Below are 121,896 nucleotides of genomic sequence, written 5' to 3' on the forward strand. Positions count from 1 at the left end.
GATGAACACCGTTCAAAAAATAGGTAAAGATAAGCAATTCCATCAACGTTCGAGAATGCAAGCTCATGCTGAGCTTGAGGATCGACTAAGCGTTATGAGACTGCATTATCAGTGAGAGATAATTGGCAAAAAGAGTTGGATACTGCATTTCAAAGTGACGGCGATTAGTTTTGGGAATGATAATGTGTTTTCAATATCGTGAGTTGAAAAATATAAGCGGGAATGGAGTATACAATTAATTTGGTTTGGTATACACAGAACATTGCGAATGGCTGGGCAATGTTTTCCGCTGCAATATTTTTTCAATTCACATACTTATAATTGAAATGAAAACAATAATGAACTTTAATTACTTTATTCATAAAGTCACTATTAGATACATTTAAACCATATTTGATTTCATCATCAATCCAAGAATTTTGTTCGCTAGGAAGACCTAACCACTTTACATATACTTTATTTTTTCTTCTCTCAACACCTTCTCAATCAGATATACTTAGGATTCTCGGTTCGTAATAACTCTTCTTCGTAAAAACATCCTCTAATCGGCTGTTCATTCATATCTTTCAAGATTATAAGTCGTTGGGATTGTTTATTTAATTTTAACAATCTTGAATAGCTCCGTGGTAAAATTCGCAGTGTAAGACTTTTCAAAATATTTTTTGTATTTACTTATACGTACAATATCATTCAATTGGAATTTGGGTTTACTTTGTCTTCCTCCAATTCCATTGATACCCTTGAATTTCAATTTTGTTGTTGAATCAACATTGATGGGTGCCATACCTATTGTACGATGAACTTTATTATTATATCTACTATTTATAATTGGAAGAATATCAAGCCATTTGTGGTGACCTCTCATCGAAAATTCCTTGTAGAGCCATGCCTTTATTGTACGAATCACTCTTTCTGCTATAGCTGCCTTCTTTGTGCTGAATGTTGAATAATGATTGATATTATATTCTCGCATGAGAGATGAGAAGCTTCTATTAAAAATTCTTTCCCTTGATCGCTTTGTATATGTTTAGAGGGGAAATTTGCTTTCTTCAGTACATATTTCATTGCATTAGTTATTGTACTACCTGTTTTATCTTTAACTGCACAGTCCATAGATATTTTGAGTAACAATCAATACTATAAGTATATATCGGTATCCTTCATTACTTTTTGCATAAGGTTGTAGTTCAGCTAGATCTATTTGCCATAGATCTGCAAAACCTTTGATGGTAGTTATTCTTCTACGGAAAATTACGTCTTGCAGGTCTATGTAATTCATTAACAACTTGTCGTTTGATATCACTTACTTCATTAGTCATTCTATTTCAAATGATTAAAGAGAAAAAAAGTGATAATGTTACTGCATTGAATGATGATGTGACAGTGATCATTACTTGTGGATATATATTAATATATTATACCTTCTTCACGTAATTCTTCAATTATTGAAATTATTTTCATTATCATGTCCGGTATGTCCGCTGACTTTGATGCTACCATAGTCGTAGGCGAGCAACTAACTCTTTCGGTGAATTCCAGTACACATAATTCGCAGGTTTAGATTATATGTTTTCTCCATTTTCACTCGTTTGAGTGCTCCACCAATTTTACTTCTACTCCTAATTGGATATTGTCGTGAGTCTAATAGTGGTTTGATGACTTCACGAAATTTTTTAGAATTTGTATTTTTAAAACCATTCTTCAGATGATATTGTTTATATGGAGCATTCGTTATTTTCAATATTTTTGGAATATATACTTGACGAGTTTCTTCATTATCAACATCTTGTGGATTCTTCAAAAAGATCATATCATATAATTCTGGACTACCTGCGCATTCATATTTTTTCACTTTATTAGCATCCCAAAATGAAATGTTTCCATCTTTGAAATGTACCACTAGACTTCCATTTTCAGCTTTTGTGTAATTGGATCCATACGTACGCCAAATGTTCCATCATATGCTGGATTTCTAGATTTTACATTATTCAATGTTTCATCAAAACATCTTCACCACTTTCATTCATAACAGGTGAGATGTCAGGATCCGAGGAATCGATGTGGGGACGATGATGGTGTTTCGAATAGAGTTGTTCTCATATCGTCTTGAAGTGTGCTCGTGTCACTATTCACAGATGATACACCATCAAAAGATTGTTTTCTTCTTATTGGAGTACTCATGGGATAATTGAAGTAGATTGAACAGATCCACGATTTGGTGATAACACTGCTGATTTAGAAGTAGCGTTTGATGATAAACATTCAATGGTTTCATTATGGGCTCATACAATCTTTCAGTGTCGAACGATTTTCAATATTATCATTCTTGATAGAGTTGAATTTCTGTCTGACAGCTTCTGTTGTCTCTACTAGTTGACGTTTCAAATTCATTTCATTGTTTTTATGTTCAGAATCGTTTTTTATTCATAATGCCCTTTTTAAATTATAGCTCAATTCGTTGATGAAGTGACCTCTACAATATTTAGTGATCGAATAAGTTTCAAAACAAGATCATGGGTATATAAAACTATCGAATCCTTTGCGATATCTACCTTCATCTATTTTTCTATCCTTATCAATTACTAGAAATCCATATTGATCCTCCAGCATTTAACACACATCAATTGGAATTGTTTGAATGTTACATCGGGTGAAACATGATCTGAATAAATGTGATGTAAATTCGTCTCATCTTGTTTGAACATTATAATGAAATTGGTATTGTCACGCACTAACTGTTTGGGTACCCGTGAATATGTCTGTGCTAGATAAAAACAATCAACATCCTTATGACGTCCCATACAGAAATATGATCTAATAATATCTTGCTTTTCACATATCACATCATCGAAATGAAAACAGAATTAGGCTTAGCGTCGGAGGGTTCCACTATTTCTGCATTATTGCTGAATGTATAAAAACCTAATCCTTTTATAGGTTCCAAAACACTTCGCAAGTACTGATATTTAGGTTGATTGAGTGACTTCGAATAGAGATACACATTTCTAAATCTCAATCCTTGTGGATGTGTTAATTGATATCATTGCATTCGTCTTTCCACAATTTGAAGGTCTATAATGAGTCCTCGAACTGATGATGGAAGTAGTGGACCATGTCTGAATACTCTTTGTCCATTCAATCCACACCCAATTTCTCATCTAGATTATCTACAGCAAACTTTTCTTTCTGTTTTACAATGCGCATCGTGCCGTGGTTGGAGACTATATAAATGTTATTAGCTTATTCATTTCAATGTGTACCATCAAACGATACGGACGTATTGAAAGTGATCGTAAAATAAAAGAGGTTGTGGTTTTGTTAATGATTTAATAAACAAACTTCCTTTCGAATTACATCTACCTGGAGGATATCAATACTGTGGACCGGGTACAAAATTGAAACAACGTTTAGCTCGTAACGATCCTGGAATCAATAAATTAGATATTGAATGCAAAAAACACGATATTCAATATTTCTAAGCATCCATCTGATCTTGCAGCAAGACATTTAGCCGACAAAGAACTTGAATACAGCGCTTGGGATAGGGTTAAATCAAAGGACGCGAGTATTGGGGAAAGAGCAGCTGCATTACTTGTCACCAAACATTATGAAAGCGAAAAGACATATGGGCATGGGTTGTAGTACCAATAAGAAAAATGTAAGAGAAACAATCGAAGAAAAATAATATTAAAAAAGTGCATTTGGTGCTGGGATAGTCCATAAAGTGCGAAATGTATTGAAGAAAGCTGGTGGGAATCAATTTGTGACGAATAATAGCAAAAAAGCTATCACTGTGGCATTGCAGGCGGCACGTAAATACCTTAAAGCTGCCGGTGGAAAGAAGAAAATCCGCACACCACGCATAATTCCTGTTCCCAAGATCGGTGGACTTTTACCATTGATACCAATTTTTGCTGGACTATCCGCACTAGGAAGTTTGGCGGGAGCCGCTGCTGGTATTACCAAGGCCGTGAATTCGGCAAAAGCCAGCAGAGCGGCTTTAATGGAAGCCAATCGTCACAATAAAACCATGGAGGCTGTAGCATTAGGCAAACACGGAAGTGGAATATATCTCAAACCATACCGTAAAGGTTTAGGACTATATTTAAAACCATACAAAGCCACAAACAAAACAAAAAACTGATTGAACCCTACCTCAGAGGCCTCTTACTGATCTCGATCTCAGTTATTATGCACAAAAAATGAAAATTCCACATTTTCGTGGTGTTTTTATGCGTGATAGATTACCATCTTCAGGTCCAAAACAAAACGAGACAGCTATTGTTAATTTTAGATGGAATAAGTGGACCAGGAACACATTGGGTGGCATATAAAAAATGTGGGAAAGAAGTCACATATTTCGATAGTTTTGGAGATCTACCCCCCCATTGGAATTGACTCGATTCTTTCGAAAATGTTCGAATGTAAAAATCAAATATAACTATGATCGACAACAGAAATTTAATACAGTTCTCTGTGGTCACTTGTGCTTGCAGTTTCTCTCTAAATAATTTTCCAAATAAAATGGATTCAACACCAAAACTGGATCGGGAGGCTATCAAGGGAATGGGGTTTCACTTAGAATGTTTTCAAAATATGGTACCCTTGAAAAAAATGGATAAAGTGATGCTTGCAAATATGCCTAAGGAAGTGATACTTGCATGTGTTGCACATGAGATTGCATATGTTTGGGAAAAGTTGCCTAAGCATCTGCAAGATGACATCGATATAATGAAACATAGATATTGTTATGAGCACCACCACGATCAAAATTCAGATTCGGATGTTAATGATGGTCCTATACCTCGAAAATCAATGTGTTGTATTTGTAATATAGAGGATGTGAATATTGGTATCAATAAAAAATGATACTTATTACATACAACACCTTCCAAAAGTGTAAATTGTCTCAAATGTGCTGTTGCTGTGTACAATAATAAATTGAAATGTGTTTCAAAATATTCATCAGTCATGTCACGAAAGTTCGAGCTACAAGCTGTCGGGACAAGTGTCTTGAGTGCGGATTTTTTTCCACCAATTGAATTGGATAGGAACAGTCGTTATGGATTAGGACTTTTGGGATTCTATGGATGCAATACAATCAATAATATAACTGAAGCTAATAACTTAGTTAGTTTTAGAATCAGTAATGACAACTCATCGATATCCCAAAAGTTGACAATTGAAATTCCATGTGGTGCTTACGAAATAGAAGAGATCAATGCCGTCATACAGAAACATATCATGTTCAGATTGTTTCATGATAAAAAACCAAATGATGTCGTTGCAGATGATATTTTCTATCTACACGCCAATAATAATACATTCAAATGTGAAATGCGATCCAAATATGAAATTGATCTGACACATCCAAATTCTATAGCAGAAATGATGGGGTTCGCTCATGGAATATTTCCACCAAATCAGATACATGAATCATCATTACCAATAAACATTACAACTGTGAGACTTATCCGCTTAGATTGCATATAATATCTGGTTCATATATAAATGGTGAAGAATCTCACATTCTTTTCTCATTCGATATTGATGTTGAACTGGCTACAATCTTACTAAAGAACCACACAGTATTATTATATATGCCTGTCAGTCCAGAAGGTCGTCAATTGATTCACAACATTACAGTGCGTATTTTGGATGAAAAAATAACCTTATCGATTTTGGAAGTGAAGAAGAGATTTTCATTATTTTGGAATTGAAGAAAATCGAATAACTGTTGTTATGGGTTTCATTTCAATAGACAAAATCGCATTGAACAATCCCAAACGAGTTGTACTATTAAAAGAAAGGTGTGCATAAAAAGAAAAGTGTGCATAAAAAGAAGCTCATTCCACAAGTGTATGCTAAACAGTTAGCACATAACGCTCTGTCTGTGAGTGATCTTAAATTTTTGAAATCGATTGGATTGAAAGTGAGAAAATAACAATGGTGCTCGAAACAAACAGTGAAAAGTTGAATATATTCAATAACCAGTGCTCGATCATTCTCTCATAAGTTACATGACACACATATAAGCCCTATGGATCACCGCTATTCAGGAATTCGGATGAAATCAGAATTGCAATCAATAATCAAGATGTTATACTAGATATTGCCGACAGCTTCATTTACATAGAAGGTAAATTCACCCCCAAAGATGTAGCGAAAACATGCTATCTCTCGAATAATGCAATTGCATTTCTCTTTGACGAAATTCGTTATGAAATGGGTGGTGAACAAGTGGCTGTTGTTAGAAAACCTGGATAACATCTACAATGAAAACCATGATATCATTTGGACAATCTCATGCTAAAACATTATTGACATCTGGTTGGGGACTTTCACAAATTGAAGCAAGATATCTTGGATACAAGCAGTCATGTTTTTAGTGGAAAACTACCACTGAAATATTTGATGGTTTTGCTGAAGATTACAACAAAAGTATCTTGAATGCCAAACAGGAATTGATTTTGATTATCGCTCGATCATTCAAAAACTCGTATATAGGTGAGGTTGATGCTGATTTGGAATAAATAAAATCGAATGGAAAATAAGACATATTGTACCAGATGATAAACACAAGCTCAAACTTTTGAGTAGAATAAACAAAAGCGGTCTGAATGCCAAAATCAAATTGGCATATCGTTGTGGGACCTCTATGAACTACCATCATTACGTGGGACTTCTTCAGACATATGGGCCATCAAAACAACTAATGCATTGGAAACTCCTCGTTTTGTCATCATCGCATTCCAAAGTACTACCACATCTGAAGATAGAACACAGGATATTACAAAATCACAACTGCTGATATCAATAGTATTCGAGTATACTTGAATTCTGAAGTTTATCCATATGAGCGTTGGAATTTGAATTTCGATAAAAAACTTGATGCTCCTGCTTATTATGCTTTTGAGAGTTTCCAGCGAAGTTATTATGATAAAGATATGAGTGAACCTCTGATGGACATTGGGCAATTTAGAGAGAATCCACTATTCGTCATCGATTGTTCCCATCAACCGAATGCAACAAAATCATCAACTATTGATATAAAGATGAGTTTGAGACGAGGAAGACCAAGTTTCCAGACAACACTAAAGTATATGCATTAATTTTGCATGATACAGTTTTAACATACAATGCATTGGATGGTTCAGTTCATAGCAGATATTGACACTTTTTTTTCACTCTATCATATACTGTTTTATGATCTTTTTTTTATTTGTAACTGACTTATATCACGTATTGTATTTTATCATCATATTGTATTGTTTTGTAATCATTTTCTATTGTATTTCATGAGATTTAAATAAATAAAACATGAAAATAATACAAAGTTTTTTATTTGACATTATTTATGATTTACAGGAACATACAGACTATCTAAAATAACTTCTTCCTCATAATCATCATTTTCGCGACCATCTTCAATTTCCTCTCGATTTTCATCATTCAATTCAAAGTGATGAATAATCCATTCTGGCAAGTATGGTTGGAGGCTATACAGGAATCTTCTTAGGTTCAGTTCAATCATAACCTCACAAAGTTGCCACAATTCCAATTCATTATCCAAAAATTTGTTACAAACTTCTGCACCACTCCAATAGTTCTCAGCATCACGAAGGCATAATTCGATTTGTTTTTCATCATAGCATACACTCATATCATAATTGCTTGCATGTTCGGCTCCATCACCCAACACCTTCAATTTAGACGACAAATGTTGAACCGATGATTTGAGATCTACAACATCGACCCAATCTTGACTTGCGTACTGCATCCACATCTTTAAATGGTGGAACTGAAATCGAATAAAAAAAAACAATAAGCAACCTCCAATTTTTCAGTGATATAATACTCACATTCCATTTTACTTGTAGTTACAAAGTGGGTGTATTCAACTAAGTTAGTAATGTTTATATTTCCATATAATTATCATCTAATATATGAATATTAATGAAACAATAAGAAATTCATTATAATTACTATTATTATTCAATCATATTGAATTTGACTAGAGTTAGCGTTTTCACACCAAAAAACTTTGTAAGCTATGACCTAAAGAAATTCGCTATAAATTATTACAATTATTATTCAATCATATTGAATTTAACTAGAGATCGCGTTTTCATGCCAGCAAAACTTTGTTGGCTCTGTCCTAAATACACCATCGTATATTTACCACCTGATGAGTTGATACAAGATATATCGTCATCACTGAATTGCAACGAAATACGTTTTGGTAGCCATGTTTTAAATAATTTATCATTGCTCACATCTTGCAAAGTTAATAAAATTGATTTACCAAATCGTGTAGAATAAGTTGACATATTTTTATTATGTACACTTCATCAATTGGCAATGATGATAAGGCCTTTTGCTCTAGTATTTCAACCTCCTGTACAATCAAATTATTAATTTTATTCAAGTCTACTTTTGAAACGGACATGATGATAATATATATGAAAATATAAACAATTTCCAACAGACAAATACACTCACCGTCTTCCTTCTATTACGAACTGAATAACACTCTACAATTGCTAACTGCTGCAGATATATTCGTCTACTGATTTCATAGTGTGCCAAGCATTTCTTTATATTAAACAGTGCGAGTCACCCCCACCATGAAAACGTGAAAGGTTCACATTGCTAGTTGCTATCCACTAGAGATGCCTGACGTCACAGCCAAGCCCATCTCCCAATTTGATGCGATAACAGTTGCCGGCACGAGCAAGCAGTGATCGTTGCGCTCTCGGAGAGGGCAGACGTTTGCACAGTCCTCGCCCGCCTGCGTGTCACCATCAATAGCGAGGGTAGGGTGATGCGTTACGTCACATCATTCACTGCTTCGAGAGCGATAGCCGAACAAGCAATTGTCGTTGCGCTCTCGGAGAGGACAGACGTTAGCACAGTCCTCGCCCGCCTGCGTGTCACCATTGATGGCGAGTCTGGGGCGTTACGTCACATCCTTCACTACATCGAGGGAGGTGAGAGCAGACTGATGAATACGCATTACTCTGCCACACGTCGTGGAGTGAACATGTCGCTCTCTAGCCGTTGAACGGTTATTGCTGTGACGTCACTCCACTACTAACTTGGTGCCCTCACACCGATGGAGCATTCATTACTTGGAGGATCTTCGAAGTATGCAGACGTGTGTTTGTACATAGACAAACAAGCACATGATGAAACCCTGTACCGTGCATTCTCTAACACACACACACAAACACATACACACACAAAATCTCATATAAAAAAAATCTGAACGATCCATGCACCAGACACTTCAAGGTCACAACGCCTTGACTTCACTGCACAACAAAAAAAAGCAAATAACACGTCATATTGGTGGGGGGGAGTATTAGAACCGGGAAAAAATTTCTGAACGATCCATACACCACACCCTTCAAGGTCACATCACATTGACTTCACAAACAACAACCAATAAAAAGCAATTAATACGTCATAGTGGTGGGGGGAGGCTTAGAACCGGCTCAAATCTCCTACTAGTTTATTTGAAAACTGTCTTCCATCTTTCTTTTTTCGAAATTTTTCTACGGTTTTTTTTCGATTATAGAGAAATAGAAAGTCTAAAGTTTTTTATCCCAAAATCGAATTCTTTTATAAAATACTAGTTGTAGCACAAATTAGTACTATGTTGCTGTATCGCTGCTGTTCCAATATTTTGACAGAATCAGAATCAATGAACTTAGGCGTGCGCAGCGTTATAGAACAGTGCTTTCAAAAAATTGTTCTACAGCGCATCTAGTGGCGAGTTACAGAAAAATTGATAATCTAAAAACCTTCTTTAGAAAAATTACTTATATATGTCAAGTTTCAATCAAGATTGGTTGAGCAATGTAGAAGTTTATGACTTACCAACCACAAACATTCATTTTTATATATTAGATTTCCTGTTACATTCGAACGAAATTCATATGTTTCGGATTGAATGAAAAATCCGTATGATGTTTCAACTACTGTCATCGTGACATAAGCAGGTTGTCTCTTTTGGTGATTTTGTAATTTCGTGCGGGAGATGCGTGTGGTTTCGTCTTCAAAAAGTGATGAGTCGTTGAAGACAAGTGTTTTCGCCCATGTTGGTGAAATTTTATATCAATTCTCTTTCCTGTGAATGATATCCGTTTCAATTCCATACCGAATATTTTCAATACAACTGAATGAGATTGTAATTCATTGTTCATATGAAAGATTTTGTCGAACATCTGTCTCTTCCATTTGTATGTGAAAGAAACTCTATGCATGATATACACGTTTTTGTAAAGATTTCATTCTGAACATCTTTTCCGAAAGTTTCCCAAATTATTGTATGAAGATGAAGAAGTAAAAAGACTTTTGTAGTGATAACTTCTTATGGGAGAGTAAACACTTGGTAATGTAACGCATAACGGCGCCAGTTTGTCTGGCTTCCCTTTCTCCCCGCTCTAACACACAGCGCTAGCCGTATTTCGGACAACCGATTCTCTCGCCTCTCTTCGCATGACCCAGTGTTCAGTGTGCGATCGACATATACTGTTGAAGTTTGATCCTCGGAACATTACAGAATCTCTTAACGAAAGATAAGTTCAAAAATATAATATTCATCAATAACAAGCATTCAACAAGTCTACCGGTCCGGCGTCTATATTTTGAATTTCCAAGTGTCCATTTGAATAATATCAAGTGAATATATCCTTAGAGAAATTTTCAAAGCACCAGAGCCTTTTCACCAAGTATGGAAACTTCCTTCAAATAAATGTCTTTAGTAACTGTAAAGTTTGCATTATATGGTATATTTCCCATATAATTGCATAGTCAAGAAGAATACTATCAAGGAAAAGTTTCATACATAACATTTCTATGGAAAATATTTCGTTAACTCATCAACTTCAATAAAAACGCCATAACGGCAGTGAAAATACCTATAGTAGGTAGTTCCATTTCAACAATCAAAATACTCATTTTTCACAAGTTGACTCAAGCACTTCAAAAGATACGATACCATGCTGAATAGGACGATGATAATTCAAGTTTCGCAATGATGAATCAGTAGCAAAATTATTGAAACTCAAGGCACTCTTGATTATCACTCAAGTTAGTCACGTAGTACCACTGAACGTGTAATTCACAGAATATTTTTTTTTTTATACGTTTATTCATAAAATATATGTATATACAAAAAATATACCTACCATCTATCTTATAAACTATTCATATACATATGTATTTATAGTTCAGCCATTTATAATTCATAACTAAAAATAAAATATTTTATTTGAAAAATTATTTATTTTCTCTGATTTATTTTACGCCACCTATCCAATCTGAGCATATCAATAAAATCTCTTATGTGTTTATGAACATCCAAATTGTAATGAACAATTCCACATATTGCCCAAACCCCACTCTTCTATCCAACATGTTATCTATCTTGACATTAAATAAATCTTTGGGTTCGGTGTACATAGCTGTCATCCATATATCCTAAATAGTTTGTTTCTGCTCCACTCCCATATATCCCTTGCTGGACCACACGTTGTTAACCCTATGTGCAATATTATCAGTCACATTACATTTACTGCAATCCGCACTAATGCTCAATGCATGTGAATACAGTTTTTCTGCAACTGGAAATACTTCATTTATGGCTTTATAAGCACTGGAACGCCACCTTGTTGTGTATATGTGTTCATTAGGATATTTGACCAGATGCGACTCCAATCATATTGGGGATGTTTGAGTTGTATTGATGGGGTTTTATTTTCCTTTTCCATTATTTGTCTTATATAACCTTAGAAGTTGCCAACTCGTTCTTGGTGAACACAATCCCTAAATCGCTAATACTTTTACTAATATTTTTATGTAAGGGTGCATACTATCATGATTATTTTCGAATATTTTATTTATCACCGATTTGTAAAAAAATTTATTTTCAACAGTTGTCCATGACCTCGCTTGTATTTTAAGAAATAAAGCTAGTGCCTTCCTATCGACGTTGATCAAGTTCAATCCTCCTTTTTTACACGGCAGGTACAACTGATCTTCAGCCACCCTAAATAAACTCCCTTGCCATATGTAATTTCCCGTGAGAAGTGTTATTTTTTGGCTATATTTTTTCGGGAGAGGGATCACCTGTGCCAAATACCATAATTTAGACAAAACACATGTATTCACAAACCACACTTTCCTAATTAATCCAAATCTCTCAGATAGTTCAAGAGTAAACTCAACCTTATATTTTTAATGACCGTGTCCCAATTTTCATTCACCATATCTCGAAATCTGTTTGAAATAATTACTCCCAAGATTTTAATTTCTTTTTTCACAGGAATTCTTTATGGCAGTTTGTTGTAACTCCGTCATTCGCCCAAGAGGTAAAATTTCGAATTTATGGACATTTATTCTAGCATTTGCACCTTTTTCATATATCCTGATTATTCTGTTTATAGTATCTACATCTCTTTCGTCTTTGATATATACGGTGATATCATCCGCATACGCCGATATTTTCCTCAGACTATCCCCAATTTTGATACCCTGCAGACTGAAGTCAACTATTCTAATGAAAGATTCTATAGATAAACTAAACAATGTCATTGACATAGGACAACCTTGTCGGATCAAAGTTCGTATGTTGAAACCATCTGACAGATATCCATTCAGTAGTATTTTGAGCGAGCACCCTTATATATATTTTTGAACATCTCAATTATGTTTCCAATGAAGCCCATTACTTCCATTACAGCCCACAGGTATTTATGATTTGCCCTGTCAAAAGCTCTACTGAAATCCAGTGACAGTATCGCACCTGCTTGTTGTTTATCTTTTTCGAAAATAAAACTGTGTCCCGCACTAACAGCAAATTATTGAATATTGATTCATTGTTACCACCTACCTCTTCTAGTCCAATAATATTTTTTATATATTTTCATTCGATATGCAATTATTTTCATAAACAACTTGTAATCAGTGTTGAGCAGTGTGATTGGTCTAAAATCGGACAAATCGTTTGCGTTCTTTACTTTTGGGACAAGGGTAATGACTGCCTCTGAAAATTCTTTTGGTATTATTGTCTTACCGGAGAGTAGTAATATGAGTAGTAATATGAGCAAGTCGACACCTGGTGTTCCTGTCATTGACTTGTGGGTCCTGTTGATTATCATTGAACAATTTTGAGTAAAAGGTATTAGCATAGTTGATTTGTAAGTATTTGACCGTTTTCAGTTTTTACGGAAGAAATGATGGATATTTTGTTTTTCTTATGCTGCATGAGATCATACAGGCTGTATCTCTCGTTTATACCTTCCTTATCTTTATTTTTGAACCTAGTGTTTAGTTGTTGTTCTTTCAGCTGTAATATTGTATTTTTATTATCCCCCATATTCATTCAAAACCTTTCGCCTCTGTTCAACTTTTCATTTGTTTCAAAAAGTTCCTTTTGATAAAAATCCATCATCTGTCTATTCTCAATGGCCTGCTCTATTTGGATGGACTTAAAATAAGCTTTAGTTCTTTTTTTAAAACACCCAAACCACCACTCTATGAAATTTCTATTATTTGATTCCTCAGTCAGAGAAGATCGTTTCACTTTCCAATAACCCCACTCGTGACTTGTGACCCTAACTTTGTTGTTGGGATTCACCTGTATTTATACAATAACCGCCTTATGGTCTGAAAAGGCGATTGGCTTTATTTCACATCTATTGATTGAATCTTTAATTTCCTGCGATATGTATACTCTATCTATTCTAGATGCCGTATTTTCTCTAACAAAAGTATATTCTATTTTTTTTTTGAGTTAAATTCCAAGTATCTTTTAGATGCAGCCCTTGCACGAGATTCAATAAAGGTTAACAAATATTAGTTCGATTCAGTGCTTGGTTTTGTTGTACGATGGCATTAAAATCCCCTAGTAGAAAGATCGGCAGATTGCAGTTCAAATGCATTGTGATTTTGTTTTGAAAAAATCTATGTCTCTCATTATAATTTTTAAATCCAGATAGTGCATACACATTTACATATCTCATGTTATTGATTGTTGCTGAAATAATTCTTCCGTCTGTGGAACAGAGCACATCTTTAATATCAAACCCGTGTCTGCAGATGATTCCCGTTCGTCTCTGCATTTGCCCAACATTACTCAGAAAGAATACCCAAAAACGTTATCTAAATGCTCTGTATTCAGTTCTTGTACAAAAGTCAAGTCTATATCATTTTTCTTGATGAAATCATATAGAAGACTTTGTTTTGTCTTATTTTTCAAACCATTACAATTTATAGTAGCTATAGTTTGTATGTGCGTCATTTGGATCTCAAGAGAAAAAAAAAAAAATAGCTAGATATACCTAATATATTAATCAACATCTTGAGGATATCCACGATGGGACAAAACAAACAATATACTTGCTTTATTAATGGGTATATATCACAAAACTCACTCAGATTTTCACTTTTCTTCAGAAAAAGGATCTTCACTATCCTTAGCCTGTTCACCCTTTTCGTTCTTTCCAGATGTTACCATGTTCCGCTTGCCGCAGTCGGTCCCATTTGTTCCGGCTCTTGATGGAAGTTTGATAGTCAGCTTTGGCACTTTCCTCTCCTCTTCGGAGCTGGTATCTGTTTTTTGTCGCTTTTTTTTCCTTAAACCGGCCATTATCTTCGTAACGTCCTCCCAACTACCCGGTGTCGGTGAAATTATATCACTAGGTGATTCAATCTCCGATTTTTCTTCCGGAAAAATTTCATTGAGCTCCTTTTCCTCCTTCCGTTTATCATTTTGTCCTTCTATAGTTTGATTTACTGGTGTGGACTCATCCATCTGAGTTTCAGGAAATTCCAGCCGCATCTCTGTGTTTTCCGTCTGCCTTTCTTCATTATCAGTTACTACTGGATCGTTCGGTCTGCTTATGTGATTTACTCTATTCAGCTCCCTTTTTGGACAATCTTTTCTTTCATGTCCTGGTTCTTCACAAACCATACATGTGCGTACCTGATTGGAATACGTAACCAATGAGGTGCACCCTTCGATCGACACATAAGACGGTACTGGTTTTTTCATGGCTATCCACATTGCTCTTATTCCAGTTTCCACGTTGAAGAGCCCATCGTCAACATATTTCTCATTTCGAATGTTTTGATGTCCATAATTTGACATCTTCTCCTTGATTTTCTGGTTGTCCATTTCCAATGAGAAATCGTAAATCTTCACTAATACATCGTCAGTATCCTCTGTTATGAAGACATCAACCTCCTCGCCTTCATCTCCTACGTATTTGACTATTCCGTCACTGAACTCCTGCAGAATTGCCTGCATCGTCACGTTTGATACCAACTTGAGAAACACTTTATGCCTAACACCATCAAATTGTATTCCTACAATTTGATCCACAGTACACTTCAACACATTCTTTATCCACATATGAAGGTTTGTGTTCGACGGTTTTTTCCGAACGTTCTTAAAATTTAACGTTAGCCTATTCACTCTCTTAATCACCATACTGACTCACTGTTTTACTTACACTTATCAATCGTCGCACGTCTGTACCCTACGGTGTCTAATGCAAGACTGAATATTAATATAATTATGAATTATCATGATTTTTATAATTTGTACAGATTGAGCACAATAAACTGTCCATACTGGAGATCAATATTCTAGTATTGAGTGGATGGTCTGAAATCATTTTCAGACAGTCCACTTATGAAAGGTGTATATTCCCAATTTTTGTTTCTTATCAACCTATTTTCTAATGTTGCTCCGTACCTCAAGTTTGTATGTATGTGCCCTCTCATTTGATTCTTATATCAGCACTGATTAATTCTTCTGCATAGCCCAGTTTTTATATCTATCATGGCCCAAAAGACGCAGTACTCATTCAATATGAGATTTTGTGTAGGAAAGACCCAAGGACAAAAAAATAACTGATGGGTATGCTAGTATCATCATTTTCATTAATGGAGCCTCAAACAACCGTGAGGTCGTGAAAACTATTTCAAAAGAAGTGACTCAGGATGACTGCCATATTCACCAAATTTCAATTACCATTGTTTTAGTTTCTTCTCTATGATCCGAAGTCCTATCTTGACGTTCGCTCACTAATACATTCAAGTAGATGATAATTACTTGAATCTGCCGTTTCCTGATGAATCGGAATTTTGGGTTGAAAGAGTTCAGAGATGAGGACAATGGCAATAAGTTCGGTTGCTGCCCACCATGCTGGCAAACTACGAGACTTTATTTATGTTGATTTAATAAATACCTTTTTTACTGTAATTCCTCTTCATAAAGATAGAGATATTGGTATCTCTTCAACTTTCGACCTATATCCTTAATAACAAAACTTGCAAAAATTATAGGAAAACTAGTCAAAAGAAGACTAGTGGATTTTCTCGAAAAAAAAACAGATATTAAACAAATGTCAGTTTGGATTCCAGAGTAAAAAAACACACTTGATGCCATTTTTTCATTACTGTACAGTCTATATAACAAATTAAATGATGGAGAGTGCAGCTGCTGTGTTATATAACTTATCTAAGGTGATCAACTGTATTAGTCATGGTACACTGCTTCGGAAACTACAACAGTATGAAATAAGAGGTGTAAGTCTCAATTGTTTTAAATCCTATTCATATGAGCGTAGTTGAATTGTCAAAACGACTAGTTATTATGAGGAAGGAAAAACAAACTGGAAGTTCATCAAAGCTCAATTCCTTTTGTATATGTATAAATGATCTGACATCAAAGGTGTGATATTAAAGGTGAGTTCACACTATTCGCTGACGACACTACAATTTTATGGCATGATCAAAATTCCCCTGAACTTAAAACAATAATAAATTGTGATATTAGCAAAATAAAGAGATAGTGTGAAGCAAATCTTCCAGTTTAATATATCTAAAACGAACGTCATTTGCTTCCAATGTTCTATTAGCAATTTACAAGTTGTTGTGGATAAAGCATCAACTAAATTTCTGGGACTAAATTATCCACAGTGATTTGAAATTTGAAGACCATATCAGGTGTCTTAAATGAAAATTGTCCTCTGGGTCTTACGCTGTGAGGCTAACACCTTGTGAACATCCATTTTGTGCATTTAGAAACTTGAGTTTCTAATAACTTGACCACACAGTCCCCTACAGCTCTGAGGAATGATTGATTATCTACAGCCGCCTACGACTCTAAAGAATGATTCTCCACAGCCCCCTTGGACTGTGAGGAGTATATCTGATAGACCAGAGCTTCGGAAAGGATACACCGATATATCCCGTGGGTCCGTGGGGTCCAATAAAAACATTGGGCATCTTGTGACTCAGGATTTGCTGCTGCCAAAGTTACATATCACTCTCTCATAGAATCTCACCTAAGATGGAATCCCTTTCTGGGTGCATGTACTGTGACAATATTGCAATCAATTATAGTTATACAGAACAGAGATGTACGTTTTCTGTGTAAAAAAAGCCACGAGATTCTTGCAGACCACTATTTAAGGAAAAAATCCTCACTGTACTATCAATTTTTTTATTGAAACTATATGTCTCATAGTAAAACATAAAATCGGTTTTCAATTAACGCAAAACGCCATTCGCTGAAAAAACTTCAGTTTGCCCATTCCAAAATATTTCCTTATTAAAAACTCTTTCATTAAAAATGGGTTTGAAATATTCAATCGACTTCCATCTCATCTAAAAGGCGCATGTCATAATGGAACTTCAGGAAAGTTTTGAAGGATTTTTTCTATAATTCATCAGAATACTAACAAGATCAATATTGGAAATTTCCAACATACATTCTTATGGGCTATCTTCCAAAAGTGTCGTATTGTGCTATGTAAATACAAACTGTTTTTGTTATCTTTTTTGTCCTATTTTGTTAAATATACATATATTCAGTATCTACTTGAAAATGTTATTGAACATACTTGCAATGTATATTATTTTATAGTGTATATAGTTTTATATGACTAAGTAGCGACAGCTAATATGTGTAATTTTGTTTATTTGTTCGTTCGTTTGTTTTTTTTTAATATTTTGAACAATTTTTATCAATAAGATATAAATCTACAGACAATAAAGCATATTTTGACTTTGACTTTGACTTCCTTTCGATTGAAACTGTCTCTGTATCAAATCCGACCCTCTTGATCGACAAAGATTTCAGTGCACACAAAACTACTCAAGGCTAACAGAAAACTAAGTGATAAAGGCGCTGAAAAATCTGTATAATTAGTATTGCTTAGTGACGAATGAAACGCCACCTTCATGATGAACACCATGAAAGTTCTACAAAAGTCCGAGGTTTTTCTGCTACATCTAGATGTCCGGTGATAAGAAATTTTTATTATGTGGTATCTAAACGAGATTCTCTCATACCTGAAAACCTTCAACCAAAAAACCCCTTTTTTCGATGTACTGGTGAAAAAACATGAAAATTGCACATATAGTGTACATATAACTCATACAGATACATATCAAAATCAAAACTCTAAACACCAACTACAACAGAAGATAAGGGCGAATTAAACGTCAGAAGAGAGGGTGCAACGCATTTGTGAACTTGGGAGTATCAGCAAGAAAACTACCAAGGTCAGTAGAAGATCCCACGAAGTGGAAAGTGAGTGGGTCTATTCGACTCTCTACTATAAACCGCACGGGTTTATTGTGGCTCACGCCTATCCACACTCGACCAAATAAATCCAACTTCTTAACGAAGCCCAATAGTTTCTATGGTGAGTGGTCTCTCAGGTCAGATGGTAAGAGTACGGCTCTTTTTCATCAGTTCGGACTTCCATTGTCTAATATAAAATTTATATATAATAATAATAATAAAATTTATAGTAATATAAAAAATTGATTTGAAATTCCTGAAAAATATTAAAAAGATTAACCGAAAATAAGAATTTTATTTGAACAAAAAAACTGAAATTACAAAGAAATAACATAAAACCAAAACAACAACCAAAAAATAAAAGTTGAAATATTGATAAAAGCTGAAAATTAAAAATTATTATTAACAAAAATAGTAAAATGAAAATTAAAATTGAAAGATTTCAAACCAAGTTATGTCACGACGTTTCGATTGTTAGTATCCACAATCGTGTGGCTACTAACAATTTATATTATATTAGACAATGGAAGTCCAAACTGATGAAAAACACCACGAAACATTGTCAACCACCTTCAAACAGTACGGCTCTGTCGAACTCTAAAAACCTGATTCGGTCCCCAGCGGTGCAGGCACAAAGTATGTGCTCTACTATTTCATCATTTCCCAAACAGAGTCGACACACTGTTTTCCGACAGTCCGAGTCTCTGCATATGATGATTCAAATGACAGTGACCTGCAAGAATGACAGTGACCTGTAAGAAGGTCTGTTAGACATCGTTGTTCATCTCTACTGTAAGTAGTCCGACAACTGTTTGGTATCAAGCTTCGAAGGGTGAATAAACGCCTTGGAGTGAGCCAATCCTGAAAGATGATTCTGCCAGAAGTCCATAAATCTTTCTGCCATCCAGGTGTTCAATCTTTGTTTGGCAAATCCTAAAGCGATGCCAATGACAGGTTCTAATCCGATGAAGCTGCTTGCAGCACCCTCCTTTGCAAGGGAGTCAGCAGCCTCATTTCTTTTAGGTGGGGTCTAATCTACAAAATTCTCGACAGAATTCAGTATTATAGTTGAGGACTATATACAGAAGTGACAAAAATTCAGGAACACAGATTTACTTTGAATCAACTCAAACAATTAGGATGAAACGTCGCCCACCATCGATGAAATTAAAACGAAGATCCAAAACCAGGATGACTCTTACACTGCATTCGTTGCCGCATTGCCTTCGATATTGTCCGCAGATGTAGACAAAAATTCAGGCATTAAAACCTACTGAAACATGACTAAAATAATTAGAAAATTATTTTCAATCAGAATAAGATTATCGAAATGGATGTCGTGGAAAAATGGAGAAAAGGACACAGTAAGCCCGTGAGCAGTGTTTTCTGGGATCTTGGAAGTCAGAAGACTCCAAGCAACTGGTGGTTATTTGTTAGTTAGTTCCTTAAGCCGTTTGCTGTCTTTATTGGAATACTTTTTTTTCAATTCCAGTTATCTTATCAGTACCTATTTTTTTATGCGATATCATATAGGTGAAAACCAATCTCATGTAATACTTTTTTTAATGAAGCTCAAATACATTTCCTGATTTTTTCTGTAATATTTCCTTCAATAATCAGATAATTAGTCGTCACTGCTAACAAAATGCTCCAAAAATTACCAGGCGGTAAAATTCATTTTCACTTCGATGCAAATAGTATTTCGTCATTATTGATGAAGAGGCAGATACCTGAAAATATCGACACAGTTATCACTGATAACAGATAAATAAAATACTCTCAAGTGACTACCAATCCAACGAAAAACAATATAATAATTACTCGATTAGATATCGAAAAATTGTGCGGCGCACCAGTATTGCAGAGAACTCAGTACATTCTGCAGTCCCATGAGCTAAAAAAGCAGTTGTGATGTTGTTGCTAATATTATTGTTTCATTTTTTGCTCTTTGGATATTCATCGAGTGATGGTGAGTGTTGAATTATCAAAAATAAAATAATTATCGATATGTAGGTAACGATTCAACACCTGATAAAAATTTCACTAGTGAAATATGTACTTGCCACTATTCACAAGTTTCCTTAATGAAATTTCTTAAAAATTCCACGGAGGAAAGGATGATATTCCATCAATTTGGTTGAATTTAAGATATAAAAAATTACTTTTTTCTCAAATATGGCGAAAAATTGGAGCGAAAGTAGGTTGAAGGTCAAAATAGATAAAGGCTGAATAAAAGAAGATAACTTTTATCTGATGTTAGCCTTGAAAATCATTTTGTGTGATTTACTGCAAGCCTTTCTGAAACTTCCAGACCTCAGTTAATCAGAGATAGCAAGCAAGGGTCATCTCTCCCTCAGAATACTCTATTGTTCACTGAAACTAGTTATTCTCATAAGAAAAATCAGCAGCTATCTTGATTCACATAAAGACAACTTAAATTCATTAAAGATTCTTATTTAACATATTTCAAGATATAGCACAATTGATCTCAAAGCCTGCATGATATTTCTTCAGCCCACAAACTACTTGAAACTGAAAATTTATGATTTCAATCTCAAAAATGTGGGGGGAATCAATATTCTATTGCAAATTCGAGTGATAACGATAGTTGCCACTAGTAACAGAAACATAAAACTTAGATCTCTGATTCGACCCTGGACCTAGTTTTAGATTAGGTTGAGTTAGGTTAGGTCCAAAGTGAGTCCAAAGCCGATTAGTTTGTATGGTGTGGTCTTTCAGATCAGATGGTAAGACTACGGCTCTTCCAAACTCTAGCGGGGCAGGCGCAAAGTATATGCTCTGCTGTTTCATTGTTAATGAGGTAGTAGGGTAGTCAAAGTGCAAGATTCCCATTTTGATACCGCGACAACCTTTCCATACGAGGGTGAGGGTTTTTGCACATCAGCTACACCTGATGCCCGTGCAGGGCTTTTTCGCCTCTGCTCATGGGGGGTTTGTTCCTCCACCTGAGACAGATTCTGCGTACGCCGCTCAAGAATTTGGCGGTTTTATAAGGGAGACGACTCAGTCGTTTTCTGGCTGCACCACCAAACATTTTTTTTAGGTTCAGTTATTGGATCAGGAGTTGGGTAGTTAAGAAGCTCTCGCTCCTGAACTAAATTTACAGGGAGGCAGTTGGAGTCGTAAACTCGACATCCATCTCCTCTGTAGACTCGCTTCTGAACTAAATTCACAGGAAGGTCAGTTGGAGTCGTAAACTCGGCATTCATCACCTCTAAAGACTCGCTCCTGAACTAAATTTACAGGGAGGTCAGTTGGAGTCGTAAACTCGATATCCATCTCCTCTGTAGACTCGCTCCTGAACTAAATTCACAGGAAGGTCAGTTGAAGTCGTAAACTCGGCATCCATCACCTCTAAAGACTCGCTCCTGAACTAAATTTACAGGGAGGTCAGTTGGAGTCGTAAACTCGACATACATCTCCTCTGTTCACTTGGACCTCGTTTCACTAAACATATGAGTCATCTCAACTAAATTTCCTATAATGCCCACAGGTAGTTTTTTCGACCAGAGATTCACTCATTTTCAACCTGAATTTTAAATTGTGTGAGTCACTGATCATCTCTGAAATTTCTATTGTCATAGCGTGTACGGACCTGCTTTAAGACAATCAGATTATTTACGTCTCTAACTAGTCGTTAACATTTTTTTCAATGCGCGAGTTTGGCCATAATTCCTTTTAGACAACAGAATCAGGTTGGCTAAAACTATAAAAATTAAGGACTACTCACTTACTGAACCATGCCCAAAAAATATTGAATACCCGTTAGCCACAATATCTATTTATGAAATTACAAACATTTTATAAATATTTACAGGTTTGGCACAAGAAATAGATCAGTACTCGTCATCCCAGAGATCAATAGAAATCTAATGAGGCGGATCACCCAAATGGTGGACTAAATATTTTTTATCCATGATATGAGTAAAAAATGATAGGGATTGCTTAACAGAATTTCAAAAACAAATTACGTCATTCTGAATTGAATATGGCGGACACTGAGTTGACGGACTACTTTTTTATTTTTCTTCAAGCCTTTGATATAGGTATCAAAAAAGTATAAAAAATCAGGGATAGTTTGATGGAGTTCGAATACATGCATCAAATAGAATGAAAACGAAAAAATAATATCAAGTTTCAACAAAATACCTTGCCCCCGTTTTGAAGAAAGATTACAAAAAAAAACCAACATTCAATTACATGTTTCGAAAAGAACAAAATAATTTCTTGGGAAAGAAAGGTTTTGGCTTTCTACTTCTTCATCTTTATAAATGAATCTCTCTTGAAAATATACCCCTCTCAATTTAAATAAAATCAACATTAAATCAAATAAAAATAATCAATTCGTTACATAACACAATATACACGATATAAAAGCTTTACGTGTGCACCGGTGTTCCACAGGGTAGCGTCCTAGGACCCATTCTCTTTCTTTTATTCGTACATGACCTCAACAACAGTAATCGTCAACATTGTATAGTACAATTTGCCGACTATTCTTCGTTCACACTCTGAAGTCTTCAATTTATGAGAGATTGTCGAGTCAGGCCAATCAAACAATTGTTAGTATGCAAAAATATTGTTCTCAAAATGGTATCATTATGAACAGCTCAAAAACTAATACAATCGTCTTTTCAGTACATGAGAATTATCGCAGTGTTCTGGTCAAAATAAATGGCAAGTCAATACAACAAACCTCATCTGTAAAATTTTTAGGTTTGAACATTGATGCTCAACTCTCTTGGAACAAACAAACTGATTATATTTCGAGTAAAATGTCGAAACATTGTTTTGTAGTTCGTAATCTCCGTAATTTTGTTCCATCGAATATATTGCAAAGGTTTACTATGCTTATATTCAATATTCATTTAGTTATTGTCTGATCCACATTGGTAACTGTACAAGAATAAACAAATTACTAATAGCTCAAAAAAAGGTAGCGAGAAAAATGTGTTTCAAAAAATATGATTACTCATGTAGGGAGCTGTTTGGATATTCTAACTATCATTTCACTATATATATATATATATATATATATATATATATATATATTATATATATATATATTCAACTGTATTGTATATGTCAAAACTCATCCCGACAAATTTGAATCAAGAGATAATCTTCTCGCCACAGGATATACGTTAAGATCAAACTATAATTTTATTATACCCCACCATAAATTGACGAAAGCAGCAATTGGCCCTCTAATTATGCCCATCAACCTGCATTACTTAAAAAAAAATGTTAAAAAACTGTTACATGACAATACATTTTATTCCTTCAATGAATACTTCCAGGCTGATTTGGAAATATTGATAACTTGATTGCAACAGTTTAGACTGTACTATATTCAATTGTCACATTTCTAGTTTCATGTTTTTTCATACTTCTGTTTAATATTTCCATATCTTTACTCTTTTATGTATGTATATATATATATATATATATATATATATATATATATATATATATATATATATAATTATTTGTATTGTGAATTTCTATATTTTTGTTTAATCGACTTTTTCCATGCTGTAGAGTCTCTGGAAATAAACTGATTTGATTTGATTTGATTTGATTTGATTTGATTTGAACTTACTTTCGACATAAGTAATTTTGAGGAAAGTATATGGTTTTCGTGAAATAAGGAAATCTCGGGACAAGCGTTTATATCATGTGAACTATGTAATGTACTGAATTGATATTGATACGTTTCATGTCATCAGTAAACTAACTTTTTTATTGATTTTTGTAGATAAAGTATGTGGCATTAATAGCTTCATCGACTTGAGCTTGAACGATATCGACATAGAAGAAGTTCTATATGATAGAAAGTCTGAGGGAACGTTGGGTAAGTTTCATTTCTGAAATTTTGATTCATGTCATGAGCTCTTTCCTTGCAATCAAATAAATTGAAAAAAATAAATGATTTTCAGTTTGTTATTCATTTTGTTTTTTGTTGTAAATGAACTCAAGTCAGACACCATCGATATAACTCATACAATAAAGCTGTAAAACCGTTTACTATAATTTTCTATGCATTTTTCAAACCAAAAAATATAACGCATATGGAAATTTTAAATTTCCATAGAATTAGTTACGGGTAGGCAACAATTGAAAGCCGGCCTTTTCAAAGTTCAAACTGCAAAATTTTTCACTTGATTCATAGTTGAGTAAATAAAGCTGATTAACCAAAACAGATGATCTATAACACAGTCACAAGAATATCTCAAGGTGAATATGAAATTGAAACCAGCAAAGTCAAGCAACTATAATTATTAAACAAGCTCTTTGGTTCAATTTTATTCTAAATATGATTCATATCCGTGACAACAGCTTTCTCTCACACGTTACAAACTTTGCGTATAATAACTGTGATAACTAACTTTGGAGCTCTTTCAATCCTTTTTTGGTTGCAAAGTTACGAACTATAATTTTTCCTTGTCTCCAATAAGTACACCAATAAATCCGCAAACAGTAACACAAATTCAAAGCAGTAAATGTCGCTGTATTGAGAATTGAAATGCATTTCGACAAGGTTGAAAAGATCCCATTCTCCCATTGTCTGACTTTGATATCTTGCCTTCAAAAGTTAAAACACTTTTTGAGATTTCAGGAACTGTTATGTGAATATCAATAAAATATTCAATAGGTTCATCATGGATTTCCATCAACTATTAATCAAATCATCTAAAAAAACAATTCGTTCAGGTCAATCTCAACTTCCTACACTGTAGGGGTATGGACTGACACCTATGAGAAAACAACTACTCCCCCGGCTAATACCACGAAGGGCGTTGGATTATATCCATGTCAATGCAGAATTCTTCACTGAAGTTATTCCTGCATATGCTATTGGCGATACAACTGCCGCGATAGATTTTCAATTATTGAAATACACTTGCAGACCAGTATCGGGCTGTTTGGCCACTCGTCAGTGCAAGGAAGTGTATATCATCAACATCAAGTCGATGATTTCCGATAATTGAAAATCAAATTCCTTCAGAGTATCATTCCTCGAACTAAGCTGAAGCATTCAACAAACAACAGGTTTGTCGTCGCTCCATCTGCCTGTGAACGAGGTAACCAATTCCATATCCGAAATTTGCCCAATTCCTTGTACAAGGAAAGAAAACTGTTCACAAATAGTCAGTGGGCATACTTGAAGACTGGCTATAAATCAAATCATCTGAAAGAATAATTCGTTCAGGCCAGTCTCAACTCCCTACACCCTCCCTACACTGACTATATGTGGAAAGTTTTCTTTCCTTACACGAGGAATTGTGCAAATTTCGGATATGCAGTTGGTTACCTCGTTCACAGGCAGATGGAGCAACGACAACCTGTTGTTTGTTTTATGCTTCAGCTTAGTTCGAGGAATGATACTCTGAAGGAATTTGATTTTCAATTATCGGAAATCATCGACTTTATGTTGATGATATATACTACCTTGCACTGACCGAGTGACCAAACAGCCCGAAACCGATCTGCAATAATTGAAAATCTATTGCGGCAGTTTTATCGCCAACAACATATGCAGGAATAACTTCAGTGAAGAATCCTGCACTGACACCTGTCGGATATAATCCAACCCCTTCGTAGTATAAGCCAGGGGAGTAGTTGTTTTCTGATAGGTGTCAGTCCATTAACCTACAGTGTAGGGAGTTGAGACTGGCCTGAATGAATTGTTCAAAGATATTTTCATTAGGTCAAATTTGGTTATTCATTTTTTTTTCAAGACAAAACACAATCTCAACAGGAGAATTATTAAGGCGCTCTGAGAGCGGTGCCTGTGCGAAAGTAGCGATTTATATTGAATTTTATTTGCTGGAGATGAAATCCATTTGGAAAACCGTTCACAGGATTATCTTCCACAAAAACGCAGTTCTTCAAATGAAATTTCACTAATTTCCTTCTAGTCAAAGATTAATTTCGCAAATTGAATTACAGAATTCAAATGGATTGATATTTCAAAATTTATTTATTTCATGGCATATTTGAATTTCACGAGAACTGAAAGTCGCAGCAGACTTTTTCAACAATGGAATTCAAAAACTTGTATGAAACTGTTAAGGAAATATAAGTCATCGGATATTATACAGCGTGACTCACGGTCGATGGTAGGTTAGACGTTTCTGGAAAACGCAAAGCATGATTTTTCTGAAAATTTCACCTCTCACATTTCCTCACCTGTTCTATCGATCTAAAATATTTTCAGCATTGCGGCGTTGCCACTTCCATCAAAAAGTCCTAGCAACTTTATTTTTTAAATGAAATACCCCATGTTTTACATTTTTGGAATCGCTCTGGTATTTTAATACTTTTTTGTTAATAATGTCCTATACCTATCTCTATCTGTTTTCGAGATAAAAAATAAATTGTGCTATATATGGTCCAAAACATAGCCTTAATTGAAATAAAGTACATCAGTACTCTCAATTCATGAAAAGTTGATATTTGATGACAGTTTGGAAAAACTCGAAATATTCGAATAACACCAAGAAATCGACTCCGTATCATACAGGGCGTGCAAAAATTACTATTATTTCCATTGTGCATAAAAGTAGTCAAAAGTTCATTTTTTCAAATGAAACCCCCTGTATATGACTCGATAAATTGAAAGATGGTGAAAAATGCTTCAAGATGATATATCATTTCCTATACCTAAATCGTCAAGTTTTCCCAATAGAATTTGGATTTAGGTAGCAGTGGAATTATTAAGCAGTTCGGTTACTTTTATAAGTAATTTACAAAGAGTTATCGACGGTGTTTCGAATCATCTTCCAAAATGAATGCAAATATCGATTATTCAAACGAAGTTCTTATGAAATTATTTATTATACACATGGCGTGAGATCGGGTGACCTCGGTGGCCAATCCCACGGCCCTAAACGCCTAAACCAACGATAGTCGAAGAGATCGTCCAGTTTTCTGGAAACTTCCTGGGTGGAATGACCTGGCGCCTCCATCAGTTGAAACCACGAATTCCTATATTCCTCTAAAGGCGAATTTTCAAGAAAATCGATTATAGTCGTCCTTAATATTTGGAGATATCTCTCTGCATTCAGTGTGTCTTCATAAATAAAAAAGGTAATTTTATTGTTCTTCAGAATACAGAAAACATTCAGGTCAATTTTTTTTTGAAAACCCATTTCCTTTGTAACATGAGGATTATGATTGATTCGTCGCTCCAAATTATTTTTGACAAAAATTATCGATCTTCCTGTGTATGAATCAAAAGGGATTCACAAAATTGTATTCTACGTTCGAAGTCTCCTGCTTTTAGAGCTTGAACTATGGTAAATTTATACGGATGCATTCCGTGACTTTTCAAAATTCGTTATACTGAAGCATGTGATACACCTAAATCTTTTTCTGCACTGCGAATGGAAGCTTCTGAATATGCATAAAAATATGCCAAAACGTTAACAGTATTGTCCTCATTTGAAGTAACATGTTTTGGTAATGTTGAAGACGCTTTAACATGGAGCCATAGTTAAGGAAATTATTTTGTAATCTTACAAACTTCCTCTCGTTCATTGGTGTTAATCCAGGATACATTTGGTTGAATTTTTACACGTTCTGACAATGATTTGATCACTTTGTTCATGTGTATAATAGATAATTTGATAAGAACTTCGTTTGAATAATCAATATTTGCATTCATTTTTGGCGATTTTTTGAAACACCGTCAATAACCATTTATCAATTACCTACTTATAAAAGTCACTAAACTGTCATAAGCTTGATATTTCCACGGCTACCTAGAAATCAAATTCTTTAAAAATTATTTTATGTACAACTGTTATTGAAAATATCTTTGATAGAAACACTTCAATCAGAACACCTACCAAAAAATCATTTAGAAAAGTTCACACATGCAGTTCGTGCTATTGGTAATATTAAATCCCTGTGCAGTTATTGACGATGACGAAGTAGTATTCAGTCCAACTGTAGAAAGTCCTTCATGACTAACCAATAATCCTCCTTAAAATAAGGTGAGTTGGCGTATATAGTTGTAACATACGCCTTGTAATCCAAAGATCGTGTGTTCAAATCCCATGGACCCTATAATTTTTTTTATTATCAGCATTAACGTTATACAAAAAATTTTGTATGATACATTTGTTAAAAGTGATTTTATTATGCTCGTGAGTTTGCTCCACTTGTTGACGCTCGTTTTGCAATAATCCCCAGTCACAAAATAAAATTCCACTTTCAACACTTGTAGGTAAAACGTGAATAACTATTTTTCCACAAAAACGGCTTTATTAAGAAAACTTGACGATTTAGGTATAGGGACATGTATATCATCTTGGAGCATTTTTTACTATCTTTCAATTTATCTAGTCATATACAGGGGGTTTCATTTGAAAAAATGAACTTTGGACTACTTTTATGCACAATGGAAATAATAGTAATTTTAGCACGCCCTGTATGATACGGAGTCGATTTCTTGGTGTTATTCGAATATTTCGAGTTTGTCCAAACTATCATCAAATTATCAACTTTTCATGAATTGAGAGTACTGATGTACTTAATTTCAATTAAGGCTATGTTTTGGACCATATGGAGCACAATTTATTTTTAACTCGAAAACAGATAGAGATAGGAATAGGGCATTATCAACAAAAAAGTATTAAAATACTAAAGCAATTCCAAAAATGTAATAATACACGGGGTGTTCCATTTAAAAAAATATAATTGCTAGGACTTTTTGATAGAAGTGGCAACGGCGCAATGCTGAAAATATTTTAGATCGATAGAACAGGTAAGGAAATGTGAGAGGTGAAATTTTCAGAAAAATCATGCTTTGCGTTTTCCAGAAACGTCTAACCTACCATCGACCGTGAGTCACGCTGTATAGAAAAGTAGACAACTGGTAAGGAATAGACTTACTCTGCCTTTTCTGCAATTCAAAGAACATATCATAAACATAACCTGATGTCATAGAAGAGATAAATACATAATTCTAATATTTCTCAGTAACTGAAAATCTCGAAAATAGATACTTGATAATATAACTTTCTGATATTATTATTAGACCACGCATCTTATTTGCCTGGAGATTGATAGACGAATGTTTCAAACACCTTTCACCAAATTAATATTAATCAAATTTCTTTTTTTTTCAGCCAATTTGAAATGCGATGGAGATCCAAAAGTTTTAGAATATTTTAATGTTACCGCATATGACACAAACTTCCTCATCCAATCTACTGCCAAACTGGCCGATGTCGACATTAACACTAAGAAACAGAAAGAAAGTATGGTGTCGTTTACAGTTGATTGCAACATGACATGTAACGGTAATTCCATCAAAGTGGTGAGTAACGGTCAACAACAATTTTTGACGAGATCACAATTGAGATTACAATTTTCACCAGAAATTTTATTCGATAATGTTGTCTTGAGAGATAAACATTAAATTTCATAACAAAAAGCAACCAAATTTTTTTTCATTATTTTATTCAATTTCAAATAGTTTTGTATTGAATGGTTTGAAAATACTGAAGTAGTGACGAATTTTGAAAAAATATATAAATTTTTTGCCACATTACAAATTTCTAGTGGGGAATACTCGTTCTCACTTTCTCTATGTCTATGTTTCTATTCCTGGTTTTACTCAAAAACAGAAATGTCAGTTCAACGATTTAGTTTCATGATCGAGAACATATTTCAAAGTGTGAAACTCTTAAGGCTTACTTGCGATTGAAAATAATTGAAAGACACTGTGAAGTTATGAATTTGCTAATTTGTGATTGGCATCGAAGGTAGCGAGATATTGATATGGTAACCCGTGATTCATTCGAAAGTGTGAGTTCTGGATCATTGCCCAGTTACCCAACAAGCAACATAACTGACACTTTTTCTAATAGTACATTATTCGACAAGCGAGAAATGTGGCCATAACTAGTGAGAATGAATTTAGGCGAGCGTTTCATTTAAGTTCATTATGCTTAAGAATAAAGACATTTATTATTATCATTATTATCATTAAAATACTTGGGTTCGAGAAAACGAATAATCAACCAAAGAAAATTATCAACATTTTAGAGAATCTTTCGAGTCAGTCCTTTGATTATGAAGAACTCGATCTGCTATGGAGCTATTTTTCATCCATTGTTACATATCGACATATACATTCGGGTTTTTCATGGCACAACAGCTTCAAACACTACTCAGAATCATCAATTCTTTCTTGTTTTGGTCGATTATGAGCTCCCGTGGCACCCAATTTAAACAGAATTTACACATACCCAAATATTCATGTACGATATGTCCAACAATTTCCTTTGGTACCATTGGAGTCTCAGCCATCTCAATCAACTTCACTTTGTGGTCATTCCAAATTATTTTGTGGACTTTTTTTATGTTTTCGGCTTCATTGGTGTTCATTTCACCTCGTTTAAACTTAGCAAACCTCTTCTCAATGTTCATCAAGCCAAATCTGGTTCCAACTCTATTTTTTCATTAACACACGAGATTCCATTTTATCCATTTTCTTCAAACTAACAAGAGTTGCTTCAGTCAATATGTTTTAACCCACAAACTAATCGTCCGACGGTTATGAAATTTGTAGACATGTCTTTGAAGGTTGAGGTTAACTGAACATCATATGGAATTAATACTAATAGCGCCACCTGTGTGTTAACCTGAGGAACTTTCCAGCCCATCTAGTATCTTAGACACATTGTACATAATCAAAGAGTATTATTGACTGATAAAGATTTTATTTTACTCTTATTCCATTCTGATATTTTTCATCTATAAATAATTCTTAATCTTAATGATTTTCAGGGAATTCAGTTCATCGTATTCGATACCAACAATCATGCTCCTCAATTTTTGAAAAAAGAATACATCTACAGAGTTGCTTCTCCCATAATGCCGTTTGGTGATTTCACCGATTTCGGTGAGAAGTTAATAGCGGAAGATATTGATTTCTCCAATCAAGGGATGACGTTTACTGTAGATCCGGATGATTTCATCGTGACCACGGTAGTCGACGAAAAACAGTACACTGCAAGTTTTAGTGCGAAAAAAATTATTCAAATAACCAATCCCTTGACCTACAAAATCGTGGCAACAGTGAGTGTCATTGAATTATACGTAGTAATTAATTATTATTAGCAATACTATTTTTCAGGATAAAGGAAATGAAAAAACTCTGAGCACATCTACAGAAGTAACTGTTCAAGTAGATCCTTCAAAGAGTTTGGACACGCCATCATTTCAAAATCCTTCATATTCGTTCGACTATTCTGTGAAGAATAAAATAGTGACACTCACTCCCAGAAATGGACCTATAAAATTAACCACCAATAAGCCAAGCGAAGTTATTAACCTGAGTTTAACAGGAGGTGAGTTGACTTCAAAAACACTACCACCAATATCATCACTTATTTCCATATTGAAATGGTCTGCGAAAGTCTCTTAATTAGATCTTGAACTTCAAACTGTACAATAAATGACAATGAAATACTTACTCGTAAGAAAACACTAAAAATATTTACAAAATATATACAATATATCGATAACTTTGCTTGAGACAGTCATACCATACCATACCATAAAATGTTCTGTGTTCAGAAGAAAAAACCGTATATTCAGGATAATGAAAATTCACACCAAAAAACATTCATATTGCTTTCCAGAAGGATCGAATTTGAAATTTGAATCGACTATTTCATAGTAATTTTGTCAGTATCATTCATAACTTTTAGTACCTACTAGATATACTCTCAATATGTTTTTATCAAAAGAATCGTTTGATCTTGCTGATGATGATGAACTCCAGATTGTGACAGTCTCGATGTGGACATGATCAACTCAATTGAATAAATAATATGTTAAAATGTGGTTTTCCTCAAATAGCTGTCGTTTACATATGAACACCTTCGAAATTAGAAACCTGTGTGAAGTAAGGATTAACGAGGGTTTGCCTTTCAACGTGCGATTCTTGGCACGAGTCAGATGATACGCAGTGAATACACATCGTCCCAAAGTTGAAATCGAACCAACATTCAGAATAGTAGTAATTTCATGATTTAAATCGGAATGTGAAGGGTTTTTAATAGAAAACTGGAGAGAATTTTGAAATTTGTTTTGCCAATAAACTGATTTACCTCGAGTTTTGGATGATATTGATGTTTATCGCGCTAGATTTCTCATAAGAGTATTTGACATATATCTTCAATCACAATCAAACCACTTCTAACACACCCCATAAGAGAGCATAGCTATGATTAACTCTTCGAAGAGTTCAACTATACATCACTTAAAAGACGCCGCCAAATTGACGACTTAATTTTTATGTACAAAATCATTCATAATCAAATCGACTCTTCTACTTTACTTTCATCATTGAATTTCAACCTTCCTCATATAACTTCCAGGTCACATATAACTTTTTACATCGTCGTACCATACTCACAAACCCACTTTCACTGTCCTTTGACATCTATGTCTATGTCTATAAATAAAATAAATAAATAAACATTGACTGTCGCCTGATATTATGGCTACTGTCATTCCAAAACTTTATCTTTATCATAACAAAAAATTTCTTGTTGGCAGTTGTCGAAACAAGTGTCATAAGCAAAGCCATATATGAAGCTTGTTGACATACAATAAAAAATAATGAAGACACTATGGCTCCTTGGGTAACACGAGTAATAATGTAAGAGATTTCCGATAGAGTATCGCCAAGAAAAATTTTATGTAAGCTTCTAAAAATAGTGCCTGAAGTGCTTTCTTCTCCCAATTATAAATATTCCAGAAGTGAGATTCAAGTAATGAAATATTATATACATGATAATTAATGACAAAACAGTTCTTTTCTTTTTCAATTATTTACGTTTTTCAATGTTTTTTTCCTTTTGAAGACTAGTGTAGAAAAAAATATTTTTGTTATCTTGTCTTAATGTACACAGTCAAAATTAATAGCTTTATGCCAACGGCAATCAAGAAAGCGTTTCTTGCTCATTAATAACATCATCAGCAATTTCTTCAATGCAGTTCCACTATTAGTACCTAATAACAACGTTTACTTCAATTGTTGGTATATCTTCAACTAACTCACACTGAATTCACAATTTCAGCGTATCAAGAAAATTTTGCAGCAAAGTTTAATACAAAAAAAATACCGTGGAACTGACTGCTACACCAGTTTCATCAGATTCTTCCTTCACCATTCTCACCTTATCGGCGGAGACTGATGCCGTAGCTTCCACATCGATAGTTGTGTATCTCACTCCTGCGGAAGAATCAACGCCCAAATTCAGCAACCATTTTTACTCGGGGAGTTACACAACCAATAACACAATTGTGCTTGATCAAAAAATTGTTGCAACAGCCAAGAAGGGAACTCCTACTGTTACACTGACCGGAGGTAAGTATACATATACCAATTGCTTATCTGTCAGTTTCAAAAACTCTATTAGGCTTCGAATAACTAGCGAGACCTGTGTGATAATTTGAAATAAGGAATGATAACTTCATTTTTCCATATTACACTCGAAAACAGCGTAAGTGTGAAAAATGCTTTTCATACGAGTCATACAATTTACTGCAATATTTTAGTACTTCGGCGTACCATAAAAGTGGAGTTTATACTACGTTTAAACGAAATTAGATGTTATTCCTATATTCTTACATTTTTACCAGTGCTGACTAATTACAAAAATGAAACATCAACTGAATATACATTTTTAAATTAATAAATAATTGTTGACTTTTATTTAATCTCAATTGTTTTTATTTTTTAATAGAATTGCCTGTCTTATTCGTCCAAAGCCACTATTTAGAAACTTCAGAAATGAAAATTTTCCTCGGATAGATTTTTCAATTTCTTTGGCGTATAATTTTCTGATTTAGACCAATATTAATATTGTGTTTAATGTTTAGACAAAACTGTGACCAGAGTGGGATGTCTATTTTTCGGATAATTCCTCTTAGTGGGTATATCAACACAACGTTTTCAGAGAAAAGTACAATGCTACTGAATCTCACTACTGCCGAAACAAATTTGGTAGAAGATCAAGAGCCAAATTTTTGTTTCGTTTTTAATTTCTTGAAGAATACACCCAATCACTGCATTAGTTTCCATTTCCTATAGAATAATAATAACTTCCGACAATAAAATTTACTCAAAATTTTCTCGATAGACAGAAAATAAAAATGGAAAACGAATAAAGAATACCAAGGCTACAGAATAAAAAATTGCCTCCTCGATCCAGGTATACCGAACTTTTGTTGGCCTTCATTTACAGCGGATATATCGGTGTATGAATGAAATATCGATTAGGCCAATCATTCACAGATTTGGACTTGTGTGCGAAATTGGTCAATTTTAGTCCATCTTTCCCGTGCGTTCATTGGTGTTTCTGTAGCAATAGTAGAAAAAGTATTTTTGAACGGTTTCGATGATCTAGCATCTACAGTATACTCGTATTCGTTGAGGATATGTCTCTTAACGCCAAAACCTAGATATTAATTATACTTCTTTGTTCCATCGATGGAAAGTGTTGGACAAAGGACAAGACATTTGTTAGTAAGATCATTATATCTATCCCTTTTCGAACAGCAGAGTGGACCCCTCTTTGTTTCAATGAATATAACGGCGCCCATTTTTCGTATATAAGAGACATTATTATATACTTGTCATATACCCGATTTTTTGTGCTATTTTAGTATGCAAACCAAACATACTACTCTAATAGTCATTTTATTTCGATGAAGATAATCTTCAATGAACCTGAAGTACGAAAAATCCCTCACTAGCAGGGCTAGTAGTTCGGTAGGGACAAACACTGCCTAATCCTCATATAAACATATGGTAAAATACAATTAAAAAATAATGTTTTTACAGAAGAAAATGTTCCAGGAGCGAAACTAAAATTTGCAACTCTAAAGGATAACAATGTTGTAACATTGAAACGTTGATTTGCATGCCGTAATTTGAAAGTATCTGGAAAAAAAATAAATTAATAGACATGTTAGTATACAGACTCTACTAAAAGAGTAGCGGTAGATTCAAACTGTAATAAAAGAAATTTAAAATAATTATGAATTTCAGATTTATTTCCCAGTGGAATATGAATCATATATAGATGGTAATGAAATGAATTTAATCAAAAATAATAAACGATTGAGGTTATATCTCATTCTGATCAATGGTAATTAATTATGAAAAATTTACTATTGATTTCATGTTGAGAGCATACATATGAATATTTATTAATTTTTTGCACTGCTAAATCCACTCTCCTCGAAGCATGTATCCATTTCTTACATCTAACCTCATTAATATGTTTTATAAATGGTATAAAAAACCCGTTTTTTTCCAGATATCGATTATCCGACATACAATTCGCAAAACAGCAATGCTTTGTTGGCATTATACTAGCACAAAATAACTTTTTATATCAGATTTATATTTTTAAATAATAAATTAATATTACGTAAAAAACACAGTTTTACATGTGTTATATCAGAAAAACACATGTGAATAGTTTATGTTTCTCCCTATTACTAGTGCTGCCTCTCGTGGCACGTTCGCTATATTATTCTCAGGAAAAAGGCTCATTATAATGGTATCAGGTAAAACGGAAAATTCAGGAAGGTAAAATACCCAGTACATTTTTGATGGCACTAGAATATTATTTTACCCCAATTGAAAACAAGTGAGTTATGATCAGTAAAATTTATATTTTTTATATTCTTTGTGACATAATACAATCGGATTGTTGCTGCAGTTTCATCATTGACAATTTCTATATTTTGATATGTGGAATTTGGAACCTCTGGTGAGAAATGAATCTATTGAAAACACATTTACCTTCGTCAAAACGCTTCATGTGACAATCAACCCCTGGTGAGGGAAAAGTATTTTCAATAGACTCTATATTGAAATCCTCATTCAGCTCCATTCTATCGACATGACTTTCTTCGTTAAGTTCATTATACTCATGATGGAAATAATTTCATTCATTTGTTGTTGTTTATTCCAAAACTGACACGTTTCCTGAATAGATTTCACCATATCTCAGGCATTACTTTTTCTGAAGCTCCCTTGCACATCTCTCTGACAGTCGTCACAACTACCAACATCGTCCTGACAATCATGGAGTACTTCCAAGTATCCCAAATATGTTGAATGGGAGAAAGTTGATAATAATAAGGAGGATGAGCCTATGATCCAACACCAGGCAATGCTGTTTTGATCCACCAAGGTATCATCAGTGGTGTTAGGCCAAATCACTCACCTAGTTCTGTCTTTGATAGTGGAAGATTGAGTCTTCTGTCGATTCCATAGACTTCATTTCCACAGGGGACTAATATTATCGACTATGTAGCGTTTTCATGCTATCATCTCAATAGTTTTGATAGCAGAGCATTATTCGGAAAGGCACTCTTCTCTTTTTTATCAGTCAATCGCTCATTTCAACCAATAAGTGGGTGTTCTATTAATAAAAATAATTACCTATGGCTCCGTGAAACTTGTGTACTGGTAGAACCGGCCTTTCACTTTCGATGGCGTTGTCTCTATGCGCGCAGATCAATTTCATCTTATATCATTTTGACAAATTTGTTTAAGCTACCCTTCAAAAAGGAAGACTAAGGTAGATCATATTCATAAATAGAAAACCTTTCTGTTTGAATCGATGATCTTGTGATGCACTGTTTGGTATAGTAATGAATATTACTGGAGTTTTTTCCCAACACCAAACCGTTATTTTAACACATCGACACGTGTTTTCGATCACCCAGTGATCATGTTCAAGAGAAAGAACAAGCTGAGTTTGAGTTTGATCTTTTTCTTGAAGATGATCACGTGGTGATCGAAACACGTGTCGAGGTATTTAAATAACGGTTTGGTGTTGGAAAAAACTCTAGTAATATAAATTGATGATATTTCATTGAGCTATGTTCTCCTATGTACAATATCTTGTCTCAACAACGTCTGCTATTTTTAATCATTCCACTTCAGTAATGATGCTGTCCAAGACAACGAGTTATCAGATTTCATTAATTCATATATTGTATTCCCAATTTGATTGATTCTGCATGGGATTTGAATGAAGTCTATTTTGGTTCTTTCAACTCCGGCTCACCATTGTCGTGTTTACTGCCACTTTAATTTATTTACACTTGAACGAACATGAAATTCGTACAGGGCGAGAATCAATGTGAAACGAACTGTATTGAAGTTGATTTCCATGTCCTGCTAACATGCAACTTGGAAGGCTGTCTTTTTCACAGGAACTCACCAATCTGGTCAATAACAGTATCCGGACACACAATTAATAGTAGCACAGATAACTATGGAACATATTGATAAGCAATTAATAATAATAGAGCATATGTCTCGCAATGATAGATAAATGCCGGTTATTGTCACACTGCTATCCACTTCTCGTGAAGAATGCGAAATAGTATTTGTTAAAACTCAATAATACAGTTTATTGTATGATTTTCAATATAAAAGGTTTTACAAAAACCGCGACACGTGTTTCGCTATACAGCTTTCACAAGCGTAAAATGATAAGTTACTTCTAAATTACAACTATTTCATAATCTAACATATCACCTACATGCATACCTACTTTCTAATGAATAAATCTACCTGAACAGGTCAGGTATGAATTCATTAACTATATAAATAAATTAAATTTCCGAAAGTACCATAATTATACTTAACTTTTCTTACATAAGATATTGAGAGTTTCTAAATTGGTTCATTTCCACACTTTCCAACAGGTTAAGTTTTAAACCTTTCTTCTGGAAATGGAGGGACATGATTGAACTCATGTCCTTCTGTGAGTTAATGATTGGCATATGTGGAATTAATTTTTTCATTCCATGAAAACTATTTCTGTGTTCCTTTATGCGGGCTTTTCATTTTTCCAGTTTGACCTATATAAACATCGGACATGGCCCACATGGTATCTATTTTATACACTCCCGATATTTCTGAAACTGAACTTTTATCTTTGTTATTCTCACTGTGCATACCTGATTTTTTTGTTGGTTTTGAAAGCAATATTTACACTTGTGCGGAATATTTGAAATATTCGTAGTGGGTTGGCCTAAGTAGTTAACTTAACTTTCATCCTCATCTCTTCAAAATGGGTAAACTTCCTTCAAAACTTGGCTGTGTAACTTTTTTGATAATAGAGAATGTATTAGATTGCTATCGTAATCATTGTTGATAGCTATATGTTTTATTATATTCAGCCGTATCAGAGACGTATCCTCGGCAATAGTACCGAAATATCATTGGTAATAGGTAGAAGTAAGTACAATTAGCAAATATCAAATTTTTATGTATTATATGGTCATTCAATAAAGTCAGTTGCCAATGATTATTCTTATTATTTCCAGCAAAGTTATCTTTCTCCTAATGCAATAATACAATGATTTCAATTATACAAGCTAACTTAGGCTCAGTGATAGAGATCAATACAGTCAAAGTTGAAGTAGTAATTCAATGTTTATATGGAAGTAGTCGTTTCGAGAGAGCTTCATCTTCCAGTTTTGTCTGAAAGCTATTTCTATACATGATCTACAATTATTTTTTTTAATTCATTTCATTTAATTGTTTTCTTCCTTCCCTTGGAAGTTTCCCACATTTTTTGTATGAATGTCAAGCATTTCTTTCCCAAAAATCATTCTTTCTAAAAATATAGGCACCTTTTTCAATTTAAACGACATTCCTGTGGCTGGGATTGAATCAAATAAGTCAATGAATGTCATATATTATATTGTACAGCAATCCTATGAATGACATCAGGTTCAATTCTATAGCGAATGTTTTCAGTAAAACTGAATAGAAAAAAGTTTTTATTTTTATATAATTCAATGTTCATATAAAAGTAGTTGTTTCGGAAGTAATCTTTCTTTGATGTAATTCAATATTTATTATGAAAGTAGTCACTTCGAGAGAGATCTTTCTTCCAGTTTGTGTCTGAAAATAACTTCTAGGCATGATCTACACATCTTTGTAAAAGTTCATTATTAGTTTTCGTCCTTTTTTGTGATTTTTGTATAAAGATAGAGAACTAGAAAGCCAACACCTTTGTTTCCCAAAAATTATTCTCTCGTACAAACACACCCTTTCAATATAGAATAAGAAGTTTGAATTCTTGAAACTTACTTTCTGAAGTCTATTTTCTATATCTTGTATCATTATTACGATAATGAATTGGGTACACAAAAACGCATTTTCAGTATAACGTAAGGATGAAATTTTGCAAAAATTGCCATTTTCGAACTGGTCTTCAATCAAACAGACATTTATTATCTTCTTGGTAACTAGTTTCATCGAATATAAAACGCACTCTGATATTCACCATGTCTCAAACTTTCTGCACACAACAAGTTATTATTAAAACTGAAAACAGTATATACTGCATTTCTTCAATGTCCCCCCTTTTTATTTTTGAACGGGTCAACTCAAAAATTGAAATTTGGGATAATTGAATTAATGTATGAATACTTTCAAGATGGCGACTGGGTGCCATCTAGAAAAAAAAATAAACGAAGTCTTGTGACACATCTTTTTGAAGCTCCTGACAAATGCTTCATAACCCTAGAATATAATGTCAACACCTTCAACTACTACAAAATGGCGGAACTTTTAATAATTTCCTGAATACATTGAGATTTAACTACATAATATGAGGTAATAAGCTTGAGGTCAGTTCAAAAGATGCTCGAAATGGTTGCCTTGAACTTCTTGACATATGAACAGCCTATTTGATATTTCACGCTAAACATTTTCGAACACAGTAACGTCAATATCTCTACAAATATGTATTCTCTGCCGTGTTACTTGTCTGGAGTAATGTGGTGGGGCTCCATCTTGTTAGAATACAATATCCATATCGAATTCATTAGTATACGCTTCGACGATTTCACTGATGAGATGGTCAACAGTAGTTTCCAACATATTCAAATACAGTTAAATTTCTGATCAATAAATATGGTTTCCCAATATTCTGCCCAAACGTTAATTTTTCTGGATATTGAGTATGTGTTTCCCGGAAAACGTGAGGGTTGGTGTCACTCAATAATAACGACAATTCTGTCTGTGAACATTGCCGTTTGAAAAAAATGTACATTTGTCACTAAAACAAATATAGTGGAGATAGGTAGGATGCCTTGCAATGGTTTCCGTCATGTTTCTCAGAATTCTGTTCTTCGATCAGGGTCATCTTCAATTAATTGGTGTACCATTTTAATTTTGTATAGATGATACCTATTCCTCTTGAAAAATCTCCACACAGTAGAAGGAGACACCTCACAAACATTCGCGATGGAATAAGTAGACTGTTTAGGATTTACTACCATCCCACCAGTTATTTGCACTTGCTGTTCTTCTGGAATGGACGGATGACCTGGTGGCTTTTTGTTGTTTACACTAACGGTAGTTGTGAATTTGGATACAAGTTCCCTCAAATATTTCTACAGATAGGACGATTCGCAAACGTTCCTTGAAAATCCTTTCGTTCTCGTGAAAGTTACGCGTCACACCGTAAATAAAAAACGCTTCAATTTTTTTTCAATAGACGAGAATTGACCATTTTAGGGATTGTTAACGTGGTATCTTTCTACTAGTAAAACCGAAAACTAAATGAGAATATTCTAACTGAACAATGATGTTCACTGACATTTTTTGTCGTTTTTATAAACAAAAAGCCATACCGGGTTGTTGAATTGCCAAATGGTAGATAAAAAGGAATATTTCCAGAAATATCGATATTAATGTGTTTCTCTTCAGGATACTATTAAATGTTCCGCCATTGTGTAGTAGGTGAAGATATTGACTTCACATTCCAGGGATGAAAAGTATTCGTCAGGATCTTCAAAATTATGTATCACAAGACCCCTTCCCATTTATTTTTTTCCCAGATGGCGCCCAGTCGCCATCTTAAAAGTTTCATCTGTCAATTTCACTTCATAATAAAGTATTCATGCATTAATTTCATTATCCCAATTTAAATTTTTTTGTTGACCCGTTCAAAAAATAAAAGAGGGACATTAAAGAAATGCACTCTATACTCGTGCGTTCAGTAAATTCTCTTCACACATGCAGATTTTCATAATCATAGGCTCATTTGAATATATACTTTGGAATTTTTTAAATAGCATTAGTAATATCAAGAGTAAAAGACTAACCGATTACTATTTGAAAGTAAAAGGTGAACTAGTCTTTTTACATATGTAACTCAAACAATCCAACCGATGTATCAACATTTTTCTTGAATCTACTTCTGCTATTTACAATTCCTACGCTTCCAGATCTCAGCGATCACTTCAAAATAGACCTCACTAATGGAAGTTACACGATCACGGTTTCCAAGAAGTTAACAGGATCCGACGTGAAATCTTTAACGCACTTAACATTCACCTTGACAGCAACTTTGGCTGAAATAACGACGAGGCAGCTCTGATAATAAAACTTCCGGAACACCAACTTCTCTTCACGAACAACCTTTATGATGCAACTTACGATGCGATACCAACACTCTTTCACTTGACGATAAGAATCCTATCGCCTTCACTACTGCGGTGAAACTTACCTCGATAAAGATCGATGGATGTAAGTGTAGTTTTCGGAAATGATCCGTGGTTTTCTTGATTGGAACAGGAATAATCTAATTTGACTTGTATGGTAGTTTGTTTCTTTTCTAGAGAAATACTGTCAACAAATAGTGGCTGTCATTGTTATTGATATTGTATTCCATTATTAATAAATCCATTTTGGACTTCTTTTGTCTGAAATTGGTATTTAGTAATTGGTATTCAATTATAAAATGAGTGAATTCAAATAATAATTTATAAGTTATATAATATTGTAATAAACAAATGAGAAGAAAAAAATCGTCCTCGAGGCATGACTGGGTCATTTCTGATTGTTGAAGATCATTCAGAAGTTTATATTTCTCGTCCTTGTTGAGTTATGCTCCTTGTCAAAATTTCTATTTTCTATTGCAAAAAACTCATCTTCCATAAAAGATCCAAGGCACTCTTTCTGAAGTAAATCGAAGGACTGAACTGAAAGTTTTGATAATACTAGTTCACTCATCAGTTTTTATGTAGAAAGCGATTGATAAAGCAATTCGATTTTTCAAGAGAAATCTATTCAAAAACGACGACCAGGAAGACAAACAACTGTCCATAATTACTATTTCCACCGAGAGACAAATTCTTTCCGAAGACGAAGAACTGTCGATGGGTTTGCTATTTTCATCGATTTCAGCCAATATATAAATAGGGTGGTTTGAAAAAGTGGCTACTCAAAAAGCCCCAAACCTGGTTGAAACAAAACCACCTGAACACCTGAACAGCGTGAGACTTTCAACAATACTCACAATCGTTGCGGAAGCTCACAACGAATTACTGTTTCTAGACGTGATAGTGAGAAAGCCAACAAGAAAAGGAAAACATGTATATACACAAAAATCTCGGCTTCGGAACAGTATCTGAGTATGTATCCAAATACCACCAATATACTAAGAGAGGAATTCAAATTGATGAAGCATGCAGACAAATCTCGACAAGGAACTTGGCCATATCAAATGAGATGTCACAAAAATGGTTTACTGCAAGGAGCTGGTAAAAGAGATCTTAGCCAGAAAGAAGCCGTTACAAACAGTGACGTCAAAAGACTATCGAAAAAGATAATGGATTGGATCTACTACTTATGTGGACTTTTTTTCAAATCAGTCAAATATACCCATTAGTAACCTCAAAAAACTGTGCCACCAAATCAGGATAAAGTGTTTACTGGATAGCGTGTATGTTGCATCAGTCCGTTGAAACTACGTATTGGTTAGTATATGAAAAACACCCAACGAGAAAAGACTATTATCGGAGAAAGCTGAACATGTTTGGATCTACAAACAAAACATGATGTGGTCCAAAGAAGGAGCAGAAGGAAATTCAAAGTAACTGCTAACATTTCGACAACAGAGCATTTCACTAGGCTAGTGTAGAAATCCGCTACCTTGGGAAATATTCAATCAACAGGGGCTTTGTATCGGAAAACGACGTGATCCGAAAAAAAAAAACGAGAAAAGCGCACCCAAACGACTCAAATAAGCACACAAACACCTCAACTCTATGCATCATCAGGTATCGACTATAAGGGATCTCAAAGCATCAGGAATGAACCAGTCATTACTCGAAAATAGTGAACTTTGGAAATCGAGTGGTCATGAAACAGCTCAATTTGAAATCTCTATAATATTTTGTTTCCTTTAATTTTTTGTATACTAATATTTTTTTTTAGGCTACAATCATTCATTTCCATTTCAGGTCGGAAAATTTGTTTCCTTTTCATTTCATTCTCATTGTATATTATTATCTTTATTTTAACTCATCTGATTATTTCTTGATAGTATTTCTAATACCTCAACATTAAAATCGGTATTTGATCTACAAAGTATTTCCATTTTCATAACTCACCAACTATATATGAACATATGAACAACATTTTGTAAAAAAAATATTTTGTCAGGATCCCTGTCAAACATGACCAGTTTTCACGTGCATACGTATTTTGACTTTTGAATAATGTTATATTTGTCAGATATGCAATAGACGTTAAACCCAGAATTTGAACATAAAAAACTCCGAAATATTTTCAAAATGTCAAAATATATTGATAAAATAACTCTGTGAAGAAGAATCTACACAAGTGTTGAGTACTTTTTCCATATTATTTTTTCGATAACAACCACCTCACAAAATAACTGACGCCGGACACCTTGGGGATATTGAAATTTGATTTGGTTGGAAATCAGTCATAATGAAGAAATAACTTGAATACTAACGCAGGGCATTAACACTCTTTTTTGGATAATTTCATTTTGAATTCCATTGAAAAGAATCTGGTTGTGACCATTGAAAAACGTTCCTATACAGTATATTGCAATTTTTGCAAAGTAATATTTCAATACTCTAGAGATGATTAAACTGAAGTTCGTCGAATATGAATACTTCAACGACATTGTATGATAATAATAGACATAAATCTGAGCTTAGCTTGACTATTCACAATGTTTCTATATTTCTCTGTACAAAAATCAGTTCAAACCTGAAATCATTTCTGTTCCAATTTCGAAAACTTCGAAGCAGTTTTCCAAACGAGACTTTCGGGAAATCATGAACTTCAAATTTTCAGCGTACAGTAAAAACTTTAATGTTACCTACAATGAAACAAGCAAGACCTGTGAAGTGTCCATTGTAACTCCGTTACCGGAAAGTACAGCATCTCAAAATGTAATAACTCTAACTATAATCGCTAGGGATTCTTACGAATTCGAAGCCTGGACCATCTTGAAGATAACAAAAATTGTCAAGGAACCTCCACAATTTTCCAGATCAGTCTATAAAGCTGAGTATCCAAAGTTGGGGAGCGGATATTTCGATTTTGATACTTCAATAGAATTCGTGAATGTTGTAGATATTGAAAAAGTTACAATCGTTGTGGCTGGTGAGTAGAAAAAAATCAAAAAACAGGGTATCTCGTCATGGTCCAAACTGATCATGGAGTCCGAATCATCACTGTTTTCGAGTAATTTCAATATTTGTGATTTTAACATAAAAAATCGTTTGTTTTAGATATAAATTGAAATTGTTGAATTCCATGGATATTTCAAATGATTTAGAAGAATGTAATAGGATTGTAAGACTTTCATTTGCAGTTGTTGTCAAATTTCCACTATCTAAGACTTTCATTCCTTTAATCAAAAACGAAACAAAAATATCAAATAACATGATTTTTAACACAATATATCATATTTATAATGATTCTACGAGACAGGGTATATTATTATATATGAAAATCTAATTTTTGAAAAAAGTTAATTCATCACGACAAAATTGCCATCTACAAGTATATTCCCCTAGAAATAAAATAAGGAAATTGATATTGAAATTCCGGAATATGTTGAAAAACAATGTTGTCAATTAAGAATCTGAGAAGGATATATTTTTTGACTGTTTTTTCAGTTTCAATTTTTAACCTGATTTTGAAAAGTAACTGAGCTATCAGATTTTCAGGAAACTGCTATTTTCACAAACATATCGTTAATGATCAACATACTTGTAGAGAAAAATCAATAAAATGCCTTTGAACTGCATTTACAAAATTTTCTGTAAGAAAATCACAAAAATATAAATAACCGAAAGCGTTGAGAAATCGGTACCCATGCTAAATGAAATTTTTCTCATCGGAAATGATTTCCAGTATTATCTCCTTCATTTTGAACCATGAATTATGATACACCTTGTATACATATGAAAGAAAATAACACAAACACGTACACACACACACACGAATAAGCAACACATAGTACACTTCACAAAATTCATGTTTCTTCTTAATTTCATAGGCTACCAAGATAACTTCAAAGTAGCACGAGTGTCGAATAAATGGCAATTGAACATCAAGAAACCCTTGGATGATTCTATTCTAGAAAAAGAGCTACCAATTGTTACAACTCTGAATGCAACGGAGGAGGGAAACGATTTGATAGGATCCTCTGTTTTGGTGGTGGAATTACCGAAAATCCCTCGAGAGGGACCCGAATTTTCAGAATCGTTTTATACAGCAGTTTATCCAAAAAACGGAACAGGAGTAATAGAATTGCCACTAAGCTTTAAGAATGTTGACGAAAAAGTTCATATTGAAATCACCCTGAACAGTAAGTAGACAGTACATGAAGATTTTGTTCAAGTTATGTTTCTTTCTAACATAGTTGCAGCAAGTTTCGTTGATCGAGAGACGTTTTTATCATTTCCTACCATCAATGTGATAAAACTATATTGTGTGGGGAGAAAGTCGAATGAACAGTTACTTAAAAAGATGAATCTCAACAGTGAATCGATTGAGTCACTTTCATGGGTATCCAATAATATCAACATATATGTATATTATTCGTTCAGCAAATTTCTCTTCAATTACGTTTCCATTTGGAAGAATCTGATGAACCCTATCAGCTCTTTCAAGTCTTTCCTTTCATCAGATCGATTTTTTAAACTAACATTGAATGCTCCATATCCTTGTCGGTGTTAGCTTACCACTTTGGTAACAAAAAGTTTATATTTCGTTTTTACCGTATGTATTTATAAAAGTTATATGTACATTTCTCAAGTAAATTCAAAATGATTTCACGAAAAAATATTAACAGGAATTGAATAAACGATATTCATCGAGCTCGATGTTTAAAAGTTCCAACAATAAAATGATTGACAAACTCAACTGCACATCTTATACATATTCTGTACCATTTTCACTTTGAGGAATTTATTGATTGATCTCTATCAGTTTATTAAAATACGTCATTTTCACCAATTTACTTTCCTGAAGTTGCATCAAAAAATTGTTTGAAACCACGATTTCATCAACTGACGAAAAAATATTCTAATTGGTGTCTCAACTGCCACGATATACCGCTTCTTCCTGAACGGTCCAAAGAAAGAAAACCCCTTTTTTTTAGATTTCCAGCCAAATTTTGTTATTAAGAAGTCCTCTAAAAATGGATAATTCAAATACAAAAATCACTGGACGAATACACGCTGAAAAACAACACAGCACTCTTGATCACTATGGAGGCATCTGGAAAAAGCTTCAAGAAAACAGGATCTTCGGTCTTAGTATTGCAATTACCAGAAGAAGAAGCACCAATATTCTCAGACAAATAATATACAGCGGTTTATTCTGAAAGCGATTTCATCGACTTCAAAAATTACATTACTTTCACTAATGTTGAAAATATCAGTGAAAATATTAGTATCAGACAGAATTACATAATCACAAAATATATTCCCACATTAATGAGTGAAAATACTCTGAGCATTTTCCAATATTTGCGCACAACTAGAAGATACAAGTTTTTACACACTGTTACAAAAGACGATACACATTCCATTAATAAAGTGAGAAGGAGCACTATCTGGATCAATCCACACTTGAACGAACAAAACTCTCATTCAGAAATTCACCAACACGAAACAAATGCTCTACCACAATATATTGACATTATTTCTATAGATTACTACGACAACTTTGATGTGTTTCATCAATCAAGTAAATGGCAATTGAAAATCAAAAAACCTTTGGATGTTTCCATCTTACGAAACTACTCAAGGATTGTTACAAATTTGGAAGCTACAGTAACTGAAACTGATTTGAAAGGATAGTATTGGAATTACCGGAGACTGAAGAAACCCCTGAGTTTTCGGAAACGTTTTATGAAGTGGTCTATCCAAAAAACGGAACAGGTGTGATAAATTTACCACTGAGCTTCAAGAACGTGGGAGACAATGATAAAATATTAATTAATTTGAGTGGTGAGCAGATAATAAACTGAAGATCAAAGGGAGCACTGCTCCCAAGCACCAGAGCAAGAACACACCATCGAATTCGACGACTTCAATAGATGAAATAGAATGATTGCTAGCTCTAAATCTGGCCTATGTATAGAGTACACTTTCACTTTTGGACACAAATCAATGATTTCTTGGACACAATATGGCTGTAAATTGTCCATGAAAGTTCCCCTTATCTTTTATCAGTGACTCATGAACTGTTTTAGAATGTGACCTTCGTCATTATTTCTAGGTCCTAAATTTCACATTATATAAAAGTAAACAATGCTCTGTTTGGGGTAGGATCTTTGTCACTGTTCGAAGGTCCTATTCCAAACAGCCTATTGTTAACTTTATATTGGTTTATCTATCAGAAAATAGTACGAACTTTTCTTGCCCTGTTAGATATAGGTTAACAGGTGAGATTTAGAGTTATGAATCTATATGTTCCATCTTGATATGTGAAATTGCAATAGCTTGTAAGAATTCATCGAGAAAATCAGTAAGATGGTGATATTTCAATATCTTTTGAAGTAAATTCATGATTTTCAAGTATCCTCATATCAAAAACAATCGATTACCTAAGGATTTATCGGATATAATTGAACTATGTGGTGAAGTAGTGGAGAATACATCCGCTCACACAAATTTGTATGGTAGAGAATAAGCCAGTGGGACTTTTTTTATTGTCGAAAAATAACCCCTTATAATAGATTATTGCGTAAAAGAAACATTTTTTGAATTCAACAATTTTGAAAAATGATAAAAACGACAGACAGATGAAAACGATAGACAGACAAAAACGCGTCAATTAACTTTTGTTATTTTGTAAAGTAAGCCCCATGGCGTGAACATTTTTGTGGGTTGTTTTCCATATCAGCTAGGCATCAATGGTAAACAGTTTAAATTCTATCATTACATTTCAGTTTTCATTCATAAGATATTGGTAAACAGTTCAAATTCTGTCATTACATATCAGTTTTCATTCATTAGATATTGAATGAATCTAAAGTTATGTATTTTACTGTTTCTGTGGGATACTATACAGAAATAATGGTTTTTAAAAAATTGTATTACAAGAGCACCACCATGTCTACCATGAAAAAGGCTTTTATAAAAGTGCCACATGAAAAAGATTAAGTTCAAAGCAACATGACATGATTACAACGAGTTTATAAATAGAGACCGTTATTTTCATTTACCGAGACAATTTTATTGTAAAGCTTATCGCCCACTAGCCCGGCACAGCACAGCCAAGACCGCCCGCCGCCGGGAAAGGATTCCAGCTCTCCGATCGAAATACTGGAAAAATTTCTCCCCGTCTTCTTTCAGATCGTTGAAAAGATGATGAAACTCTCCCAGCTTTACCCTCTTTTGATAAATGGAATGGACCGACAACATTCCTTTTTGTGACTATTTCCTTTGAAATCGAACAAACAGCACCTTCAGTATGCTAGTTGTTGCTGGACAAGTTGTTGCTGGACTAGCGATGCTACTACCCGTCGCCATCAGACGACGGGCAGCGCCGTGCTGTGCTGTGCCGGAGAAGTGAGCGATAAGCTTAAATGAAATTCGTGATAATTTGGTAACAAAAACGGGGTACTATTTATATTTCGGAAATAGCAGATAATAACAAACATTTTTAATGAAAATGGCTTTATTGTTTTTCGAAATATTCCCCTTGATGAAAGCACTTTTTTCCATCCATTCCCCTTGAGACACCTCCAAAACATAGTTTTTGAACGTTTCAACTACTTCTTCGGCGCTCGTAAATCGTTGACCACGCAGTTCACCTTTGATATTCGGGAACAAAAAGAAGTCATTGGGTGTCAAATCAGTACTGTACGGAGGATGAGTCATCAATTCGATGTTTTGACTGCTCAAAAATTCACCTCTTTGACAAGATGATCAAGAGCTCGCATTATCATGATGGAGAATGACTCGTCTTCGGCGGTCAGTTTTTTACGAATTTCTCCAAAGACTTCCGGCAAACAAATAGTCGTGTACCAGTGTCCACAGGATCCAGTCGGCCGAAGAAACAGGCGACCAGTTGCTTCGCTGTGCTTCTTTCACGAACAACTTTCTTGAATTTAACTCGTCTTGGAATAGCTACACGCTCGATTGCTGTTTTGTTTCCGGCTCATACGAATATATCCATGATTCGTCATCTGTCACGATTTTTTACATGTCTTTTGAAGGACCACGGTCGAACTTTTCAATCATTTTTTTACACCATTTGACGCGAGCCTTTTTTGAGCGATTGGTAAATTATTTGTCAACTGATTTATTCCGATGAATGGTAACACGATCAAATTCGAAGAACGGAAATTGAATTCTCGAAGTTATAAGTTGAGTGTTCGTTGTGTTTCAGATTATGCTGAAAATTTTCTCGTTCAAAAGTCTGATGGAAAATGGCAAATAAAAATTCTGAAGGTTCTCGACGAAATTACCCTGAAACAAAAAGAACTCGTCATTACCATGACAGCAACTGCAGCAGGCTTCAAAAACACCGAATTTCCATTTTGGTTTTACAATTACCTGAACAGGATAAAGAAGAAGGACCAATATTTTCAGAGGACTACTACGTGGCGAATTACTTAGAGAGCAAAACTGGTTTAATTGACTTCAGTAGTGAAATTACTTTCATTAATATAAAAGATGTTGGAAAAGTTACAATACAAGTAAAGGGTGAGTAAAAAATACGATCAATCATTCACTCACAAGAACACTACCAGCTACATACAGAAGAACGAGAGTTTCACACTTATACACAGTATAAGCATACAATTCTCACGAATTACCTAACATGAATTGAAATTACATAAATTTCCAAAGACCATTCAGCAAACCTCAAGCCATCCACAAACAAGCGAATAAAAAACACACATGCTACATTGAACACATAAAACTTTCAACAAAACAAGAGCCTCTACCATTATATATGACTTATTCCATAGGATACGAAAAAAACTTTGATGTAGTGCATCAATCAAATAAATGGCAACTCAAAATCAAGAACCCCTTGAACGAATCCACCCTAGAAGAAAAGTCTCCTATTGTTACGAATTTGGAAGCTACTGAGGAAGGAAATAACCTGACAGGATCATCAGTGTTCCTGCTAGAATTGCCGAAAGAGAAAACCGAAGACAAACCGGAGTTTTCAGAGCCATTTTATATCGTCGAGTATCCGAAAACGGAAAGTGGAATAATTGAATTCGAGAAACCACTGATTTTCAGAAACGTTGACGACAAAGTTGATGTGAAAATTGAACTCAACAGTAAGTAAACAACAATCTCAAAATTGATACTAAATTATCAACAGAGTTTCAATAATAACATGCAGCCATTGAACTGCACCCATACGTTGTGGAATATCGAAAATCTCACCGTGTCAGGTTCGTCATTGAGAGGCATACATAACAAATTACGAGCTTTTCCTAGGTATTTTATTGAAGAAGATATGCCAGGAAATTGTAAATGTCTTAGGATTTTTATACTTTTTTCCGTTCTTTCCGTACAGTTTCTCGACTTCTCTCTCATTTTATCTTGTTCATCTAGTTTTTTTCCTTTTCATTTCTCACTCCAATTATTTTCTTTTCGTGAATATCTGTGTTATCTTTCATACGTTGCACAATTTCATGCAATTAGGTACCTAAAAATTAATACTCATGATTCAATATCACTCTTTCATTATCTCAGCTATCTCACTGATTCACTTTCATTCCTATTTTTATTTTTCATCCTTCACTAGTTTCACGTTGATTCACCCGTATTCCGTTAAACATCTTCATTAAAATTCATGAATGATTGCTGGGAAAGGCGATAAGCGTTCAGAAATGGTTTTGTGATTTTGCCCCCTCCACAAGTTACTTTGTCTTTGGGTCACTTGAAGATATTCCTCTTTTGCTTAATTGTACCGTAACTAATTGGAGAATATCATTATCATTATAAGAAGTCAAGTTTTTCTACGAGAACGACTGAAGATCTGTCACTTGGAATTGGCTGGATTTGATAGAACAATCGTTTCCATCTTCTTCCGGAGTTGGTACGACAATGTCCTGCTATTTTTCGATTCAATAATATCTTTCAAAATCATTTTCTCGCATACTGGGTGATTCAGCCGAGCGTGGTCAACCAAAGTTATATTTTTTTTAAATAAAACACCCAGTTTACGAAAACATCATTCAATTCCATATTGTTTTAGCTCTCCAAGGAATTTTTGTTTTAACATTTCCATTGCGGCATTGCCAAGTTATTCCAGAAAAACCTATTTTGCAGACAATAATTTTTTAAATTCATCACCCGCATGTCTACAGCGATTAGGTATTTTTTTTAGGAATAGTTAGTCAACATCACTATGATGTTTCCGGAATTTTCAACTTTTGGAAACAATGTATAGGGTGCTCGGTAAAACCGGTCAAGTTTCTTTCATTTTCAAACAGACATAATTCAACTTTTTCAAAGGGACACCCTGTATTTTTTCATTTGTATGAAACGTTTCAACATTTCCTACATTTTTCATCACAGGTATACGATACGCGAAACTGAAATTTTAGAAATTATACCAAGTTTTAGTAATTGTTGTAACCACAAAAAATATTTTTCATACCATCTAGTGATAGTTATCAGCGGTTTCAACGGTAAGAAATGCGTAAAAAACCTAAAGAATATTTATACTGTTTTTTTTTCTTTGAAAACCCAGTTATCCATGACTGACATCGAAAAATGAATCTCTGAATTTGTCAATAACGCCATGTGTTTTCTTTCGCGAATTATGTATTGGAAATCGAAAACTTAGTTGAAAAAAAATCGATTTCACATAAAGAGTCGAGAAAGCGTTTATTCTCTTCGAGAGCAGTACAAATATATAATTCGAAGATTTGAAATATAATAAGTTCGGAAAGTCTCGGGCTCCTGTAGATACGTTTTTTGATATCTGGTACCACGTAACTCGCGTGTAGATTGAATAATTTCCATTATGTATTGGAAGATATGGTGCAAATGGTCTATGCTTGGGGGAAAGTGACGGAAACTAACTCCTTGCATCTAAAATGTACAAAGAGAAGTTCCCCGAAAGAAGACAACCAGATGGAAGGGCATTTCAGGCTCTATAAACAAGATTTGATAAAACTGATAATATCAGTCACGAGAACTTCGAACGCGTCTGCCCTGTAATAAATGAAGACAATACATTCCAAATTGCTCTTCACCTTGTTGAAAATCACCATGTGATAACCCCAGATCTGAGTAGGGAATTACTATTTTCTCAAACCAGCGTGTCTCGAATGATACGAGCAAGCAAATTTCATCCTTACCACAGGAAGAGATTTCGAAAAATGTGTTCAGTTTTGCCGATGGGGCTTAGAAAATATCAATCAGAATTATTTTTTTTTCGATTTCGTGTTATTTTCTGATGAAGCGACTTTTCATAAAAATGGAACCATGAATCGGCATATCATGCATTATTATTCAACGGAAAACCCCTATTTTGTTCGTTGCCCGAACCATCAACAACGTTGGTCATTGAATGTTTGAGGTGGAATCTCGGAAAGAAAGTTATCGGTCCGTATTTTTTGGATGGGCATCTCACTGGAAGATATTATGTAAAATTTCTTCTGCATGAGTTTTCGAATGTATTGGGCGGGGTTCCATATGGAACAAGACTTAGAATGTGGCTACAACAAGACGGTGCACCACCACATTTCAAAACTGAGATACGGGAATACCTCAACGATCATTTCAACCAAAAGGGGTGGGCCTGTGGCATGGCCACCAAATCACCTGACCTGACCGAAATGGATTTTTTTATGGAGGTATATCAAATGTCTACCAAACTCCTCCAACATCTAGAGAAGACATGAAATGAAGAATCACTGGAGTTTTCAGGGAAATGCCAGAGGATATGCTGGAACGTGTAGATAATTCGTTTAAAAAATGACTGACATTATATGTTGCAGAAAATGGTCGCCATTTTGAATATCTTCTGGACTCCTCTATTCAATAAAAAATTTAGGCGTTATTGTTCACATTGAAAAAATTTTGAGAAAGTGAACGTAAATAAATGAATTTTTTGTGGTTACAACAATCAATAAAACTGGATATAATTTGTAAAATATATGTATTTCGTATAATATACCTCCGATAAAGAATGTAGCGAAAAGTTGAAACATTTCATACAAATAAAAATATACAAGATGTTCCTTTGAAAAAGTTGAATTATATCCGTTTAAAACTGAATGAAACTTGACCGTTTTACCAAGCACCTTATATATTGTTTCCAAAAGTTGAGATTCCCGAAACTACCATAGTGATATTGACTAACTATTTCTAAAATAAATCCACCTAATTGCTGTAGACATGCGGGTGGTTAATTAAAAGAGTATTGTCTGCAAAATAGTTTTTTCTGGAATAACTTGGCAATGCCGCAATAGAAATTCGAAAACAAAAATTCCTTAGAGAGCTAAAAAAATACGGAATCGAATGACGTATTGATACACTGGGTGTTTCATTAAAAAAAATATAACTTTGGTTGGGCACGCTGAATCACCCAGTTTGCAGAAAATAATTTTGAAATATAGTGTTTAACGACTCGACTGCGAAAAAAAATTGAGCAAATCGAAATATTGTTTTTCCTGACAGCAGTGGACCGAGGGAGTCTTGTTGACTCGCCCTGTGATTACCTGGTGTTTTTCCAAATCGCAAAATCTCCTGCTGACTCGTGACAGGACCATTCTAGTATTGAAATGGCATCCTGCTGAACTACAGCAGAATGCCAATCCACGTGTTTCGTTCCATCACAGTACTTGAAAATATTAATTTATTCAATCGTTAGTTTTTGCCTCTTTCCCTGGTTGAATCGTCGGATTCAATAAAATGTTATGGTTTCTTTTGGAAAATTGGAATCTTCAAAAGCATTATCTTCTTCGAATCTAGTATTCTATAGTATCTCTATTCTCTATCCGCCAGTTCAGTTATTAGCAAATTGTTTCATGGTAATATTACTTTTCCTTCAAATCATCTGAAAGTAAATAGTTCAACAAAAACCCTTTTGACTTAAAAAAAACTATTTTCAGCACAGGAGTAATGAAGAGAAAGTATTTTATATGTTTGGCATTGAAATTATAGTATCTATAATCAGTACACGAAGGTTTTCAGCGGATATCATGAAAATCAAATAATTTTTGTATGAGAAGAAAATCGAAAACTAAGAAATCTATTCTTACTATTTCTCTCGAATAATTTCAGATCACATAATACAAAAGTTGTGAATCCTTATACCTACTTTCACACTGTTTTCAATAAGAATCTCATGTCAGAGAAAATCGGGAAAAACAATTTGTGTATCCTTAAAAGTCACCCTTTTTCATCAACTATACTTTGCATCCACTTGAAGTTTTTTTATTTCTGAGCAAAATATTCACTACTCTTTCTCGCAATTTCCATGTCGTCATCAATTTTTCTTCATTCTTGCCTTACACAAATTCTTTCAAACCATGGTACTGTAAGCCTTCCGATTGAACAAATGCATCAAATATAATTTTTCAAATTTCAACCAATCATAGAATCCACCGAAACAAAACACTTATATTTCAGAATACACTGATAATTTCATCGTTGAAAAGGTTAATGAAAAATGGCAAGTTAAAATTAAAAAATCTCTCGACGAAACCACTCTAAAGGAAAAGGAACTCGTTATTACCATGACAGCATCAGCGGTAGGATTTAAAAATACCGGAGTTTCGGTTTTGGTTATGAAACTGCCAGAAGATGACACGAAAAAGGAAGGACCAGCATTTTCAGAAAATTACTACACGGCGGATTACCCAAAGAATGGAACGGTTTGATCGAATTCAAACCTAACATAAATTTTACTAATGTTAAAGATTTTACAAAAGTTACTATAGTAGTAAGTGGTGAGTATGGAAAAATTCTATAATACTTTCATTACCACACGTCAAAAACCAATCAACACACACATACCTACCTTCATACAAAAACCAGGAGAGGATGTTCTAAAATATTATATCGATTAAAGAATATTATAAAATTATATTGTTATCACGCAGAATGGAATACTCTCCACTTATTTTGATTTAACATACATCTTTTTCTAATACGAAACTCATATGCCACACTATCGCCCAACTGGTTTCTCGTTTTAAACTTTCTATTTATAAAATCCCAACAGTATGTTATCCCCCTAACAGAAAAAATTATAGAAATGTATTACATGGCAGTAAATTCATCTGTATCTATAGAGTAGGGAGGGTGAATGTAGGCCCACAGCACTCAGGCCACATGTGACCCATTGTACATCCTTCTGAAGAGTTGTCCTCTTAGGTCATCGTCCATTCTGTACTTTCCAGGAAGGTGGATCGACAGGTGCAGGCCAAGACTTACCGAACACACACTCTCTTATTGATGATAACTCCGGACACTCGCGTAGGACATGCCTGAGAGTTTCATCTTCCTGTTCACACTTCTTGCATAGAGGTGTGTCCACTAGCCCCATGTTATGTAGGTGTTTCCTCAGTTGACAGTGGCCAGTCACAAATCCTACTGTTAAGCGTAGATTTTTCCTGGTCATCGCCAGATATTTCTTAGGCTTCAGCTTCCCAGGTCGCCCAGGGTTATCCTGGCTAGATTGCATCATTTGATTTCATCCCATCTCTTTAGGGATTGAGCATGGGTGTAACCTTTGGCGAGTTCCGCAATGGTCGAAGTCATTAGGCCGTAGGTGTCACTGGGTTCTAAAATTCTCAGTCCAGCCGCTTCCTTGGCTAAAAAGTCGGCAATGCGATTACCTTCACTCCTGCCCTGCCCTTCAATCACCTTAGGATAATGATATCATCTACCGAGGCTTTGGCTAAATCGTGGTGGCACTTAGTACTAGCCCTGAGGTAACACGTTTTCTGTTCAAGTCTAATACAGCATGTCTTTCTGGGCTTCCTGGTTATTTTTTTTGTGGCGATTGAGATACCAGCCAGTTATGTTTGAACCACGCTGGTATTTTTTACATTCCCCACTTGATCCTTAGGCTTAGTGATTTGGAGTACACTCCACATCCTGAGCCTTATTTGGTTTTTGAGCCGTCTGCATATATGCGTATTGCATTTGTAGAATCTGACTCTGTGTTCTGTTTTATTTGTATTTTGTAGGGTTTATTGAACACAAACGTGGGTTCAATTGCATCACTGGTTGCCTGCAGCAGAGGTTGCGCAGTGAGCGCTTCTCTCCATAGGCTCAGCCTCAATTGATCCATTCCTACTTCGAAGTTTACACCAGCCGTGCGCAATCGTACCATGGCCATTAACGCAACCTCCTTAACGTATATGTCCAGAGGGGTCAGAGCAGTAATTAATTACATTGCCGCAGTTGGTGTTGTTCTCATGGCTCCTGTGATGTTTAAACAAGCCAATCGCTGTATTTGATATACTTTTTGGATGGCCGTTGCTTGTAGAACTTTCGGTCCCTTGAAAACTAATTACAAATTACAAATTGAAGAATTACTGTACTAACTACCAGAATACTTGCTTTTTCAACATATGCATGAAGAAAGGAATATATAATTAACGTATTCCAAAAACACTTTATTGTGAGATTTTCACTAAATTGTTTTACAAAAACGCAACACGTGTTTCGCCATACAATGGCTTCATCTGGCGTGTCTTTCAACTGTTGAAAGAAAGAGTTGAAAGACACGCCAGATGAAGCCATTGTATGGCGAAACACGTGTTGCGTTTTTGGAATACGTTAGTTATGGATTTTCATCAAGTATCGGCCGATTCCATCATATATATATATATATATAATATATATATATATATATATATATATATATATATATATATATATATATATATAATTAAGTCGAAATAATTAAGTCGAAGGATTATTAGACATATGTATAAATGTGTAGAAAAAAGAAAGTAGCCATATCAATTTCGAAATAACCCATACTAGGTCACAAAAAAATTTGTAAATGTCCTTTGTAAAAAGTTCTTTTACTTCTGAAAATCGGCCTTGAGTAATACCAGAATAGTGAAAAAAACTGATTCTCAAACATTACACTTCTCCTAGTCAATAAAAAAAAAACCTTTACCTGAACTTGAAACAAAAATCAGTAAAGTTAAACATTTAGTCAAAAACATCCATTTCCCTAGGAAATTCTTGCCTTCTTCACCTGGTTACTCCTGCCGCATGAAAAAATGCCGCAAGCAAATTTCTTGATCTCAATATGGATGAGGAGTCAGGACCTGAATTTATTTCACCTAAACGTTCTTGAAATTCGTCTCCCGGACGTGACAACGGTCTCTCCCAAATTATTCAAATTTTAATAAACGCTATGTATACATCTTACCAACTAGAAAATAGTTAGAATCTAAACAGTTCGGCATTTCTCACCTCCAAAATGATGGAGAATACTATGACTATTACCCAAAAATCAACTTCATCTCTTCTAGATTATATCGCAGAAGTGTGACTTAACTCTTTCTGGAAACATGAATCTAAATCAAAACACACTCAACCAAGCATTTTTCTATCCACTCTTATAGTCTATCTTGTATAGGTACATCAAAACACAAAAACTGTAACACACAAGTATCCGTATTTAAAAGAGACTCATACTGTAATATCCCAAATTGAATTCCATAGATTACACAGAAAATTTCGATGTTATTCCTGATTCGGGTAAGTGGCATCTCAAAATCAAAAAACCCTTGGATGATTCAATTCTCAAAGACAAATTGCCGCTTATCGCATCATTGGTTGCCACGGAGCAAGGAAACGACGTGAAAGGATCGACGGTGTTAGTGTTGGAATTACCGAAGTCAGATGGTGATGAGGATGCTCCTGAATTTACGGAAAATTTCTATATTGTTACTTATCCCAAAAATGGAAAAGGAGTGATCGAATTCGGAAATCCTTTGAAGTTCAATAACCTGGATGAAAAATATGATATAAAAATCGAATTGAGCGGTAAGTAAAAAAATGACACAAAATGATCTACCAAACTTTTCCAAATTATTGAAGCAAGAAACATTTCCTGACGAATTTTCGAACATTTCCAGCTTACTCGGAAAACTTCCGCTTCGAAAAGTCTTCCGGTAATTGGCAGATTCAAATCCAAAAACCTCTCAACGAATCCGTACTCAAAGCCAACAATGAACTTGTGCTGACTATGATAGCATCTGGAGCTAACTTCACTAAAACTGGAATTTCGATTCTGGTTCTGGAACTGCCAAAGGATGAGGTTGATTCGAAAGCTCCCGAATTTTCAGACGTCACCTATACAGCTGACTATCCAATCACAGGAACTGGGATAATAGATTTCAACCAGGATGTTAAATTCAATAAGATCTCGGACGTCTCAGATATATCTATTGAAATCAGCGGTACGTTAAAATCGAACACTAAATCACTAATTGAGGTCAAATGACTGTAACTTCTTTTTTTACAGACTACAATGGTATTACAAACTTCGGCATTGAATATAATGTTTCCCTTAAGAAATGGCAAATTCAGATCTTGATTCCTCTGAGTAAAACTGTCCTTGATGCTATGTCGTTCATTGATCTTACACTAGCGGCGAAAAAGAAGGATATCGATGGCTCAGGAAAAGCAACGCTAATTATCAATCTACCACCCAGAACGCCTACAGAGGAACCTAAATTTTCAAAAGGTGTATATAGCGCCACCTATCAATATATCTCAGGAATACCCAGTGTAACTCTCATCGACGAAATATCGATAACTAACAAACTTGATCTCAATCAGATATCTATTGTCGCAGATGGTAAGATGTCAAAGTTCGTTATAGTAGATGTTGCAGTTTTGGAATTATACTTCTTCCCTTATAAGTAAAAGCACATCAGCGAGTATTATAATAAATTTTCTTTTAAAGTGAATAGAATTGCTTTCTTGGCTTGAATTTTTCTTTTTTTTTGCTTTTGAATAAGGCCGATTTCTATTTAACCCACATTTTTTAAAAATATTAAAGATAATCTTGAATTTCATGTTGATCAAGTTGCTGCGGAACGAACTTTTGTTATTCAACGGTCAGGATGGTTTCAAAAAATTTGGAGCATAGAACTGCTAGCCACTGTTATACCAGTGCATCAAATGTAATGAGTCATAAAAATTGTTCTTAAGAAATTATTTAACTTTGATATCAAAGAAAAAGTTTTGGTGAGTTTTCAAAATCATCCAGGCAACAATTTGTGAAAATTCTAAGGTGATAACATCTCTACATATAGCTGCCAAACTGAGTCATAGCCGGTGAGAAGTCCCTCCTTCAAGATGTGCAGTAGATGTGTAGAAATCTGTTATCAGTCTGTTATATTATTAGAGCCGTAAACATCAAAATTCATCAGTATTCAGTTAGTGATGGAGTTTAAAAGTAAATTTTACTTCAGTAAAAACGTTCATGTCATTCATAATGTCAATGTGGATTTAGTCTAAATTACATTACCTAACAAATGCTTTGTTTTAATATAAAACTCATCCAGCAGCAACCAAAAACTAAATCTGTAGAGTAATTCTAAAACTCATTGAAAAAAAACATTATTTGGAGAAATGAACACTTACTATCAAGGACTAATCATTTCAGACTATATCACTGTTGTAGTTGCTGTATTTTGAGTTTCACTATGTTTTTTATTTCTTTAAACCCTAAATATATGTAGACATGAATAATTTTATTTTTTTTAAACTATCCGTGGGAACGTACCTGAGAACAATGTCATGTCAGATCTACTGGCCACTATTAAGAACATTTCGAATGATTTTAAAAAACAATTTTTTTCTGCTTCATATTGATATCCAAAATTGAGTCACACTGAAGTTACCAAAACTGACACATCGTACATCATCTTAAAAAAACTAATTACCATATAAATCAATTCCAATATAATAAACATCATGTATTTTCAGAATATTCCTCCAATTTTGATTTGATAAGTAGATATAACACATGGTTTGTGAACGTAAAATCCCCTCTTGACGAAGCAATTTTGAAAACAAGAACCAATCTTGCGGTCTCCATCAAAGCTACTGACCAATCAAACGGTTTAAGTGACTTTTCCGTAATAGAAATGAAACTACCCCCTGTGAACTCTGAAGATGCTCCGAAATTTTCTAAAACGTTCTACACGGCCGAATACACTCTCCCAGATGGAAAAGGACTTGTGACTTTGGATGAACCATTGGAGATAATAAATAGAGAAACTGCCGACAATATAAAATTGTAACTGACAGTGACAGTAAGTTTAAAATGCATCATTATTTTCTCCATTTCCAATTGGAAGACGATTTCTGGGAATCTATTCATTTTTAAAACTCTCACAAGGAAACTCAAGTTGCGAGTCTTTCAAAATTATATATTTTTCGTCGATAGCATGTATGAAGATAAAAGTTGGCTTTCTTCAGGTTCGTTCATTTTCATTAAGGTACCCTTTTTAACCTAAATACTCGTATATAACCCTAAGCAACAAAACTTAAACGTCAAACTGCATGAGAAGATCGAATGGAAATTGATTTACAGCCTCATATAAAAAATGTTTCTATAAGAATTTTCAATGTAGGCTAGTTGGGTTTTGCACTTTATTGCTCGGTGTAATATTATGCTTATGAGGTTTCTGAGTTTTCTGGATACGAAGAAATGTGGTTTGAAGGCTTTTACGTGTGGTGCTGAACAGATTATTTGCCGATTTCAGGTTTATTAACGGAGTTCTGCAGAATTTCAGGACTGACGTTTCCTCAGCAACTGCGGTTCACATTATCAAATACGATGCGACAATGTACGAAGTGATGTTTGATGCCGATATTATTTGCGAGCGATAAATTTACTTTCACACAGATGTAATCAGTAATGTAATGTTTCGCTGTACTGGAGGGTGCCAGACTATTGGACGTATCGGTCTATTGAAGTGCCGTATTAGTGAGATCTACTGTATATACACACATACATAAATACAGAAGTTAATTATTAGACATAGCACTCGAAAAAGGGACGAACCATTGGCACGTATTTCGGGCTTCTGGCCTATCATCAGTAATAGTGCAACCAAGTGCAAGGTCCGATAATTAACTCCTGTATTTACATCAAGACACTCAATAACCTTCATAGTTCTATAACTTCCTGTCATGCAGGTATCTATAGCTGCATCCGTGGTAATTTTCTTGTATACGCAAGCTCTATTAACTGAAACCACCAATGTGCGGCTTACGTCTGCTGATGGGTCCGTGTATTTGTATTTCTTTCGGTAATCAAGTGTTGCCCATACTTGCACTTGGCTGTAATATACTGATAATAATGGGCCAAAGGCCCGTAACACGTGTCTATGGTTTGCCACTTCCTTGAGTTGACGTTTCAGTTGAAGCCATTATCAAGAAGCCATCACTACACTGAGGTCTCAAGCTGCTCACTATTCAGGTAGTGACACGCTGCAAGGATTTTCTGACTTAACCGATGGACCGACAGTTGGCCCTTGGGATTAGGCAGATTGAGACCCTTGCGGAGACCAACGTCGAGACCTGCGGAGTAGGCAGATTTAGACCTCAGTGTAGTGATAACTTCTCGAACCGAAACGTCGAACTGCTAAAAACACAACACGCGGTTCAACCGGACTTTAAATTATTACTTCGATAAGTTTATGGTTCCCGAAATAGCAGCTTCATTTCAGAACTGTCAAGATAATCGAACTCGTCCTAAAGAGTATCGATATCTTTTTCTCATGCACCCTCATCAATAGTTTGAATTCATTATTATGACTGATAATAGTAAGAAGGGTAAAGTATGAAGTTAAATTGTTTCACGCGTTGCAAGTTAAGTTGAAATAAGCTGGCGGTTTCTCAATACTCGTGGCTTAATTGTATCCCTTCATTCGATTATGTTTCTGATCAGGTAATCGATACTTCTAGGCTTGAAATTTAGAGAACATCGTCCGACTTCTCATGGAAGCATGTAACAAAAGCCGCACTAAAACTGGAAGTTTAAAATGGTGGAACAGTGTTAAATCCTTCCCGCTGCATATTGTTCAAAAAAATTTTATGCTCAATCTTACTCCCTCAAAGATTTCAAAAGAAAAGAAATGAGTTAAAGTTTTCTTTCAAATCGTGAGGTGTAGTTTTTGAAATTACTATGGATCTTCATCAAGTAACGGCCGAATCAATCAGAAAATTAAAGTTTTCGCCCAAGACCACTTTTATTATGTAGAATAATCCCTCACTGAGTTACCATTTCAAATTGAAAACGGTAAGAACTGAAATCGTCTTCCAGATAGACAAACAACTTCAAGACAATAATCATCTACTCAGTTATAGATTATAACAACTATTTCAACGTATTATACGACAACGCTACCAAAAAATGGAACATTAACGTCATTAAAAACCTGGACGGCTCAATGTTGAAATCGAACGTAGTAATTGATATGGACCTCACGGCGGCAGACATTTCGTCAAATAGTAGTAGTATAGGTAGAGCAGGCTTGGTGCTGAAGTTGCCTCCTGTGAACAGCAAAGAAGCTCCAAATTTTTCTAAACTGGTTTATCAAGCCGAGTACAATTCGAAAACTACAGTGCTCAACACCGATATAAAAATAACCAATAAAAAAGATAGTGATAATGTCATCGTAACTATTGACCAAGGTAAGTAGTTGTTCATGTAGGTAAACTAACAGAAACTTGTTTCTGAACAGACATTATTCATCATTAATCAGTTGAAGAGCAGAAAACGGTTATTTATTTTGAATTGTCGCTTGTTCAACTAGATATTATAAAAGAGCTTGTTTAGTATATCCCAGTGAGCTCATCCAAGTATCCATTTGTTCGCCTATTTGCATTGAAAGTGTTAGAGATGCAGAAAGCAATTTTTAGTGGTAGTCGTTATGCTTACTTATTTGAAAAAATATAAAATGTGTCTCTTTTCCTCCTTCACAGCTTATCTTGCTTATTCATATGCATTTCATAATGTAATTAAACCTCTTGGACAAACGCGTCAAATTTTACTATTATAAAATTTAGTATATGAAAATTCATCCAAGAGTTTGCAGAAAAGTCAAGAAAAAAGTCGAAAACAGCTGAACTAGGTTTTTATATTCCTAGAACTCACAACTTTTTCAGGAAAAGTTGATAAAATTAAATTCAATAGAAATCAGCGGATATCATTTGGTTTAGGTTACTCTCAAATTATTCCAATATCAAATTATACATTTTATAGGTCTCTCAAATCAGGATTTTTCACTGAAGGTGGCAAAATTTCTCCATTCCCAGGTAATAAGAAATGTTTCCACAAAATTTCAACAAATGTATGTTCTTGCATTTCATCAAGATATTTAAAGAACACATATTTCTCACGGAACTATTCAATAGTATATTGTTTTAATTCAGAGGAAGATTAATCTTCCTCTCGAAGATGATCACTTGGTGATCGAAACACGTGTCGAGGTGTTAAAAATAACAATTTAGTGTTGGAAAAAACTCCAGTAATATTCATTACTACACCAAAGGTTCCAAACAATGCATCATAATCGGTGTTATTATCGAAAATATTCGAAAATATTCAATACACAATGTATTTAAGATACTTAATTGGATAAGGATTATTGCTGTATTGCTTCAAATTGTTTCGAAAAAAAGTAAAGATGAAAACTGGTTATTGTGGTTGATCTCTAAGAGATAGACCTTTTTGTAGACCTGTTTAGGGTGTACAATACTGTAGTGTAGTACATTATTTAATATCTATCTTGGGTTCAGTTTGCGTTTGCAATGTAAGCGCAAAAAAAAATGTGTTTATTTACATCATATCAGAAACCTCCGAAATTATCAGTGTTTTTCTACTATATTATGCATGTTATATATACAATAACCTTCCTCTTGAATCACTCTATCTATTAAAATAACCTGAATCAAAGATGTAGGCATACATAGGGATAGACAGTGGGAAGTCTAATATGAAATTTATTACAAAGAAAACATACATCATTACAGAACTAGACGTTTTCTTTCACATTCGAATATTGAAAAAAATCACGTTATTTTCAATTTATTTCTTCGAATATCGCATATTTCTTGGAAAATGAATAATTACTACCACTATTTTTATGTTTGCATGAAAAATCCTTTTTTGCCCTCGATTTCTTCATACTGTATCAAGTATTAATATTTTTGAATATATATTTTCGAGAATGAATCCTACTGGATATTATATAAATTCTTGTTCTTCTAGTAACCTGGTGCAAAATAAATAACTGTTCTTTCTGTTTTTTACAACCTCTGATCTCAACAGCCATCACTAGTCAAAACCGTATTTTTTTTAGATTTCCAGAGATATTTCTCAATTTCATTAAACAAGAAAACCTCAATGTGGGAAGTAACAGTCATAGCTTTACCAGACTCAGTGACAAGAGACAAGCAGAATCTAGTAATTACGCTTACTGCGACACAAACTGGCAACACTGCTGTAGGAAAATCGACACTGTTGGTAACGTTACCCGAAAAGAATCCTCCACAGTTTTCTCAAGCCTTTTACGAAGGAAGTTATAAGATTGATGATGGCACTGCAAAGCTAACCATGGAAGATTTTGTAATTACCAACAGAGAACATTCTGAAAATTTGCTGCTAGGGATAGGAGGTGAGTAAAAACCAAAACAGGCAGGTGTAATGAACAGTTGCATTTTCGAAAATCTGAAAACTAGGGAAAAAAATTTCACCAGTTCTAAGATGCAGGATAACCTTTAGTGCAATGTATATAATACATATTTCTAGGGAGTTCTGTAGAAGAAATCAAGCATCATATTAATAAGTTTTTTTCGTTAGTTCTTGAATAACTGACCTAGTATCACAAAAACAAAAAACAACTTTTTCACTAATCACAAAACTTTCAACTACACCAAAATGCACTAGACTTTGACCACTCGCCCATTTTGTATTTCGCGATCTGACAACTTCAAATTCTTTTTTCAAAAGGACGAGAAGAATGTTTCGAATAACTGTGGATCCATATTGTCTCCAACCATATTTCAATTATACATCAACGAATCACTGGACAAGATCAGAAATCTAAATTTGCTGTTACTTAACTTGTTTCTTCTTTCCATTTGCATGACAGAACATTAACTGCTGATGCGCATTTTCAGTGGAAAGAGATTGTATATCTTGAGTGACAGTCACCAAGTGAAATTGACACAGAAAACAATGTCAAGGGACGCAATTCTGTATCAAAATTATAACGATAATTATAACAATAGTAGTAATAATGATAAAAATGAGTTTACAGTGTCTACATCACAGAATGATACTGGGTGGAGCCTGTTAAGTCATCAGGAGTTCGGATCGTCTTCTTTGCATGGTTCGCAACACTGAACGAAATGATCCCAACTTTGTCAGCAAAACGCACTCAGAAAAGTCGCAGAGATCACTTCACTCATGCGATAACAAAAGCATAGGCTTGAGGTCTTTTTCAAAAGCATTGAAGACCCCGGCTTATCAGAGCATCTGACGTGTTTCTTTCTTCAGATCATGTTGCTTGAAGTCGGTCTACCGGGATGGCATCTTCAACACCTTGATTTACCGTAGTACGTTAACGATATAGAGGTTTCTGACACTAGGTGCAGGGCCCACTGCGAGGTGCCTAAGACCCCAATGCACTTGCTGCTAGCATATCCAGCATGTGCTATCTCGGCCTATATCCATCGACATAACTGTCAATAGTCTATCGAAAACTATTTTCTTTGACTGGGGGGTGACACAATCTCGCTGAACGTGAATTCAACACATTTTTACCTATAGTTGTGACAGTTGTGATAGAAATTTCAAAATACACTCAGACGCAGACAGATATACAAATGGAGACACAAATACATAAAAAAACATAGACCCATATCGACAGATAGATATAGATATAGACAAAGATATGAACATAAACAAAAACATAGACATAGAATTCAGACATAGAAATGGTCATTGTTCGGATAAGTTATACCATACCGAAATTCCTTCGACCTTCATATTCATATCAGATGTAAATTTCAAGTTGAAGTACCCCAATACCATGAACCAAATTCAATGCGTCCAGCAGATTTTTTGTACACCTATGTCTATAAGCGGAAATATAGAAAAGACTATTTCCATTAGAAATGTTGCTTGAGAAGATCGTTGTGTTGTGATTTAAAAATCATTTTCATATTCTTCTGTTGACTGACAACGTACAATTTCAATTTGCTGTATTACATTTTTTCTAGAATAATCTCAATTGGGGTGCCGTCATTTTTCTTTTATTTCTAAAATATCTTCAATTTAAAAGCTGATCGAAAGTATGAATGAAATATTTGAAATGAAACAGAAACTGCAAAATATTTGTTATGTACATCAAACAAAAGGTCATCCTCTATGTAATATTGCTTTCATAGTTTCTTTTTTTGTGGGTAAAGAATTTACAACTGTTTTTGTTAAGACTTTGCAGAATAAAACACGCAATTATATCTAAACCACAAAAAAATCGTTTTTTTATCTTTTTTAGTGTTTGAGAAGAACTTGGATTATCATTATGATCATAACAAAAATGTTTGGAGTCTCAATTTACTAGCTCCATTCTCAGAAGAACAACTTGACAATAAGACAGAATTCATCCTCACTTTGACAGCAGAAGATACTGAAGAGAGAAGCTTTGGAAGAGCGACGGTTATCATATATTTACCAGCTAAAAACAATCCTAAGCCGGTACTTGAATTCTCACAGTTCTCTTACGAAGGCACTTATAATGAAACTGAAGGAAAACCAATAGTAAATTTGGAAAAAACTATCGAAATTACTTCAAAGGCAGACTTAAAAAATGTTCAAGTGACGTTACAAAGTAAGTTGCAGAAACACAAAAACAAACAGTGATATTACATTACATACAGGGGTGACGAAAACGTACTCCAAGGATGTACGTTTCACAAAAATTGAGAGAGACAATTTTTTACCCGAAAGCTATTGCAAAACCCTCAATCCTTCAAGTGAAGGTATTAGTCCATATGTTCATTAATGAAAATGGTTTCAAGTAGGTACTTTTGAAAATCATTCTATCCGTGATGAGGAGGTATGAAGCTTTAAAACATCAATAAATTCATATCACCTTCTTATTTGATTAACATGTCGAATTTGAACGGACACTATAAAAGCGTGTATCCATTCATAAGAACCCACCCGTAATGTACCTCACAATATGTTACATCACGGCTAGTAGAGACGAGGTACTGTTGCATTTTATCCGTACCACTTTGACACGCCTATCTAGGAGGCGCGTATCCATTTGCAATGAATGGCCCGTAACATAAATACGCAGACGTTACGGTACGGTTAGTGGAGACGAAGTTCTGTTGCATCTCAACCGTACCCCTTTGACATGTGTATCCATGATTTGCAATGAAAGGTCCGTAACGTAAATGCTGAAACGTTACGTTACGTCACGGCTAGTGAAGACAGAGTATTGTTGCATTTTATCTGTATCCCTTTGACACGTGTATCCATGAGGTGCGTGTCCATTTGCAATAATTGGCTCATAATTTGAACGCGAAAAATTTACGTTACGGCTAGTGAAAAAGGAGTACTGTTGCATTTTATCCATACCACTCTGACACGCGTACCTGTAAGGGGCGTATTCATGTGTAACACATGGTCCGTAACTTAATCTCGAACACGTTATGTTACGGATAATAAAGTACTGTTGCACTTCAGCTGTATCACCTCGACACGCATACTCTTAAGGAACGTAATCATCTACGAGAAAGTTACGTTACTGCTAGTGAAGAAGTACTGTTGCATTTTATCCGTACCTCTTCGACACGTGGTTCCATTATGCGCGTCTCCATTTGCAATGAATGTTCCGTAACGTAAACGCGAAAACTCTGCGTTACGGCTAGTAGAGACGAAGTACTCTTGCTTTTTTTCAACCGTACCAATTTGGCACACGTAACGGCACCGATTCGAACCATCATCTGCTGGATTTTTGCCGTATTGGATATATGTTTCAATTGTTTGTATTTCAGTAATAGCTCTTGACTGCATAGTAAGAAATAACAGTTCTGAGTGAAATGTAAAGGAAATGACACAAGTATTGCCTCTAATGAAGATATCAAACTTTCATCAAATCATTTTTATGTTATTAAAACATATTTGAAATGAACTCAAATGTATTCACTCAGGTCCGCTAGGAATTATCCACAAACTAATAAATACTATTGTAGACTTGATACCTTTTTCAGGCCCAGACAGTTTCGACAAGTATTTCACCTTGAAAGAAGAATCTATCGGACATTATCAAATTCACGTTACAACTCCTTTGCCACAATCAGTCCTAGAGGACCGAACAAGCTTGATTCTGACTTTGGAAGCTGACTTGGATGGTTACAAAACTCACGCTACTCTCGTTATTAATCTACCAGCCATTGTGATAAATCGTGATATACATTTCTCAAAGATTGTTTATAATGGGACATACAAAGTCGCTGATGGAAATACAACATTCACTGTTGAACCCATCCAAGTCACCACCTCTGCTCCTGTTGAGGAAGTTTTTGTCATGATATCATCAGGTAGGCATAGGCATATTATAAGATGATTCAACCAAAAGTACTTGTTCCACGCAAATTATAAAACATTTCTATTTACAATACGAACTTAAACAGTCCCCCTCTCTCTTAACTTTCGAACTGGACAAGATATTGAAGTCGGGTAAAATTTGTACAGAAAAGAATCATTTTCAATACTTTTTAATAAAGAATTCAATGATGTGACACCACCCGTCGCAGAGAAGGCGCTATAATCTTTTCTTTTTCAATTCAAAATGGGATTTTGTGACCTTTCGCTGCAAAGGTATTTCAATTCCCTATAGAACCACCTCACCTGTTTTGAATTTGGATTAACGGTTGCGAAGTTATTTGTGTATGAATTGAAGATAAGCAAAAATGATAATTCGTAACTTTGCAACCAAAAAAGGATTGAAACAACTCCAAAGTTAGTTATCACAGGTTACGCAAAGTTTGTAATGTGAGAGAAAGAAATTATTCACGGAATTGAAACGTATATGTGATAAAAGAAGAAATACATTTCTGTTTTCAATCCGATTCAGGATTTTTTGTGATCGACTATGTAGATAAGAATTCAGAGAGTAATGTTCATCCATTTCTCCCAAATTTATAAAAATGGTTCGCCTCAGATCTTGAAAGGAAACAAGAGAATCAATCTTCATTAACGCCAGTCCACTACAACAGCCAAGAACCAACCATCAAAAATACCTACAAAGACATAACTTTTACTCCTATAAAGATATTACATGAATTAAATGAAGACGATCCTTGCAGAAGAATACATAAAAAGTATTTGTATTTATTTTATTGAGGAATGCACTTTTTTCTCAATCGAAAATGTCAACCGCCAAAATAGGCGATATTGGTCAGACATAAACCCACATATTTTTTCAGAGGATAACACTCAGACTTCTGAACAAACAAATGTCTGAGCAGTCGTTTTCCAACAGGATAGTAGGCCTGTGAGGAATTGGTTGGATCAGACATACCCAGACATGTGGATTGGCCTGCTCGTTCACCGGATTTGACTCTTCTCTTGTTTTTGTAGCTATTTGGCAAATCGAAAGTTCATGTATCACAACCTGGACAATACGGGAACTAAGAGAAAGAATTACCGAAACTTGTACTAGCATTACTCTAGATATTCAAAGAGAACATTTTGAACATCTGCCCAAATAATTTTCTATATATTTGATATATAACAACTAAAATAAAATTAAATGCTGACGCTTCATGCCTTTGAAACATTCATCTATTGTAAAAATTGTTACTGATTATTTATCTTTCCATTGAACATTCATTTCAAAAAATCGGACAAAGGATAGCAAAGTTACGAAATTCCTATTCCAGAATTCAAACATTTACTCCGCAACCCGTTATCAAAATTCGGAAAAGTGAAGGTCATCAAATAGAGAATTGGAATACTTTTCATACGAATTTTCACAAGATTCCTCGTTCCATTTCAAAAACAAGTTGATAGTGACATGTAATAATGTCACACAATTGTCTTTTTCATCAAAAAGTAATAAAAATGAATCAATTTCCCAAAAAATTTGATCCGATACCTTCCACCGTTCGAGGGTTAGGAGGAAGGGGACTATTTACGTCCGCACTGTTTACTACATTGAACTATATTGAAATTGTTTGGAAGTTATTCGAGCCGTCGTTTCAACAGATCGAAATGAATTGTATTCTTTTCATATTCTACAAAATGAAATGAAAGTTTATAACGCATCACGTATTCTAAGTAGTCGTTTGATAAATGTAAGCATTAATGATAAAATAATTTAAGTTTTGTCTGAAATTAAATACCTTGGTTTATATTGAAAAGAGAATATCTTTTACGAGAAAGTAGTTTTTGGAAAAAATCTTTTCGACTTTCTACTTCTTCATTGTCATACAAAAAAACTTGAAAAACGAAAAAATTTCCTGAAAAAAAAGTTCAGTAAATATACTGATTACATCATTGAGGAAATCTATGATTTTTTTCCGTTCCCAATTATTACTCAACCACATATTGAATACATCGCTTCTATGATACTCAAAAAAGATGTCTCTATGAAAATTTATGGTGAATCATATTCCATCAAGCTGAAAAGATTTTTTTATCAAATAAGCTTATTTGAAAACTTCAATTGATATAATCTGAATGGATTTGCATCTTTTGGCTATTTGGTTCATATGATATCATCATTATCGAGGATATTATTTTTTTATGTTTTTTTTTGTTATAGTTAAGTCATAGGTATGAAAACCTCTAGATATGTATATGTTTGTATTGTTGCAGACGGCATGTTAAGGAAATAAATGTGAACCGATTATGTCAACTTTTGATAACAACATCCTTTTCGAACGAGTTTTATTCAAAATTCCATCAAAACATATTTGATTTCTCCCTCTTCGATAAAAAATAGTATTTTTCATCATAGGTTCAATTTCATGTGAATATATTGCCAACAAAAATTTACATCAGGAAAATATTTGTTTTATATTTGTGGTTAACAATAATATTGTTTTTTAATGTAAGCAAGGTTTTTTTAAAAAAAATTGAATTGTTATGCATTATGTGTATCCATTATTATAATTGACATAATATGTACATACTCTCTTCCATAGGTTCAATGCTGTCAAATATGCGATCTCATCAACTCTTTGAAACATGATTTGATTTTCAAAAATGTAACATTCACCTTGCAGAATTCTGGATCAAACTAGTCATTCATTATTATTTTTTAATTTCCTAATTGATCATTTCAATTCACAGATCCAGCCTACAAAGAATACTTCGTCGCACAGTACATCAATAAACAGGTTGTTATAAAATCCAAAACTGAGCTGCCCGAAAAAATATTGAAGACGGTGTCTCTCATACCTTTAACTTTGGAGATCGCCATCATAGGAAAACCTGATAGAGCGAATGCTGTAGTCAATATAGAAATTTCTTGTGAGTTTTTCAATAACCAGTATCTCGAACATAAGTTGAAATAACATGTTTCAATCACCTGTATTTTTTTCTGTATGATTTGAAACATGATATGAATGTGTGATATCCTTTCCTGAATTATTTCGAGAAATACAAGTTCTTATGAGATCTTATGAGCTTGTATTTCTTGATTATGAACAATGTAGAGTAGTTTCCAAAAGTAACGGATAATTCATTGAAAATCTTATTGAAAATAATTCCTAAAAATTCACTAGCAGGTCGATTTTTAATTGGAAATTTTCAATTTTATCATTCCCTTCATATTCAACGAGGTGGCAACCTAATTTTGAAAATTGCTACTGAATGCAACATAAATAAGTTTATCAAAATCATGAATAAATGACAGAGATTTCCATCAAAATATATTCAAATAAATTGAAAAAATGATTGAATATAGGTATAACACACTGAAAAATCATCAAATCATATTGAATGTTCAAATTGCAGTCCAATAAGAGCAGACAATTAATTCCCTTATGTATGAAAAAGGCTTGTTAAAAATTTTTTATTATTTATGAAGTAACTGAGCGGATTTCTTTACGAATAATTTTTTTAAACGCTCTCCATATGTATCAGAATGAGGAACTCAAGAAGAAAAAATTTGACGATGTTTAACCTGGTGATTTTACTGGCCATTCAACAGGCATCAGCCAATGCACCGATTGGAAAATATTTCATCAAAATATCCCCGATGTAGACGTGAATAATATGGAGACATATAACCAAATTTTATTGTCGGGGGTACTCGGAAACAATATCAATTCAATACAATAGCGTTTTCATTTTGTTCTGTCGAAAATGTGTGAAACAATAATTCGAGAAGTCATAATAGCAACCTCATTAGTCTTTGGGGGATGTTGCGTATGCACTTCCATCATCTAAAATTCATTTCAAACTGCTCAGTTGCCACCAAAGTAATAAGAATAGGCGATATTTTCAATCGAGCAAGGATTTATGTTTCATTAGTGCCTCGCAAAATTCTATTGTCAAAATGTCATCTGAATATTTTGTACCAATTGTAATTATTGACGTACAAATATGTAAAGCGACCTCCAGAAGGGTTGATTGTGGATTTTTCTACATCATTAAAATGACATATAATTGTTTGTTTTTATATAAGCTGTGATTTGTCGTTCCGCAAAACTAGTTTGAGATAAATTAATAGATAGAAGACAAGAAGGAATCGATATTTGTTTTTATGTAACCCCTCTGCCAGATAGCAAAAGTTTCATCGAAAGTTGATTGTCCTTTACATGTACATATTCCTTTTCAGTGTGTGCAAGATTTTCAAGTTCATTGAGTATATATTATATAATATGTATTATTATATGCAGCATTGATCATGGATATTTCACTTTCAAATCTGTATGATTCAATTCATTATTTTAATGCATTTCATGAAAATGTTTCTTGAAAGCCATACATAGTTCAAACTATGACCCGAAATCGTTTTTACGAGTTGATAATATAATATCTTGAAGACGGCATGAATAAAAAAATAGACAATTCTAATGCTTCTTCGTTGATTCAAAATATCAAGATGAAGGCCAATGGAAAGATAATAAAAAGAAACTGGCTTATCTGGAATTCAAAATTGCCGCACATTATTTGAAAGAAGTTTCTATGTTTAGAGAAATGACAGTTCGCTACAAGAGATATTTGTCATACCACAAATAATGAAGATCTAAATAGACTGTCTGATACATCAAAAGAGCATTGAGTACAGCTATGCCGCCTGGTGGTGGATCATTAATACGTATCTGGGCTCATCCATTTTTATTTATCATCTGATTTTGAGAAACATAATTTAAATTATTACATAAAAAAATTGAGTATATTCACATTCAAACATCTAAAGTTGAGATTGCCACCCCTCGAGAAGGAATAGTTGAAGAGTTGAAAGTTACATGCCCAAATGACAATTTGAAAATAAAAATCAACCTGTCTGAGCATTTTTGGAATACTTTCGTCAATAAATGTTCAGAATTTATCTGTCATTTTGGGAATATCTGTGTGTCGCCTTATTCATTGATATACATTTTTTTTCTTGAATTGGCTTAGGTGAATTCAACATAAATTTTTCACAATAATTGTGATTAGGTGATAAGATCCAAAGCGAACCGTGTCATTCAAGCCACGAAAGTCTTCACCCCTTGCTGAAATCTAAGAATTTTTTTGTGACATATTCGAAGAATATATGAATGCTTTGTAATGGGCGAAACTTGGTAGATTTAGCTAAAAGTCTGAATATCATCTTGCACACCTGCTATTTAATTTTTACTCAACAAAGTCTGAAGCGATGGCAATGACAGATTCTGATTCAATGAAATCGCTGCAGTGCCCTCCATTGCAAAGTAATTAGCAGCTTCATTACATTCCAGGCTGGTTTGGCCAGAATCCTATTGAGGAATACCTTTCTTGGCAGTTCACTAGCAACTTCTACGATTTAGGTGTGAGTTGGTTTCGTCGAATCTGTCCACACCTAAATCAATGGCAGAGATTACCGCCTGAAACACGGTCGCACAGGTGCCTAGGCAAATTTATATATCTACCCTGAATCTTCCAGTGTATACACCTGCACGGAAAGCTCGAGGTGTTTTTGATCCACTTGTGAACCAACAGTTTTTCTGTTCATAGTATTTTCTTCTGCCAAAAGATCCAGTCTTCTCTATTCAACTTTGAGACTGTACTATATAAGGTAGTTGACTGTTGAAGGCATTAAGTAAGAGGTCATTCCCAGAGTGCTTTTACTTTGGTGTCAGCTACGCATGAGTCTGTTTTATGAAATTGGCAAGATGCACAACTCTGTAAGTTGTCCATCCATCCTTTTCAGACACGAATACACTCACCCAATATTGTTGCATTCGTCCAAATTTTGTATGGTTAGATAGAAGAACTATTCTTCTACGAATTTCATTTTCTAAGCGACTTTCTTATAATGATATTTCTTTTCTATTCTAACAGATAATAACCCTGACGATAAGAGCACTATATCAATTCAGTAAGAACTATTACAAAGGAAGATATAACAGAGGACAAAGTATAATATCCACTTATGACATTTTCATTGCCACCAATCAGATCGATGGTAACATTGAAGTATCCATTAAAAATGGTAAGACATGAGCTCTCCAAATTTTTTCACGTAATGTTCTATCCGAGCAGTTATTGACAATTCATTCTATTTCAGAATACAGTGACTACTTCACTCTATCATACTCCAATAAATATATAACCATAAAAGAAGGACCAGATGTATTGAAACCTGATATAATTTTGACCAACATACCTCTTGTGTTAGAAGCAAGAATAAAAAATACCGTACATACAGCAAATGCGTTTTTGAATTTAATAGTGGAAGGTAAGTAAAGTAAAATATGAATACACTGACCCGTTACTTGATGGAAATCAAAAACATTATCCATAATAATAAGTTAACAGATCGAATTAATTACTTCGAATGAATGAGATCGTACTTTCAAATTTACGCGAATAATTCATGAATTAATAACGTTATGAGTGTTCAATTCAACAAAGCTCACCATACTACTGCAAAACTGATGTAAAAAATCTCAATAATCTGGACTTTTCGATTGATCAGCAAATTACTCATTCTGAATTCTGTCTGTGTCTTTATTCCTGAAGAAGCTATTGTATGGCGAAACACGTGTTCCGTTTTTTGTAAAACTGTTAGTGAAAATCTCACAATGAAATTAACAGCACAAGTTTATTTTGAATCATTTCCGGAAAGACAACAGCCGGCTAGAACATTATTCGGTATATTGGACAAACACTGGGCTAGTACGGTGTGTTTCAAAAAACAAGAATTAAATCACGAGCTCGTATTGCAAAAAGTATTACACGTGTTCGAAATGATGGCCTTCTTTTTGAATACATAAGCGGGCTCGTCGTCTCAAATTAAGAACAGCCCTATTAGATTAGATTAGATTAGATTAGATTAATATGGGGCTTTTGTGCTGAACAGCCACTACACTGCGACCTTTGCAGATCTATTGTGTGTGTGCCCTCATGTATTCTAGAGTTCCTTGTCTAGGCCCGTCCTTGTAACTAGACTCCGTAGGCCAGACCTCAAGTTCCCCATATATTGAGAGGGTTGTGAACAGCCCTAACAATAGCTCTTCTTCTGATAAACCTGAATTGCTTGATGATAGTTTCTCTAAGTTCACCCACTGTATCATATTCTTGATCTCCATAGATTCTGTTCTTTAAAGTGCCCCACAAGAAAGTATCCCAAACTGTGAGGTCAGATGACCTTGACGGTCACTTCACTGGTCCAGAATTTCCAAACCACCTATTAGGAAATATTTGATGTAAATATTCGCTGCTCTTTTATTGTAGAGGAGCCCCGTCATGCTAAAACCAGCAGCTGTTATAATTAACAAGGGGAAACGTATTCTTCAAATTCGTTTCTAAAGAACCGAAGTTAGGTTTCCCCGTTCAAAGAATTAGAGAAGAAATAGTATCTCCTGTAGTTTAAGATACAGCCCCTTAAAGAGGGCTATCGGAAATGAATTTTTAAATGGCAAATGGTAAAAACAGACAAAAAGTTACATTGAAAATAAATTTTAGGAGTTGCGTTTTCCACCCCTTACCACCATGGGGTAAACCAAATAAATGACTGGCTAACTGTCTTTTTGGTAGTACAAAACGTCAGATTGATTTCAATATTGTAACTTTTCAGTGCTTGTGAAAAAAATTGTTATACAAATTTTATGTACCCCCTTCAAGGGGCTTAACAAGGGAGCTCCAATGAAGTTTCTTTATATGAAAGATCCTATTCAATCATTTATATCTTCTATTAATTATCTGCGAGCGCTTTCGACAGTTGGTAGTACTGTCATCATCTGGCACTCCTCAAACTGCAGTTTGAGGAGTGCCAAATCCTTTTTGTAGAATTTGGTATATATATATATATATATATATATATATATAATATATATATATATATATATAAATATATATAATATATATATATATATAAATATATATATATAATATATATATATATATATATATTATATATCGTTAATATCAATATTACTTTTTCAGATGTTTATGACGATACAACTAAGTTGACCTTCCAGGATGTGCTTTATACTGGTTTCTACTCTATCGAAAACGGAAAAATAAATTTCAAAGTCAAGGAAAAGATTCAGGTGATCACCGATATACTTGACGAAAACATCGAATCCCCTCTGACGATTGGTAACGCTTCAAATTTTTGAAATAATATCTGCAGTAATTGTGTCATTTTTCTGTTTTAGAATCCGAATACGCAAAATATTTCGAAGCCACATACGCTAGTAAAACCGTAACAGTTACACCGTTGCACCAAATTCCTGATGATATTTTGAAAGGTGTCTCTACTATCGCTCTCAAACTGGTGATCACAACGAAAGATTCTAAAAAGAGTTCGTCTGCTGTTCTGAATATCGCTGTCAATGGTGTGTATATAATGATTATATCGAAACGAAGCAAGTTTTGAATATGTCAGTCAATTTCAACTTAAATTTGAATTCGGGTCGAAAATAGTTTTTATGTATTCTAGGCTTAGATTCTCATCTCGTGCTAGGCACAGCACTTCAGGGTAGGGTCTCGTTAATCTTCAGCTCACACAAGTTTCGCTTCAGAGTTTGTAGTTCGATAGGGGTCGACAGCTGTTTGTCGAATAAAACTCATTCGACTACTCGTCGATATGTTTTCGATAGTAGTTTCTCAATTATTGTGAGTATCTTTTCATTTCGTGTTAGGGATCACACGTCAAAAGTTAAGACTTTCCAAATAAAACACATCAAACTTTTTAAAATCCACTCGCAGTAAGGTTGGTTGGCTTCAACAGCACTAGGTTTTGAATTCATTCTTCCATATATCTGAAATATTTGTCTATACAAAAACAACTCCACCTCAAACTTCAATTAGTTCCAAAACAGATTTGAATAAGGTTAGATTTGAACATATTGAAAAATTGCTCTCTCTCAAATTCATTTGCAAAAACATTTGTGAAGATATTGGAATCTCAATTGAATAATTTTATAAATATTGATATTGGTTTCAATAAATCACAACATACGTTTCAATCAAATTCAAACACCATTCTGATGAATAATGTATACAGTGCGAGTCTCTAACATGGAACAAATTTACTAAATCAAAGTGTTGTTTCTTTCGAAATATGCTCGACACTTCGATTAGATTTCAAAGTGCCCTTATTTTCATGCAAAAACAATATACAGTGTGTCTCAAATATGAGATAATACTTCATCGATATTTTTTTTTTAATGACAACTCTGTTTTTAATGACTTTTATAAAGGGTTCAACAAGTTTGCACATGCCTGCCAAATTTCAATTTTTTACTTCTTGTCCTTTAAAAGATATTTAACAAACATTATCCAATTCAAAAAATGAATTCAATTCAATAGTCTTTCTTCAATAAATGCTTAGAACGTCAGGGATACCTGCAGTGACATTGTCATAAAAAAGTTATCAAAAAAAGCAAGGAGAGTAGTATCGCATTCCAATCATATTTGTGCACAAAAACTGTTAGTCGTTTCACAGTTTGTTGTTCGCCATTAGTAAAATGCCGTACTCAACTGAAACACATTAGATTGAAATTCTAATGATGATTGGCTACGGAGATAGGACAAGAAAACACAAATGAAGTTACCCATTTATTCCGAGAGAAGTATCCTGATTTACCACCCATATCGCGAAGTACCGTTAGCAAAATCGAAAAACAGTTCCGGGAAAATGGGCATTTAAGAAAAACAAATAATCATCGTAGGAATTCGCTCAGTGAAGAGGTCAAAATAAATGTTCTTCTCTCTGTCGAAGAAAATCCCCATGCCCCCACTAGACAGATAGCTAGGGAACTCGAAATTAGCCAGTCTTCAATGGCAAGAGTTCTTAAAGCTGAAAAATTTCATTCATATAAAATAACAATCCTCCAGGAACTCACCGAAGATGATCCAGATAGACGACTCCAGTTTTGCGAACAAATGATGGATCTTCTAGACAGGAATGTTGTACAAAAAGAAAACGTTCTATTTTTTACAAATCAAGGTTTATGTTGAATGGTGTGATAAATCGTCAAAATTGTCGTTATTGGGCAGACAGAAACCAACACTGGATGAGCGAAGGCCACACTCAACATCCAGAAAAAGTCAATGTTTGGGCAGGGATTGTTGGTGATCGAGTTATAGGACCGATTTTCTTCCAAGAAAATCTTACTGGAGCAAGATATTTAGAATTCTTGTAGGAGGACCTAGTTCCGAATTTTGCTATTTTGTTCCTTTGTCCTATAGAAGCTGACGTCCCGAATAGAAACATCTGGTTTCAACAGGACGGCGCGCCTCGTCATTTTGCAAGACCTGTCCGTGAGTACCTGAATGATGTATTTCCAGGCAGATGGATTGGCAGAATAGGACCCTATGAATGGCCACCTAGGTCTACGGATTTAACACCTTTGGACTTTTTCATGGGTTACTTGAAGAGCAAAGTTTTTAAGACCAAACCGGCAAATACTGAGGATTTGAAAGAACGAATAAGACAGGAGTGTAGGCTAATTTCTCACGAAGTAATCAGAAATGTTCAAAACGAGTTTCGGTTACGTTTAGGGTATTGTCAGTTAGTAAATGGACAACATTCTGAACACTTGTTAAAGAAAGACCATTGCATTGAATTCATTTTTGAATTAGATTATGTTTCTTAAATATCTTTTAAGGACAAGGAGTAAAAAATTGAAACTTGGCAGACATGTGCAACTTGTTGAACCCTTTAATAAAAGTCATTAAAAACAGGGTTGTCATTTAAAAAAATTATCGATGACGTCATATCTCATATTTAAGACATACTGTATAATTTTTTTTGCATTAAAATACAAGCAATTTAAAATACTAATCGACGTGTCCGAGCATATTTCCGAAAGAAACAATACCTTTGATTTAGTGAATTTGTTCTATGTTAGAAACTCGCACTGTATATGAATGATTACTCAAAGATATAGGTGATTATGGTGTTGTTATATTTTCAGATATAAAAAAACCTTCGATTTACTGAACCATACAATTTCACTAATATTATCCAATTCACTAGTGAGAGATCGTTCTTACGAATGATTTTTGAAACTAAAATCAGTGTATAGTAATCAATAATTGTGAAAGTACTGAAGTAGTTTCAACTTGTGGTGTTACACAATGTTCAGTTTTTTTCTGATTTTCTATCTACTATACATTAATGATATTGAAATAGAAGGTTTGATGAGTGATCACCTCTCAGTTGCAGTATATCTTTCACTATTTCATTGCGAAAAAACTGAAAACTATTCAGAAAGAAACATAAACGGTAACATAGAAAAGATCAAGAAATAAAGTTACAGGAAACAGTTCACAATAGAAATATGAACAATAATGTACTTAATATTGAAAATCAAGTACAAAATATCAACCAAGGCCTAATAATTGGCGAAGATTTTGATTTCGAAAGTCACTTATTCAAAACTGAAGATTCAATTATATCATCAGAAGGAGCAACCAGAAAAAATTTCCAAATACTCATATAAAAATTATAATTCATAATGATGAGTATTATGAATCATCTCTCGAATTAGATATTTTATCACAATTTCGCCATTCTGCTCCAAAAGACAAAAAAATATAATTTATTATTCGATGAACAAAGCTATGAAAGTATTATCAAAAAAATGGGCGTTTTCATTGAATATTCTTTGAAAAAGCACGTTCATATATGAAATGACGAAAAACCTTCCTAAAGAGAAATATTCAATTCTTTAAATACTTGACAGTGCTTAATCATAAAACAAAAAGTTTCAATAATTTCCATTCCAATGTAATACATACTGACAAGAATAATCCAATTTCAAATTGTTTGGAAATTTATATGAATCAACTATAAAAAATAAAACTGTTAGTGAACTTTAAAAACATCAAAGGAAGGTTCATTACTTCAATGAAGGCCATCAAATAAAAATTCAAAATGTCTTGAACACCACTGTTTGATATTTGAATGAAACCGGATGTCTAATACCTAATTTCATGAAAGCCTAAAGGGTGGTAAAAATAATGAAGGAAATCATATTTTACCCACCTTGTGTGAGAAGGTTTCTTGTCAATTTCTGAAGTTCTGTGATTATTCCATGAAAATTTGCAAATACAGTCATATATATAAGTCTATTCACATACCTGAGGATTAGATAATGAACAATTTCCATTTAAAAATCACATAATTGGCATTATCGATAATTAATCGATATACCTCATAACAACCTTATTATCCTAGGTGCAAATCAGAAGAGGGGGTGATTCTCCGTCCTTTAAATAGAAGTTATTTTTTTGGGCATGTAAAATCGATGAAAGAAATATTGGTTCAATGGGAGGTTAATGTAACACAACTCCAAAATAAGACATAACCTTGGTCTCTCATTTATGCATGTGGTAGCTATATTGACCTATTTATTGATTCAAAATATTCATTAAATCATTTACTGATAATAATGAGTTACCGTTAATAAACAAGTTAACATGCATAATGTTCAGTTCCAAATTAGAACCTTGCGGAGAACCTCTAACAAGTTTCACTCATTCAGTTCTAATATGGTAATTTGTTGGTCAAGCTTCATTGTTTGTCTTACCTTCAGATTAAAATGTCTACATAAAAAGAAATATTGACATGAATTTTGAATCATTTGAAACTACCGGATTCACTTTCTTGAAGGACTGACGAAATACTATGGAGAATTCCAACAATGTTTTTTTCTTTTTAGGTGAACCTGATGTTGATACCGGATCCATTGAATTCTCAGATTTACTTTACTATGGAACATACGACATAAATGGATCATCTCCGGTCATACAAACACGATAAAATATCACTTTTTACAGATCAAGAAGACAAAAATATTCTGGTTGAGATAACGAATGGTAAAAACCTAATATTTATGTCTGAAAAACCTATTTCCATTCCAATGAGTCAAATGAAATCAGTATACAATAAACAATGTCACACAATTTGATTAATCAACTATCATCTACTTCACCTACGTTTTCAACTTTCACCTACTTGCATGAAAGATACAATTTTGTTTGACTTTCGGAAAATTCTATTCGAAAAAAATAATCATAATATATTTCCCAGGCTTCAAGGAATATTTCTCTGCAAACTATTCGAAGGAGTATGTATCAATATCTGTAACAAAACCAATACCGGCCAACATTTCGAATACTTATACGTCATACCCATAACTCTAGAAGCCAGCATAGTGAATTCTAGCAAATCTTCTTCTGCCGTTCTGAACTTAAAAATAATAGGTAAGAATTATTTATTTAGTGAAGCTGCAACGCTGTCAAAATTTTGTTGTATATGTATATAACTTAATGTGCTATCATTCGTGTTAGGAATCACACGTTGAAAGGTAAGGTAAGACTTTGTTAGTCCTCAGTTCACACAAGTTTCAAGTTTTGAGAGTTGTCGTTTGTAGGTGTGGGACAGCTGCTCAACGGAAAAATGTATTTTTAAACAAATCTGACAAATTACTTCTCTGCTATGTTTCTTTACATGTTTCAACAATAATATCATTTGTTTGGGCAAAGTATATATATTAATATTTTTCAGATGATTCTCACGACACAACTACCTTGTCTTTCGCGGAGGTGCTCTACACTGGTAACTACTCTAACGAAAACGGAAAAATAAACTTCAATGTGAAAAAAAAAATTCAGGTGATCACCGATATACTCGACAAAAACATTGAATCCCCTCTGACGATTGGTAACGCTTTTAAATTTTTGAAATGATATCTGCAGTAATTGTTTCATTTTTCTGTTGTAGATTCCGAATACGCAAAATATTTCGAAGCCACGTACGCTAGTAAAACCGTAACAGTTACACCGTTGCACCAAATTCCTGATGATATTTTGAAAGGTGTCTCTACTATCACTCTTAAACTGGTGATCACAACGAAAGATTCTAAAATGAGTTCGTCTGCTGTTTTGAATATCGCCGTCAATGGTAACTATACAAGTATTATAACGTTTCGAATGAAGTATTCAATATGTCAGGACACTGTTATTTGATTGAAGGTGATTGACAATGTTTCATGATGAATTTCACTAGTTCGATCTTCCATTCATTGTCTAATATATAAAATGATTTGAAATCCCTGAAACAACTAAAAAAGAAAAAAATAAATAGCTGTAAATAACAATTATATTAAGCAAAAACACCTGATGACATTACCCGAAGACGATTGTGGATGCTAACAATCTTTATCTTTATAGTCATATATAGCTTTATAGTTAGTTGTCGAATGAAACTCATCTGACTACTGGTCGATATGTTATGTGGTTATACCTCATTTCAAACCTGATATGAAAAACACATTAGTAGTATATCTGCAAAGTACTCAAAAATATCGGGGTATATATTGTCAAGCCTTTCCAAACATGAAGGTATGTTTTCGGAATTTCATGTAAGCGAAATTGTTCCCTTTAGAAAACATCTTACCCTATCATTGGGAAATATTTGATATTACAAAATGAGAGTTTCGTCACTAGTAAACGACTTAATCGATAAATGTGTCTAATGTGAGTTTTTTTTCCTCAAATTCATCAACATACATTTTTGCAAGGAAAATAAAGAATGTCTTTTTATCAGTCCACCAGAATATGGAAAACGTGTGTATTGGGTCACTACATTGTGATCTTACAAAAACGTTCGATATCATCAGTATCGACACATCCAACAAAAATCACATCACAATGGAGTCAGAGGAACTATATGGAAATGGTTTCTTTAAATCTCCAGCCCAATATAGTTTATTTTTTATGATAAGTACAAATCTTCACAATATAGACTTTATTTCCAATACGCGTTTCGCTACACCGTGAGTTCCTCAGTTGGATTGGTACTCTATACTTCAAATTAAAGTTTATACACAAGTTCAAATAGATTTGATGCAAACTCTAATGGAGGTATCAAACTAGTGCAGCTCCACCAGATTCGCTGACTACTAAAAAAGTAGACTACCTACAAACTTTGTTCTACCCGACACAACTTGTATCAGTAATTTAAGAGGATAAAGTTTGTTACTAGATTTCATCTCTTGGAGATGCCACCTTGGTTGGTGAAACGCGCGTCGAAAAAAGAATGATTCAGTTTTGATGGGGAAAAGCGCTCATTTTGGATTTGTCATTGGGATTACCTATTGTGAAAGGTATATATATTCACGTCTCTCCAGCGTCCAAATGTTGTAGGATATACTTTCTTCGACAAGCTTCACATCCTCTCAGTAATCTCAACATGTTCTTCTGAAAATCTTGCAAATTTATCTGTCTGCTATGTATTAGTCTTAACGACTGTCTTTTCTGCAGAGGCGTAAATTTTAAGGTGATTCACATAAAACAAGTGTATGCCGGTCTCCCGAGGTAACACAGTTACAACTTCTGATTATCCTGGCTGCTACGAATATTGGCAATGATGATATGCAGAAATATGTGGGCTAAGCATGTCGCAAAAATTTTATCCAAACTGTCGGGGAAACATTTGAAATTATTTGTAATCGTTACGCCTGCTTAAGCATAATCATCGTCATGTGGTGACTTGTGGTGCAAGAGTGCGACTTCTTTATTTCTGCTTGCTTATCATTATTAACAATCGAGCATCCGATTATAATAATAAGATGAAACAGGGACCCAAAAACGGGGCATGCGAGATCCAATACCAAACAGCGATTGTATTGGTTATGATACAAGGCTCGCAGACGTACAAAATTGTCACGTTACAAATTAACGACGATATAATAGCCACTTTCATTTCCAAAAATCCAAAAAATTCACATGTATTTCAAACACTCCGATAATTTATTGTCAACTATGATCAAAATAAGTCTTGCAATCTGAAACAATCATTCCTTTTTATAGACATTCAAAAATAACAGTACATAACAAAATTCCCCAATAAATTTGGACAAAATTATCTGGATGCCAAAGATATTTCCAATTACTGTGATTATTCCATAAAAATCAGCAAATATAATCAAATATGAAAGTCTATTCACATACCTGAAATTCAAATAATGAACCTCTTTATAAAATAATTTTAATTCTAGAAATACAAATTTGGTGTTATCGATAATTGATCGATTGACCTCATGACAACCTAATTGTCCCAGATGCAAATCAGAAGAAAGGGCGATTTTTTGCCCTTGTTCAGTTCTAATATGGTAATTTGTTTTTTCGAGTTAATTTCAGATTGTCTCATCTTCAGATGAAAATATCTAAATGTAAAACAAATATTTTTCATGAATTTTGAACCATCTGAATCTACCGGCGTCGCATTTTCGAAGGACTGATGAAATACTATATAGAATTCCAACAATATACTTCCTTTTTAGGTGAACCTGATATTGAAACCGGATACGTTGAATTCTCAAATGTATTTTACACTGGAACATACGACATGAAAGGATCTTCTCCGGTCATAAAATATGATAATATATCACTTACTACAGACCAAGAGAATGAAAATATTCTGGTTGAAATAACGAATGGTAAAAACCTAATATTTATGTTTAAAAAACCTATTTTTTTGTTCCAATGGGTCAAATGAAGTTAGTATAATGAAAAGGGAAATGAAAATTTCTATGTTTTTTACCACTTTCATTTGTAACTAACGTTACTGCATATAATATTGTATACAATAAAATTGTGTAAGTTTGAGAATGTCCATATAGGACGAAACTGCAGTAACGTCAGTTACAAATAAAACTGGTAAAAAACATAGAAATTTTCATTTCTCTTTTCATTATGATCTCCTACCACGTAGTAACGGCTACATCCATCAATTTATTGAAATAAGTATACAATGAATAGCTATTGAATTAATCAATTCTTATAATTTTGTTACTTTTTCAACTTTCATCTACTTGAATGAAAGATATAATTTTGTTTGACTTTCGGAAAAATATATTCGAAAGAAATAAGCGTTTTCATCATCATAATATATTTCGCAGGCTTCAAGGAATATTTTGCTGCAAACTGTTCGAAGAAGTCTGTATCAATATCTGTAACAAAACCAATACCGGCCGACATTCAAAATACATTGAATGTCATACCCATAATTCTAAAAGCCAACATTGTCGATTCTAACAAATCTTCCTCTGCCGTTCTGAACTTAAAAATAATAGGTAAGAATTAGTTATTTATTTAGTGAAGATGCAACGCTGTCAAATTATTTGGTTGTGTGCTGTTTCGTTACATGTTTCAACAATTAGATTATTTCTTTGGACAAAGTATATTTATTATCAATATCACTATTACCTTTCAGATGATTCTCACGAAACAACTACCTTGACCTTCGCGAACGTGCTCTACACTGGAAACTACTCTATCGAGAACGGAAAAATAAACTTCATTGTGAAAGAAGAAATCAAGGTGATCACCGATATACTCGAAGAAAACATTAAATCCCCTCTGACGATCGGTAACGCTTTTAAATTTTTGAAATAATATCTGCAGTAATTGTTTCATTTTTCTGTTCTAGATTCCGAATACGCAAAATATTTCGAAGCCACTTACGCTAGTAAAACCGTAACAGTTACACTATTGAACCAAATTCCTGATGATATTTTGAAGAGTGTCTCTACTATCACTCTCAAACTGGTGATCACAACAAAAGATTCTAAAACAAGTTCGTCTGCTGTTTTGAATATCGCCGTCAATGGTGTGTATACAAGTATTATAACGTTTCGAATGAAGTATTCAATATGTCAGGACACTGTAATTTGAATTTGACATTCGGGTGAAAATAGTTGTATCTGTACCTGAGTCATAATGAAAATCCTTATTCCGTGCTAACGATCGCACTTCAGGTGCAAAGCCTCGTTAGTATTTAGCTCATCGACACCAGAGGTTTGTAGTTGAGGTTTATAGTTCGTGAGGGGTTAATATCTAGTTGTCGAATGAAACTCATTTGACTACCGGTCGATATGTTATGTGGTTATAGCTCATTTCAAATCTGATCTGAAAAACACAATTCTTGTATATCTACAAAATAGTCAAAAATATCGGGGTATATATTGTCAAGCCTTTCTAAACATGAAGGTATGCTTTCGGAATTTCATATAGGCGAAATTGTTCTCTTTAGAAAACATCTTACCCTATCATTGGAAAATATTTGATATTACAAAATAAGAGTTTCGTCACTAGTAAACAACTTGATCGAGAAATGTGCCTAATGTTGAGTTTTTTCTCAGATTCATCAACATACATTTTTGCAAGAAAGATAGAAATGCCCTTTTTTAATCAGTCCGTCACAATCTGGAAAATGTGTGTATTGGGTCACTACATTGTGATCTTACAAAAACATTCCATATCATCAGTATCGACATATCCAACAAAAATCACATCACAATGGAGTCAGAGGAACTATATGGAAATGGTATCTTTTAATCTCCAGCCCAATATAGTTTATTTTTGATGATAAGTAAAAATCTTCACAATATAGACTTTGTTTCCAATACGCGTTTCGCTACACCGTGAGTTCCTTAGTTGGATTGGTACTCTATACTCCAAATTAAAGTTTATACACAAGTTCAAATAGATTTGATGCAAACTCTTATGGAGGTATCAAACTAGTGCAGCTCCACCAGATTCCGCTTGACTACTAAAAAGTAGACTAACATCGAAGCATTAACAGTCTTGTTTCTACCTACAAACTTTGTTCTACCCGACACAGCTTGTATCAGTAATTTAAGAGGATAAAGTTTGTTACTAGATTTCATCTCTTAGAGATGCCACCTTGGTTGGTGAAACGCGCGTCGAAAAAAAGTGATTCAGTTTTGATGGGGAAAAGCGCTCATTTTGGATTTGTCATTGGGATTACCTATTGTGAAAGGTATATTCACGTCTTTCCAGCGTCCAAATGTTATAGGATATACTTTCTTCGACAAGCTTCACATCCTCTCAGTAATCTCAACATGTTCTTCTGAAAATCTTGCAAATTTATCTATCTGCTATGTATTAGTCTCAACGACTGTCTTTTCTGCAGAGGCGTAAATTTTAAGGTGATTCACATAAAACAAGTGTATGCCGGTCTCCCGAGGTAACACAGTTACAACTTCTGATTATCCTGGCTGCTACGAATATTGGCAATGATGATATGCAGAAATATGTGGGCTAAACATGTCGCAAAAATTTTATCCAAACTGTCGGTGAAACATTTGAAATTTTTTGTAATCGTTACGCCTGCTTAAGCATAATCATCGTCATGTGGTGACTTGTGGTGCAAGAGTGCGACTTCTTTATTTCTGCTTGCTTATCATTATTAAGAATCGAGCATCCGATTATAATAATAAGATGAAACAAGGACCCAAAAACGGGGCATGCGAGATCCAATACCAAACAGCGATTGTATTGGTTATGATACAAGGCTCGCAGACGTACAAAATTATCATGTTACAAATTAACGACGATATAATAGCCACTTTTATTTCCAAAAATACAAAAAATTCACAAGTATTTCAAAACACTCCGATAATTTATTGTCAACTATGATCAAAATAAGTCTTGCATGTATTCTGAAACAATCATTCCCCTTTATAGACATTCAAAAATATCAGTACACGTCTTAAAATTCAGATTTACTTTTTTTAAACTGCTGTAACAGGCGTATAAAAGGTTTTTTGACTATTTTGATAACCACGAATATTGTTTCTTCATAGTCTTCATCAGGGTTATTCTGATGAAGACTATAACAAAATTCCCCAATAAATTTGGACAAAATTATCTGGATGCCAAAGATAGTTCCAATTACTGAAATTAAAATAATGAACCTCTTATAAAATAATTTTAATTCTAGAAATACAAATTTGGTGTTATCGATAATTGATCGATTGACCTCATGACAACCTAATTGTCCCAGATGCAAATCAGAAGAAAGGGCGATTTTTCGCCCGTGTTCAGTTCTAATATGGTAATTTGTTTTTCGAGTTAATTTCAGATTCTAACACACCTGTTTCTATCGTTTGTCTCATCTTCAGATGAAAATATCTAAATGTAAAGAAAATATTTTTCATGAATTTTGAACCATTTGAATCTACCGGCGTCGCATTTTCGAAGGACTGATGAAATACTATATAGAATTCCAACAATATACTTCCTTTTTAGGTGAACCTGATATTGAAACCGGATACGTTGAATTCTCAAATGTATTATACTCTGGAACATACGACATGAAAGGATCTTCTCCGGTCATAAAATATGATAATATATCACTTACTACAGACCAAGAGGATGAAAATATTCTGGTTGAAATAACGAATGGTAAAAACCTAATATTAATGTTTGAAAAACCTATTTTTTTGTTCCAATGGGTCAAATGAAATTAGTATAATGAAAAGGGAAATGAAAATTTCTATGTTTTTTACCACTTTTATTTGTAACTAACGTTACTGCATATAATATTGTATACAATAAAATTGTGTAAGTTTGAGAATGTCCATATAGGACGAAACTGCAGTAACGTCAGTTACAAATAAAAAACTGGTAAAAAACATAGAAATTTTCATTTCTCTTTTCATTATGATCTCCTACCACGTAGTAACGGCTACATCCATCAATTTATTGAAATAAGTATACAATGAACGGCTATTGAATTAATCAATTCTTATAATTTTGTTACTTTTCAACTTTCATCTACTTGAATGAAAGATATAATTTTGTTTGACTTTCGGAAAAATATATTCGAAAGAAATAAGCGTTTTCATCATCATAATATATTTCGCAGGCTTCAAGGAATATTTTGCTGCAAACTGTTCGAAGAAGTCTGTATCAATATCTGTAACAAAACCAATACGGCCGACATTCAAAATACATTGAATGTCATACCCATAATTCTAAAAGCCAACATTGTCGATTCTAGCAAATCTTCCTCTGCCGTTCTGAACTTAAAAATAATAGGTAAGAATTAGTTATTTATTTAGTGAAGATGCAACGCTGTCAAATTATTTGGTTGTGTGCTGTTTCGTTACTTGTTTCAACAATTAGATTATTTCTTTGGACAAAGTATATTTATTATCAATATCACTATTACCTTTCAGATGATTCTCACGAAACAACTACCTTGACCTTCGCGAACGTGCTCTACACTGGAAACTACTCTATCGAGAACGGAAAAATAAACTTCATTGTGAAAGAAGAAATCAAGGTGATCACCGATATACTCGAAGAAAACATTAAATCCCCTCTGACGATCGGTAACGCTTTTAAATTTTTGAAATAATATCTGCAGTAATTGTTTCATTTTTCTGTTCTAGATTCCGAATACGCAAAATATTTCGAAGCCACTTACGCTAGTAACACCGTAACAGTTATACCGTTGAACCAAATTCCTGATGATATTTTGAAGAGTGTCTCTACTATCACTCTCAAACTGGTGATCACAACAAAAGATTCTAAAACAAGTTCGTCTGCTGTTTTGAATATCGCCGTCAATGGTGTGTATACAAGTATTATAACGTTTCGAATGAAGTATTCAATATGTCAGGACACTGTAATTTGAATTTGACATTCGGGTGAAAATAGTTGTATCTGTACCTGAGTCATAATGAAAATCCTTATTCCGTGCTAACGATCGCACTTCAGGTGCAAAGCCTCGTTAGTATTTAGCTCATCGACACCAGAGGTTTGTAGTTGAGGTTTATAATTCGTGAGGGTTAATATCTAGTTGTCGAATGAAACTCATTTGACTACCGGTCGATATGTTATGTGGTTATAGCTCATTTCAAATCTGATCTGAAAAACACAATGCTTGTATATCTACAAAATAGTCAAAAATATCGGGGTATATATTGTCAAGCCTTTCTAAACATGAAGGTATGCTTTCGGAATTTCATATAGGCGAAATTGTTCTCTTTAGAAAACATCTTACCCTATCATTGGAAAATATTTGATTTTACAAAATAAGAGTTTCGTCACTAGTAAACAACTTGATCGAAAAATGTGCCTAATGTTGAGTTTTTCCTCAGATTCATCAACATACATTTTTGCAAGAAAGATAGAAATGCCCTTTTTTAATCAGTCCGTCACAATCTGGAAAATGTGTGTATTGGGTCACTACATTGTGATCTTACAAAAACATTCCATATCATCAGTATCGACATATCCAACAAAAATCACATCACAATGGAGTCAGAGGAACTATATGGAAATGGTATCTTTTAATCTCCAGCCCAATATAGTTTATTTTTGATAATAAGTACAAATCTTCACAATATAGACTTCATTTCCAAACCCGATTCGCTACACCGTGAGTTCCTCAGTTGGATTGGTACTACTCTATACTCCAAATTAAAGTTTATACACAAGTTCAAAAGATCTCGTGAATAAAACAGATTCCAGGTGTTTTAGTACTTAAAACAATCATAATAGATTTGATACAAACTCTATAGAGGTATCAAGCTAGTGCAGCTCCACCAGATTCCGCTTGACTACTAAAAAAGTAGACTAACATTGAAGCATTAACAATCTTGTTTCTACCTACAAACTTTGTTCTACCCGACACAACTTGTATCAGTAATTTAAGAGAATAAAGTTTGTTACTAGATTTCATCTCTTGGAGATGCCACCTTGGTTGGTGAAACGCGCGTCGAAAAAAGAGTGATTCAGTTTTGATGGGGAAAAGCGCTCATTTTGGATTTGTCATTGGGATAACCTATTGTGAAAGGTATATTCACGTCTTTCCAGCGTCCAAATGTTATAGGATATACTTTCTTCGACAAGCTTCACATCCTCTCAGTAATCTCAACATGTTCTTCTGAAAATCTTGCAATTTATCTATCTGCTATGTATTAGTCTTAACGACTGTCTTTTCTGAAGAGGCGTAAATTTTAAGGTGATTCACATAAAACAAGTGTATGCCGGTCTCCCGAGGTAACACAGTTACAATTTCTGATTATCCTGGCTGCTACGAATATTGGCAATGATGATATGCAGAAATATGTGGGCTAAGCATGTCGCAAAAATTTTATCCAAACTGTCGGTGAAACATTTGAAATATTTTGTAATCGTTACGCCTGCTTAAGCATAATCATCGTCATGTGGTGACTTGTGGTGCAAGAGTGCGACTTCTTTATTTCTGCTTGCTTATCATTATTAAGAATCGAGCATCCGATTATAATAATAAGATGAAACAAGGACCCAAAAACGGGGCATGCGAGATCCAATACCAAACAGCGATTGTATTGGTTATGATACAAGGCTTGCAGACGTACAAAATTGTCACGTTACAAATTAACGACGATATAATAGCCACTTTTATTTCCAAAAATTCAAAAAATTCACATGCATTTCAAACACTCGATAATTTATTGTCAACTATGATCAAAATAAGTCTTGCAATCTGAAACAATCATTCCCCTTAATAGACTTTCAAAAATATCAGTACACGTCTTAAAATTCAGATTTACTTTTTTAAACTGCTGTAACAGGCGTATAAAAGGTTTTTTGACTATTTTGATAACCACGAATATTGTTTCTTCATAGTATTCATCAGAGTTATTCTGATGAAGACTATAACAAAATTCCCCAATAAATTTGGACAAAATTATCTGGATGCCAAAGATAGTTCCAATTACTGAAATTAAAATAATGAACCTCTTTATAAAATAATTTTAATTCTAGAAATACAAATTTGGTGTTATCGATATAATTGATCGATTGACCTCATGACAACCTAATTGTCCCAGATGCAAATCAGAAGAAAGGGCGATTATTCGCCCGTGTTCAGTTCTAATATGGTAATTTGTTTTTCGAGTTAATTTCAGATTCTAACACACCTTTTTCTATCGTTTGTCTCATCTTCAGATGAAAAATCTAAATGTAGAAAAAATATTTTTTCATGAATTTTGAACCATTTGAATCTACCGGCGTCGCATTTTCGAAGGACTGATGAAATACTATATAGAATTCCAACAATATACTTCCTTTTTAGGTGAACCTGCTATTGAAACCGGATACGTTGAATTCTCAAATATATTTTACTCTGGAACATACGACATGAAAGGATCTTCTCCGGTCATAAAATATGATAATATATCACTTACTACAGACCAAGAGGATGAAAATATTCTGGTTGAAATAACGAATGGTAAAAACCTAATATTTATGTTTGAAAAACCTATTTTTTTGTTCCAATGGGTCAAATGAAATTAGTATAATGAAAAGGGAAATGAAAATTTGTATGTTTTTTACCACTTTTATTTGTAACTAACGTTACTGCATATAATATTGTATACAATAAAATTGTGTAAGTTTGAGAATGTCCATATAGGACGAAACTGCAGTAACGTCAGTTACAAATAAAACTGGTAAAAAATATAGAAATTTTCATTTCTCTTTTCATTATGATCTCATACCACGTAGTAATGGCTACATCCATCAATTTATTGAAATAAGTATACAATGAACGGCTATTGAATTAATCAATTCTTATAATTTTGTTACTTTTTCAACTTTCATCTACTTGAATGAAAGATATAATTTTGTTTGACTTTCGGAAAAATATATTCGAAAGAAATAAGCGTTTTCATCATCATAATATATTTCGCAGGCTTCAAGGAATATTTTGCTGCAAACTGTTCGAAGAAGTCTGTATCAATATCTGTAACAAAACCAATACCGGCCGACATTCAAAATACATTGAATGTCATACCCATAATTCTAAAAGCCAACATTGTCGATTCTAACAAATCTTCCTCTGCCGTTCTGAACTTAAAAATAATAGGTAAGAATTAGTTATTTATTTAGTGAAGATGCAACGCTGTCAAATTATTTGGTTGTGTGCTGTTTCGTTACATGTTTCAACAATTAGATTATTTCTTTGGACAAAGTATATTTATTATCAATATCACTATTACCTTTCAGATGATTCTCACGAAACAACTACCTTGACCTTCGCGAACGTGCTCTACACTGGAAACTACTCTATCGAGAACGGAAAAATAAACTTCATTGTGAAAGAAGAAATCAAGGTGATCACCGATATACTCGAAGAAAACATTAAATCCCCTCTGACGATCGGTAACGCTTTTAAATTTTTGAAATAATATCTGCAGTAATTGTTTCATTTTTCTGTTCTAGATTCCGAATACGCAAAATATTTCGAAGCCACTTACGCTAGTAACACCGTAACAGTTACACTGTTGAACCAAATTCCTGATGATATTTTGAAGAGTGTCTCTACTATCACTCTCAAACTGGTGATCACAACAAAAGATTCTAAAACAAGTTCGTCTGCTGTTTTGAATATCGCCGTCAATGGTGTGTATACAAGTATTATAACGTTTCGAATGTAGTATTCAATATGTCAGGACACTGTAATTTGAATTTGACATTCGGGTGAAAATAGTTGTATCTGTACCTGACTCATAATGAAAATCCTTATTCCGTGCTAACGATCGCACTTCAGGTGCAAAGCCTCGTTAGTATTTAGCTCAAACATGTTTCGACACCTGAGGTTTATAGTTCGTGAGGGGTTAATATCTAGTTGTCGAATGAAACTCATTTGACTACCGGTCGATATGTTATGTGGTTATAGCTCATTTCAAATCTGATCTGAAAAACACAATTCTTGTATATCTACAAAATAGTCAAAAATATCGGGGTATATATTGTCAAGCCTTTCTAAACATGAAGGTATGCTTTCGGAATTTCATATAGGCGTATAAGAGTTTCGTCACTAGTAAACAATTTGATCGAGAAATGTGCCTGATGTTGAGTTTTTCCTCAGATTCATCAACATACATTTTTGCAAGAAAGATAGAAATGCCCTTTTTTAATCAGTCCACCACAATCTGGAAAATTTGTGTATTGGGTCACTACATTGTGATCTTACAAAAACATTCCATATCATCAGTATCGACATATCCAACAAAAATCACATCACAATGGAGTCAGAGGAACTATATGGAAATGGTATCTTTTAATCTCCAGCCCAATATAGTTTATTTTTGATGATAAGTACAAATCTTCACAATATAGACTTTATTTCCAATACCCGATTCGCTACACCGTTAGTTCCTCAGTTGGATTGGTACTACTCTATACTCCAAATTGAAGTTTATACACAAGTTCAAAAGATCTCGTGAGTAAAACAGATTCCAGGTGTTCAAGTACTCAAAACAATCATAAATAGATTTGATACAAACTCTATTTGAGGTATCAAGCTAGTGCAGACTAACATCGAAGCATTAACAATCTTGTTTCTACCTACAAACTTTGTTCTACCCGACACAACTTGTATCAGTAATTTAAGAGAATAAAGTTTGTTACTAGATTTCATCTCTTGGAGATGCCACCTTGGTTGGTGAAACGCGCGTCGAAAAAAGAGTGATTCAGTTTTGATGGGGAAAAGCGCTCATTTTGGATTTGTCATTGGGATTACCTCTTGTGAAAGGTATGTTCACGGCTCTGCAGCATCCAAATGTCGTAAGATACTTCTGGATACTGGATAGGATACTGATTCCAGGCTTTTTTAACCTTTGAACAATAAGCCTTTATAAACACGAACGTATGTTTCCAAATTTCATGAACGAAGAATTGTTTCTTTTTATAAAAATTCTAATCCTATATATCACGGATGAATATCTGATATCACAAAATAAGAGTTTCGTCACTTGTAAACAACTTGATCGAGAAATGTTTCCATTGTTGCGTTTTTCCTCTAATTCAATATCGTTTTCCAACATCAACATACATGTTTGCAAGGAAAATCCTGTTTTTCAAATTAGTCTACTACAATCTGAAAAACTATTGGGTATGTTGAGTCACCCAATTTTTATCTTACAAAAAAGATTCATAGCATCAGTATCGACATATCCAACAAAAATCACATCACAATGGAGTATGAAACTATATTATGGAAATGTTATCTTTCATCTTCAACCCAACAGAGTTAATTGTTGATGATAATTACAAATTTTCACAATAAAGACTTCATTTCCAATAAGCTACACCAAGTTTCCTCAGTTGGACTGGTACTCAATACTGAGTTGCAATGCAATTTCTACAAATTATCGACCTAAATCAATAGAAATTGCTGATTCGTAAACAGGAAGTTTAAAGAACAGGTATGCAGCAGGTACAGAGCAAGAAAAATTATTGTCACTACTGATTCGACTAAATCTAGATTTTTCATGATGTTTCTCTCCTCACAGTAGTGAGTTATCAATTTGTTGGTAGTTCAATAAGAAATTCGATTGTTAACTTCTGTTAATTTCAGCAGGATTCATTTTTGTTCTTCATTTTCGTAGTTTATGTCGAAGTTGTGGTCGTTTCAACACATAGCATGCGTGGATTGAATTGGTTCTCTTTAATTATAAACTCATTTCGTGTTCGGAGATTCTGGTTTTGAAATTTTTATATGTTCTTTCAAAATAATGTTTATGCACAAATCCAAAAGGTGTGGTGAATATGAAACTGATTTCAGGTTTTTCTAACCTTTGAACAATCATAAGTACATCTGATGCAAACTTCTATGGAGATATCAAGTTTTACCAGAGTCCGCTTGAATACTAAAAAAAATTAGACTGAAATCGAAGCGATAACAAGCTTGTTTCTACCGATGAACTTTGTTCTACCGGACAAAACGTTTCAGGAATTTGTGCGGATAGAATTGTTACTGGGTTTCGTCTCTTGAAGACGCCAACTTGGTTGGAGAAACGCGTCTCGAAAATAATGATTCAGTTCTGGTAGAAAAATGTGATTTTTGGATTTGTTACGTCTCTCCAGCATCCAAAAGTTGTACGATACTTCCTTCAACGAACTGCACATCGTATCCGTAATCCCCACGTACTCTTCTCAATAGCTTGCAAATTTATCTGCCCCCGCTATAAGACTATATAAGGCTTAAGGACTGAAGGAAATTATTTCCTGCAGAGGCATTAAGTTTAAAAGGTCATCCACATAAAACAAGTGTATGTCCGGTCTCTCAAAAAAATATGTGGGCTAAGGGGATTGCAAAAATATTATCCAAACTGTCGGTGAGACATTTGCATTTTTTTGTAATAATTACGCTCGCTTGAGGATAATCGTCGTTATGTGGTGTTTTGTTGTACTAGAGCGCGGCTTCTTTGTCGATGCTTAGGAATCTCGCATCCGATTATAAAAATTAGATGAAACCAGGACCCAAAAACAAAGCATTCAAGATCTCACACCAAAGAGCGATTGTATTGGTTATGACACAAGTCTCGCAGAAGTACTTTTCTGGAATTCCAATTGATACTTTCAAATGGAAATTTACAAAAATTTATTAAACTTCCCAAGTCTTTCAAGAACTTTGAAAACTAACTGTCAAATATGATTATAATAAGTCTTGCATGCATTCTGGGACAATCATTCCACTTTATAGAAGTTAAATAATGTCAGTACACTTCTTTAAATTCAAATGTACGTCTTAGGACTCCTGTGTCAGGAATATACAAAATTATGTGTATTAATTCATTGGTTTCGCAAACAAGAAATTTGATAGGCACAAAAACTGTACCTTTGAAATACTCGTAACCCTGATAAAGACTAAAACAAAATTCTCCAATAAATTTGGCAAAATTATCAGGATGCCTAAGATAGTTCGAAATACTAATATTTGATCAAAAATCAATTCAAAGATGAAAAATATCAATGAATTCAAAATATCTTTTACACGTCTGTTTCATATTAGAATGAAATAAGAAGTCTAATTCTTAATTTCATGACAGCCGAAAGGATGATAAAGATGATGCAAGAAATCTAATATTTTTACCCACCTTGTGTGAGATAGCTTCTCGTTAGTTTCTGAAATTTTGCGATTATTCCATAGACTATTTATCGAATTTATATTGAAAATAGTGTAAGGATGATTTTACCGTTACGGTGTCAAAGTTAATGTTCATATTTTCAGAGTTACCGTTAACATACATAATGTTTAGTTCCAATTTACGACCTTGATCTAATTTTACTTGTTCAGTAGTAATATGGTAGTTTGTTGCTGAAGTCCATTTTCAACCATTTAAAACTACCGGATTCACATTCTTGAAAGACTGATGTATTACTGTATAGAATTCCAACAATATTTTTCTCTTTTTAGGTGAGCCTGATGTTGATACCGGATCCGTTGAATTCTCATCTTTACTTTACTCTGGAACATATGACATGAAAGGATCTTCTCCTGTCATAAAACATGATGAAATATCACTTATTACAGACCAAGAGGACGAAAATATTTCGGTTGAAATAACGAATGGTAAAAACCTAAAATTTATGTCTGAAAAACCTATTTTTATTTCAATAAGTTAAATAAAATTAATATATAATAAACAAAGTCACACAATCAAATTGCACATTTTCTATGAATTTGTTACTTTTTCAACTTTCATTTACTTGAATGGAAGATATTATTTTGTTTGACTTTGGGAGCATTAAATTTGGAAAAAGTAGGCATTTTCATTATCACAATATATTTTATAGGATTCAAGGAATATTTTGCTGTATCGTATTCGATGAAATCTGTAGTAATATCTATAACAAAACAAATACCGGCCGACATTCAAAACGCTTCAAACGTCTTAACCATAACTCTGGAAGCCAGCGTCGTTGGTTCTAGCAAATCTTCCTCTGCTGTGTTGAACTTAAGGATAATAGGTAAGGGTTAGTTATTTGTTTAATGAAGCTGCAAAGCTGTATCAACTCAAACATGTAACATAGTAACATGTAACATCACGGTACACTGTATGGACTCAAGTTATCTTTGTCCATTTTTTGACTTGTTGTTCTTTATACAGTGTGTCAATTTCAAAACTTACAATGGGCTATATCTCACGAACGAAAGCTGTTATCGAAAAATGCTTGAAACCATTTCTAGGATAGTAAGGGGGAACTAGAGTGACATAAAAGAGAACTCACCCCCATCAACCCCCTAGGCTCCACCCACCAAAATACAAAAAATTTAAATTGCAAACCCCTACTTGTGACACATCATTGAACACATCATTGTCATTGTGAAACATCAACAAAAACCTCATTAAATATTCCATTCAAGCCAAAGTTTCACAATTATTGCTTCACCCTGTACAATTATTATTTATACCATTAGATAGCATTTTTATAGTCTTTCCAATAATGTATCACAAGTAGGAGTTTGCAATTTAAACTATAATTCAGTATCTAGCGTGGTATTAGCCGGGAAAGTAGTTGTTTTCCGATAGACATTTACCAGAACCTAAGGTGTAGGTAGTTGGGAGAAACGAATATTCCGAGATTTTATTTCTAGATATGTATGTTCTTATATTATGTGTCTCACCTCGATACAGTCCTCAGACACGTAAATAATGGTAAACATTTAACTTATCTCTTAGTTAATCATACTCATTAGTACTGAAAATAAATATATCATGTAACGTAAGATTCGCTCTCCGAGTTGATTAATTTTCCTTTAAACTATGTACAATATCACAAATTCATTTACTAATGTAAGTTTCTCTTCAGATAATGATGATGACAATACTGGTTTCGTATTATTCGACAAAATACTACACACAGGGGAGTATTCAGTAATTAATGGTTTCGGCAAACTAACGGTAGATGGCAATATTCAAGTGATGACGGACAGGGCTGACAACGAAATAGAAATCAACATTTCAAACGGCAAGTCAATACAATTCATGGTTTCAATGATATTAACGATTTTTCTTTCTTTTTCAGAATACAGTTTATACTTTGTTCCAAAATATTCCAGCAAAGAAGTTTCGATGGAACTTAAGAGTAATTTACCTGACGAAATATTTAATAACAACTTCTACATTCCTCTGACGTTAATAGCTAGTATCAAAAGTACTAATAAAAGTTCTTCCACCGTTCTGAACATTAAACTGAACAGTAAGTACCTACTCATTCTATTGATCTCAAAATAGAAGATGGTCATTTTATATGATCTTTTTGAATACAGTAATTGGAATTTTTCTTTCTTTATTTAGTATCAAGAACGCTTTGATATTTTAAATCAGTTTATATTGTTTTTTGGGAAAGAAAGTTTTTGCCTTTTTACTACTCCATCTACTACTCCATCTACAAAAAATGTGGGAATATTTCAAAGACAGGAAGGAAATAATCAATTTTAAAATAAGTATTTCTATACATGGATATGTAGGTCATGCAAAGAAGTAACTTTCAGACACAAACTAAAAGAAAAAGCCCTCCTGAAACAGCTACTTTCATATAAACATTGAATTACACGAAAGAAAAATTATTTCGAAACAAATACTTTTATATGAACACTGAATTATACAGAAGACACTAACTATCCTCTACTCAGTTTGTATTCCAAACATTCGTTATGGAATAAAATCAGGTAACATTCATAGGAATTCTACATTAAATGAATGGTAAAAAATGGCACTTACATGGAACACTGTCATCCTCACTGGTAGACATCGATGTTTCGCCGTAAGACACTTGCCTAAGGGCTCTTCAGTACCAATCTGGATATAATTATACGAAAAAGCACACAATTCATTCATGAATTGCGATTTTTATGTCACGGAATAAGTTTGATCTACTTATGTCATCGATGACATCGTAATGTCATTCATTCACCTATTTGATTAAATCCCAGCCAACAGGAATATTCTTTAAATAGAGAGGGTAATATTTCTAGGAGGACTAATTGTTATAATTTAACAATCCGTTTGCTAAGTTTTGCTTCCAGACAAGGTACCGTTTTATTTGAACATGCATGTTAACCTGTTAACCGGAAATACATGTCTTTGGTGTGATGAAAATTCGCACTGGAATCTAGAATTCCATTCACAATATGAGACATTATAATAATAATAATAATAAACACCGCCGTGTATAACGTCGTCCAATCGCTTTCCGAATCGGAAGGACGAAACCCTGGCCTTGCGGTTCGGAAGATTGAACGGCGTGTACACAAGATAGAGGCTAAGATCACGTCGGCGAGACAACACGCGTCTCGTATCCAATGTGGACTACAGGGGGCCAATTGGCCTTTCACGCCAGCAGTGCGGCGAATAGCCGCCAATCTACGACGTATCCATCACACTCTAAGGCAAGCCGTGCTGTTGACCACCAAACAGCACTGCCTTGATAGGATACGAATGCTAGTGACTGCTAAGAAGTCACTAGTGAAGCGAGCGAGAAGTATCGCGGAAAATCTTAGGTTCCGCGACAAACCTTCTCGCTTATTCCAAGAGCTTCCACGTGTTGTGGATAATCCGCCGACTGCTGATCAGGTGGAATCCTTCTGGAAGGATATCTAAGAACACCCCCAGCCACTCGACTTAGACACTCCAGCCCTAGCGCAGTTCGAAGCTTTCAACAGAGAGCTTCGACAGCCTGAGCTCAATGAACTGCGCAACCCGATAACCCCGGATGACGTTACAATATAAGCGTAACCTCTCTATGGCCTGGATCGATTACCGTAAGGCATTTGATACAATTTCGCATGAGCTCATTTTGCATTTGCTCAGGTGCCTTGCGGTACCCGATAACATAGTGAGATGCATTGAACAACTGATACCACTTTGGCGAACTCGCTTCACCATAACATCTGGTCAAGCAAGAGTCCAAACAGGGTGGGTCATTTTCAGAAGGGGTGTATTTCAGAGTGATTCCCTCAGTACCCTTCTCTTCTGCGTCTCACTATTGACATTATCCGTTGCGCTCAGAAATACTCGAGAGTATAACTGTGGCACCCCCGGAAACCGGAGGCACAAGGTCACCCATCTGTTTTATATGGATGATCTTAAACTTTATGCCTCTGGAGAGAAGGATCTCCATCAGTCCTTGAGGGTGGCGGAAGAGTACACGCATGCTATCGGTATGAAATTCGGGATAGACAAATGTGCAATGTTCCATCTCAAAAGAGGACGATGCGTGGACTACGGAGAGGATGTGCAGCTCGTAGATGGAAGCATCCTACACCATCTGGATGCCGGAGAGACGTATACTTACCTCGGGGTGGAACAACGCCACTCACAAGAGGTAACAGCAGTGAAAAACTCTCTCCGCGGCAAGTATCAGCACAAACTTCGACAGATCTGGTCATCGGAACTGTCGGGAAAAAAAAAAGTTGCTGCAAAAAATATGCTTGCCGTTCCAATCTTACTCTACTCTTTTGGAGTAGTGAAGTGGACTCGGGAGGAGCTATATCACCTCGACGTGAAAACCCGAAAAATGATGTATCTCTATAGGAGTTTGCATCCCAAATCGTCCGTTCCACGGTTGTACTTCCCCCGACAAAAGGAAGGCCGTGAACTTTTGAGTTTGGAGTGTCTACATGACAGAATGGTACTGGATACAGCCTGTAAAGTCGTCAGGAGTTCGGATTCCCTTCTCTGCTTGGTATGTGACCATGAGAGAGCAGGAATTGGAGCATTTCTCCTTAGGGCAGCTGCCCAAGCAGCTGATGAACTCGGTATAGTTTTCGACTCTGAACGAGGTGACCACAACTCTGTCACCGAGTTGAAAGCCGTTCAGCAAAAAGCTCAGATAAAAACCGCAGAGATCACCTTACTTCTGCGGAGACACAAGAATAAGCCACTGCATGGAGTGTTCTTCAATAACATTGGAGACCTTGGCTTATCAAAGCGCCTGACGTTTGCTTTTCTAAGGTCGAGTGGGCTGAAGTCGGAAACTGAGGGGTTCATCATGGCTTGCCAGGATGGTGACTTCAACGCCTTAGTCTACCGCAGTCGCGTGATGGATATAGAGGTTCCTGACACAAGGTGCAGGGCCTGCCGTGAGGCACCCGAGACCCTAATGCACTTGCTATCAGCATGTCCAGCATATGCGGCCTCGGCCTATATCCATCGACAAAACGCGGCCCTAAGAGTGCTATATTACGTTTACGGTATTGACGAGACACCGGTGTTGCCCTACGCTCCGGGGGATATTGAATCCATTGAGGGGAACGAGAAGTGCCGAATTTACTGGAACTATTCGTTCCTCACCCTCAGGCTCATACAAGCTCATAAGCCTGATGTAGTCCTTCTCGATCTCCAGAGCAAAACGATATTTGTCGTGGAGTTTTCAGCTCCTGGCAAAACGAATATCGTCAGAAAAGAGGAGGAAAAACGGATAAAATATCGAGATTTTCTCTTCGAACCCCGCAGACTATCCAGATCACTCTGTCAAGATGGTTGTTCTGATTATTGGAGTCCTTGGTGGAATGATGTCCTCTCTACTCTCGAATCTTAAAATCATACCGGCTTGCCGCGCTAAGGCAGAAATCTTAGCCGCACAGATGCAAAAGGCTGTCATTTTTGGCTCACTGCGTTTGCTCAGGGCATATGATTCTCGGACCCAATGATCACTTACACCACGGTGTGGGGAGGAGTGGTCATTGGTTGATAATGCTGCCGCGCCCTCCCGAATGTATCGGGGCTTCGGGGGATAGGGCCTGACCAGCGCACACTACTGTGAAAATAATAATAATTGTCCAACAACAATTGTCCAACAGTTACCCATTTACAGGACAATATAAAATTTTATTCATAATACTTAACTATAAACGAAAAATAAAATTAACAAAAAACAAAAACTAATTCTAATTACCTACTTCAAGTACATGTTAGCAATTTTAATATTGTTATGAAGGTTAGTGAAGAATAAATCACCATGGGCACAAATACTATTGAAATTTGTGCACATAACATATATTGGGGAATTGAGCATAATGTTAGTTCTTGCTCTGAGAGGTCTGAAAATGGATTGAAATCGTGAAGCTGGCCGTGGTACATTGAAGTTAATTTGTTCAAGAATTTTAGGACAGTCAACTCTCTCATTCACTAACTTGAATAAAAATATGAGCGACGCACATTTTCTGCGATGCTCTAAACAGTCTAAACTAAAAAGTTTCAAACGTTCATATATGACATCATTATGCGGAACACAATGGTTCATATTTTTTTATGAAACTTGGATAGGAGCTTTATGTCTGGTCAATAACCAATACTTCAGACCGGAGTATCTAATTTTTATAGTCGCACCGTCACATTTAGATATACCTGTGCGCGAGCTTCTAAAATAACGTTTGCAGATCAATTCATGGAAGAAGGGTAACAGTGGTATAACTCGCTAGATTACCTGATCTCAATCCATTCATTCTTTGTGAATTATTTTATAAAAATTACATCTTATGACACATATTCAGTATCAGTTCAGAAAAATAACTCCGGAACTTGAAAATCACTTAGAGTATTCAATTTAAAAAAAACATGATGACATCATTACTTCAATTCACTCATTTTTTTAAATTGATAAAAATCACCCCTTGGAATTTTTGATGATATTGTTTTTTCATTCAATACATAATGTATGTGCTATTTTTTATATACAATGTATAACTTTGGCATAAATGTTCAAATGTTATTCATGACAGAAGTTTTCAAAAAATATTATCTAACTGTCAAAAAAACTTTTTTTTAATACAATTGAAGATATTTTGAATACATATATTCAAATTGTTTGTTAGAAGTACATAAAAAAAATCATTCTTGAAAATGAAAACGTTTTTATATTCCATCAGACGAGAGAAGTGACAACATCAAGTTGGCCTTCACCAGTTTCATCTACAACGGAGAATATCTAGTTGAAGATGGCAACGCTTCCCTACACTATGACCCTATTTATTTGGATACTGACCAAGAGGATGATGTTATTGATATATCTGTAGGGAACGGTAAGTTTACAAAACATGAGTTTTTCCAAAGCACTTTATGATTTAACATTCCGAGAAACATATGTAAGAAAATTAATTTATTGCCTCAATCACACAGGACACCAAGTAATGTTCATCCTTTGATTTAATCTTTCGACAACTCAATTTATTTTTCAGAATAAATGATCGATCTACTGCAATTCATTGTTCAATAATGACTTTCATTTAATATCATTCTTTTCGTTCCACAGAATATGCAACATACTTCTCAACTAACTACTCCAACAAAGTTGTAAAAATTGACTTAACAAATACTGTGGCTAGTGAAACACTTCAAAACTTATCAAATATACCAGTGGAGTTGAAAGCTCAAATCGTAAATACAATGCATTCAGCATTTGCTGTGCTGAACCTCAGAGTTAAAGGTAAGTGTTACTGTATAGAGACAGGGAAAAATGAAGACCAACATTGTTTTACCTTAAGTTTTTCATTTCACAAATACATTTCAACCACAAACCAGAACTTACAGCTAAACTTCTGATCACGCCAACATAACTTGATCTATTCCTCAAGAAACAAACCTGTCTTTAATTGATTTCAACAGAGATGAAAAATTTGAAAAAAAAACAACAATACAATTCAGTTATTAACTTTTTTGGGTATTTTCACCTTCCACTATATGGAAAAATAAAAATTGTAAGGAAGAAATGTATATATGTGTTTTTTATTCACTACTCAACATAACAACAAAAACATTGAAAAATGTTAATGGAATAAATAATGAATGAATGACGATTAGTGACTAAAATCAAGACCATCGAGTATTGGGCTTTTTTTCAAAAAAAAACAATTTGATTCTTAATTCATGCAAGAATTTTGATTGTTTCATACTTTCTGGTAACCGATTATTAATTACGATACTTTGGTTTAATAATAATCTATTCCACCGTTCTATATCAAAACAATTTATTTGTCTTGTATTATTATTATGAACAAATGTATTTCTTTCCAATTTCAAGTTGAACTTTTTATGTCAATATTGATTTCATCAATGAATACACAATTTCTCATTTTAGGAAGAGTCTGCATATCTAAAAGATTATTAGCTGTATTAAAAATTTAAAGTCGGTTACAAATGAGAAAATTTCATAAATATATTTCATTACCTCGTTCTGCAATTTCTTTAAAGATTTTAAACTATTTCGAGTAGCAGAAACCCAAATGGGGATCATGTAATTGAATCTAGAGAAATAAGAAAAACACTTCCTAGCCTCAATATTCACAAATTGTTGTCTGTTGTCTGAATATTTTTAAACCCATTACGAAACTTTTTCCCACATATTTTAGGAAAAAAGGAAAGAAGAAATCAATTGAGTTCAAAATGAACTATTTACATAAATGTGTAGATCATGCATAGAAGCTAATTTCAGATACAAACTTTGTATCACATATACTTACTTTTCTTTCTTCCTTTTGAAGTTTCCCACAATGTTTTTAATATAAAGATTGGGAAGTGAGGGCCGAGAAGTTTTTCTTCCAAAAAGCTAGTCTCCCTTTCAATTTTAACGGGGCAAATATTATTGTTGACATGTTATTCAATTAGCTAATAGTGCTTCTACGAAGGCACTGAAAGGCCCATAAAATCGAAAGTTTGAACTGTCGAATATAAAATAAAAATGCTATGTGGTCCTTTCATGAGCTTTCAATACTTCGAAAAGAAAAATAATTTTAGTTAAACCAATTTAACATTGGCATTCAAGGCAATGTGAAAATGCCACATTGGGTTTTTTCTTGTCCAACCTATGTTTTATAGGTATTTATCAATAAAAGGAACACCGCAGGGTAGTATTCTCGGACCACTGTTATTTATGCTTAAGGTTAAAGATCTTCCAATTATCTTCTCTGATGGAACATAGGAGTATAGTATGTTCAACTCTAAACGGTATTGACTTATCAACTACAATAAACTACCTGGTTTGATCACATTGTATAGTGTAGTGTACTATTGTGATTCTCTTCCCTTTATTTGATTCGGGTTTTACAACTAAAGGGTCTAATTGATTTTATTATTTTTGTAAATCATGCCCTAAAGAAATTGACGCCGGCCGCCACTGGTAGTCATAAACCAGTTGTGACGTGGCGAGGAACACGCTCAGTTCTACCCACATTTCGCGGCTGTTCGCATCGAATCGATGGAATTCCCGACAAATATTCCACCAACTTCCATAGAATTCCGAAGAACTTTCTACATCCTTCGATTGCCAGGTATAAGCGCCATCCACTCGCCCATCGAGACAATCAAGTGGAAGTGATAATACGGTACGTGAAGCGATCTAATAAGACGATAGACATTTGAATAATAGTTGAAGTTTCAGTTGGAGTGTTTGTTGTATTTGAAGTGAAATAAAGTTGAGTTTGATTATTGTTCAGTGTAGTCAATAATTGGTAAACCCACCGGGTAAAACGTAACATTATAATCGTTTAGCCAATACCATACACCGTGAAACCTACTATAATACATGAACATTCACCGCTTTTCCAGTTAGTACTAACCTTCAACAGAACGCTGTTGAAATTTCATGATATTCTATTCATAAGTTTGTGAGTTATTGTGCAAAGAGTGACACTACTTTTATTTTCAAAACAATAGATCAATAGATTCTAAACTGCTTCTTGGTGAGAAAAAATAACGCACCATCAGAAACAACAACAGTGATTATTAAATAGCGTTATTGGAGCGTTTGATGGCCGAAATAGCAAAGAAACGACCGCATATAGCAAAGAAAAAAAATGTGTTTCATCAAGAAAACGCGCCGTGTCACAAGTCAATCAAAACTACATGAATTGAACTTCGAATTGCTCCCACATCCACCGTATTCACCAGATTTGGATCCCAGCGACTACTGGCTGTTGGCAGACCTCAAAAAAATGCTCACCGCTAAGAAATTTCGCTCAAATGGAGAGATTATTGCTGAAACTGAGGCCTAGTTTGAGGCAAAAGATAAATTGTTCTACAAAAATTGTAGATTATGTGTTTATGGTTATGTGTATGTTTATTGGATTTGCTTATTATTTGATGGTTAGTTGTTAATATTATTTGCTATTTCATAGGTTTTTTTTTATTTCAGAAACACCTAGGTTAAGTTGAAAAACATCATAAGCTGAACTTCGCCTTTCATCGATTGTTACACTGTGTTTAATTTGCAATTATTTGATGAATAAAGCCGATTATTAATATTATATTATTATTATTAAATGTTATAGCGGCTATGGAATGATTGTGTGGCTCTTGATTGAGATTACGTTGATAAATAAATACAATTTTGAACAAAAAAAAACGCGTTTTCTTCCTTAGGCCCGGGACTTTATAGCCCATGTGTTGAATGAATGCCTAATATAATTCAGCAGGAATTCAATGAATAGTGTCAAAGGAAATTTGCATATTCACCTGACAGTTTACATGACTTCAATTTCAATTACGTTATTTGAATTTTGAGATCTACAAAATTTCGGGACACAATGATTGATTCACTTTGTACATTACTGGAACATATAAACTTCGCAATTGAGAAAAAAAAATTTCACTTATCCAATGAAGTGATATTATTATACTCCATATTATTTTTCATTTAACAATGAATCAACGATATTTCTTTCAGGAGAAAATAACACGGACAACACAGACACGATTGCTTTTGAAAAAATTTTGTACTCTGGAGTATACTCTGTAGGAGAGAAAATAGAAGAACCAAAATTCAAGGTGGATGAAATTAAAGTTATTACTCAAAATATGGCTTCCGATATAGATATCACGACTAAAAATGGTAAGTTTTCTACATACATACCAGTCAAGTATTATAATTTTCAGAATCCACTCTGCACTGATAAGGGAAAATTGTTAACATGTAAAAATGTATTTATGGAAAGTGCATGTGTCATCAACTTTATTTGTTAGATACGGACCTGTAGTTTTTATGATCGATTTTTGTAGCCACTGTAATAATAAAGGAGGTCAAGCGGGGATTTCGAGATTTACTAAAGCGCGGCAGATTAATATAGAGGGGGATACCTTGTACTCGGTTAAGTACCTCCACCAAATATGAGGCCGCCTGTGAGGGATAAAGGATCAGATTAGTAAAAAAAAATTGATCATCAGAAATTCTCGAGCGCGTCAGATTGAGGTAGGGTGAGTTAATTACCTGCTAAAAAGTGTATATTCCAGTAATCTGACAATTTGAGAGTGACGTAAAGAAAGGGGAGGGCAGCAAAGTTGGTAAAAAATAAAGTCATGTCGACATTCTCGAGCGTAGCTAATTTTTTTTTATTTTGAAGGAAATAATTCAAGGATAACGAAAAATATATAATCTGACGATTTCCGCAAGCCGAAATAACAAAAATTCGTCGATAAAGTTCAATGCGTGCAGCTGTGTGATACCTATATTTCCCTATTCCTCTATTCTCTATTCAATTTTTCTCTATATATCTCTCACTCCGTCCCCACTCTGAATTCTGTTACCATGACGCCATCACAGCTGATCACAGAGACTCGTTCGTGATGAAGATAAAGATGATGAATAATTAATCAATTAATTGATGGGCGTAGCCGTTACTATGTGGTAGGAAATCATAATGAAGAAAAGAGAAATTAAACTTTCTATGTTTTTTACCACTTTTATTTGTAACTAACGTTACTGCAGTTTCGTCCTATAAGGACATTTTCAAACTTACAGAATATATTATATAATATACAATATATATGAAAATGTCCTTATAGGACAAAACTGCAGTAACTTCAGTTACAAATAAAAGTAGTAAAAAACATAGTAAGTTTCATTTCTCTTTTCTTCGTCAATTAATCAATTGATTATAAAAAATTTAATTTTTTTCATAATTTTTTTAAAATTATTTTCTTATAAATACAAGTATTCTACTTAAAAAACATACACTTATTTATTTGCAAGCTATTTCCTGAGCTTTTCAATTAGTTAAGTTCAATCTGTTTTCTGTTTAAAATCTGTTTTTCCGTTAACCAGCTGTTGCACCCCTACGAACGACAACCCTCAGAAGTTGAAACTTGTGCGAGCTAAGGATTAACGAGGTCTTACCTTTTAACGTGTGATTCCTAACACGTTAAAAGGTAAGACCTTTCAATGAATTGAAAAAGTTAAAAAAATATTGTTTTTGTCAGATTAAGCGAATCCCTCTAGATAATCGTCAGATTATGAGACAGCACGTCTAAAACATGAAGATGAACCATATATATCTTAATCTGACGCGTTTGAGTATTTCACATAATAATAATGGCCGCGAGTTTGCGTCAGATCGAAATCGTCAGATTATTGAATGAGAGCTTTTTTTGTTGCACTCAACACCCCCTTAGAAAATCTGACGCGCTCGATGAATTTTTTTTCCTTTCCACTTTTAACCCTTACGTACAACCACCCACATCATGCAAACGATCAGATTAACATACCAACATTATTAAAAATACGTAGGACATTGATGCTATCAATATCTGACGCGCTCGAGTATGTCCATGCAACAGTATTTTTTTACATATTCAAAAATCGATAGCCGCTTCCCCCGTCGATGAAAAGATATATATTATATAACATTTTTTTTCTTATCATCTAAGCTTTGCAATCTAATATGTCTCAATGACGCTCGAGTAAATCCTCATTTTGCATCGTGGGCTCCACTGATATAATAATAAATTCAGCTGTGCATTACAATACAGGTCCGTATTAAAAAGTTGATAATAAAATATAATCAACGAAACGTCATATTGCAAATTGGTTAATTACAGATTATAACAAATACGAAACAGTATTAAAAGTTTCCCTGCCAGTGTTCATATTATATTTTTATCAGAATTATAACCAACTTGGGGAATGAAAAAAATCAAAGATATAAAGAGCATCAGTCACTTTCAAACTTTAACTTATATCTAATACTGTTTGGGCTATAACAGTGAATTGACATGAAATTGTTTATTTGCAGATTACCACTTTGATCAGTACTTCAAATTCTCTTATAACAACAATATTATCTCAGTTGCTGTGATCAAAGCCATACCAAAGGACATCCTGAAGAAAAATAAATTTATACCAATCACTCTAAAGGTCACTTTGAAAAGCTCTGGGAGGTCAGCTTCAACTGTGCTGAATATTCAAGTCGACTGTAAGTACAACATCGAATCAGCGCAGCTTCAGAAAACTATTTTTAGAGAAAATATGTATTTTTTTTAAATCTGATAGTCATCAAATGAAACAGACATATTTATAGCAGATGTGTCAACTGATCAATAATTAATTGATTATGATCAACTTCGTTAAAGAGTATCGTATGCTGCATTGATTTTCAGTGCGAATCTATGTGAAATTATGACTTCCTTTTGCTCAAGGGGGGTAATTTCATTGAACCAACTGTGAAGACAAATGGCCTAGGAAACTTTGAACAAAAATTGAAAAGGAGAAAACATCATATCAAAAGGGGATAAGTCAGGCGCGTATACAGCGAGGGGTATAGGGGGTAATTACCCCCCCCCATGATCAGTCACACCATATATATATATATATATATATATATATATATATATATATATATATATATATATATATATATATATATATATATATATATATATATATATATATATGTATGAAAAAAATATCCGTAGATATCAAAAAATAGTATAAATTAGTGAGAAATCAATTACAATTTTATTTTACTGTTAGTCCCTGTAACCCTGTAATATGTAAGAATCCAGTAATTAGAGGGAAATACCGACTCTTTTTGATATGCCGCACATTTCTGCTGGAAACTGCAATGTTATTGGTCAAACGACTATAAACTGCTACTGACGCTTGTCATTCAGTGCCGGTCAGTGCGAATAATTGTGAAGTTTGAATAGTCCATACATATTGTACTTTGAATATTGTGTTTTATTTAAATTTTCCGCAGTATGTATATAAGTTAACAGTGTTTTTGCTCCTCTATATATCTGAAGTAACTGGCGAAGTACTAGCTAAGACCGTTATAAATTTTCTGAAAAAGCTCAACTTGAATTTAGATAATTGTGTTGGTATTGGCACGGATACTTGTAATTTAATGTTAGGAGAGCAAAAAGGAGCTGTTAAAGAACTTCAGAAATATTTGGTGAATGCAATCAGATGTCCATGCAAAAATCATTCTTTGAACTTATCAATTTCGAAATGTTCATCCGTTCAATTGATTAGGAATTCTGTTGAAATAATTTCTGAAATCTGTGCGTTTTTTAATGACTCCAAGGAAAATTAAAATATTTGTGTGATACTCGATGGATAGATAGGGCATGATGCAGTAATACTTTTCAAAAGTTCCTTTAAAAACATTATAGAATGTTTGGAACATATAGCGGAATGGCGTGAATCAGAATCTTCTTCAAGAGCTGAATGTTTCAAGACTTTTATATTGACCACAAATTTTCTATTCTATTCTATTCTATTCTAAATCACAGGTTCAACAATTCAATCCAGAGTGCAATGACCCGAATATCAGTATTCATTCCACTCTTGGACAATATAATTGGTGATCTTTGTATAAGATTCAATGATGATAAAATGTTTAGATGTTCCCACTTCCATAGATGATGCTTTTAAAAAGTGCGATTCTGACATTTTTCCTTTAATTAAAACATGCATGATGTTGAATTTGACCTGGCCAAGCAGTGTCGCTTCAGCAAAGCGAAGTTTTTCAGCCTTAAGGCGCCTCAAAACTTGGCTCAGATCCACAATGAGTCAGGATCGTTTAACTGGTCTAGCACTATTACATGTACATGCCTGGGACTTACCCATAGAAGCTAATGCAGTAATAGATCGATATGTCAATAACAAAAACCTAAAACTAGAATTTATCATTTAATTTATCTGTTGCATTATCTTCCGTACAATTAGTGAGATATACTTTTCAATGAACCTACCTATATTTGTATGTAGTATGATAAGTACAACGAATATCATTGTTTATTTTTACTCACCTTGCCAAAGACAAAAAAATGTTGTTTTTCTCTGAAATATAAAGTTTATTTTTATTGAAATTTTTAGTTATTTATACTTTCTTATTTTATTTATGTTAAAATTGAAGATTTAACAAATCTGACGTTTTTATTTCACAGTTTCCTAATAATTCTAATCATTGTGAAAGGTGAGTTGGTGAAAAGGCCAGTATGCATTTTTTCTTGTTGAAATGGTGGTATGGTGAAAATATTTTTCTCCGCAATTACCCCCCCTGTAAACGAAAGCTGTATACGCGCCTGGGATAAGTACATTTTTTCATAAAGTCTACTGCAAAGTAATAATCATTTCATAAAAAATTTCATGATCATAATACAAATAATTTCCATTTTGGTGTAATACATACTAACAAAGGAAAAATTATTCCAATTTCAAATTGTTAGGCAACTCTTGGAGAATTGAAAAAAATAAAAAGATATGGAATTTTTTCACTGTATAACTTCATTTCAACATCAATGAAAGGTTGCTAGTTCAATGACGGCCATCAAATTATAATTATGCAGGCTGTAACTGAATAAGTGAAAGAGTGATTCCTCATTAAAAAAAATAGGATCTTTCATATAAAGAAACTTCATTGGAGCATCCCTTGTTAAGATACAGCCCCTTAAAGGGGGTACATAAAATTTGTATAACAATTTTTTTCACAAGCACTAAAAAAGTTACAATATTGAAATTAACCTGGCGTTTTGTACTACCAAAAAGACACTTAGCCAGTAATTATATTCGTTATTTGTTCACTTCCTCTTATCAAGAAATGTTCTTTCTGGAAGTTTGAAACAGGAAAATATCTGAAACTCATCGGACATTTTTTGCTCATTATTGCAATATTAGATTATATTTACCAAATATCCAAAAAAAATCCAATTCATTCAAACAGTATTAATGGTGGAGTTCCACAAGGATATATTTTGGTTCCGATTTCATGTTTGGTTCATATAAATTTTGTTGCAAATTTATTGTTGAAAGGAAATATCAAGTTATATGGAGATGAAACAACATTACTTTATTTTTCTGGAATACTGAAGAAATTATGATAACATGATCAATGATGATTAATGACATTACTAAACTACCACAAATCAAGTTTCAATTATTGACAATCTCTGTTAATGTTGATGACTATAAAATAGGACAATAAACAAGGACAATTTTTATTTTAATTTTTTTATTTAGTTTTCTAAGTACAACAAGTATACATGTATGTAAAATAAATTCATATCTAGAATACATTGATACTAAATCCTCGTAGAAAAGAGTAAAATGAAAAAAATTAATGTGTATTCAATTTAACTTATTTTGACCGTAACTCAAGTTTATGAATCACGTAATCACTTAGATATTCAATCTATTTTTGACTTTGAAATTTGTTATACAACACATTCAGTTAGAAAAAATCCACAAACATTCAATGTAATTTAAGAAAAATAAATACCATCCATGATGAAATAATAAAAAAAAACAATTTCTTGAATCACTTCGCTAAAAATGTATTACAGTTCTCTATATTGTTGCTATAATTCAGTTTTCAATGAATGTTGTGCAATATATTGATTATTCAGTATTCAAATAATTCATTCATTTACCACATTCTTGTAATAATAATGATTATTTATTTTCCCAAGAGACATACATATTTATAGTAGACAAAAATTCAAAACTTCAAACATAACTAAGTTATGTTATAATGAGGCATCAACATAACTGTTGGTGGCTCATAACAGTTGATATCTTCATAATGAGTAGAATTTGATTGAATTCATTAAAGGAAGTACCTGTTTATAAAAAAAATCCTGTATCTTAGTTTTAGAGAAATATGGAAGATATGATTATGACTTTTTTTTTCAGATAATAATGACGATGAAAACAAGGAGAGTTCGGTAGATACCACAGGTTACATAGCGGCAGTCATTGTCCTAGGTCTTATTTTGTTGGCATTAATAGCCGGAGCTGTTGCTTTTTATTACTTCAGGGTCAGGTGAGAAAAAGTTTTTTACGCGCTCTTGACTTGGGGAGTAAGCTCGTGAATGAGTGACAAGACCGTTACGAAAAGTCCGATCGAGCGAGGCGAACGGAAGTTGAGAGGGAGGAGTTGGTGAAGATAGAAAGAGAGAGATATGCTTCGTATATTACTGTAGAGAGAGACAGAGAGAGAGAGAGAGAGGTGCGAGCACACATTAACGGTCGAGTAGGCTCTAAAGAATTAAGGGAAAACTATCATACGTTGCCACTTATTTAAGCAGGAGATTTCAATGTTAATTTCGCGTCCGAAAATGACAACTCTTGGTAAACTTTCTACAAGATGAATTAGATCAACAAATGAATAATAACCGAAATGACACGGAACACAACACAAGACACGGAACAACAATCGATGCAGGTTTCTTTAGATTTCTTTCTAATTTTCATTCGAAAGCATATGTACCTATCTTATTTTTCATACCATAAGCATATTGTTTCGATCTCACAATCTACCACAATAATTACTGATGCATCCGATAATGAAAATAATGAAAATGGTAAATAAAAATAAAAAATATATTCAAAACTGTTAAAACCCATAATAAATTCAAATATTTGTAGAAAATCTATATATATATATATATATATATATATATATATATATATATATATATATATATATATATATATATATATATATATATATATATATATATTACAAAAATATTACAAAAATCCTTTTTGTAAAATTTAATATTGAAATACTGAAAATAAAGGAAAATTAGTTGCATCATTCAAATATATATATATACATATATATACATATATATATATATATATATATATATATATATATATATATATATATAAAATGAATAGATAAGTACTTTTTGATCATCCCCATATTGATTTCAATTTAAAGAGCCACCGGTAGACAGCTGTTTCAGCCTATTGGGCATCATCAGTACCGGGCAGGCGGTCCTCGATTTGAAGATGTGAAAAACCAAGAAAAGTACTCAATAGAAATAACTGGGTAAACGCAAGCGAGACATAAGTGGAACCACTTATTGGTGTGACACCCAAGTCAACTTGCCAAGTTTTCATGTCAATGTTGGTAGTTTGACCAATCAACCGACAAGTGCGGTGGCAGTTATATATACAGGGTGTTCCAAATTAAGTCGGCACCACTGCCAACTGCGTTATTATTGATGCTAAAAAGATAAATGGAGCTAAAGAAGTTTTACTTCAATCGTGTGGTCTAAAGCACACTCGCTGTACTGAATTTAAATTTATACGCGCCCTTTCTAACGTTTTTTTTTTTTTCATTACAGGAATAAAAAAAATCTGCAAATGGACGAAGAGGAATATTATAGAATGAGATACGACAGGCAATCTAAATCCAGACCTTCATCCAAGTAAGTCTTGTTCACAACAAAGGAAATATGAACTACTTATATAAATCACGAATCAAATTCAGATCACCAATCAACTATAGAAAAAGTTCTGTTTATGCGAAAATATGTTTGTGATTAATACAAAAAAATAGTTTATAATTTTTGATAACACTAATTTTATCAAACGTACTTACTGAGAACAATCCACCCAAAAGTTATTGAAAAATGAGCAGAAGTTCCGACATAAAAGCACTGTTAAATTATCTTAGTTCGATTTTGTGTCTTTTTTTTTGTTGTAATAAACCTTTTTTATCATTTCTCAAGTCTTTTATTCTCTCACAAAACCTTGGTTTGAATACTAGCTGGATCAAACTAGACACAATGTGAACAAAGAATGTACACTGACTGGAACTGTGTTTCAGCTATTTCCAGGGTTTGTTAGTCGTGGTCTGCAAATGTTTATGTTAATCGTCTATAACTGCTGTAGAAATACCTTTACTCTGTATTAAAGTTTGTTGGGGACGACGACCAACAAACCCGGAAGATAGATTTGGTATGGACAAAATATGACGGATGAAAACAAATAGAAAAATAAATAACCCACTCAATGAAGTTTATATTGAAATATTAGAAACAACTGTCCCACATAGCAATAGATATTCCAGGTATATTTCATGAATATACATTTAAGGATATTGTATTATGCTATGAATATGCCATGGATATATATATCTTCTGGAGAATATTCCCTGGAAGTGCTCCTGGCGAACCTTTGATATATTTTAAGAATATTCCTTGGGAATATTCTTAGAATATCTTATAATATTCTTAGAATATCTAAGGTATATTCTATTGAGAATATTCCAGGAATAGAACCCGAGGAATATTCATAAAATATTCAGGATATTCTTAGTTTATTGTAGGAATATACAATAGAGAAACACCATAGAATATTCTTTAAATATATTTTATGAATATTCTAGGAATATTTGGAATATTCCAAGAATGTGACGAGTACCCGCTATTAGGCATGTATATATTGCATTTTGATACAAGATTCACACAAGTAATAAAACACATAATATTCATAAACAAATATATTTTAAAAACAATATACACTGAAATATTTGGCGTTTCAACCAATATTAAAAATAAAAAATCTAATTCAAAATATTTATTCACTGAATAAAATATTCCTGAATACTGTCATATTACAAATATTAAAAATGTATTCGAATTAGGATGTTCCTACTCTCAAACAAATGTATACTGAAAAATATACTAAAATTAACAACTCTGTGAATTCATCAGCACTAATTAAAAAATAATAAATATATCATTTCATTGAAAAAGAAAAAGTGTATTACATCAAGAAATAGGTTAGGTTAGGTTTCTCACTTAGAAAAATAAACCCACAAATGAAGTATTTAAAATGAGTGGTATGATGGGTTCTTCAATGAATTTCACTTACTTAAAGTTATTCAAACTTTGCTCACCAGAATAGTTTTCCTTATATTTGTCCAACAATGCATCAGCCAGTGTTTCAATAGTAATACCTGGAACAAAATGTACATTAACGTTCATTATCACTATTTGAAAGTGGCACAATAAAACTGGAATAAAAATCAAATAGATAGTTTTCGCATAGGTTACTCATGAACATTTACAACATTTTATGACTTGGAGAGCAACTTGCATTGTCTTGTTGAAAAGTAATCATTACGTTTTCAGTTTACTATCGATACTATTGCATTTTACTTACTTTTCTTGAAGACTGAATAGATGCAACTCTCCTGTTTGAAGATCCACAATCAAACTATTCGCTGTACTGCAAATTGGACAACCCCAAATTATAAATGGTACACTGAACGTGACAGAATTATACTTTGATAATAACACCAACACATCATGCATTACACACGCGAACCTGCCACGTCAACCGCCATGTTGAATCAAATGTCGAATTTAACGCAAACGCAAATGTACCATGCATTAAGGGACAGCCGCTTTCACAGAGCTTATTCGACTGTCGCGCGCTACACTTCAATTGACCAATGAGAAACGTTTACTCCAATTATTCACTTCCCCATTTCTCTGTTTCCAGGATTTTTCGCTTTGTAATTAAATAATTTCAAATACAAAAAGACAAATAGGATGAGAATTAACCAATTTATTGATGCAATTGGTTCATTTATTGGCCCATTCTAATTTTTTTGTCGTTTCCAACAGTTGCTGTTGGAGCAATTCATCCAGAATCTTTGCGTTGAGTTCAAAAACTGGTTAACACTATCAGGGTTATATACATTAGGTTATGCATTCGATTAAGATCTTCAAATATTTTTGTTTTTAATAATATTGAATTATTTGAATACGTTATTATAAGATAATTCAAAATTCCATTGTATAGAATATTCCAAAATATACCGTGGGGACATATTCTAAGAATATACCATATGGTATATTCGATCGACAATATTCTTAGAATATTCAAGGGAGAATAATCCATTTATAGACATTCTATGCACATTCTTTCGGGAATAATCCTGCCATATTAATTCAAGCATATTCTATGAATATTCTAAAGGTATGTATATATTCCAAGAATATTCTATGAATATTTGGAATATATACGTTCGTTTTATGATATACAGGGAATATTCCAAGAATATCTAGTGCTGTGTGGGGTAGCAGATCCCACTAGCTCCCTACAATCAGTAAGAGAATAGACCGTAATAAAAGCAATGAGTTTATTTCTGAAAAATGCATATACTTCAAGATATATGTGAGAATGTTTTTGATAGAGAAAGACATTTCTGTGAAGTCATGTTCAACCTAGTCAACAACTTCCTTGATCTTTTGACAAATTTTAATTTTCTCAATAAGTATTCAGAGTTTTTTCGCTATTGATATGATGAAAATTGTCGTATTTCTGGGAAAAATATACATAACTGACAAAGAAACTGAGTATTACGACTCATATTTTTGAGAATTCCATCATTGGTACTTTATTTCTCACAGAAAACAATCAAGCAGTCTCTACCTCCAATTAAAGCAGAACCATTCTGGTGTAGCGCGGGACGATCCTCCACCTCATTATTTTCCTTCCATCCAACAGTACTCGGAGAGAGATTTCCGAGTAGACTAGATTTATCTCCCTTAGAATTCATACTCCAAAAAAGCGCCCGAAACTTTCCGTATAACCAATGATAGCCATAACGTCATAACGTTCAGATAACATTTTTACAATTTTGAACCGACCAGACTTTCATCTGTTTCAGAATGGGATCGTCATCGCTCGAAGAAAGAAGACCAACAGGGTTCATTTTCAGTCCCAACGAAGACCTAAGTAGAAGAGAGACGTCAACGGATCCCCCGGATAGACGAAAATCTGTGGCGTTCAACGATAATGTCGAGAGACTCGAGATAGATGGTGTTAACGATGAAGATATCAATAATGCTCTCAAAGATAAACCAGAAGTTACGTCGTTGTAAAAAAAATATTTATTCTATATTCATAATTCTAACGAGAAGACAGAAGAGGAATGAGAAATTTGATTACGGTAAATCAAATAAAATTGAAAGTTTACGGCGACAAACAAAACCTTCGCGTTCGATATTACACAAGAAACAAATTATTTACAAAAACCCTCCTATTTTCCGTTTCGTCCTTTCAGAATCACATCAGTGTATAATTAATTTTCAATTGCGCTAAACTCATATGAAAAAGTGCATTGCATTCATACAATGTATTCGTAGGTATTGTATATAAACAACACAGTGTAATTAAAGAAGATACTGTGATATTTATGAAATATATGATTATCATCATTATTTAAGAAATAAACTTTCACGAAAATGTCTTTGATTAAACCTAGGCATCGAAATAAATCACCAAACAGTGCTTAAGAAAACAACTCTTCACCACAAAATAAAACTGGTTTTGATGGTGGAAAAATATTTAATTTTTAAATTGTTAGGGAAATATGACTTTGTAAAAATAATACTCGGAAAGTAGTAATGTCAAAATCTAAATTTTGTGAAATATCTAGAAAATTGTATTGCAGTCATTATTTTTATCAAAATTTCATCTTATCTAATGTGAAATACCTTCAAACTCAAGATTTTTTTATTCAACATTTCACGTTTCATAAACTAGTCGACATAAACGAACTTTTTGAAAATATTTAATTGTTCAACTCAATGCGTAGGTATATGCAATTCTGCGTAAACGTAGATCTGCGAATCATATTTTCGAGTCCATGCTAGGATCATTCGCAGGTTCATCAATTATTACCTATGATAACTTGGCCATATTCACGTAAAAACGGTTGTACACGTTTCATGCATTTTCTTATTGGCGCCACTGATATTCGACATACATAAATGAAAAGAATAAGAAGAATACGTATTTTTATTACTGATTCAGCATATTGGTCATATAGCATGCCATGAAGTTGATATTGGTCAGTCTATGAGAATGGAAATCTGTGAAATGTCAATTTACTAATGAACAATATCAACTTGAAGTGCAGTAGATATAGATGTTTCTTGAACAAAACACTAAATCCATTTCAATTACAACCCTCTATATTTTATATGGCATATACATCCTGGATTAATATCCAATCGGAAATAAAAATCAAAAAGATTTCAAACCAAGTTACTTTTCGATGTTTCCATTGTTAGTATCCACAACCATCTTCGGGTGATGACGAAGACCGTTGATGATAAGAACGTTGATCAATAATTTTCACTGTTTGAAAGGCAAACGTTAACTAAAGCTCTCTGGTCTGACATCCTACCTCGCACTTTTAAAAGAGTAGGAAAATCCCAGGCATCCCAGACAAGGAAAACAAAAGGAAGGATGTGGTTTATAATACTCTAGGTAGAGATTATCTGAAGAAAGGATCCTTGGCTTGGCAGTAGCTTTTTTGTAACAAATCCGACCATTTAAGGGATAGAGACAGAACTATATACCAGATAGGTAACCACTAACTTACAATCGAAGAAACATTTATAAAATTGAAAAAAGTTTTTTTTGTTTGTTTAATTATATATTGTTTAATCATGTATAATGTTCAAAGTAAACAGAAAATTGATCAACAGTGATTAGTTTCTTTCTTGGCATTTTCCACTTATTTTCCAAAAATAGCGACTTTGAGGATTCGGATCAT

General features: G+C 33.9%; 5 protein-coding genes across 6 annotated transcripts; all 5 read left to right on the plus strand.

Moving 5' to 3' along the window:
- The first annotated feature begins 20,416 nt into the window (after positions 1-20,416).
- LOC141486359 (uncharacterized) lies at positions 20,417-44,966 on the plus strand. 2 transcript variants are annotated; one of them, XM_074184207.1, is made up of 8 exons: positions 20,417-20,576; positions 24,387-24,482; positions 29,767-29,957; positions 31,433-31,723; positions 31,782-31,995; positions 33,736-34,025; positions 41,939-42,239; positions 44,826-44,966. In XM_074184207.1, the coding sequence occupies exons 1-6, from the start codon at positions 20,519-20,521 to the stop codon at positions 33,789-33,791; spliced, it is 906 nt and encodes a 301-aa protein (XP_074040308.1). In that variant the 5' UTR covers positions 20,417-20,518; the 3' UTR covers positions 33,792-34,025; positions 41,939-42,239; positions 44,826-44,966. The 2 variants fall into 2 exon arrangements, with proteins under 2 accessions (XP_074040308.1, XP_074040309.1); XM_074184208.1 differs by having other exon boundaries at positions 20,425-20,582; positions 24,393-24,482.
- LOC141486384 (uncharacterized) lies at positions 44,807-50,702 on the plus strand. The gene is made up of 3 exons (XM_074184252.1): positions 44,807-45,137; positions 46,039-46,350; positions 50,388-50,702. The coding sequence occupies exons 1-3, from the start codon at positions 44,807-44,809 to the stop codon at positions 50,615-50,617; spliced, it is 873 nt and encodes a 290-aa protein (XP_074040353.1). The 3' UTR covers positions 50,618-50,702.
- A 255-nt stretch (positions 50,703-50,957) lies between these two features.
- Positions 50,958-63,476, plus strand: LOC141486385 (uncharacterized). The gene is made up of 6 exons (XM_074184253.1): positions 50,958-51,294; positions 58,673-58,996; positions 59,089-59,412; positions 59,478-59,813; positions 60,950-61,278; positions 63,335-63,476. Exons 1-5 carry the CDS (start codon positions 50,958-50,960, stop codon positions 61,264-61,266), a joined length of 1,638 nt encoding a protein of 545 aa, XP_074040354.1. The 3' UTR covers positions 61,267-61,278; positions 63,335-63,476.
- On the plus strand, positions 63,341-75,793 carry LOC111512404 (uncharacterized). Its single transcript, XM_074184206.1, has 7 exons — positions 63,341-63,667; positions 65,338-65,652; positions 67,540-67,872; positions 69,266-69,595; positions 72,354-72,533; positions 75,537-75,687; positions 75,763-75,793. Exons 1-6 carry the CDS (start codon positions 63,424-63,426, stop codon positions 75,575-75,577), a joined length of 1,443 nt encoding a protein of 480 aa, XP_074040307.1. The 5' UTR covers positions 63,341-63,423; the 3' UTR covers positions 75,578-75,687; positions 75,763-75,793.
- LOC141479884 (uncharacterized) lies at positions 75,695-120,578 on the plus strand. The gene is made up of 31 exons (XM_074184254.1): positions 75,695-75,698; positions 75,763-75,933; positions 77,643-77,798; positions 77,858-78,037; positions 79,234-79,653; positions 79,896-80,208; positions 82,744-82,916; positions 83,221-83,376; positions 83,437-83,616; positions 86,000-86,155; positions 86,618-86,791; positions 86,932-87,087; positions 87,148-87,327; positions 89,772-89,927; positions 90,704-90,859; positions 90,920-91,099; positions 93,595-93,750; positions 94,213-94,386; positions 94,527-94,682; positions 94,743-94,922; positions 98,725-98,880; positions 99,105-99,278; positions 100,122-100,280; positions 100,338-100,511; positions 105,184-105,336; positions 105,567-105,740; positions 108,975-109,139; positions 111,316-111,495; positions 115,215-115,344; positions 116,660-116,743; positions 120,001-120,578. Exons 1-31 carry the CDS (start codon positions 75,695-75,697, stop codon positions 120,212-120,214), a joined length of 5,340 nt encoding a protein of 1,779 aa, XP_074040355.1. The 3' UTR covers positions 120,215-120,578.
- The last annotated feature ends 1,318 nt before the right edge of the window (positions 120,579-121,896 follow it).

Source organism: Leptinotarsa decemlineata, unplaced genomic scaffold (assembly GCF_025532065.1).
Source record: "Leptinotarsa decemlineata unplaced genomic scaffold, Ldec_3_MD MMD2_tig00026354_RagTag_RagTag, whole genome shotgun sequence".
NCBI lineage: Eukaryota > Metazoa > Arthropoda > Insecta > Coleoptera > Chrysomelidae > Leptinotarsa > Leptinotarsa decemlineata.

What these genes read in the sequence shown, in the direction of transcription:
- LOC141486385 (XM_074184253.1), top strand. Translation starts at nt 50,958, where the DNA reads ATGACTTATTCCATAGGATACGAAAAAAACTTTGATGTAGTGCATCAA. An exon ending in TGTGAAAATTGAACTCAACA is followed by an intron (nt 51,295 to 58,672) that starts GTAAGTAAACAA and finishes TGAATTCCATAG; the next exon opens with ATTACACAGAAAATTTCGAT. An exon ending in GATATCTATTGTCGCAGATG is followed by an intron (nt 59,814 to 60,949) that starts GTAAGATGTCAA and finishes ATGTATTTTCAG; the next exon opens with AATATTCCTCCAATTTTGAT.
- LOC141486359 (XM_074184207.1), top strand. Translation starts at nt 20,519, where the DNA reads ATGTTGTTGCTAATATTATTGTTTCATTTTTTGCTCTTTGGATATTCA. An exon ending in ACGGTAATTCCATCAAAGTG is followed by an intron (nt 29,958 to 31,432) that starts GTGAGTAACGGT and finishes AATGATTTTCAG; the next exon opens with GGAATTCAGTTCATCGTATT. An exon ending in TAACCTGAGTTTAACAGGAG is followed by an intron (nt 31,996 to 33,735) that starts GTGAGTTGACTT and finishes TCACAATTTCAG; the next exon opens with CGTATCAAGAAAATTTTGCA.
- LOC141479884 (XM_074184254.1), top strand. An exon ending in TCTGAACTTAAAAATAATAG is followed by an intron (nt 86,792 to 86,931) that starts GTAAGAATTAGT and finishes ATTACCTTTCAG; the next exon opens with ATGATTCTCACGAAACAACT. An exon ending in TCTGGTTGAAATAACGAATG is followed by an intron (nt 89,928 to 90,703) that starts GTAAAAACCTAA and finishes ATTACCTTTCAG; the next exon opens with ATGATTCTCACGAAACAACT.
- LOC141486384 (XM_074184252.1), top strand. Translation starts at nt 44,807, where the DNA reads ATGAACTTCAAATTTTCAGCGTACAGTAAAAACTTTAATGTTACCTAC. An exon ending in AGTTACAATCGTTGTGGCTG is followed by an intron (nt 45,138 to 46,038) that starts GTGAGTAGAAAA and finishes TTAATTTCATAG; the next exon opens with GCTACCAAGATAACTTCAAA. An exon ending in TATTGAAATCACCCTGAACA is followed by an intron (nt 46,351 to 50,387) that starts GTAAGTAGACAG and finishes GTTGTGTTTCAG; the next exon opens with ATTATGCTGAAAATTTTCTC.
- LOC111512404 (XM_074184206.1), top strand. Translation starts at nt 63,424, where the DNA reads ATGTTGAAATCGAACGTAGTAATTGATATGGACCTCACGGCGGCAGAC. An exon ending in TTTGCTGCTAGGGATAGGAG is followed by an intron (nt 65,653 to 67,539) that starts GTGAGTAAAAAC and finishes TATCTTTTTTAG; the next exon opens with TGTTTGAGAAGAACTTGGAT. An exon ending in TTTTGTCATGATATCATCAG is followed by an intron (nt 69,596 to 72,353) that starts GTAGGCATAGGC and finishes TTCAATTCACAG; the next exon opens with ATCCAGCCTACAAAGAATAC.